Source organism: Capra hircus, chromosome 27, assembly GCF_001704415.2.
Source record: "Capra hircus breed San Clemente chromosome 27, ASM170441v1, whole genome shotgun sequence".
NCBI lineage: Eukaryota > Metazoa > Chordata > Mammalia > Artiodactyla > Bovidae > Capra > Capra hircus.
In genome coordinates, this window is record NC_030834.1 from 16,315,886 (window position 1) to 16,437,781 (window position 121,896).

At 45.0% G+C, this 121,896-nt stretch overlaps 4 protein-coding genes across 9 annotated transcripts; 3 read left to right on the forward strand and 1 right to left on the reverse strand.

The window, feature by feature from the left end:
• On the forward strand, window positions 38,639-45,358 carry DUSP26 (dual specificity phosphatase 26 (putative)). Of its 2 annotated transcripts, none has more exons than XM_018042128.1 (4): window positions 38,639-38,913; window positions 40,992-41,284; window positions 43,217-43,431; window positions 44,534-45,358. In XM_018042128.1, the coding sequence occupies exons 1-4, from the start codon at window positions 38,797-38,799 to the stop codon at window positions 44,731-44,733; spliced, it is 825 nt and encodes a 274-aa protein (XP_017897617.1). In that variant the 5' UTR covers window positions 38,639-38,796; the 3' UTR covers window positions 44,734-45,358. The 2 variants fall into 2 exon arrangements, with proteins under 2 accessions (XP_017897617.1, XP_017897616.1); XM_018042127.1 differs by having other exon boundaries at window positions 38,645-38,913; window positions 40,818-41,284.
• RNF122 (ring finger protein 122) lies at window positions 60,056-78,573 on the forward strand. Of its 2 annotated transcripts, none has more exons than XM_018042123.1 (6): window positions 60,056-60,918; window positions 69,107-69,263; window positions 75,009-75,054; window positions 75,299-75,340; window positions 76,893-76,972; window positions 77,443-78,573. In XM_018042123.1, exons 1-6 carry the CDS (start codon window positions 60,894-60,896, stop codon window positions 77,555-77,557), a joined length of 465 nt encoding a protein of 154 aa, XP_017897612.1. In that variant the 5' UTR covers window positions 60,056-60,893; the 3' UTR covers window positions 77,558-78,573. The 2 variants fall into 2 exon arrangements, with proteins under 2 accessions (XP_017897612.1, XP_017897611.1); XM_018042122.1 differs by having other exon boundaries at window positions 60,060-60,918; window positions 76,890-76,972.
• On the forward strand, window positions 99,968-111,895 carry TTI2 (TELO2 interacting protein 2). 4 transcript variants are annotated; one of them, XR_001917371.1, is made up of 9 exons: window positions 99,968-100,264; window positions 100,700-101,906; window positions 103,006-103,192; window positions 103,797-103,889; window positions 105,802-105,989; window positions 106,062-106,205; window positions 108,289-108,451; window positions 109,305-109,488; window positions 111,100-111,895. XR_001917371.1 is itself a non-coding variant. In XM_018042005.1 (8 exons), the coding sequence occupies exons 2-8, from the start codon at window positions 101,260-101,262 to the stop codon at window positions 109,407-109,409; spliced, it is 1,527 nt and encodes a 508-aa protein (XP_017897494.1). In that variant the 5' UTR covers window positions 99,968-100,264; window positions 100,700-101,259; the 3' UTR covers window positions 109,410-109,518. The 4 variants fall into 4 exon arrangements, 1 of the variants encoding a protein (XP_017897494.1); XR_001297373.2 differs by having other exon boundaries at window positions 108,289-109,488; XM_018042005.1 differs by lacking the exon at window positions 111,100-111,895 and having other exon boundaries at window positions 109,305-109,518.
• Window positions 107,650-119,147, reverse strand: MAK16 (MAK16 homolog). The gene is made up of 10 exons (XM_005698819.3): window positions 118,764-119,147; window positions 116,213-116,262; window positions 116,011-116,120; window positions 115,841-115,905; window positions 115,493-115,644; window positions 114,717-114,771; window positions 111,913-111,987; window positions 111,068-111,181; window positions 110,292-110,357; window positions 107,650-110,124 (listed from the first exon to the last, which is right to left on the reverse strand). Exons 1-10 carry the CDS (start codon window positions 118,776-118,778, stop codon window positions 109,930-109,932), a joined length of 897 nt encoding a protein of 298 aa, XP_005698876.1. The 5' UTR covers window positions 118,779-119,147; the 3' UTR covers window positions 107,650-109,929.

A 121,896-nucleotide genomic window follows, 5' to 3' on the forward strand; every position in this document is an offset into this window, starting at 1 on the left:
AGAGCCATGGATGGAGATTCGTGCCATTGTATAGAAGACAGGAATCAAGACCATCCCCATGAAAAAGAAATGCAAAAAAGCAAAATGGCTGTCTGAGGAAGACTTACAAATAGCTGTGAAAAGAAGAGAAGCAAAATGCAAAGGAGAAAAAGGATATACCCATTTGAATGCAGTTCCAAAGAATAGCTAGGAGAGGTAAGAAAGCCTTCCTCAGTGATCAATGCAAAGAAATAGTGGAAAACAATAGAATGGGAAAGACTAGACATCTCTTCAAGAAAATTAGAGATACCAAGGGAACATTTCATGCAAAGATGGACACAATAAAGAACAGAAATGGTATGGACCTAACAGAAGCAGAAGCTATTAAAAAGAGGTAGCAAGAATACACAGAAGAACTATACAAAAAAGATCTTCACGACCCAGATAATCATGATGGTATGATCACACTCACCTAGAGCCAGACATCCTGGAATGCAAAGTCAAGTGGGCCTTAGGAAGGATCACTACAAACAAAGCTAGTGGAGGTGATGGAATTCCAATTGAGCTATTTCAAATCCTGAAAGATGATACTGTGAAAGTGCTGCATTTAATATGCCAGCAAATTTGGAAAGCTCAGCAGTGGCCACAGGACTGGAAAAGGTCAGTTTTCATTCCAATCCCAAAGAAAGGCAATGCCAAAGAATGCTCAAACTACTGAACAGTTGCACTCATCTCACATGCTAGTAAAGTAATGCTCAAAATTCTCCAAGCCAGTCTTCAGCAATACGTGAATCATGAACTTCCAGATGTTCAAGCTGGTTTTAGAAAAGGCAGAGGAACCAGAGATCAAACTGCCAACATCCGCTGGATCATCAAAAAAGCAAGAGAGTTCCAAAAATACTTCTATTTCTGCTTTATTGACTATGCCAAAGCCTTTGACTGTGTGGATCACAACAAACTGTGGAAAATTCTGAAAGAGATGGGAATACCAGACCACCTGACCTGCTTCCTGAGAAATCTGTCTGCAGGTCAGGAAGCAACAGTTAGAACTGGACATGGAACAGACTGGTTCCAAATAGGAAAAGGAGTATGTCAAGTCTGTATATTGTCACCCTGCTTATTTAACTTATATGCAGAGTGCATCATGAGAAACGCTGGGCTGGATGAAACACAAGCTAGAATCAAGATTGCTGGGAGAAATATCAAAAACCTCTGATATGCAGATGACACCACCCTTATGGCAGAAAATGAAGAAGAACTAAAGAGCCTCTTGATGAAAGTAAAAGAGGAGAGTGAAAAAGTTGGCTTAAAGCTCAACATTCAAAAAACGAAGATCATGGCATCCGGTCCCATCACTTCATGGCAAATAGATGGAGAAACAGTGTAAACAGTGGCAGACTTTATTTTTGGGGGCTCTAAAATCACTGAAGATGGTGATTGCAGCCATGAAATTAAAAGACGCTTACTCCTTGGAAGAAAAGTTATGACCAACCTAGACAGCAAATTAAAAAGCAGAGACATTACTTTGCCAACAAAGATCTGTCTAGTCAAGGCAATGGTTTTTCCAGTGGTCATGTATGGATGTGAGAGTTGGACTATAAAGAAAACTGAGCACTGAAGAATGGATGCTTTTGAACTGTGGTGTTGGAGAAGACTCTTGAGAGTCCCTTGGACTGCAAGGAGATCCAACCAGTCCATCTTAAAAGAGATCAGTCCTGGGTGTTCATTGGAAGAACTGATGCTGAAGCTGAAACTCCAATACTTTGGCCATCTGATACGAAGAGCTGACTTATTTGAAAAAACCCTGATGCTGGGAAAGATTGAAGGTGGAAGGAGAAGGGGATGACAGAGGATGAGATGGTTGGATGGCATCACTGACCCAATGGATGTGAGTTAGGATAAACTCCGGGAGTTGCGGATGGACAGGGAGGCCTGGCGTGCTGCAGTCCTTGGGGTCGCAAAGTGTCAGACACGACTGAGCAACTGAACTGAACTGAACTAAAATATATTGTATGAATATTTGTTATGGTAAAAGCAAATTTTTTTAAAATTTTAGACTCATGTCCCAAGAGTTAATTTAACTGTATTCTTCATGGCCCACTGTCATAATTATCTGTAAAAAGTTCCTTATTTATTTTATATTTACTTTTATTCCCATCCTCCACATAGCAAACAAATTAGTCCCTCTCCACCTCTTGGCTTTATGGTGGTGGATTAGTCATTCAGTCGTGTCTGACTCTTACAACCCACGGGCTATAGCTTGCCAAAATCCATGGGATTTTCCAGGCAAGAATACTGGAGTGATTTGCCATTTCCTTCTCCAGGGGATCTTCCCAACCCAGGCTGAGATTCCAGCGAAGCCCTTGGCTTTATAGTGGTGGTTTTTAACCTGTTTCCCTGGAGAGATTCAGATTGCCTTCAACTCCTGATCTGCGCCTGTTACCAATGGATTGCCTGCTCAGCAAAAGGGAATATGGGCCCTTTTTAATGTTTTTTTTTCTGTCAGCTGACACAATATTAAGCCTCATCAGTAAAGGGAGGAAGATGGAGAAGCCATTCAGGAGGAAGGGGTTTCTTTCCCGGCTCTGCTCTTTCATCAGGGGTCTGAGCACAGGCGGGTCCCATGTGAGGGGCTCCTGCAGTGTGCAGTGGTCAACAACACCCTGAGACCAACAGTTTTCCCCAGAACTGTCCCTGGGGACAGTCAGGCAGTTCTGCAGCAGCAGGCCTCCAGCACCCAGCAGACTTCAGGAGGACTGAAGGGTTTGCTAGCACCCTCCTCCATGCAGTTGTGGTGTTTTTTTTTTTTAATGTGTTTTTTAATTTAATTTATTTTTTTAATTGGTGGAAAATTGCTTTACAATGGTGTGTTGGTTTCCTGTTATACATCAATGCGAATCAGTCATAATTCTATAAATATATATTTCCCCTCCCTCGTGAGCGTCCCGCCCCTCCTGCCTTCCCACCCCTCTAGGTCACCACAGAGCGCTGGGCTGGGACACCTGAGTTATACAGCAGCTTCCCGCTAACTATCCATCTTATACACAGCAGTATATAAATGTCAAGGCTACTTTGACAATCTGTCCCACCCTCACCTTCCCCCACTGTGTCAAAAGTCAGTTCTCTACTAGGTTCATCTAGATTCCATATATATATATACATACACGATACTTGTTAACATGCGATACTTGTTTTTCTCTTTCTGACTTACTTCCCTCTGTATAAGAGGCTCTAGGTTCATCCACCACCTGAGAACTGACTCAAATTCATTCCTTTGTGTGCCTGAGTAATATTCCCTTGTGAAATATATACATATTTATACCACATCTTCTTTGCCCATTCATCTGTCGATGGACATCTAGGTTGCTTCCATTTCAGGCTATTGTAAACATTGCTGCAATCAACACTGGGATACATGCGTCTTTGTTAGAATTGAGGTTTTCTCAGGGTATACGCCCAGTAGTGGGAGTGCTGGGTTTTATTCCAAGTAGTTTTGCAGTGGAGAGTTGGCAGTAAGACACCTCCCACCAACAGCTTTGCCCAGCACCCTAGAGGGTAGATTTCTGGAAAACTCTAGAGGACAGATTTCCAACAAGTTACACTGTCCAGGCCCCACAGTGACTTCTCTGCCATCTGTGAGCCACAGGCATGCCCTCTCCAACAAGGTCTAGACCCCAACCCTGAAAGAGGGCAGGCCCCTCCCCTGGGCTCCTGATCTCAGGGAGTGGGTATGGCTACTCCTTACATCTGCTGCTCATATGCTCTGCAGTGTTCTCCTTACTTCCCACTAACGAACATCACATTACTCCAACACCCTATCAAAACCAATCCTTTATATTCAGTATTCCTGCTCAAATTATTATGTGATTTCTCCTCATTCCCTTGCCACAGCAACTGGTTCAGTCACTTCGAAGTGGTCCAATCACAGTTCATCCCAGGGTATAAATAGGAACCGCAGGAAAGGGATCCATTCTCTCTTTCTCCTCCCTCTCTCTTTCTGTCTTTCTTTTCTTCTATTAAACTTAACCTTGAAGTGAGAGTGAAAGTCACTTAGTCGTGTCCAACTCTTTGGGACCCCGTGGACTATATAGTCCATGGAATTCTCCAGGCCAGAGTACTGGAGTGGGTAGCCTTTCCCTCCTCCAGGGGATCTTCCCAACCCAGGGATCAAACCCAGGTCTCCCACATTGAGGGCAGATTCTTTACCAGCTGAGCCGCAAGGGAAGCCCAGCTTAACCTTGGGTAGATATTATCCTGCAGTTGCTAAAGACTACTGTAGGAAGCCTGCCAGTAAATCTGACTATAAAGCCAGGAGACGGAGAGAAACCAATTTCTGATGACATTACCTAAAGCCAGCTTTACTCTGGGAGTTTTCAGCAAGATGAGCTAAAAGTCTCCCTTTGGCTTCAGTCAGATGGAGATGGATATCGTGTTATTCACAACATAACTTACCATTTAGAAGTCAGATAGGGGCATAATTTACCAATCTTGCCAGCTGAGAAACAGCACAGTGAGAAGTGATTCAGCAGAGAGGGAGGGACTCAGCTCTCCCTTGGAGTGAATTCTAACCCACCACATAACCAGACCCGACCTTTGCCTCACCACCTGTCCCTCACCACCCAGGGCAGAGTGTCCCCAGACTTGGACCGGGCAGGATCTAAGCGCATCAGACTTGGAAAAAGTGTAAACATTCACTTCAAAGTCTTCCTGAGGTTTTAAACTTCTCTCTCTCTTCTCCATCTCCCTTCCCTTGCTTGAAAATAAAAAGTAAAAGAGCCGCTGCCAAGAAGGACATTAAATCAAGCAAAACAGAAAAAGGCAAAGAGAGGGAAATCAAAGGGAGAAATTCTGAGCACCCACAAAGGCTTCATTAGGCTCACCACAAAGACAAGCTCAATTTCTTGCTTATTGACATTAACGAGTTTGATGCAAGTCCAACAGCAAAGCCAAGCGAAGCTGCTTGCTCTTACTGGGGGCGGGGGGTGGTAGGGGGTGGTCCCAGGGTATCTGCAGCTGCTTGCAAATTGCTGAATTCCACGAAAGGTCATCTTTCTTGATTGGTGTTCATTCGTTTCTATGTGCCACCAATCAAGTGCTGGCCAAGCGGATGGCTGCCGCCGGTCCTGACCCGCCAGGTCCGCAGCTGCTGCCTCATCCCGGAACTGGTCCTACCCTCCCCTGCCTTGAAAATCCTCCCTCCAGGGGCGGCTCTTTAGCTAGAAACCACAGGGGCCCAACGGGTATTTCCTGAATAAATCTATGTGACTGATAAACTGCGCTTAGTGCTATGGGAGGGGCTGGGCAAGAAACAAAGAAACGTAACTTACGGAACAAAATAAAAACAGCTTACATGGTACAAGAACATAGCAAATACAGACAGTGACAGAGCCTAGATTCAAACTCCCATCTTTATATCCAGAGTTATGTATTCCATCAATATGCTAGCTCTCTGGGGACTTCCCAGGTCCAGTGGCTAAGACTCCAAGTTCCCAGCACAAGGGGCATGGTTTCCATCCCTGGTCCTAGAAGATCTCGCATCCCTGTGTGGCATGACCAAATAAATGAATTAATTTTTTAAAACCTTGATATCTGCCAAGAAGGGAGGAATCAAGCAAAGAGACTAAGAATTTGGGGAGAAAGAATTAACCATAGCATTGTTTGTTGGTTTTCTCCCACATGGCAAGCATTCAACAAGACATCTCATGTTATATTTCACCTTACTCCTTACAACAGTCTGAGTGAGTGAGTGAAAGTTACTCAGTCGTGTCCAATTCTTTACAACCCCATGGACTATACAGTCCATGGAATTCTCCAGGCCAGATTACTGGAGTGGGCAGCCTTTCCCTTCTGCAGGGGATCTTCCCAACCCAGGGATTGAACCCAATCTAAGAGTAGTCATTTCTACTGACAAGGATTCCAAAGTTCAAAGAGGCAAAACAATTTCACTGAGGTTGTAAGACTTACAAATGTCAGTGAAAGTAGAAGTCCCTCAGTCGTGTCTGACTCTTTGTGACCCATGGACTGTAACCCACAAGGTTCTCCTGTCCATGAGAGTCTCCAGACAAGAATACTGGGCTGTGTAGCCATTCCCTTCTCCAGAGGGTCTTCCCAACCCAGGGTTCAAACCTGGGTCTTCTGCATTGCAGGCAGATTCTTTACCATCTGAGCCACCAGGGAAGCCCTATAAATGTCAGGATCAGAATTAAAACACATTTCTATCCAAAATCCATACCCCTCAAATGCCAAGTAAGATCATCTCTTTCCACTCAAGTGCACCAGAGACTTAAGGGTTGCTTTTGTTTTATGAAAAAATCCTGACATTGTGCCCGGTTACATTTTTTATATTTTAGAAACCTTGATGTAAATATGATTTAATCCTAGAGAAATGGATATGTCTTTAGAATCTGTTTTATTCTGGATGCATGTTCGGTAATTCAACAAACATTTACTGAGAGCCAGGCACTCTGGTAGGTGCTAGAAATGCAAAGACAATTAAGACACAGTTCATTTCTTCAAAGAGTCTGAGACTATGGGAGAAAATGGACAGAAGTGAAGTGAAGGTCACTCAGTCATGTCTGACTCTTTGGGACCCCGTGGACTATAGAGTCCATGGAATTCTCCAGGCCAGAATACTGGAGTGGGTAGCCTTTCCCTTCTCCAGGGAATCTTCCCAATCCAGGGATCGAACCCAGGTCTCCCACAGTGCAGGCAGATTCTTTACCAGCTGAGCCACAAAATGGGCAGAGAAATAGACAATTACAAAGTAGTGTGCCTACTGCCCTTTAGTTTACAAATCTATACAGGTCGTCAGGGCAGCCCAGAGGGAGGGAAATTAGCCTGAACTGGGTGATGAGGAAAGTCAGGAAGTATTTCTGGCAAGAAGTGATGTATGAATGGAGGCAATTTGTATGAATCCAGGGTAGCACTATGTTTCATAATCAGACTCCCCTATAGCCTTAGCTCACCTTCTTCATTTCCTCCCTTCTGATGCCTGGAATCTCACACAATGGCAGGATCTCTGCAGCTGTCTTAAACCATGAGGTGACCCTGATGACAGAAACCATGTTCTATAACATTAGGTCAGAAAGATAGATGTAATCCAGGTGTGTGGAAATAAGAAGCCATCACACCAGCCTGAATTAGCCTGGTTATGAATTTTCTCTTGTGGGAAAGCCCAACATCTTTTTTTAATGCACTTTCATTTGGGGTTTATTCGATGCTAATCCTAGCTAATTCAGAGTAATGTTGATGCTATTCTCAATTAGACACTCTAAGAGGAGACTTCAGCCTAGTAAAGGAGAGAGAAAAGATGCCTTCAATATAAGACAAGTTCTTCTTAAAGTGTCTGTGAGACCAAGGAGAGGATAAATGCTCAGTGAGTAATAATGGCCATGGAGCTCTAGATAAAGAGTTTGAAGGGGATCAGGATTTGTCACCCCAAAACAGGCCACACTGGCATAAGGATTATTTTGACTGGAGGAAGTTGATAATCAACAGATGAAAGAGAAATTCTCTGTCCTCCCTTCATCTGCCTAAAAGCAGGGCATGAATTTCCCTTGTGAAGGTGGACGCTCTCCCAGACAAGGCAGAAGACAGCAGCTCGCATCACTGAAGCTGGCAGTAGAGGTGAGTCTGCAGCCACAGACCTCTCAAATAATCTTTGTCTTCCACTAGTTTCTAAAGCAAGGTGTGCTAAGCTACTTCAGTCATGTCCAACTCTTTATGACCCTATGGACTGTATCCCTCCAGGCTTCTCTGTCCATGGGATTCTCCAGGCAAAAATACTGGAATGAGTTGTCATTTCCTCCTCCAGGGGATCTTCCCAGCCCAGGAATCAAACCCACATCTGTTTTGTCTATCTGCATTGGCAGGCAGGTTCTTTGCCACTGGCGCCACCTGAGAAGCCCTCCAAAGAACTTACTGGAAAAATCCACTCTAACATGCTACCCCAGAAGATTTACTTCATCAGAAATTCTGGGGATGGGGCCTGATCTGTTTAATAAATTCCACAGACAATCTTGATACATGCACAAGTCTGAGAATTAAAGAGACAAGCTCATTTGCTAAGACTAGGAAGGAAGTGGTGAGGCTAGAGACTTCAAAAGGATGGGAAACTTTGAAAGAACTACTGGGAAGGAAAAGAGAGATTGATTGAGAACTTACAAAAGGATAGCCTGAGATACATTCTGCCAAACTCCAGGTGCTGAATTCTAGTACTGGGTGTAAAGATGGAGTGGGAGGTCCAGTAGGATTTTGACCAAAAAAAAAAAAAAAAAACAGTGTAATATAATCAACTGCAATAGGGATTCTTTGACAGCATGTATAGGGCCGTAGGAATAACTGATGACAAGAAGGCATCCCTGAAGGGAGAGAGAACACTGCTTTTATTTATTTGTTTAAGCCCTTTATTTCTTTTTTTTTTTTCTTTTTTTTTTTTTGGCTGTGCTGGGTCTTTGTTGCTGTGTTCGGGATTTCTCTAGTTGCGGCCACCAGGGCTACTCTCTAAGTGTGGTGACTCCTCTTATTGCAGAGCATCGGCTCTAGCACGTGAGCTTCAGTAGCTACAGCACACGAGCTCAGTAGTTGGGGCGCGTGGTCTTAGTTGCTCTGCAGCATGTGAGATCTTTCCGACAAGAGATCCAACCTGTGTCCCCTGCATTGGCAGGCTGATTCTTATCCGCTGTACCACCAGGGAAGCCCAGAACACTGCTTTCAGAATCCACATAACCTGGATTCACTTCCTAGCTCTGCCACAACCAGCCATGGGAGTTCAGCAACTTACTTAATCCCTCTGAGCCTGTTTCCTCAACATGGGACTGGAAGCACAACAGCGATATGGAGGCTCCACCTACATTAAATACGGCACATGGAAATTTCTAGCTCAAAAGCTGACACGAGAGAGCTAATGTTGTGCATTTGTGTGTCAGATTGTGTCATATGAATGTGTGAACCCTGTAACGTTTGTTCCTCGATCTTGTCACTTTCTTGGTTCTTCTGGGCTAAGCTGGACTCTACTTAGGTTCTCATTTCGGGACCCAGGTCAGTGAAGAGATTCCAGGATACCCCATAGGCTCTTGGCAGAGAGTGGAACAAAGAGAGTAACCCCATTGAAAGCTTCTGTTTAGGGGCTCCCTTAGCGGTCCAGTAGTTAAGAATCTACCTGCCGATGGAGGAGACACAGGTTCAGTCCTTGGTCTGGGAAGATCATACCTCGGAGCAGCTAAGCCCGTGCACCACATCTGCTGAGCCTGCATGCCTAGAGCCTGTGCTCCGCAACAAAAGAAGCCACTGCAACGAGAAGCCTGCACCGTGACAAAGAGTAGCCCCTACTCGCTGCAACTAGAGAAAGCCCGTAAGCAGCAATGAAGACTCAGTGCATCCATTAAAAAAAAAAAACAAAACAAGTTTCTGTTTGGCAGAGAGTGGAAGCTGTTACATCCACCCACACTCCACTGGCCAAATCAAGTTATAAGGTCCAAACCAAAGCCAGTCAAACAGGCATGAGACTTCTTCTCAGGAAGACGTGGATGGGTGGAGAAAGAATAAACAATGCAAAGAATACATTCTATTACCTATTATAATGGCTCTGAGGAACTTCTAATGGGATCTGTGGGGCTCTAGTTAAAAGCAAAAGTCAGAGAGCAGCCAGAAGGCAACGTGGTCCCCGCCAAGATGGTAAAGGTTTGCCACGATTCTGGAAATTTAATTCCTTTTGCTATGTCTACATGTTGGTTCTTTCTGATTGGTGACCACCGAAGGTCAGTGTATTCATTTGCTGCCATAGCATCTCACCATTCTGGAGGCTGGAAGTCCAAGGACAATATCCAAGGTCAAAGAAGTCAGGGGGTTGGTTTTTACCGAGGACCGAGGGAAGGTCTGTTCCAGGCCTCACTCCTTGGTTTACAGGTGGGCAACTTCATGTTCACATGGCATTCTCCCTGTATGACTGTCTGTATCCAAATTTCCTTTTTATTAAGGACTTAATAAAAGATTTCTTTTTATTGAAGGACCACCCTACTCCAGCAGGGCTAAGTCGTAATTAATTATATCTGCAAAGACATCGCTTCCAAAAAAGGTCCTATTCACAAGACTTTAAATGTGAAATCTAAAAAAAAAAAATGGTACAAATGAACTTATCTACAAAACAGAAGTAGAGTTAAAGAAGCTGAAAACAATCTTATGGTTACCAAGAGGGGAAGGCAAGAAGGGATGAATGAGAAATTGGGATAGACACATACACACTACTACATTTTAAATAGATAATTAATTTAAGACCTACTATACAACACAGGGAACTCTACTCGGTACTCTGTAATGACCTATATGGAAAAGAATCTTAAAAAGAAGGGATATATGCATATGTGTAACTGACTCACTTTGTTGTACAGCAGAGAGTAATATAACATTATAAACAAGCTATACTCCAATAAAAAAAAATTTTAAGTCCTATCCTAGGCTATTGGGGGTTAGATTTTAATGTATGAGTTTGGAGAAACATAATTCAACCCATAAGAGGCGACAATAAAACCCTCACAAGACCTGGCTTGTTTTCCAGAAACAACAAGAAATTGGACAGCAGTTCTTTCACTCGACAGACTTTCTGGCTGAGAAACAAACTCCAAAAGTAGTGAATTTTAGCAGCTCACAAAGGGGAATCATGAACTGCCATCCCCAGTTCACTGGTGCAAACAGGGCACAGAACACCTTTTGAATGAACTGGTTCTGCAGAGACATGCAGTATCAGTGAGGATTGTCAGCCCAGAGGAATTCACTGACTGAGATGCATACGTATAATTACCTAAGCTCCTTCTCCCAGAGACCAGGGAGAATCCAGGCTGCCTATTTCAGACCAAATGTGTGCTTGGCTGGTTATCCATCCCAAAGAGACTGAGTGGGAAGGTGGGGGGCGGGTTCCCCACCGTCCTCACGTGTGGTGGTGGCCGCAGGAGTCACAGCCGACAGGCGAGACCTCTGCTTGGGGCACCTGAACGTCTCCGCTAGAACTCTGCCCGCTCTCAACACCTGTCTTCCCCCAACCTTTCTTATTTTAATGAAAGCCACAGTCCTTTTTGCACTGCCAAGAACAATACCTCCCCATCTCCTTCCCCTTGAGCATCTCTTCCCTCTCTAGAAAGGTTACTCCTTTCACCTGCAGACAATGGGAGCTCTCAGATGACGCCTTCTGCCCTTTGGCAGAGTAAATTACCATTTTTCGTTCAGGTGGGATTCACAGCTTCCCCAGTTCTGTCTCTCTCCCATCCTGGTGATTCTTTCTGCTTTCTTTATGAACTTGTGCCCATCTCCTATGCCCACCTGCCTCCTTTCTATACACACACACACACACACATACACACGTTCGCATATTATGACCTGTATAAAAAGACACAACCAGGCCGCTCAGAAAGGAGCGACCACAGCTGCCATGTGCCCCGTGAAAGTCATACACTGACTGTAATAGACATGGGAGTCAAATTCCAAGCCCTGCCTGGAGGCTGAGTACACACACCTTCTCTTGTTACAGCTTTTCTCAGCATCACGGTCCCCGACCCAGCCATAGGCACAGGCAGGGGCTCAGGCTGGTTTGCAGGGAAGGAACCAGGCCGGGATGGGGGTGGCGGGGAGGTGATGATCATCACTCACAGGTTCGATTCAGGCTCCAGACAGGAGAGGGAAGCTCCTGGCCCAGAGACGTGCACCCATCAGTGCTCACAACCTAGAACCACACTGGGCTGTCCAGACAGCAGCGTCTAGACAGAGCCTCCCACAGCCAGGGCTGAGGGCCTGGCCTCGAATCCCACATCGTAAAGACAGCATGATAACATAGTCAAGTAATTCTCATTAGAGAACGAGCTTGGGGTTACCAGAGGGAATGGACGCCCCTTAATAAGAGGGAACCTCAAGCTTTCTTAAGATTTTCTAAAATTATTTCACCTTCTTACTTAATCTATGATATCCAAGCAATTTCATAGAGAAAAAATATTATTTTAGATCTATATGCTTTGAAAGATTATTATTATAAAATTTATTTAATACACCCTTAACAATATATATTCATTTATTCAGTAAACATAGATTGAGGTTCTGATATGAGCCACACCCTGTGCTAACTCATAAAGATGCATTTTAGCTGATCTCATTTAGTAAATCTGTCATTTAATATCCCTCAAATTTTTTATATAGAAAAAATATTTGGGGGATGGACATACACACACTGCTATATATAAGACAGATTACCAGCAAGGCCCTACTGTATAGCACAGGAAGCTATAGTCAATATTCTGTGATAACCTATATGAGAAAAGAATCTAACAAAGAATAAATTCATGTGGATGGATAACTGAATCACTGTGCTGTACAACTGAAACTAACTCAGCATTGTAAATCAACTGTACTCCAATAAAATTAAAATAAAAAATGAAAGTATGTCCTGAATAAACAAGTTCCCACTGCATAGCACAGGGAACTATATTCAAAATCCTGTGATAAACCATTATGGAAAAGAATATAAAAAAGTATGTGTATATATATATATATACACACACTTGAATCACTTTGTTGTATAGCAGAAATTAATACTGTGAAGAAAGCTGAGCGCCGAAGAATTGATGCTTTTGAACTGCGGTGTTGGAGAAGATTGTTGAGAGTCCCTTGGACTGCAAGGAGATCCAACAAGTCCATCCTAAAAGAGATCAGTCCTGGGTGTTCATCGGAAGGACTGATGCTAAAGCTGAAACTCCAATACTTTGGCCACCATGCGGAGAGTTGACTCATTGGAAAAGACCCTGATGCTGGGAGGGGTTGGGGGCAGGAGGAGAAGGGGACAACAGAGGATGAGATGGCTGGATGGCATCACCAACTTGATGGACATGGGTTTGGGTGGACTCTGGGAGTTGGTGATGGACAGGGAGGCCTGGTGTGCTGCGGTTCATGGGGTCGCAAAGAGCCAGATTTGACTGAGCGACTGAATGGAACTGAACTGAAATCAATGATACTCCAATAAAATTAAAGAATAAAAGTATGTCCTGGATAAACAACAAGGTTCCCAGCACGGGGAACTATATTCAATATCCTATGATAAACCATTATGAAAAGAATATAAGAAAGTATGTGTGTATATAAATATATATATACATATAAATGTATAAATCACTTTGTTGTATAGCAGAAATTAATACAACATTGTAAATCAACTATACTTCAATCAAACAAATAAATAATTTTTTAAGTTAAAAAAAGAAAAATATTTTTGTTGTCAAAATGCTAAACTGGCAACATATCACACTGAAAACTGAATTTATATCAAAATATGTATTCAGATTAGCCCTATGTTAAGCTATTAAATACAGGCAGAATCTGCCTACACTGCCTAAACGTCTGAATTCATTATTTTGCATTAACATTTGGAGGGGTTTAATATTTGTATGTTTTATTTCTAATTGTCAAGATGAGAGAACATGATATTTGCAAGTACTGTTGGCCCTTGAACAGCTCATGGGTTAGAAGCACCAACCCTACTCAAGTCAAAAACCTGTGTACAATTTACAGTGGGTCCTCTGCATCCGTGTTTCCTCCATACTATCTGACATCCTGCATCCTCAGATTTAAACAACCCAGGATCTTGCAGTAGTGTTGCATTTCTATTTTAAAAAGTCCAAGTACACGTGGGCCCACACAGTTCAAACCCACGCTGCTCAAGTGTCAACTGTACTTTTCTGCAAATAACATTTTGAGTATGAATAGCATTTACTCCCATTGAATGAAAAGGAAAATTGGTATATACCCAGCACTCTATTTTCTCTGTTTAACCTATGTTTTAAGCCAGAGACATTTAATGTATCTCTAAAACATTTGATCAGTAATGGAAGAGAACTCAGACTGATGATAAAGATCTACTGGAAAGGAATTTGCAGAAATATTTTCAATTTCTACTCCTAACTTGCAATGTTTTAAAATCTGTGTTCCTTACATTTCCTTTCTTCAACCAATGGCACATTCTAGGAATAGAGTGAATGATAATTGAGGCTGAAATAGCCAAGGGCATTCAACTAAGGAGTGACCCGTTGGCCAAGTGGGGAAAATCATAAGGCACTCATTTACCACACACTCTGAAGACCTCATATTGTCCCCCTTTTAAAGGGCAAAGACTGTCCAAACACTATTATGTGTATTTGCTCATAGAAAGTAAAGTCTTCTCCTGCTGCCTTTAGTGAGGAGGTCACTGGAGAAGACCTTTGGAAACCAAGCACCTGGAACACTCGGGACGTGGTAACTCACTGGTTCTTTTCAGTCCTTCTATAAATGTTTTGAGCACATCCCATTACATTCCATCCATTATAAGATCTAAATGTGATACTATGGGTCTTGCTTGACACCTTTTGTGATCTTCCCAGAGATGTGGATATGAAATTCAAATCCTTTGCAAGAAATTCACAACACCCCACAACGCGAGTGCAATCATTCCAGCAGGCTTTTTGCGGACAGCATTCTCACGTGTAATTCTCTACTTTTGCTGGGATGTATCCCCCAACCCTCTGTTGGGGTGTTTCCCCTTATTTTTTCACTTCATTAACACCTTTATATTCTGAAAGTTCAAAGTTCCCTCTTACTAGGAACCTCCCTGATCACAATAGCTCCTTCCTCCACCCATGCACACTTCCTTTTCTGGAAATGCATTCACAGCACTGCCGTAATTCTTGCCTTCCCTCTTACCATAACGACGATGTGATAAGGGATGGCTCCATCCTCATCTTCCCCTTATCTTCACTTAGTTATGGATTTCTGTGGGAAAACCAACCCCAGAATCTCAAAGGCTGAGAACCACAGAGATTGTTCTTACTACTTGTTAGAAGGAGGGCTGGCTGTGGCTTCCCTCCTTGTCTCTGGTTAGGGGTAGAGGAGGCAAGGGAGGTGCCAGGTCAAAGGAACGGTCCCCACGGGGAACCTACTTATCCCCTGTTAGAACAAGAGAAGTGGGAAAGCAGGAGAAACATTCTGATGGTTCCGAAAGCTTCTCCAGGGGACTGGCACACTGCCCTTTCCAGTCATATCGGCAGAATCAAATCACACGCTAAGCCTGACACAGGTAAGGTGAGAAAGCACTCTCCTCCCAAAGCCACGCACAGTAAACTCCATGACAACAAGCAGAGATGGAGACGCTTCTTACAGGAATGGGGAGAGAAAATCAACAATAATGCTACAGACCAATAGCTCCCTTCTTCCATCTTCACCAGTAGGAATTAATTCTGTTCATGGTTGTCTGGCGGAGAAGGCAATGGCACCCCACTCCAGTTCTCTTGCCTGGAAAATCCCATGGACAGAGGAGCCTGGTAGGCTGCAGTCCACGGGGTCGCAAAGAGTCGGCACGACTGAGCGACTTCACTTTCGCTTTTCATTTTCATGCATTGGAGAAGGAAATGGCAACCCACTCCAGTGTTCTTGCCTGGAGAATCCCAGAGACAGAGGAGCCTAGTAGGCTGCCATCTGTGGGGTCGCACAGAGTCGGACACGACTGAAGCGACTTAGCAGCAGCAGCAGCAGCATGGTTGTCTGGTGTGTTTTTTTTTAATTTTGTTGAGGTGGAATTGATTTATAATGTTGTGTTAATTTCTTCTGTACAGCAAAGTGACTCAATTATATGCATAGATGTATACATAAATATAGTCTTTTATCTATATTCTATATATACATATATATTCTTTTTCATATTCTTTTCAATTATGGTTTGTCATGGGCTATCGAATATAGTTCCCTGTGCCATATAGTAAGACCTTGTTTTTTGTTCAGTCGCTCAGTCGTGTCCAACTTCTTGCGATCCCACAGACTACAGCCCGCCAGGCTTCTCTGTCCTCCACTGTCTCCTGGAGTTTGCTCAAACTCAGGTCCATTGAGTTGGAGATGCTACTGTTGCTAATCCACCCTATATATAATACATACAGTTTGCCTCTGCTAATCCCATGCTCCCAGTCCCAGATTTCCCATTTTCTTGTGTTGAGTCCCCAGAGACTTATATTCTTTTTCCAGTCCCTCTTCAAAGTGCCACTTTGATTTTATTTCATAGGATTATATTCCTACTTCTCCCGAGACTGGCCATATGAAAGAATTCAGTGTCCCAGCACCTCCTTTACAGTCTCTACAGCCCTTCTATTCCTGCTAAAGTGAGCAGGATAGTTAGAGAAATGGCCAACTGTGGGGAACTGAGCAATCTCAAAGAGCCCCCCCACCCATCCAGGGTCAACACAGTCATAACCTGACTGCCTTTCTTAGCAAATATGTGGAATCTTCAAAATATCTTTCTGAAGATGAAGTCCCTGGCCCCTGCAACCTTCAGTCTTCTGTCCCAAACCCTAAAATATCAGAACAGTTGGATTTGGTGTGAAGCTAACAAAACTGAAGCTTCAGGGTTGTATTATTTTCCTATGTGGCTGGAACAAATGACCACAAACTTGGAAGCTTAAACCAATGCAGATTTACTATCTCCCCATTCTGGAGGCCACAAGTCTCAGGTTGGAGTCACTGGGCTCACATCATAGTGTCTGCAGGACCACACTTCCTCTGGAAGACAAGAGGATATCTGTTCTTGCCCCTCCCAGTTTCTGGCGGCTTCCAGCACTCCTTGACTTGTGGCCACTTCCCTCCAGTCTCTGCCTCCATGGGCACATTGCCATATCTTGTGTCAAATTTCCCTTTGCCTCCTTCTTCTTTTGAAAAAATAATTTTTATTGCCTCATCAATAAGATTTTTTTTTTCATTTGACTGTGCTGGGTCTTGGTTGTGACATGTGGGATCAAGTTCCCTGACCAGGGATCGAACCTGGGTTCCCTGCATTGGGAGCTCGGAATCTTAACCACCGGACTATCAGAGAAGTCCCTGCCTCCCCCTTATGAAAATACATGGGACTGCATTTAAGGCCCACTCAGTTAATCTAGAATAATCTCCCCATCTCACAATCCCTTTTCCATACAAGAGATCAGTTTCTGTGGAATAGATCTTTGGAAGGACCACTTTCAGCCTACCCAAGGGCCCTCACATACACAGGCTGTTCTCCATAACTGGAAGAGAGGATTCCCAGAGGCTCCCCTGGTACCTTGGGTACCTGCTGGAACCAAGAAGGGGCCCAGTCAAGCAGGACTTGAGAAGCTGAAAGGAACTTTTCTAAATGATCAGCCAAAGATGACTCACTGGGACCACCTGTGCTGGAAGAAATGCTGAAATAATTTTCTATCCATGCTATAGAATATATAGCATCATTCTTGCCATACAAAGAGGCAACTGAAGCACAAGAGCCGAGCCTGGGAAAACATTTCCAGTCTGTCGCTTAGTTAAATTCATAAACATATCATTTATACTCTGGGTTTGTGAATTGTTTCAACAGCAGTTTTGTAATGACCTGGGCCAGATTGTGATTATTATTTTCTGGATGGTCCATAGCATCCTGTCTCCCAGTTAGCCAGCCAAATCTTACTTGAGATGCAGCTATGAAGGGATTGGCAGATGTAAACAAGGGATCCCAAATCCTCAGGTTAATCACAAGGGGTAAGGTGCAAGTTTGGCATGACTGAATCAAGTGGGAACCCTTCAAACACCCCATGATGGTTCTCCGAGGCTCAGAACTGCGGGGAACAGAAGGCAAAGAACTGGGAAAAGCAGTCCTACATGTCCTGATGTTCAGCTCAGTTCACTCTAGGGACTTCCCTGGCAGTGCAGTGGTTAGGATTGGTTCCTCCAAAGCAGGGGGTGCGGGATTTGATCCCTAGTTAGGGAACTAAGATCCCACACGCTGCACAACCCGGCCAAAACACACACACACAAAAAAAAACAGGCAGCCTACATGTGGGAAATGAAAAGAAGCGAAATAGTCCTCTGATCGCTGGAAGCTGACTGAGCCAAGACTGAGTTGGACCAGAAGATAAAGGAAGCTGAGAAAGAACCTCACAACGGAAAGAAGCCAGGAGAATCACTCTCGGCCCATTTTTCTCATCAGAAACCCTGCTCCATCCTCAAACTGTTTCATCAGCGCAAAGCCATCCTCCGAGGACCGGATGAATGCAGTTTGAAAAGAGGCCCTGCAGATCCAAGCCTGACCGCCAAGCGGAAAGCACTCAGTCCCAAGAATGCGTGTGTCCTAACGTGTCCGGAGGCTGGGATGCAGTCTGTATCCCAGATGCAGTCTGGATCTGGATCTGGAGCAGTCTGGATCTGGATCTGGAAGCAGTCGCATCTCCCGAGTTCTCCGAAGCCCGCAGGAAGCGGGCGGGATGGCGGAGAGTGTGCCTTGTGGCTGCGGCACCTATTCCGACAGATGTCGCTGTGGTTGGATTCTCGCGTCACCCTGGCCTCTGAAGTCTAGGAAAGCACGGCGCTGCACAATGACTCTGCTCTCCTGAATGGTATCTACTCTGAGGACATCAGGGATCGGCCGCGGGTGCTCTGAATCCGGAGCCCTCAGTGGTCCAGTCCACGCCCATTTCCTGCACTTCCAACACCCAGTCCCACCCCGCCTCCTCCAGCAGTAGGGGTGGATGCCTCAGAACCAAATCTAGAACTTCAGGACAATTGGAACCCGGATCTCATTTGAAAGACAAAAAGATATCACAATTCCACATGCTTATGACTCCATCCTTTTCCTAAATCCAATGTCATGAACACAAAATTGAAAAAAAAAAAAATACACAGTCGCCAGAAAGAAAATACCGATTCTTGCCACCTTGTGGTACTTCAAGTGCAGAAAGACAGCAAGGGATGGGACTTGGAGCAAAGGTCATCCTTCGGTTCAGTTCAGTCGTTCAGTCGTGTCCGACTCTTGGCGACCTCATGGACTCAGCACACCAGGCTTCCCTGACCATCGCCAACTCCCGGAGTTTACCCATATTCATGTCCTTTGAGTCGGTGATGCCATCCAACCATCTCATCCTCTGTTGTCCCCTTCTCCTGCTTTCAATCTTTCCCAGCATCGGGGTCTTTTCAAATGAGTAAGTTCTTCGCATCAGGTGGCCAAAGTATTGGAGTTTCAGCTTCACCGTCAGTCCTTCCAAAGAATATTCAGGGCTGATTTCCTTTAGAATGGACGGGTTGGATCTCCTTACAGTCCAAGGGACTCACAAGAGTCCTCCAACACCACAGTTCAAAAGCATCATCAGTCATCTTAAAGGGAGGAAAAACGCAGTCTTGCGTTTTCAGAATCTTGCCACCAGGTGGCGTGTGCCGAGCTTTTGAAAAAAGAAAAACCAACGATTTTGCATAAGCGGCATGTATTTTCTTCCAAGTGCAAATAGGAACTTTGCTTTCTAGGAATGTAAGACTAAGCCCAGAAGAAAGGAATTTGAATTCAGGCCCAAGATTATGGAAGCTTTTTTTTTTTTTTGGCCAGACTTTTGCCTTCTGTTTGCTCTCTGGAACTGTCAGCACTGAATGGAAATCGGTGGTTATACCTGATCCTTCCTGATCAATAAATGGTTACATTTTTCAGTGATAAGTCACCTGTGTTCTCCATGACCTTGAGTGTGGGTAGTGGAAACTACTGTCCACTCTTAAGAGACGAAAGGGTACTGCTTTTCATGTGCCCAGAATATTCATGCTTCAAACAGAAAGCTTTGGCCGGAACTGTGACTTGTGCCTTGCCATGTAAAAAAAAGCATTAAGGTTGCCTTGCATTGTAAGATGTTTAAAAATTTACGGAACGAGAAGGGACACTGGAGTCAGAAGTCCTGGATATCCTTTCAGGTTCTGACTCTTAAAACTGTGCAACTTTGGTCAAGTCACAAGATATAAAAGCCTCAGTTTCAATAGGAATTTGCTTATTCTAGGTACCTCATATAATGGAATGATGATACTCATTTTTGTTTGAGAAACCAGGTGAGAAAATGTTTGTGAATCCCCAAGATCTAAGATGCTCAACTTCACTAGTCATTAGGGAATGCCAATCAGAATCCCAGTAAGATACTGCTTTACACCTATTGAAAGTGAAAGTGAAAGTCGCTCAGTCATGTCTGACTCTTTGCAACCCCATGGACTATACAGCCCATGGAATTCTCCAGGCCAGAATACTAGAGTGGGTAGCCGTTCCCTTCTCCAGCGGATCTTCCCAAGCCAGGGATAGAACCCAGGCCTCCTGCATTGCAGGCAGATTCTTTACCAGCTGAGCCACAAGGGAAGCCATCAAAATCCCAGTAAGATACTGCTTGACACCTATTGACACCTATTAGGATGGCGATTTTATATATATATAAAACAGGAAAATAACAAACATTGCTGAGGATGGAGAGAAATTTTAACCTTTGGGCATTGCTAGTGGGAGTGCAGAATTGGGTGACTGTTGTGGAAAACACTTTGGCAGTTGCTCAGAAAGCAAGACATAGAATTATCATTTAACCCAGTCATTTCTACTCCTCAAAAAAATTGAAAGCAGAAATTCAAAGAGACCCTTGCACATGAATGTTCACCAGCATTATTCACAACCACCAAAAGATGGAGGCAATCCACGTGTCCACCGACACATGAATGGATAAATAGAATGTGGCGAATTCATACAATGGAATATTATTCAACCATTAAAAAGGAATGGAGTTGGGTTGTGTCATAGCAGAAGTGAACTCTGAAAACATTATGTTGAGTGAAACAAGCCAGTCAGGCACAAAAAGGCAAATACTGTATGGTTCTATTATATGAGGTGCCTAGAATAAGCAAATTCCTAGAAACAGAAGGTAGATTAGAGGTTACCAGAGGCAGAGGAAGAAGAAATGGGAAATTATTGCTTGATTATTACAGAGTTTCTATTTGAGGGTAACAAAAAGTTTTGGAAATAGATACTGGTGATGGCTGCATAACATTGAATGTTAATTAATGCCCCTCAATTTTACATGTAAAATGGTTAAAATTTTACACGTAAAATTGTTTATATATATATATATGTTTATTTACCACAATAAAGAAAGTTTTAAGATAATAATTGGGTGAACTTAGGCCAATTTACCATTCAAAATCAAGAAAAGAGTTGGGGATGGTAACTGGTTTCCCTAAAGCAAGTTTTCTGAGAGAATAAGGCAGAAGCTGCCGTTCCCTTTATGACCTAACCTCAGAAGTCATACACCATCACTTCTACCGCATTCTTTTCTGAAAAATTGGTAAATACAGACCACATCCAAGGAGAGGACAAATATCAAAAAATAAACAAAAAACAAAAGGAAAAATATCAAAAAAATTTATGGATAGCTAAAAAAAATATGGCTATATTTCAGTACCACTGCACCTATCAACTCAAGAAAGAATTAATTTAAAAACACAAACCGCTTCCTTCCACTTGGTGAGGATCTTTCCTTTCTCAGTGAAGTGCTCCGAGCAGTCCTAGGTCCTGAGACATTCCCAACATCAGTTATGCTTGACTTTAACAACGTTTATGAGCGGCGTGAGCCCTTTCTCAGCTAGAGGGAAGTGCAAACAGCATTCCTGGCTCAGATGGCCCCGAGTTGAATGTAAGTGAGAAATAAGTAACCAGGTATTACAAAGCAGTGTGATGGGTACCATGATAGAACTGTGCTTCTGGGGGCTACAAAAGCACATAAAAGAGATAACTACACCAGATTGGATAGTAAGAAGACAGAGAAAAACACTTACTGAGTGAGCTCACCTTGGAGTCAGGTTTTAAATGATGAGTAGCTGCTGCCAAGTAAAAAGGCAGGGAAAATAGGCTAAGAGATCCCAGACTCTTTCAATGGTATGAAGATGGGGGGGGGGGGTGGGGGACAGATATTTTGGAACTTGCACATAATTCCTTGGAACTGGTATACAATAGGATTCAGAGTGTAAAACAGGAAATAAGGATAGACAGGGGCTGGTTTTTTGTTTGTTTTTAGATTTTTCGCTAAAGCTGGTGGGAAATGAGAAGCCACTTTAAGCAAGGGAGACAAATTAAATGTGCACTTAAAGTCACTCTTGGGACTTCCCTGGCAGTCCAGTAGTTAAGCCTCCACACTTCCGCTGCAGGGGGCACAGGTTCAATCCCTGGTTAGGGAACTAAGATCTTATATATGAGATGATACAGCCGAAAAAAAAGGGGGGAGGCACTACTCAATTAGCAATGTGAAACTATGGTTGAAGTTATAGGCAAGGAGAATTTGCCACTCCAACTTGCCTCTTTAGCATGTAGGTTAATAATTCAAGCTGAAAACAATCAAGGCCCTCAACAACAACAACAACAACAAAATTAATCAATAGTTGATCTAAGAAAGAAATGGGAAATTTTAATCAAACCCACCTGAGGATTATAACCAGGGAGACAGTCTTTCAGAAAGCTCTGAGGACTGTTTCATCCATCGGAGGTCAAACCACAGTTTTGGAGACAAAGGGCTCTGCATCAAATGACACAATGACAGTTTACACAAGCCATAGCTGCAGGTGCAAGGCAAGAGTGCGTCATCACAACCTCTTACAAGATTCAGGAAGGGTGTTATCTCCTAAGGAGTTCTGATTAATGCAGGAAGGAGGCCCCAATAAGCAGAGAAAATGTTTATGTTTAAATTTTTCTTACCTTGCCATAAAATATGAACTTTATTTCATCAGCCCAAATGACTCAGGAATAAACTCTGACCTTCCCTCTTAGCTGCTTAAAGAATTTAAATAGAGGATCTGTTCCTGGACTAAAGTGATCACCAGAGACATCGGCAAAGAATATGAACCAAGTGTGGTGGGGTAAACACCTAGAGATCAGAGTCCACTCTGGGTCCCACCATCACTACAAGCCCAGCAAACATTATGAACCAAACATCAGCTTTTCCATCTCCATGTGAATCACCTTCCTCCCTTTTGAAGTCCCAAACCACTACCCCCAACAGCCTCTTTTGTCTTTGGTTGTAGATGGTATTTAAGGTGAGAGCTTAGGCCATTTTAGTGAGTTACTCAGTTTCCCTGGATCTCTCACATACATACATGTTATTCAGCTTTTGTTTGACTTTCTCCTGTTTGCCTCATGTCCATTTAATTCTTGGACCAGTCAGAGCATCTGGAAGGGTGGAGAAAAGTTTCTTCCTCCCCAACAGGATAAAGTACAGGGCATTAGAGTCGTGTGGAGGCTGTTGGGGTCCAAGTAAGAAATAAGGGGGACCTACCCACAGAGTGACAGTGACGGCAGAGAGGAGAGGCAATTTGAAAGATTAACAATACAGAAGTGATGCAATTTGGTGACCTGCTGAGTCAGGTGCGGATGGGAAAAGAACCAAGCAGTCTGAGGAGTGTAGGTTTCAGGATTAGGGACCAAAAGGTAGCCTCATACTAATAAGACAGGAAATAGAACAGGAAGAGAGGGAAGAAGGAAGAAATTAGTTTGGTTTGGAGTATATCGGGTTTGATTGTCCGCCTAGTCAAGGCTATGGTTTTTCCTGTGGTCATGTATGGATGTGAGAGTTCCGCTGTGAAGAAGGCTGAGCGCCGAAGAATTGATGCGTTTGAACTGTGGTGTTGGAGAAGACTCTTGAGGGTCCCTTGGACTGCAAGGAGATCTAACCAGTCCATTCTGAAGGAGATCAGCCCTGGGATTTCTTTGGAAGGACTGATGCTAAAGCTGAAGCTCCAGTACTTTGGCCACCTCATGCGAAGAGTTGACTCATTGAAAAAGACTCTGATGCTGGGGGGGATTGGGGGCAGGAGGAGAAGGGGACGACCCAGGATGAGATGGCTGGATGGCATCACGGACTCGATGGACGTGAGTCTGAGTGAACTCCAGGAGACAGTGATGGACAGGGAGGCCTGGCATGCTGCGATTCATGGGGTCGCAAAGAGTCGGACACGACTGAGCGACTGAACTGAACTGAAGATAAACACTAATTTGAAAAAGTCCCTCATTAGTTTGGGCTCACTGGGCAGAGACTAATTTGGCTTAACAGAAAACTAAATTATGGACTTTATGTGAAAAGTTATGATTGTGTTTTCATTCGTATTTGCTTTATTTTCTTATGATGATGATTTTTAAATTTTGTTTTATTTTGTTTTTATGTCTACTATCTCCAATTTAACCTGCCCTATGGAATCTTCTTTTGTAAACATGTAAGAATTTTAGAATTGTTTGGATTGAAATGGTTATTTCCAAAATGCTTGAAGGTAGTAGAAAACTTCTTTTCCTGCATATTTTAAAATGTCTCTTTCTAATTGGTTACACAATGATGCATGCACACAGTAAAGTACTGTGCAGCCATTTTAAACGATTTGTATTTTTAAAAAATATTTAATGAATGAAGAAAAAATCATGAAAACACTCTCAAGAAAAAAAGAACCATTTACAAAATAATAGATGCATTATGATTCTACTTTTCATAAAAATATATGTGTACCTATACACAGGGATAACATGGAATGCAAAACAGTAAAATATTATTCAGCCTGTCTCTAAGAGTTGGGATTTTGGACTGATTTTTTAATTTATTATTGTGCCTTTATGCATTTGCCAAATTCAAGGTGATAAATATTTAATATACTAGAGTTTAAAAATTAATATCATTTCCCAAAGGTTTGATCTTATGAATTTATTCTATCCTTACAGTGGCAAACCTTAGAACAAAATAAATTCACTTAATCAGCAGAAGTTACCTTTGGATGAATGGAATAAGAGTAATACATTTTCTTTACAGTCTTTTGTACTTATTTCCCTATAATGAAAAAGTTCATAATTGCAAACAAATTTTTAAGAGGAAATACTTCTATTTCCTTTCGGTCTCACAAAAGCTTACTGTCAGGAAAGAATCTGATGTTGTTCAGTGTGAATTTGACACTTCTGCCCCAGAGATATTTGCATTACCATTATGTTCTCTAATTAAGAAGAAATCCAGAGTTCTATAAAGTTTAGATGTCATGTAGCTTTGCTAACCTACCTCCCCACCAGATTTTCAAAAAACCGTTTTATCCTCAAAGGAGATCTTCTCTTCATGAAGTGACCCTCTGCTTTGAGGGACTAATAGTTCTGTGTCCGTGGTTTTCCCGTTTGTTCACACTTCTTTCCTCTGTTGACTCTTCCGTGTTCAGTGTGAGATTCCTTGGCAGGTAAAGCCTGTTGGCTGCATGGAGCTACTTATAAGAAAAACCAGAGCAGCCTCCAGTGGTTGAAGATGTGAATTCCTCCCAGGTCTTTTTTCTTTCTGCCAACCCTAAACCCTGCTTTTTGCCTTTTTTTAGTCCCAGTTACTTTACCCTCTCCCAGATTTTCTGAGGCAACCAATTGCAAGTCTCCTGATCTATGATGCCCTAGGTCACACATGCTTCGTCAGATCATACATTCTGATTCTTGGTTCAGGAAATGTGGACCCCATGGAAGACCTCCTTCAGTGATTCCGAAATCTGTTTGTGCTTCTTTGTCCCCACTTAAATGAGAGAAGACACACACACACATACACATGAAACATAAATAAGGGAATCAATGAACTGATCAATTCTCTACAGGTTCAATGCCTGGATGGGAGGGGAGTTTATGGGAGAAGAGATACATGTATACGTCTGGCTCAGTCCCTTTGCTGTCCACCTGAAACTATCCCAACATTGTTAATTGGCTATACTCCAATATAAAATAAAAAGTTAATTTTAATTAAAATAAATTAGTTCTCTATGGGGGATGGGTAAGTACGTGCTTGACTCAGGGTGGAATAATAATGATGTTTATTTGCTGAGCGCTTACTGTGAACGGATGCTAAGTAAGTGCTTTGCGAGCTTCATCTCATTCAATCCTTACAACCAACAAGTCGCAGTATAAATGAGCAAACTGAGACTTATGAACTTTGAAGTAACTTGTCTACATCTCTGAGGCAGAAAGCCAGGGTGCACCCCGGGTGCCTGAGGCCAGTGGAAGCCCCTGGTCTCCCTTTGAAACTATGCTCTTGGCCCTCATGGGATGATTGTGGGGGAGTCTGGAAAAAGCTTCTTGTGCCTCAGGATTCAACTTGAAAATAACCCCTTCAAAACCTGGGAGGCAGAGACCAACTTTGGTCCAGGGAGCATATATGGGGTTAAGGGGAATCGGACAGTTTTAGTCAAAAACATTGCTTTAAAACATTAAGATTTAAAAAAAAAAAAAAAAAAAAGCCTGTTAAGTCTTTGGTTCTTTGTTAATCTATTACATTCAGAGAGGTGAATTGTTATTTCATATATATGTGTGAAATAAAGCTGAATGGCAGCTTTAAAAAAAGAACCCCTTTGATTTGCATCTCACTGTGTGTGTACGTGTTTATGCGTGCATGGTATCTGTGTGATATCTGTGAGCCTCACAATAGCTCTATGAGGTCAACAGAGATTGAAGGTGATATTCATCTGCACCTACAGGTCAGGAACTAAGGCTCCATAGGATTAAGTGATTTGCACAGACAGCAGGAAAAGCCCTTCGAATTGGAACCAGTATTCAAACCCTGCATCCCTTTATTTACTCCTGCCTGACTATGCTCTGAAAGTCCCCACTGGACACAGGGCCTTTCCTTCCGTCCTTAGGAACAAGTCCTTGATGCCAGCTGAACTGGAAGGAAGTGTCTCAGTGTGAACCGCTGAGCTTTGTAGAAGGTCAAGGGTCAGTCTGCTTCCCTCTCACAGATTTTCACCCTTTCCTCTTTTTGCTAACCCCCTTTTCCTCCTCTGTTCCCCCCAGTTGCTTTTAAACCATTTGGGAGAGTCCACATATGGCTGCCTTCCAAGGTCCATACAGAAGCTGTACCCACCCGGGCACGTTCCCCAGCAGAACATTCTACGTACATAAGTTATACCAATGCAGGTGCGGGGAGAAGAGAAAGACCGAGTTCACTTTTCTCAACCACACAAGGGAAGCGCTGAGGTTTTGTTACCTCCTTCAGCTGTTCATCCAACACAGTCTATTGCAAAATGTCTTGTCTTCCTAGAAATAACAGCTGAATTTTCCCTTTGAGAGACAACACAAGAGTACCCTGATCCATCTAACAATAGCTAGCATTTATTCAAAGCTTGCCACATGCCAGATACTGTTTTAATTGCTTTACAGACATGAATTCATTCATCATTATCAACCCATTCCCTCAATTATTTTGCAATGCTGTGAAACAGCCACGCCCAAGAGGCTGTTGAAATATGGGGGACAGTTTGCCTCTGCTTTTTAATTGTTGGATTTGTCCCTTTTCCTGTATCTGCATTTAAGTTATTAAGTAGCACCACTCTAGATTTCTGATTTGCTTTTTTTTTTTAATTCCCTGTGGATTTAGAAGCATATGCCGATCATATTGGAATTACATCCAGAGAAAGGTAAACTTGCTTGATAAAGGCATAAAAGTAAATGTATTAACAATAATGCAGGTACCTAGACAAAAATAGACTCAGTATAACTATTTCATTCGTTTTAGGCACCAGAGCCCTTATTTTTAACTTTTTTTGTGGAAATAATTTCAAATTTATAGAAGACTCACAAGAATAGTATTAAAAAAAATTGTATACATGCTTCATCAAGCTTTCACTAATTCTAGCTGGAATTCCCAGTAAATTCACTGAATATAATTTCTCAGGATCACTGGTAAAGACTGTGGCATTATAAGTGTGTAGTCTGTCATACAGTAAATCTCTCAAATTTCCTCCCCCCATGGATGATTAAGATTCAGCTAAATTAATTTCTGTTATCTTTCCTGAACCTGCCATCAGAAGTACAGTTCAGTTCAGTTCAATAGCTCAGTCGTGTCCAACTCTTTGCGACCCCATGAATCGCAGCACGCCAGGCCTCCCTGTCCATCACCAACTCCTGGAGTTCACTCAGACTCACATCCATTGAGTCAGTGATGCCATCCAGCCATCTCATCCTCTGTCGTCCCCTTCTCCTCCTGCCCCCAACCCCTCCCAGCATCAGAGTCTTTTCCAATGAGTCAACTCTTCGCATGAGGTGGCCAAAGTCCTGGAGTTTCAGCTTTAGCATCAGTCCTTCCAAAGAAATCCCAGGGCTGATCTCCTTCAGAATAGACTGGTTGGATCTCCTTGCAGTCCATGGGACTCTCAAGAGTCTTCTCCAACACCACAGTTCAAACGCATCAATTCTTTGGTGCTCAGCCTTCTTCACAGTCCAACTCTCATATCCATACATGACCACTGGAAAAACCATAGCCTTGACTAGACGGACCTTAGTCGGCAAAGTAATGTCTCTGCTTTTGAATATGCTGTCAAGGTCAGTCATAACTTTTCTTCCAAGGAGTAAGCGTCTTTTAATTTCACAGCTGCAATCACCATCTGCAGTGATTTGGGAGCCCCAAAAAATAAAGTCTGACACTGTTTCCACTGTTTCCCCCATCTATTTCCCATGAAGTGATAGGACCAGATGCCATGATCTTCATTTTCTGAATGTTGAGCTTTAAGCCAACTTTTTCACTCTCCTCCTTCACTTTCATCAAGAGGCTCTTTAGTTCCTCTTCACTTTCTGCCATAAGGGTGGTGTCATCTGCATATCTGAGGTTATTGATATTTCTCCCAGCAATCTTGATTCCAGCTTGTGCTTCTTCCAGTCCAGCGTTTCTCATGATGTACTCTGCATATAAGTTAAATAAGCAGGGTGACAATATGCAGCCTTGACGTACCTTTTCCTATTTGGGACCAGTCTGTTGTTCCATGTCCAGTTCTAACTGTTGCTTCCTGACCTGCATACAGATTTCTCAAGAGGTAGGTCAGGTAGTCTGGTATTCCCATCTCTTTCAGAATTTTCCACAGTTTCTTGTGATCCACACAGTCAAAGGCTTTGGCATAGTCAATAAAGCAGAAATATATGTTTTTCTAGAACTCTCTTGCTTTTTCCATGATCCAGCGGATGTTGCAAAGTACAGAAATCATTAAAAATGTCACTGAGATGATCAATGTGATGTACTATAGAAGTTAACTTAGACCATTTTAGGTGGAAGAAAATTAATCCTGGCTTAAAACTATACTATTCATTTATTCATTACAAGTATTTATTGCTGGCAACATTTGGTAACAGACACACATGATTAGAAGTCCCTTTTTATCTACTCGTATGCTGTAATATGGAGGCACATATTAAGCACATCTTTGACCTCATCAAGGATGGAGGATTCTTCAGTAAACTAAAAGAAAAAAAAACCTTGAATTTCCCTCCAATCTTCCCTCCTGCAGCCAAATTACAGATCATTTAAGTTTTTTTTCAGTGATTGTGCTTCATCTTTGGAATCTGTGCTGCTAAAACGAATAAAGAAGATTGACAGGTAAGCACTGTACCCTGCACACAACAGACTTTCAGTGTTTAAGCTAATACTGAATTAACACCAGGCTGATCTAAATTAAATGCTAACTTAAACACCAGGAGGGTTTGACCACTGGCGAGAAAAATGTCAAGATGATCCTCCTCGTTGTGTCTCTCAACCACAGTCCCCTTCGTTCAGCCCAGCACTGGGCATAGCTTTTAAATTTGTATTTATTCATTTATTCACTCAATATTTAGATTGCCAGTCTATTTTCAGGGTGTGGGACTAACAGACACAAACTACTCTACATAAAATAGATAAGCAATAAGGATTTACTATGTAGCACAGGAAATTATACCCAATATCTTATAATAACCTATAATGGAATATAAACTGCAAAAAGCATTTTTTTAATTTTAAATTGAAACAGAAAAAAACCACTGTGTTGTGACAATAAATGATGATTTGAGTACATACTAAAATCATATCATCCTATCCACCTGAAACTACATTAAAATGTTTAATAAAATAGGAATATAAAATACTTGAAAAGTATAGTGCCATTCCTAATGTGTTATGATTTACACAGTGCCATGTATGAATGTTCTTATCAAAATGTTTACAGACTATCTGCAGCTTCTGACAGAATTCTAAGTTTATAGAAAATACAGGAATAAAGGAAAAATTCGAATGATACTCTGATAAAAGCAAGTCTAGTATGTGGGACATCCTTTAAGACAATTGTGACCCCATGGACTGTAGCCCACCAGGCTCCTCTGTCCATGGGATTTCCCAGGCAAGAATACTGGAATGGGTTGCCATGCACTCCTCTAGGGGATCTTCCTGTCCCAGGGATCAAACCCTCCTCTCCTGCATTGCAAGCAGATTCTTTACTGCTGAAGCCCAAAGAGCATAATAAACAAAAGGAATCCATGAACCTTAGTTGGGCCACTGGTTAAACAAATAAGCTATTAAAATTTCTCCTCAGTTGGAGAAAATTGAATATAGACTGTGTACTAAAAGATATTAAAATATCATCAAACTCACCAGGTCTCATAACAGCACTGTGGTTATATATGAGAGTGTCCTTACTTTTAGGGGACTTGAAAGTATTTTGCAGGTCAGTAAATTAGCGATATAAATGTAAACATATGATTATAAATACTTTATATATTATCTACATAACTATATATAATAGGAACAGGAAATAAAACACATATATATAAATATACGTTTATAATATATACATACAAAAACAAGTAGAAAAGGTAAAAGTGGCAAAATGTTCACAATTGTTCAATTAAATGGTGGATGAATAGTATTATTTCATTGTAGTTCTCTTTCTTCCTTTTTTTAATGAATAAGTTGCCCCAGACTACAACTGATAACAGGCTGCTGCTGCTGCTGCTGCTAAGTCACTGGGGTTGAAACTAAGACAGCACACTTTCCTTTTTCTTTTTTTTTAACAATAATATTTTATTTTGTTTATTTATTTTTTTGGCCATGCCACGTGGCATGTGGGATCTTAGTTCCCCAACCAGGGATCAAACCCATGACCCCTGAAGTGGAAGTGCAGAGTCTTAACCACTGGACTGCCAGGGAAGTCCCTCATTTTCAAATTTTCTGTAAGTCTGCAGTTTTTTCCGCATAAAATGTTGATGAGAAAAATAGAAAGGGAAACCTCGACCTACCAGAAACTAGAAGGGTGGCACAAAGCAGCTGAAACAGAAGCTCCCACGGGGGTACCGAGACGAGATTTGGACCCTATGAGCTGAGTTTTCAGTGTCTGAGCAGAGACAAGAGCTGAGAGAGAGGCATGGTAGAGAGCCAGGAGCGGGGGGTAAACTTCCTACCGATCAACAGAACTCGCCACCTCACGTCTGAAGCCAGAAAGATCCCCTGACCCCTGGCTGTGCCTGATCCCCACAAGACAAGAGCCCTGAGTTTCCATAACACGTTGGGCCTGGACTCAGATGTGAACTATCTTCTGAAAACAAAACCCAGGGTTTTGGCTCAACTGAACTAAGCTACCATTCCACAGTTCGATGAGCTAAAACCCACTGTCCAGAATGTGTAATAACGTCAGAAGAATATTCATTGCAGCACTGTTCATGGTAAAAAAGAGATTGAAAACTAACCATATGTCCATCAACAGACTGTTGATTGAATATCCTGTGGTATCACTACACAGTGAAATGAGGAGATTATATTTTAAAAGGGAGCCATAATATAACCTAATATTAGAAGAGATGTTCCATCACTTCTGCTGTATTTTATTTACTTTGGAGAGAGTCACTAAGTCCAGTGTACACTGAATAGCTCAGGAAGATCTCCTGGAGAAGGGAATGTCAACCCACTCCAGTATTCTTGCCTGGAGAATCCCATGGACATGGGAGCCCGAAGGGCTACAGCCCATGGGGTCGCAAAGAGTCAGACACGACTGAACAACTAACAGTTACTCTAATAAGCAATAAACTCAGTTTTGGGAAACCAAGAAGTTATTCGGATACTAATTTGGAAGCCAGCATTCAAAGAGAAGTTGAAGCCAACAAAGAGAAAGGACAGATTACAATAAAGGAATGGCAAGAACACTGGAGAAAAAAGACTTCTCATCAGCAAAAATAAATGCTGAAAGACAATAAAGTAATATCTTTAATGTGCTGAAGAAACATAATTGGGAACCTAAATTTCTAAAGTCAAGCAAAATATCATTTACAAATCAAAGCAAATTAGAAATTTTTTTGACATTCAAGCACTTAGAAATTTACTACTAACTGTCTCTTACAAAAAGAACTACTAAACGAGAAACAACAACAAAAAAAGAATCTAGAAAAGATGAACAGGATAAAGAAGCAAGAGTTGGCAAAAGAATTAAATATGCTGGTAAATCTAGATAAATATTGCATGTGAAAAACATTAGAATATCAATCATTTTTTGTGTTTTCAAAAGCCAGCTGGCATTCCCAGTTAAAACAAGCATTTAATTCTGCTTCTTCCTGAAACCCCACAAAATTGACAGTTGAAAGATTTCTTTAAAAAGAAAAAAACAACAACAAAAAACATAAAACCCACCAGAATGAAAAGAACAGAAACTATTTCAGCAGCGACAAAATATTGGATGCGGAAGAGCAGCAGGCAAGTCGGTTGGGGAATATTAGTGATCAATCTGATTTACACATCAGAGCAACCAAAAGGCCAAGGAACAGCAACTCCATATATCTCTGGAAGATGAATTAAAAGCATAGAATGGATTGAAAGTCTTTTTAAGTTAAACTCCACAGACCTCGTATCACTGAAGTCCAGGCAACTGTGCCTTCTCAGAAGAAGTCAAGCTTATTCTTTAAAGTAAAACAGAGGGTCTCTTGATTGCGCAGGTATCAGGCACGTTTGAGCATGGTGGCAGCATAGTAAGAATGGACGATGCCCAGGAAACAGGACATTGAATTCCCAGCATGAGAGTAAAAGGAGATCAGTCCCAGGGAACAGGCTTTCCCTAGTGTTGAGAGCAGCCTAACCAGATGGGGATCCACCAGAAGTCTCCAGAAGACACTTATGGGACTTGCCTGGGGGAGCAGTGGTTAGGGATCCACCTGCCAATGCAGGGGGACAGGGGTTTGACCCCTGGTCCGGGAAGATCCCATATGCTGCAGAGCAGCTAAGCCCCTGAGCCAGTTACTGAAGCCCAAGTGCCCAGAGCCTGTGTCCTCCAACAAGAGAAGCCTCTGCAATGAGAAGCCCTCACACCACACTGCTCACCCACATCTAGAGGAAGCCTGCATGCAGCAACAAAGACCCAGCATGGTCAAAAATAAAAATAAATAAATGATTTTTAAAAGAAGAAAAGACTTATGGAAAAAATAATACTGAGAAAATAACTGATATGCTTACTGACAAGAAATTCAGGCACTTGGAGAAAAGTATGGGGCCACACTAGTGAGATATCCATTGAAAATTAAGCGATAAAGCAAAAACATAATTATTAACTGAAGGGAAAACAAAGCGATGCAAGAAAAAAAAACAATCATAGCAAACAACGTGGTTCAACTGTGAATAATGATTATATAGTTCTAGTATCTTAAATACTGATTATTTATATAACAAAATTATGATATAGCTGTGCATATAAAAGTGCATAAAGAGGGAATGTGTGTATATATATATGTATATATATATATACATATATATATCTTGGGGAAATGAAATAGCAGAGAAATAAACCCTCAACATTCATAGTGAGAAATCAATAGATAATGCCCAAAACTGGAAAATCAAGACACAGCAATATAAACATAATGAGAGATACAAAAATTTAATACTTGAAATTGTTCAGTGTGTTTCCTTAGGATATGGATGGCGGATAATAAGCAGGAGGTTGTTATTTTTGTATAAGTATTGCAGAGTGTGTTGATTCTTTAATTTATGTGCCTTATGTGACTGATGATGAAAACAAAGGAATGTTTTAAAGCTGTATTCAAAGTAGTGGATAATAATAAAGAAGATAGGAGAGAAAATGTTTCTAAGGGAAATTAAAATCAAAATCCTTGTGTTATTCAGGGAGGGCATAAAAGTACCAATTAAATTTAGACATTAACTTTCAAATCCACTGAGCTCAATAATGTGGATAATGAACACTAGATAAATTTGCCCAAAGAAAGAAAAGGGGTAAAGAAGAAAGAGAAAGCACAAGAGTTAGAAAACACAAAATAAGATGGTGGAAATAGTTTTTTAAATACTATAAATATATAAACAAAAAAATTAAAAATAATATAAAACACAATTAATATAAAAAGTCAGTTTAATTTTTAATCTAGCTAAAGAGAATTTATGAGTTAAACTCAAACAGAAGAATTATATGTAAAGATACATTATTCCAAAAAGATAGATTTTTTTAACTCTTAGAGAAACTGCTCATTGACTAAAACATTTTAAAAATAATAACAATGAATTTTTAAAACCCTGTGAACTTTGTGTACCTAATAATACAGACTGATACTATACCCCCATAAAACTGACAGAATTAGAAAAAGATATTAAGAAACCCACAAACACGTGGCAGAAAGTCATAGTAAACTATTTTTTTACTAAAAAGTCCCTCCCTCAAAAGCTGGTAAAGGGGCTCCCTGATGGTCCAGTGGTTAAGACTCTTGCCTTCCAATACAGGGGCCATGGGTTCAGTCCCTAGTGGGAGAAGTAAGGTCCCACATGCCTTGGGGTGGGGCCAAAAATTAAAAAAACAAAGCAGCTGGTAAAAACAAGAGAGGAAATTAACAATTTAGAATATTTAAAACCTTATACAGAAAGGAAATAAAGAAACCTGTGACCCCAAGCAGCAATTGAATATTCTCTTCAAGCACTAGCGGGACATTCATTTCCAGTAAGAAAGTCTGGACTGATTTCATAGAACTGACATTTTAAATTAATTCACACTGATGGTAGAAAACGCAGGAAATGTAGACAGTTTAAAGTGCAAGACAAAAGTTATCTATAGTCTCACTCTGAGTTCTTTTACTGTTTGGCATATTTCCTTTCAGGCTTTTTCGAAATGTGTTTTCATACATGCTTTTCTTTTTCTTTTTCCTTCTTTTTTTGGTAATAGTGATGTTTACTGTGTATTCCTTTTATATCGTTTGGTTTGCAACTAATGATGCCATAATTTACCGCTCTAGGACCTATCAGTCTCCCCAGAGTTTCTTTTCATCACAAAATCAGGCTAACGGAAAGCACATCCACTCTTCGGGATAAATGTGTGGTTCTTAGAAAAAGGGACTATTCATAGTGATAAGACGTGCCCACCTCTAGGTAAGTCAGCGAACCGGGCTACAGGACACTTTGGTGGACCGACGGAGAAGGAGGGTTTTAGAGTTGAAGCGAAAACCAGATTCTCACGACCCTGAAAGGACCTACTTACTAGCCCTCCTCCCCAGTTCAGAGCCAGCAGCAGCCCTGGGGCAGGGGAAACCAGCCGGTTCATCCCTGGCTAACGCCTGGGAGAACTGACACGCCGATCACACGCAGGGACCTGGGGAAGACTGGTGCCAGATCCGGGCGGAGGAAGATGCTGAAGCAGGAAGGGGGCTGGGAGGATGGAGATCTGGAAGAATAAGCCAGCCTCCTTACGGGGCATCTTTCCTCCACTCCGTTCCCTGCCCCGCCTCCCCTCACCACACACCCATCGCTAAACGCAGTCATACCTGTTGGTGCTCTGTGCCCTGAACCTGTCCACGAAAGGGGCCGTTTAAACCTGCAGCCGAGCTCGGGGTGGACCAGCCCGGGACCGACAGGCGTGGCAGTGCGGAGGGCGTGGGTGGGGGAAGCCAGGTCAGTCTGGACCTGCATTTCTCTACTTACAGCAAAGGATTACAGGGCGTCAAGTGACCCCCCGGGGGACTAAAGGCGGCTTCCCCCAACCTCCAAAACCTGCAGAGCCTGCCACCCGGGAGCCACGCCCTCTGAGGGACCAGTGGGGGCGGGGTGCTTGAGAATGCCTTGCTCTGGCTTCCAGCGAGTAATTCCTGTAAGTTCTGCTACATTCTTGGCACAAAATAGGGCTTGATACACTAACTACTGGGCTTCTCAGATGGCCCTAGTGGTAAAGAACCTGCCCGCAAGGCGGGAGACTTGCTCTCTGTCCCACTTGTAGGGAAGACCCCTTGGAGGAAGGCATGGCAACCCACTCCAGTAGTCTTGCCTGGAAAATCCCATGGACAGAGGAGCCTGGTGGGCTACAGTCCACGGGGTCGCAGAGTCAGCCATGACTGAAGTGACTTAGCACGCATGCACACTATTACCATGATTTTTCCTTATGCTACAGTGCTTTGAGGCCCAGGTTTTGGTTTGAAACAGTTCTAGGTTTAAAACCATGCCCAAATCCCAATGATTAGCTATTTGGCTGCTTCGGAATGGGTTTACCACCACGAAACATATTTCCTCAACTAGGAAATGGAATTAATAATATCTACGTTATGGGATTAAATTAGCTAACAGATGGAAAGCTTTTAACCCAGTAGCACAGAGTCCATAGTTAAACTGTAGCAGTTAGAACTACCATTTAACATGTATTTCCTAGTCTTGCCTGTTTTTCCTCCTCTTTGCTCATACTGAACTCTTTCTCCCTCTTTCTCTCTATGTAACTATTTTTTTAGAAGAAGTATTTCTTTAGAAACCACTTGGAAATATATTTCTATCTGCTTTATCATCTCTGTTCTTTTCATCCCAGTGTGGTGAATCCATTCATAACTTCTAATAATGGGAACAGACATTTAAATAAATGTAGCAAATCATGAAGTTACTAGCCCATATGTCCTTTGCTAGAAGTCATTATGAGCACAAAGAAGGAAAAGAACAAATAAAAGTAGATCAAGAAAGGCTTTGTAGAAGTGACACTTCAATCTCGAAATATAAACTTTTGGAATCGGATAGTCCTGGGATTGAACCCCTGTTCTGGCACTAATTAGCTGTGGGTGAGTTAACTACTCTGGCCAAGTATCAGTCTTCTCATGTGTTCTATGAAGATAATAACACCCGCCTCAAAGGGAAGTGGGATTAAATGAGTTCTAAACGTGGGAATCCAAGGAATTGATGATAATAAGTTATTGATACATGCTTATTTTCTTTTCTTCCACTCATTACCTGTAGAATCCTCTCCATTACCTTCTTACTAACTCTTTCTTCCATTCTCCCCCCTCCCCTCCATCTTTAGTTCAGCTGGGTGTCACCGGGAAACATAATAAGCCTTCTAAGAAGTTACCAAGAAAAGTATGAAGCCACTTGAGTTGTAGGTTGACCCCATCCTCATGAAGATCTTGATCTATGGACAATTTCTATGGTTACATCTGGCCAAATTGTCTATAGTATGCTTTAAAGCATATTTTCCCAGCTTTCTGAGAAAAGTGCAATGCAGGGTTGAAAGATTTAGATCTCAACTAAAGACTGAGATGAAGTTTATCATCTATAACATTTTCTCAACCTACCAACCCTAAAGTCTCTGTCACTTCTAATGAGGTTAGTGTATGACATATGCTCTTTAACAGTTTGATTCAGAACCATTTCTTCTTTTTAATGTTTACTTTTTGTCACCACCATGTGGCATATGGGATCTTAATTCCTCAGCTGAGTGATTGAACCCATACCGCCTGCATGGGACATGAGGAATCTTAACAACTGGACCACCAGGGAAGTCCCCTGTGACCATTCTTTACCAAAGTTGTCCTGAATTGACAAATCCCAATTTCCCAGGAGAAATTTTGTTTTCAGTGATGAAGATTTCATTTCTTCACGTAAACTTCCATACAAAGAAGGCACAAGGAAAAGGAAGAGGAATTGCTTTTGCTTCTCTAGAGCAGGAAAGACTGCGTAGAAGGGGAATTACCGGCATCCCATGATCGAGCTGACCTGGGGACTGTGTCACTTTCTTTGACTCAGATTTCAAAGCCTGATCTACTCTCCCTCCAGGAATGGAGTCCGTCCTGGTTTCAGCTACAGTAGGTATACCATCTACTCATCTCCAGCCAGGTCCAGCCTAACCTTGTCTTCTTCCTGCCTTCCTCCCACCAGGCAGCTCGCCTGGAGTCTGAGTCTTTTTAAAGCATCACCTGATAACATTCATTACTGCCCCCACCCCACCCCCATCACACAGTGAGCCAGGTGCCGGGGACCACAACACAGTCCTTGCCTTTGTAGTGTTTACAATAAGGGGAGCCAACAAGGTACTTAGGGTAGAAAAGCAAGTGAAGCTAAGTATCACCAGAAAGCAACATGTGAATTTCTTCAGGAACAGAGGAAAATGAAATTCACAAGGAGCTGAGCTGGTGAGAAAGTCTTCCTGATAAAAAGGAACGGTGCTGAACTGGTGGTACAGTAGTTAAGACTTCATATTCCCAATGCAGAGGGACTGGGTTCCATCCTGGTCCAGGAACTAGATCCCACACCCCACAACTAAGACCCGGAGCAGCCAGATAAATACCTTTTCATAAAAAGAAATCCACTGTACCTTCTCCATTGTGTGTGTGTTGGGGTGTGGGGAGAGCAGGTGGATGAAGGTGCTGCCACCTGTCCAGAAAGCCCTTAAGGACTTGAACTTCCCAGGCAGGCAGCCAGGCTGGGACCTTCAGCTCTAGCATGCCTAGGGAGTGCCCTGGGCAAATTACTTAGCCTCTGGATGCCTCCATCTCCTCCTCCCTAAAATGGGTACAATAACAATATCTTCTCCTCTCTCAGAGACTGTGATGAAGATAAAATGAGTTAAGATCTGTGAAACACAGGGTACACCATGCTTAGTAAATATGAATCAGGGTTGGGGACAAGAGTTATTTATGCCATAATGTTCTGGCGCAGGAGACATGTACAAGTGAGTGGGCATCGTCCTGGAGTCTGTGTAATTAATGCTGCCTGGGGAGGAGCGTGTGTGCTCAAGACACCGTCTGGGACGCCTTACATAATGTCAGCTTTAGGCAGAGTGCCTGTCATTGGCGCAGCTCCGAAAATACACATACACACGAGCATGCCCGCGAGGCGGGGCCGCAGGGGGTGCGGGCTGCGTGGCCCACGCCGCCTGTCCGCTCGGGCCCCCGGGTGCGAGACCGGGTCCCTGCATGTCGCCGACACACGCGCACACCGACACCAGCCCCGCTTCGACGTGCGTGTCATGGCTTAAAAATAGATGCTAATCCGTCAACCGGTCTGCCAAGCCAGACCGAGGCGGCGGCGGAGTCATGGCCGTGGGGCTGCCTGCGCCTGCGATCCGCCTCCGGGACTGAGACCCGCGCCGCCTCCCGAGGTAGCGGGGCCGCGGCGGGTGGGCTAGGCGCCGGGGATCTGGGCTGGGGGGCGCCGGGCGGGGGAAGGGGGCGCTTAAAAGGGGCCTGGGAGCCCGCCGGCGGGGCCCTGCCGGGGCCCCCTCCCTCCGCGCCTGGCTGTCTCGGTTGGCGAGGGCTGGGCGACAGCCATGAACCTGTTACAACCACAGCAGAGGGATGGGGAGGGGGGAGGGAGGGGGCCGCGGACCCGGGCCCCAGAAGCTGGCGGATGGGGTTGGAGCGTGTCCAGGGACGGAATGGGGAGAAAGCGAGTGCCACGGAGCTCCGGCTACACCTGGGCGGCTTCCCGCTTTCTTTCCACCATTCAGCATCACACAGGCAGCAGCATTCTGTCCCCAGAAAAGGTTGTTTGGGAGCCAAGTGGTGAGGTCTTTAGGCCTGCGGAGCGAAAGTCCATGATGATAATGGTGATGCTGATGATGAAGATGTCGATCCTGGGGGTGATGGCAGTGATAGCGGCGGTGGGAATGATGGGCATGATGGTGATAGCGCTGATGGGTGGCCGTGACTGCTATGGTGTTCTCTTTCTACACTCCTTCCGATCAGCCATTGGGGGGAAAAAACTCTCTCTTCCTAAACAACCCCTCAAACAGCCTAAGATCCAGCCTCCCCTCGCCAGTCTTGATCCTAAGACCCCTGCTTCTTATGCCTTGTGAGTGCTGGAGCTCTCCTGGCCCTGGGGGGACAGGGGGATTGGGGAAAACTGGGCCCCTGTTGAGACTGTGGGGGAGGGGTGGGGGGGTGCAGGGCGAAGATGGCCTCTCACTGGGGACCTTGCCTTGAGTTCCTGGGGCAGAAGACAGGAAAAGGAGTGGGAGGGGAATTCTTCAGAGCGCCCCACCTTTGCTGAGGGCCAGGATCACCATGCGAGAGGAGGAGGGGTTGGAAGAAGAGAGAAGAGGCACTGGAGTAGGGGGCTGTTGCTACAATCCCCCCTGCCTGCAGCTCCCAGGGCAAGTTTCAAAGGCTGGCCCTTCCGAGCTCCACAGCTCAGTGCGTGGTCCCACTGTTCACAGAGTCAGGCACATCTTCTCGGGCCCTTCACTGAGGACCCCCGTGTGCTAAATAGGGTCACTTGATTTCACCAGCAACACAGGCGCTAATTCCACACTCTGAGCCCCTGGGCCAGGCAGGAGCCCCCATTTCTTCCCTTTCCTCCCTCCTCCAGCCCCTCACCCTCTGCCTCTTCCCACCCACACACCCACACCCACACACACACACACACACACACAGTACTCCAGCCCTGCCTGGACCCAGAGAGATGAGGTTTAATCAGTGATACCTGTCATGTTGACCAAGGGAGGCTGCTTTGCCTGTGGCGCACAGATAACTGGCGCCTCTTTCCATGAACCTGGGTCTTCAGCGAGTGTTTTTCAAAAACTTCAGCTTCCTCTTTACTACTCTTCCCCACGCGCCCCATGCCCCCAGCTGGAGTTCTCAGAGCAGGCTGAGGGCTGAGGCGGCAGGAGGGCAGGAAGGGGTTAAAGCAGCCCATCTCCACCACCACCCCACCCTTGAGGCCAGGCGGGGCTGTGTCACGGCCCCAGCTGCTGCTGGCTTCAGACCAACTCCTTCTGGATGGATCCAGAACCTCCCCCCAAACCCCCCTCCCAGCTCCCCAGCCTGTCTGCTTGCAGCCCCAGGCAGATGAGACCCAGACGGGGGCTGGCAAGGCTTCCAGCACTGGGCCCTGCCACCCAGATGCCAAATGTGTGTGCGTGTGCGTGCGTGCGTGTGTGTGTGTGTGTGTGTGTGTTGACTGTGTGTGCGGAGTGGGGGCGGGGTGGTGGAGCAGACGCCCAGCAGCTGGGCCGCTGCCTCGGCCCGTAAACAAGAACATGTGACGCTCCCACCTCCTTGCCAGGCGGGAGCCAAAGAGCAGGGCGACAGGAGCTGCTGCCGCTCAAAGGAGACGACCGTCCAGAGCGCCCGCCAGACTTCACCGTCCTCCCCCAGAACCTTCTCCCCGGGGGCGGGAAGGGACCCCGCCGCCCCGGACCCGCTCAGGCGTCACTCACACCCCCGCCTCTGCCGGCAGCTGCCACCTGGACACCCGCCCCGCCTCACCTCGCGCACCCCGGGGGCTGCCAGGCCTCCTGCCACCTCTAAGATGTGTCCCGGCAACTGGCTCTGGGCTTCGGTGACATTCATGGCCCGCTTCTCCCGGAGCGGCTCGAGGTCTCCGGTCCGCGTGAGAGGCACCCTGGAGGAGCCGCCCGCCGTCCAGCACCCTTTCCTCAATGTCTTCGAGTTGGAGAGGCTGCTCTACACCGGCAAGACCGCCTGTAACCACGCCGACGAGGTCTGGCCAGGCCTCTACCTCGGAGACCAGTAGGTACCGGGCAGACTGGGGCCACGGCTGTGCGTGTGAGCGCGCGTGTGTGCAAGAAGAAAGGAGAAGGGTGGCAGAGAGGCCTGGAGTTGTGCTGTTGGTTCCACATTGAGGGTGGAAACGAGGGGTACCTGGGTAGAGTGGAGGCTGGAGGGTTGGGGAGAGTGGACAGGATTACCTATGTGCTAAGTCACTTCAGTCGAGTTGGACTCTTTGCGACCCCGTGAACTGTAGCTCACAAGGCTCCTCTGGCCATGGGATTCTCCAGGCAAGAATGCTGGAGTGGGTTGCCATGCCCTCCTCCAGGGGATCTTCCCAGCCCAAGAATGGAACCCACATCTCTTAGGTGGGACAGGATTACTGATAGACCCAATTCTGGACAGACAGGCTCTGTTGAAGTAATCGTGTGATTCATTTAGCACAACGCATTAGCATTTTCATATGCCAGTGCTGTGGGCTGGACATCACAGATGACTTATCTGACCTTCCATCTTTGTGCCCTGAAAAAAAGCTATCACAGGGGCCAGGAAAAGTGGATAGTAAGGCGAGGGGTGCCCCAGGTGGCATTAATGGTAAAGAACCTACCTGGCAATGCAGAACATGTAAGAGACATGGGTTCGATCCCTGGGTCGGGAAGATCCCCTGGAGGAGGGCATGGCAGCCCACTTCAGTATTCTTGCCTGGAGAAGCCCATGGACAGAGGAGCCTGGTGGGTTACAGTCCACAGGGTCACAAAGAGTTGGACTAAAGCGACTAAGCTCATATAACAAAAAGGGGAGGGGTGGACCAAGCCAAGCCACAGAGTATGCAGAGGCTCTGCCAGATGGGGGCGACAGAGAGATGGGAGTCAAAGAGAAAGGAGGCCCTACAGGTCTTTTCCGAGAGCTTTAGAGCCTACAAGGAGTTTTCACAGGCTTTTTCTCTATTAATCTTCACAATAGCCTTGTGAGGTAGGTACCACTATCCCCAGGTTACATAGGAGGAATTGGAAGCTCAGAGAAGCTGGGACTGGCCCAAGGTTCCACAGGTCGTAAGTAGCAGAGCCCAGGACTTAAGAGGTTCAAGTTCAGGGTGTTTTCTGCTCCAGGAGTTGGCGCTAGACAGGGCATTCGATATGACCTTGTTGGCATGAGCTGAGGGCTGTGAACCACAGAAACCCTTGCAGGTGACATCCACAGGGTAACCATGGGCTTGGAGTAACTGGCAAAACACAAGATTCTGGGCATCAGAGAGAGTCTAAACGGGAAAGGGACTTCCTGTCCAGTGTTTAGGACTCCCTGCTTCCACTTCAGTGTGCACAGGTTCGATCCCTGGTCGAGGAACTAAGATCCTGCAGGCCTCATGGGACAGCCAGAAAAAAAAAAAAAAAAGTTTTACAAAAATAAAAATAAAGTAATGGGGGAGTGGTGAAAACCATAGCAATTCAAGGTTACCAGGTTAAATGTGAGCTGCTCCAACAAGCCGTCCGGTGTCCAGATCCTCCCTGCCACGTCCAGACCCATCCACTGATCTCTCTATACCTGAAAGCCTTGGTGTGAAGAAAACCCCTCTCTCCTGAGACGCCCCAATCTTTCTCCAGATAGATTCCACCGTTGGCAGGTACTTCCTTCCATGAAGTACAAACCCTGTTGATCTTTCTCAGGGATCAAGTATTAATAAAATCCTGTGGCCTCCGAGCATCTTTCAATATGTTATCAGGGCTGTGGTTTGCCTGTCTCTCCGTCTTCTCTCCCCCAGGCCAAAAATCTCTCCAGGACTCCCCAGGTTTGCTCCAGGACAAGACTCAGAGTCATTGCACATCTCAGGTCCTCAGGAAGTGAAGGGAAGGCCTGGAGCCAGTGATATTGGCCTGGCGGTGATCAGAGTACTGACCGGGGTGTCTGGTCCCACCGTCCAGCCTCACCCCCTCTAACCTCTGCTCCTCAATGCAGGGAAATAGCCAACAACCACCGGGAGCTGCGTCGCCTGGGCATCACGCACGTCCTCAACGCCTCTCACAGCCGGTGGCGAGGGACGCCCGAAGCCTACGAGGGGCTGGGCATCCGCTACCTGGGTGTCGAGGCCCACGACTCGCCGGCCTTCGACATGAGCGTCCACTTCCAGGCAGCCGCTGACTTCATCCACCGGGCGCTGAGCCAGCCAGGAGGTAGGAAGGGAGGGGAGCGAGGTGGAGGGGTGGACCCACGGACACTGAGTAAGGGCAAAGCCCAGGGCTCTGGATGTGGAAAAAGAAAGAGAGTTGAATGATGTAATAAGATGCTCAGGAAAGAAAACTCTTCTCTCAACCATCTTTTCAATGCAATCCGTAAAAAGAAGGAAATAATCCCAAATGTCGGGAGAGTGGCAAATTGCCCCTGGGCGGGAAGATTATGGGAGATATATTTTTTAATTGTTGCCTTCTTTACATATTTCTAGACTTTCTAACGATTCTTGCTTTGCCTGTTTTGCTTTAGTGATCAGAAAAAATATATATATATATTTAAGATATAAAAATATTTTATTTTTTAAAGTAAAGAGGATTTTATTTTAAAAATGTAAGATGTATTGGGACTTCCCCAGTGGCCTGAGACTTTACTCTTCCAATGCAGGGGTGTGGGTTCAATCCTCAGTTGGAGAACTAAGATTCCCACATGCTGTTCATCACAGCGAAAAAATAAGAAGATTTTTTTAAATAGGAAAAAAATATATACTGATCACCCACACACCCCTCCTTCCCCCCAGAATGGATGGGAACCTGAGGAAGGGCCAGGTTAGACACAAAGGATTTTCCATGAATGCACTCAGCGAGCTTCAAGCAGAAACTCTACTTGGTACAAACCTCAGTTTTGCATTAATCTTGAGTCTTTCCCTTCAAGCTCTTTTTTTTTACACTCTATGTTAGTTATGTTTTAAATATTTATTTATTTATTTGGCTGTTCCGGGTCTTAACTGTGGCATGCAGGATCTAGTTCCCTGATCAGGTCTTGAATCGGGGCCCCGTGCATTGGGAGCTTGGAGTCTTAGCTGCTGGACCACCAAGCACATCCCTCTTCAAGCCCATTTTGGGTTTATGGATGCTGAACTGCTGCAGGTTTTCTGTGTCTTCCCGTCTGTGTGCCCCTGTTTGTTGGGATTCAGATTCTTACCATCTCCCCAACTGTGCCTCCAAGCATCTCTGCTTACCTGTCTTCCTCCTCACCTGCCCCCAGCCTCCTCCAGCCCAGCGCACGGTCCCCCAGCCGCCTCTCTCCGTCTGTCTGTGTTCACAGGGAGGATCCTGGTGCACTGCGCCGTGGGAGTGAGCCGCTCGGCCACCCTGGTGCTGGCCTACCTCATGCTGTACCACCGCCTCACCCTCGTGGAGGCCATCAAGAAAGTCAAGGACCACCGAGGCATCATCCCCAACCGGGGCTTCCTGAGGCAGCTCCTGGCCTTGGACCGCAGGCTGCGGCAGGGGCTGGAGGCATGAGGGGTGGGGGAGGGAGGTCAGGCCAGGCCTGTGGGTCCCTGGATCCCAGCTGGACAGCGGAGGCCCAGGGGACAGGTGGTGGGGAGACCGAATGAACCCATTCTCTCCTTAGAGGGCTGGGACATGGCCCCAGACCACAGCTGCTATCTACTGCGAGGGGATGGGGAGGGGTTAGCTGGGCCGGGTGACAGTCACCTAGCAGGGAGCTGGCCAGGGAGGAAGGCAGCTAGGGTCCTGGATTCTAGGCAGGGTGGCCCCAGAGATTCAAGGCCCCTTCCCCTGTTTGTGCTCAAGTGTTCCCCTCCCTCTCTGATACGGACCCACTCTGCCCTGTGCCCCTGCGGGGAGAGTCAGGGAGGCGGCAGGCACGGCTGTGATGATGTCGAGTTGTGTGGGGCCAGGAGCAGAGAGACAGACGGTGATGAGATGGTGAGAAAAGCTAAGAGAGAAGCCTACAGACTTGTTACTCCAAACACGGCAGGAAGAGGTGTGGGAGGCTTGGCACCATGCCCATGGGTGCTGGTCGTGGCCCAAAAACGGCAGAGGTACATGACTGGGAGTCTGTCACTGATCACTCGCTTACTGGATCCAAGCGCTGCAGGAAAAATAAAAATGGTGAAAACGACTCGAGCCTCTTGAATCACTGGCTTGTCTGAGTCTGCAGCTCTCTTCCTGAGGGCAGTCCCTGGCTCCCTCCTAAGGGTCATGGGCCCCCACCAGCCCTAATGCCTCCAGCGGTTTTTAAGGGGGATCATCCCTGGTGGCTCGGACAGTAAAAAATCCTCCTGCAATGCAGGAGACCAGGGTTCGATCCCTGGGTCTGGAAGATCCCCTGGAGAAGGACATGGCAACCCACTCCAGTCTTCTTGCCTGGAGGATTCTATGGACAGAGGGGCCTGACGGGCTACAGTCCATGGGATCGCAAGGACTCGGACACGACTGAGCAGCTAACGTTTCCAGTTTTTAAGGGAGTTTTCTCCCAAGTCCGATTCCACATGCCAGCTGTAAGGGATATCTTGTTATTTCCATTTACGTCCACACGAGGACAGCAGAGGACCAAAAAGTCAGAGTTGCAACCTGGATTGGGACTCCGCACACTGCTATCTTCGAAGCTTAAAATAGGTCTCTGTTCATAAACTCCAGTGTGTTAAGAAATACTGGGGTAGTCCAAAAATCCCGAACGAGCTTTTTGGCAGACACAATATAGCTTATTTTCAAAAAGGCAGCTTGCTTTCTATATCAAGTCCCCCATTCTCGTGGAAGAGCAGAATATTAATCTTAAATCAATCCCAGCCCTAAATCATGGGTTGGGGTTTTGCCTCGTGCCAAGAAATTGGAGACGAGGGGAGGGGAGGTGATGTGATTGCTTCCTCTTCTAATCTTTCCAGGTTTTCCTCCGAAGAGGGTAACATAATCCCCCTAGTAAATCTAGTCCAAAAATAGAGCGAACCACCAGAGCAAATAGTATGGTCTTTTTTAATATTCCAACTGCCAAACTGCCAGCCACCACAGCCTTCTCTCTCTCTTTTTTTTTTTTTACACCACATCCTTCTTTTTAAAGGGTGTGTTTCCCAGAAATTCCCTGGCAGTCCAGTGCTTAGGACTCTGCGCTTTCACTGACAGAAGATACAGGTTCAATCCCCGGTCAGAAAACTAAGATTCCCATAGCCAAAACAAACAAACAAAAACGGGCGGTGTGTTCCCGGAACATCTGCATGAGTGGAAGAAGGGGATGGAATGTAAAAGGAAGTGAAAAGTACAGGAGAAAAATCACTTAATATAACTAAAGCGTAGACTCTACTCCAAAGTACAGAAACTCAGAATCTCAAAGCTCAAAGACGCCTTCACAGATGAACAATTTCCACTCTCCACTTGCATAAATAAATTGTCTTTTCAATAAGTCACTTGATGATAGTTATCAAGCATTTATTTGCTTGGCCATTTTTTTTTTCTTTTTAACTGAAGCAAAGAGAGATTATTTTGATTTATTTATTGACCACACTGCAAGGCAGATGGGATTTTAGTTCCCTGACCAGGGATTGAAGCCATACCCCCTGCCTTGGAGTCTTAACCACTGGCCCACCCAGGAAGTCCCTTGCTTGGCCATTTTTGACGGTCGGGAATCATTACATGTTACTAGCTCTTAGTTTAGAAAGCTCTCGTTTGACACTTGCATCCCATAACCACATTACAATAGTGGGAAGATGGGGCCAAAAGATCTGACAGCTAGGACCCTTGGCCCCAGCACACAGCCATGAGGGTGTTGGTGACATTAATTTACCTCTCTCCCCCGGCTCTTCTGTCCATGGGAATTCCCAGGTGAGAATAATGGAGTGGGTTGCCATTTCCAGGGGATCTTCCTGACAGATGGACCCAACCCAGGTTTCTTAGGCCTCCTGAATTGGCAGGCAGATTCTTTAACACTAACACCACCTAGGAAGCCATATATATATACACACACACACACACACACATATCTCCCATATATATGTACAGCACAGCCAAAGAAAAAACATTAAAAAAAAAAAAATCCAACCTCCTGCATCCAGTTCTCGCACAATGGACCCGTTGGACCCAAGCATAAAATTTGAAAATGAACAGGAATAAACGTGTTCTTGTTAGACACAGCCTGTTCCTCTAACCGGCAGAGCCTCCTGCCCCCGGGGAACGGTGACTCAAGCCTAAGTCATCATCCTCCCACCCTGCCCCATCCAGTGTCGACTCAAACCCTTGGGGCTGGCCCCAGGGCCCTTGAGGAGGAGGAATGTTTGCCTGGTCCTTCACCCTGTGACTAATCCCAGCTGAGAAGCTGCTCAGGGAGCGGCAGTGAAGAGAGAGCTTCTGTTTCTGCGTGCCACGGCAGCAGATGGAGCCAGAAAGCAGACTGGCAGCTGAAAATATCACTGCTGGAGAGCATGCAGCCACACCTCACTGAAGGGCCCCCTGCAAACAGATCCCTTAGAAAAAGGAAGCTTCATGCACTGTTGGTGGGAATGTAAATTGGTGCTGCATTGGAAACCAGTATGGGTGATTTCTTCAAAAAAATGGAACTACTGTATGATCCAGCAATCCTACTCCTCTGTATTTACTGGGGGGAAAAATGAAAGCATTAATTAAAAAAGACACATGCACCCCAATGTTCACAGCAGCATTGTTTACAATAGCCAAGATATGGAGACAAACTAAGTGCCCATCAACAGATAAATAGATAAAGAAGATGTGGTGTATATACCCGATGGAATGTTGTTGTTGTTTAGTCTCTAAGTCATGTCTGACCCTTTTGTGAACCCATGGACTGTAGCCTGCCAGGCCCCTCTATCCATGGGATTTCCCAAGCAAGACTACTGGAGTGGCTTGCCATCTCCTTCTCTAGAGGATTTTCCTGACCCAGGGATCGAACCCGAGTCTCCTGCATTGCAGGCAGATTCTTCACTGCTGAGCCACCAGGGAAGCCCAATTAAACACTCAGCCATTTTAAAAACGAGTAAAATTTTTCCATTCACAACAACATGGATGGACTTGCAAGGTATTCTGCTAAGTGAAATAAGTCGGACAGAGACAAACAGTGTATGATATCACTTACATGGGAAATCTAAAAAATAAAGCAACATAGCGAATTTAACAAAGCAGAAACAGACTCACAGATCTAGAGAGCAAATTAGTGATTACCAGTGTGGAGGGGAAAGTGGAAAGGAGCACAGTAGGGCAGGGGCTAGGAGGCACAAACTACTATATATAAAATAATTAAGTTACAAGGGTATATTGTATAGCACAGGGAATATAGCCAATGTTTGATTATAACTATAAATGGAAGGTAACCTTTAGAAATCGTGAACCCCTATGTTGTATACCTGAGATTTATATGATATTGTAAATCAACTATGCCTCAACTAGAAAGAAAATAGAAAAAAAAAAACATATTTTAAGGAAAAGGAAGCCTGAACAGAAAAAGAGTGGGCTAGATTATGCAGAAAGATAAACCCTATTTATCATAAGTTTCTGTCCTCAGAACTTTCTTTTTTTGCAGGAGAAATGAGCAAACAATGGAAAAATTTAGGGAAGAGCCCTATTGATTCTCTAAACCCCAGAATCTCTGAATATATTACCTCTGTGGCAAAGGGTATCTTGCACATGTAATTAAAACCAAAACCTTGGGATCTCCCTGGTGGTCCAGGGGTTAAGAACCTGCCTGCCGATGCAGCAGATATGGGTTCAATCCCCAGTCTGGGAAGATCCCACGTGCTATGAAGCAACTAACCTCTTGTGCCACCACTACTGAGCCTGTGCTCTAGAGGCCTCCGACTGCAACAAGAGAAGTCAGAGCAACGAGAAGCCCGAGCACCAAGACTAGGGAGTAGCTGTGCTCTCCCTGCTCACCACAACTACAGAAAGCCTGTGCGCAGCAACCAAGACCCAGCACAGTCTTTAATTACTTTTAAAAACCCCGCAGCCTCACGGTGGGAAGATTCCACCGAAGTATCCAGTGAGGCCCGATCACATGAGTCCTTAAAAAGCACAGAACCTTTTCAAACAGAGCTGAGAGATTTGTTCTGAGGACCCATTGCTGTCTTTGAAGACAAGGATGGGAGCTGTGGTGTAAGGAATGTGGGCACTTCTAGAAGCTGGAATAGACAAGAAAATGGATTCTCTCCTAGAGGCTCCAGAACAGAAGGTAGCCGGCTGACAGCTTGATTTTAGCCCAGTGAGTCCCATGCCCGTTTTCTGTAAGATAATAAATGTGCATTGTTCAAGTCATGAAGTTAGTGGCAATTTGTTACAACACCAGTGGGAAACTGATCAAACCCCTTTGACATGCCGTGAACTCCGCTTGCAGATGCCAGCACTCATCTCTGATTTGGATTTAAAATTGAGAACTAGTAGGATGTCCCCGGTGGTCCAGTAGTTGGGACTTTGCCTTTCAGTGCAGGAGGGTGCAGGTTTGATCCTTGGTCAAGGAGCTAAGACCTCTCATGCCTGGGGGCCAAAACACCAAAACGTAAAACAGAAGCGATGTTGGAACAAATTCAATAAAGGGTTCACATTAAAAAAAAAAAAATCTTTAAAAGAAAAACTAAGAATTGGTGACACACAGTCAGGGAGGAAGATGTGTTGGGCAAGGGCACTGCATCACTGAGCAAAACCCACCAGCACAGGGTGTTTTGTTTTCCATGCAACCTCTCGATAACCAGGAAATGTTGCACAACATTCAGATTTCCAGTTTGTCTTAAAATGTGGAAAGGCACTGTGGGCCCAAGTCTGCACATGGTGAGTCTGAGCAGGGGCAGTCCCAATGGGACAAGGACAAGCCTGCCCTCCAGTCATCGCTGCCCATAGCCTTTTTCTCACACTGGATCTGCCTCCCCTCCCTGGAGACTGTTTGCCTCCAACCCTGGGGGTAAATCGACCTTCTATCACTGTGTCCTAACGTCTTACCCAGAAATGTAAGAAGCCTAAGAAGCCTGGGAAAGTCCACTGGCCCTCATCTTCTCCCAATCTCCACCCTGCCCCCGCCATTCCTTTGGGTTTATTTCTTAAGTAGATGTCTATTTTTTTAATTTTAATTTTATTGGAGTGTAGTTGATATACAGTGTTGTATTACCTTCAGGTCTACAGCAAAGTGACTCAGGTATACATATACATGTATTCATTCTTTTTTAGCTTCTTTCCTCACGGAGAGTGTGAGTATACTCTTTCCAGAGTGCTGAGTCGAGTTCCCTGTGCCATCCAATAGGTCCTTATTGGGTATTTATTTCCTATCTAGTGGTATGTGTGTGTTTATGCCGAGCTCCTGATTTATTCCTCCCTGCCACACCTTTGGTAACCATACATTTGTTTTTGATATCTGGAAGTCTGTCTCTGCTTTGTAAATAAGTTCATTTGTATATATCTTTTAGATTTCACATATATGCGATCTCATATATTGTTTTTCTTTATCTGACTCATTTCACTCTGTATGATGGTCTCAAGGCCCATCCCTGCTGCAAATGGAATGGTTCACTCTTATTTATTTATTTGGCTGTGCTGGGGCTTAGTTGCGTAGCAAGCAGGGTCTTTAATTGTGGCGTGAGAATTCTTAGTTGCGGTATGTGGGATCTAGTTGCCCATCAAGGATCACACCTGGGCCCCCTGCACTGGGAGCGTGTAGTCTTGGGAGCCACTGGACCACCAGGGAAGTCCCTCATTCTTTTTTATGACTGAGTACCATCCTAGAGGTCTGTCTAGTCAAGACTATGGTTTTTCCAGTGGTCATGTATGGATGTGAGAGTTGGACTATAAAGAAAGCTGAGCACTGAAGAATTGATGCTTTTGAACTGTGATGTTGGAGAAGACTCTTGAGAGTCCCTTGGACAGCAAGGAGATCCAACCAGTCCATCCTAAAGGAAATCAGTCCTGAACATTCATTGGAAGGATTGATGCTGAAGCTGAAACTCTAATACTTTGGCCACCTGATTCAAAGAACTGACTCATTGGAAAAGACCCTGATGCTGGGAAAGATTGAAGGCAGAAGGAGAAGCGGACGACAGAGGATGGGATGACTGGATAGCATCACCAACTCGATGGACATGAGTTTGAGTAAACTCCAGAAGATGGTGATCAGGACAGGGCGGCCTGGTGTGCTGCAGTCCATGGGGTCGTAAAGAGTTGGACACGACTGACCGACTGAACTGAACTGAACATTCCACTGTATATTTGTCCCACATCTTCTTTATCCACTCATCCATCAATGGACATTTAGGTTGCTTCCATGTCTTGGCTATTGTAAAGAGTGCTGCAGTGAACACAGGGCTGTGTGGGTCTTTGGATTATGGTTTTCTTCGGATATATGCTCAGGAGTGGGACTGCCCCGGCCATTCTTAGAATGCTGTTTGTGGGCAGTGGTTACCAGCCTTCTGAATGCACTGGGATTGTTCCTTAAGGTCTCTGCCAAATTCCACTTCTTCTTCTGGAGCCAGCCTGGGAGAAGGTGGCTGACACCCCCAGATCTAGCTGGAAAGAACCTAGGAAGCAGGGAGGGGAATATTTACCCATGCAGGAGCCAGCTTTCGATGGCCATGGACTAAAAGAAAGGACCTCTCTTCTCCCTAGGTAACTTTCCCTATGGCAGTCTGTATTCTTGAGAATTCTGTGAATTAGGGTAGGGAAAAATCAGAGCGGAGAGGCCTGTCCCCTTTCAATCACTGAGGGTCACTCACAAACCAGACCAAAGCTGAGCAAGTGAAAGCCTGAGCTCCTAATCCAATTGAAGCCAGTGACAGCCCAGAAGAGGACAAGAGGGTTAGAAAAAGTGTCAGCCTGGGATGGGAGGCTGCTTGCTCTGAGAATGTCCATGTCTCCATCTGAGGGGTGGACCTCAAGGCTATCTGTGGTGTGCTGGCCTTCTGGATCATGCCTTCAGAGCTCCTCACTTAGACCCCTGGTCCAAGGGTGGGGTGGGATGGGGGGACCCTCACTTGCCTTAGGAGAAAGGAGAGATGCATCACAAGGTCAGAAAAGGGATGAAGTGAAGTGAGGCTGGAGACCCAGGGCAAAGGCTCATTTCATCTTCCTCCACCAATACCTGCCAGATACAAGCCCCCAGCTGCCCAGAAAGACGGAGCTGTGATCCAGCCCAGGGCAGGGAACACAGGTGAGTGATCAGAGCCTCAGAAATAAAAGAACTGGAAGGAGACCAGGAGAACATCTCACCTGGGGGCTTTCTAATCATGCCTTACAGACCTCTAGTGCTTGAAACAGTTTTCTGTGTGCCCACTAATGGGATGGGGGAAAATCAGAGAGAAAACTCCACATGATTCAAACAGATCAGTTCTGTTTTTATATCTCTATTGCATGCAGTGTCTGCTTTTAAATATTACTTAACAAACATTCTGGCATACACACACACACAAATTGAAAACCACCAAGCTTATTCAATCTGTTTTATTTTTAATTTTTAAAGAATAGGTTAGCTAATTGGGAAAAGAATTTGAAAAGAATAGAGACAGGTATCTGTATAACTGAATCACTTTATTGTACACCTGAAACTAAAGCAACATTGTTAATCAACTACTGTTGCTGTTTAGAAGCTAAGTGGTATCCAATTCTTTGAGACCCTGTGGACTATAACCCACCAGGCTCCTCTGTACATGGTTTTTTGCAGGCAAGAATACTGGAGTGAGTTGCCATTTCCTCCTTCAGGGAATCTTCCCAACCCAGGGATCAAACCCGAGTCTCCTGCACTAAGCAGGTGGGTTCTTTACTGATGAGCCACCATAGTACAATATAAAATAAAAAGTTAAAAATAAAAACAATGAGCAAACATCATGTGCAATCATCTTCATTTTTGTTTTTAGTTTATTTATTTTGGCCCAGCCATGTGGCATGCAGGATCTTAGTTCCCCAACCAGGAACTGAACCCCTGCCCTTGGCAGTGGAAGCACAGAGTCTTAACCACCAGCCTTGGAAAAGTGTCACTACAAGTCACAGAGAAGGTGCCAGCACTGGGTCGGGCACGGGCAGGGTAGGTTGCTGGGCCTCCATCCACGCAATTCCATCCTTCCTATCCTCTTGTTACTACAAATCTGCCCAGAGCTTCAGGGCAATTGTCTAGCCTGAGACTCCATTCTTCAGGCTTCTTTGCAAATAGGTGTGACCCAGTGACTAAGCTCTCACCAGTGGAATGGGAACAAAAGTAAAACTTTAATTCCTACAAAGAAAATGCCGTCTTTCCGCTCTTTTGTCCCCTCCCACAGGGTTAGAACATCAGCTACGTGACTGGTCAGTTGGCTTGTCACAGATGAACAAGGAACATATCCTAGCGTGGGGCGGAACAACGAGAGCGTGGAACCTGGGTCTCTGCATGGTTTTGTGAAACAGAATTCACCTCCTCTCTTTGGAATATTCCTGAGACAGAAATAAACAGGAGGGTCAGAGCCCCTGCACTCTCACCTCTCTTCCTGACGGTGGCTGTCGTATTTGTCTCTGGCTCAATAACAAATTACCCCTCAGACTCAGTGGCTTAGAACAGCAAACACTGGGTGTTTCCCAGTTCCTGTGGGTCAGGAATTCAGGAGCAGCTGAACTGTGTGGTTTTGCCTCAGGGTCTCCCAAGAGTCTGCAGCCAGGACATGGGCAAAGGCACAATATCCATTCACACAGCTGCTAGAGAGACCTCCGTTCCCTGCCGTGGGACGTCTCCACAGGTAAGTGTTCGTGGGACATGAGTTCTGGCCTCCCCAGAGCAAGTGACCAGAGGGAGACAGACAGACAGACAGACAAAGGCAGGAAGAGAAGAAGCAAGAGAGAAAGAAAGCACAGTGACGTTTTATGACCCAGTCTCCGGAATCAACGACTGACATCTCTACTTCACACAGCTTGTTTCTAACAAGTACAAGGAAGTCCAGCCTGATCTCAAGACAAAGGGAAGTAGGCTCTCTGTTCTGCTGTTGCTTTGTTCTGCCATTTTATTTTATTCATTGGTCCGCGGGGTCTCAGCTGTGACATGCAGGATCGTCTTAGTTGCCACAGGTGGGATGTAGTTTGCTGACCAGGGGTCGAACCCAGGCCCCCTGCATTGGGAGCATGTAGTCTACGCCACTGCACCACCAGGAAAGCCTCAGGTTCCCCATTTTTAAGGGAGGAGTATTTTTAAATGAATGGATGGGAGTATTTTAAAATGACTGGACCCTGGTGGTCCAGTGGTTGAGACCTCAGTTTCTAATGCAGGGGGTGAGGGTTTGATCCCTGATCAGGGAATTAGATTCTAAATGTCTCATGATGCAGCCAGGAAAAAAAAAGAAAAAAGAAAAAGTAAAAAATAACCTTACCCTGCAGGTTGTGGTGAAGAATCCATGAAAAACTGTGAAGTGCTGAGTCCCGGGCGTGGCACACGGCAGGTGCTCTGGCAACGGTGCTTGTTTCTCATCCTCTGTTTCATTCTCCAGTCTCCACTCTCACATGTGGGATGATGGTTCCACTCTGGCCTAGAAGATTCCTTCGTTCCAGAAATCCTAATTCACAGCAGGGCTGTGAAGGATCCCTGGGAAACCAAGCTAGCCTGTTTCCTTCCAGCCTTCTCTGGCACCTAGAAACTTCATCAGGAATGCTTAGGAGAAACCTGGGGAGAGCGTGGGCATCACCCCAGAACTGACAATCCTCTAAGAGAGAGAAAGGAAGCTTTGCTTCCAGGGTCACACCAAAGCCTTATTCTCTCTCTCCCTCTCTCTCTCTCTCTCTTTTTTTTTTCTGTTTGGCTGTGCTGCAAAGCATGTGGGATCTCGGTTCCCTCACCAGGGATCAAACCTGAGTCCCCTGTACTGGGAGCTCGAAGTTGTAACCACTGAACCACCAAGGAAGCTCCCTTATTCACTTTATTGGGTTTCCCAGGTGAGTTGGGAGCTAGGGGCAGCATGTGGGTGCGTGCAAAGTCACTTCAGTCGTGTCTGACTCTTTGCGACCCCATGGACTGTAGCCCACCAAGCACCTCTGTCCACGGGATTCTCCAGGCAAGAATACTGGAGTGGATTGCCATTCCCTTCTCCAGGGAGTCTTCCTGAACCAGGGATCAAACCCAAATCTCTTATGTCTCCTGGAGTGGCAGGTTCTTTACCACTAGCGTCACCTGGGAAGCAGGAGTGAGTGAGTGAAAGTTGCTCAGTTGTGTCTGACTCTTGGCGACCCCATGGACTATAGAATCCATGGAATTTTCCAGGCAAGAATACTGGAGTGGGTAGCCATTCTCTTCTCCAGGGGATCTTCCCAAGCCAGGGATCGAACCCAGGGGCAGGGACAAATTGCTGCTCCTGTACTACAGCTAGAGAGTGGACCCCACTTGTTGCAACGAAAGGAAAGCCTGTGCAGCAATGAAAACCTAACACAGCCAAAAATAAATAAATAAAAGGGGGAAGAAGTTGCATCAATCATCCTAGAAACATTCTGGTACGGAGACTTTCAGAGGAAGGCTGGATCTTTTAAGAATTAAATAAGGGAAAGGCCTCGTTAGCCTGAATATATAATAAATAACTCTAAACTGCTTCAAAGAATTAAATATTCTTATGAAAATTGTTCTCTTAAAAAATGAAAAGACTTGGGGAAATATGACAATGTGTCTAATTGTGAAGTATGACCTGTTTATTTGTGGTCAATTATCACTTTTTACTGGGTTTCCCCAGTTTAAAAAAAAATCATCTGCCCGCAATGCAGGAGACATGAGAGACTCGGGCTTAATCCCTGGGTTGGAAAGAATCCCTGGAGAAGGACATGGCAACCCACTGCAGTATTCTTGCTTGGAGAATTCCTTGGATAGAGGAGCCTGGCGTGCTACAGCCCATGGGGTCACAAAGAATCAGACACGACTGAAGTGACTTAGCCTGAGGACGAATCTTTTTATAACCAGCCATGGTTAGCATTCTCTTCCACATTTTAGGGCTGGACATAGAGGCGGGTCGGAGAAGGCAATGGCACCTCACTCCAGTACTCCTGCCTGGAAAATCCCATGGAGAGAGAAGCCTGGTAGGCTTCAGTCCATGGGGTCACTGAGTCGGACATGACTGAGCGACTTCACTTTCACTTTTCACTTTCATGCATTGGAGAAGGAAATAGCAACCCACTCCAGTGTTCTTGCCTGAAGAATCCCAAGGATGGAGGAGCCTGGTGGGCTGCTGTCTATGGGGTCGCACAGAGTTGGACACGACTGACATGACTTAGCAAAAAAAAAAAAAAATGGAGGTGGGTGGAAGAGTCTTAGTAAAAGGCGAAATGATGGGATCAAGGTTTCTGGTCTCATGTTCCTCCACAGAATTAGCACTCTCTCCAAAATGCATTTCTCTAGTGTTAACAAGGCCTAAAGTGAACGGGCTTCTAGGGTTTGTAAGAGGATGCTGAAGTGGAACCCTGGAAATGAAGAGTCCCTGACTCCTCAGAAGATTTTCTGGAAGTTCAGTCTTTAGTATTACCTTTCTTTCTTGCTATGGAAGATTTAGAAACATAATTCTACTTCAGACTTCTTCAGACAGACTTGGATGTATAAGCTATCATCTTCTTTACTGTCTCCATTTCATCATCACGAAGTAACCAGACTTCTCTCCTGATTCACAAGAAGCTGGGGCATCATTGGTTGAGGTTGGGGGGAAGGTGAGTTATCTAAACTATACTGATACAATGTGAGAAATCAACTCTTTATGCTTTTAAAAAAATTAATTTATTTACTTTAACTGGAGGCTAATTAGTTTACAATATTGTGGTGGTCTTTGCCATGCATTGACATGAATCAGCCATGGGGGTACATGTGTCTCCCATCCTGAATCCCCACTCCCTCCCCCCCCACCCCATCCCTCTGGGGTGTCCCCGGGCACTGGGTTTAAATGCCCTGCTTCATGCATTGAACGTGCGCTGGTCATCTGTTTTACATATGGTAATATACATGTTTCAATGCTATCCTCTCAAACCATCCCACCCTCGCCTTCTTCCACAGAGTCTGAAAGTCTGTTCATATCTGTGTTTCTTTTGCTGTCTTGTATATAGGCTCATCATTACCATCTTTCTAAATTCCATATATACGCTATATTGGTGTTTCTCTTTATGACTTACTTCACTCTGTATAATAGGCTCCAGTTTCATTCACCTCATTAGAACTGACTCCAATGCATTCTTTTTTATAACTGAGTAATACTCCATTGTGTATATGTACCACAACTTCCTTATCCATTCGTCTGCCGATGGACATCTAGGTTGCTTCCATGTCCTGGCTATTGTAAACAGTGTTGCAATGAACACTGGGGTACACGTGTCTCTTTCAGTTCTGGTTGCCTCAGTGTATATGCCCTGCAGTGGGATTGCTGGGTCATATGGCAGTTCTACTTACAGTTTTTAAAGGAAATCACACTTTTCTCCATGGTGGCTGTACTAGTTTGCATTACCAACAGTTTAAGAGGGTTCCTTTTTCTCCACACCCTCTCCAGCATTTATTGTTTGTAGACTTTTTGATGGCAGCCATTCTGTCCAGCGTGAGATGGTGAGATGGTACCTCATTGTGGTTTTGACTTGCAGAAATCAACTGTATAAAAAAATTATTTATTTATTTATTTTTTGCTACATCAGGCCTTAGTTGTAGGAATCTTTCCTTGTGACTTGCCAGCTTAGTTGCCCAGTGGTGTGTGGGATCTTAATTCCCCAACCAGAGATGGAACCCACATCCCCTGCATTGGAAGGTGGATTTTGTTTTTAAACAACAGATTTATTATATTACCAGTTTCCCTTGTGGCTCAGCTGGTAAAGAATCCACCTGCAGTACAGGAGATCTGGGTTCTATCCCTGGGTTGGGAAGATCCCCCTAGAGAAAGGAAAGGCTACCCACTTAAGTATTCTGGCCTGGAGAATTCCATGGACTATATAGTCCATGGGGTCACAAAGAGTCAGACACGATTGAGCAATTTTCACTTTCACTTTATCATATTACAACTCTGTAGGTCAGAAGACTGACACAGGTCTCCCTGGGCTAACATCAGGGTGTCAGATGGGCTGTCTTCCTTTCTGGAGGGTCTAGCGAGAATCTTGTTTTCCCATCTGGGTTCTTAGGAAGGGAAGAGGTATTCCTTACTTCCAGTCAGTTTCCCATTCATAGGCTTGCCCTTCACAGGTGTGCCCTAGAGGCGCCTAGCAGATTTCCTCAATCCATCAGCTCACCTATCAACACCTTTCCCCTGAAATAGAACTATTGGGTAAGTAACAACACAACTGTTTTGTCTTTTCAAATCCTCTGCACTCTGCCAAGATGGAGAAAGAAATGGCAACCCACTCCAGTATTCTTGCCTGGGAAATCCCATGGACAGAGGAGGTTGGCGGGCTATAGTCCATGGGGCCACAAAGGGTCGGACACAGCAGAGAATATGCACGTTCATGTTCAGAGACCAAGACCAATTAGGAAGTTTTTGTAGATGTCCAATTAGGAGATGAAGTCAGCTGGATTTGTACATGATACCCTTCCAGAGTAGCTCAGAAAGAAAAAAAGATTGTTTTCAGACAACTGCATAAGTAAGTGCTAACCTGTTTTTGCAGACTGCTAAGTAATCTTGGCCAGATCCTTTGCTACCATAACCATCATGCTATTAAATGGCAGAAGACTCATTTGCATAGTCTTATTTAAGTGTTACAAACTCTCAAGAGTCACGGAAAGTATTTTTCACCTTCCAATAGGACATTAAGTTGAATATAAAGATAAGATTAAGTCATTCTTCTTTGTTTCCTTGCTTGCTCACTGTTTGTCTTCTTATGCAAGTAAATCCCAGGAGAACAGGCTTGAGAACATTGATTGATGGCTTTCCAGGGAAACAGTGCTTGTCCCAGAGTAGGCTCTTGGTGAATATATTCTGAGTAAATGAAAGAGAAAGACAGACAAAGTAAGGAAAAAGGAAGCAGAGGAAGAGAGAAATGAGAGGAGAAAGGGGGAAGGAAAGAAAGAAAAAAAGGGAGGAAGGAAAAAGGGAGGGAGGGAGGAAAAGAAAGGGAGGCAGGAAGGGAAAGAGTGAGAGAGAAACAGGAGGAAATGATGGAATGTCCGGTAAAAGAAACCATCACATTGGACAGGGAATTAACAGATTCAGTCTTTCTTCTAACTTCTGTTTATTCAACACCTGTGCAGTGCTAAATGCCGAAGATGCTGCCCTTATGATATTGCCAGTGTCGATGTCCGGGTTTGATTCTGCTATTCAGGAGCCTAGAGCCCTGACAAGTCTACCTTAAGCTTACACTGAGGGTGGTTGGGGGGTGGGGGTGGGGGGCAGGCGGAGAGGATAAGATGACAACTAAAGCACTTTTCAGATTCACCTGCTTTAAATCTTGGCTTCAGTCCCTCTTTCTCTTTTTGTTTATTTTGTTTTTAAAACCTTTCTTTTTAATAGTCCCAAACTGGAAATAACCCAAAACACCCGACAACAGGTGAACAAAGAAGTTGTGATGCATTCACATGGTGGAATTCTATTCAGCAACTTTATTACTATCTTACTTAATGATTTTATTGGAGTGCAGTTGATTTACAAGGTTGTTACTTTCAGATGTACAGCAAAGTGATTCAAATATATATGTGTGTATATACTCTTTTTCAGATTGTCTTTCCATCATAGGTTATTACAAGATAGTGAGTATAGTTCCTAGTGCTATACAGGTCCTTCTTGTTTATCTAGTTCATGTATAGCAGCATGTTTCTGTTCACCCCAAAATTATAATTTATCCTTCCCTCCCCCTTTTCCTTTGGTTACCATAACTTTGTTTCTGTGAGTCTGTTTTATAAATAAGTTCATTTGTATCAATTTTTTTTTTTTTACAGCCGGCATATAAGGGATATGGTATGATATTTGTCTTTCCCACTTCACTTGGTAGGACAATCTCGAGCTGCAATGCTCCCTCTTTCAGAGCGAGCAAAGAAACGTGAGAGCCCGCCACCTAAGACCGCGTCCTTGCCCTCTGGACAGAAATGGGACCACTCCCTCGAACTGGCTTTCTCAAAGAGCCAGAGAAATGCTAAACAGTAACCGATCTGGAGGACGAAAACAAGGTGGCACTAATTGTTCACCTTCCTCCAGGTCCCGAGCGGAGGAGGCTGGCTCGGGGCTGCTCGGGCCAGCGCGCCGCCGGATCTTCTCCGGACTGAAGGTGAAGGGGAGGCGCCCAAGCCTCAGAGATGCTCTCCACACTCGGATGGGGCGGGTCTGCAAGCAATGCCAGGGGCCGGAGGAAGGCTCCCATTGGCTGAGGGCCGGTGACGGGAGGGGGACGGGGGCAGTATAAGGGAGGGGGTGTGCGTGCACCGTGTCAGTTTCGGAGTCCCTGGCGTCTCACCTCCGAGCGGCGGCGTCCAGGACGCGCCTCTGCCTAGGGCTATTTCCTCTCCTCTGCCCACCCGGCGGCCCGCAGCAGCCCCCAGCCCCCGGGCCCTTCCTGCCTTCCCTCCGCGGTCCTTAAAGCCGGGAGACTTTTCTGTCTCTTTTCTCTTCTTTCCCCTTTGTGGCTCCAAAAACCCATCGCGGCGAAGCTCCCGGCTCCGGAGGGAGTTCCACTTGCAGGGGAAGGGCGGCCGCCCGCGCTGCGAACCGGCCCCTCCGGCGACCCCACCGGCCGGCGCGCCCGCCCCGCCTTCCCGTCCCGCACCTGCCTTCGCTCGCCCGAGGAAGCCAGCCGAGAGTTCATTGATGCACCCATTCCAGTGGTGTAACGGTGAGCACCGGGCTTTGCAGGGGTGGGGGGAGCGGGGGCGCAAGGGACGTGGGGCTGGCTGGAGACGGGGGTTGGAGCGGGCGCCAGGTTTCAGATCGGAGGGCTCCTTCTCCCTCTCGAGCCAAGTTTTTACTGCAATGGGACCGACGAGGAGGCGTCCTGGCGCTCAACTCGGCTCTGCACAGCGCGGAATTTGAAAGGGGGGGAGGTGTGGAATCCAGGTTTCCCTGGAGGGCCGAGAGGGATCTCTCCGGCGGGCGGGGGTCGTGGGAGCCGAGGGGTTCCCGGCCTCTGTGTGGCGGCTTCGCACTCATACCCGCTTCCCTCCTCGCCTTTGTGAGCTCAAACTCTTGCTCTTTGTTGTGGTCGTCGGCGGAGAATTAAATCCGCGCTCGGGCTCGGATCTCCTAGAGGGAGCTCAAGTTCCTGGTCTGAAACTTTGCAGGCTATTTTAAATATGTATACAGTGCAGCGTGCAGGACCCGGCGTGGGGGCGGCTTCCCTTGCGCCTTTGTTAGCTTCGCACCGGCTGCTCGGGGGCTTTGTGCCCGGGGATGACGCCGGATTAATGAGCGTGCCTTTATTGGATTGATAAAGCCGTGTAGATCTTCTGGCGCCCGGCTACCCTTGAATGCAAGGCTTGCCTGGGGATCTGTGCTCACTGGCCCCAAGGCCAGACCACGGTACAAGCTCCTGTGCCTCAGTGGTGTCCGCGCCTCCAGACCCAGTCTCCCCTCCCTCCCCAGCCTGGTTGATGCTAAATGCACGTCACATTTAGGTTTTTTAGCAGTTTCCGTGACTACAGTTGGGCTTAGGGCTGATTCCTTGTCCAGGCTACCTGAAGAGACGCCCTTCTAAGCGGGTCAGTTCAAAACTTTGGCTGCTAATACCCTCCAGTGACCCTGGGATATTGACTGCCTTGTTCTAAAGCTTGGAGAGTTTCTGGAGAAAGCGGGGAAGGGCGGGCAGGGGCCGGGGGCAGGGAGAAAGAAGCAGCTGGCCTTATCTCTGAGTAGGGTAGGCTGGCTAGTTAGTGGGGTTGGGGGCGGGGGGCGGAAGAAATCCATTCTTGAGAGCAGACTCTTGCCAGATCTTGCATTAATTATTTCAAGAGGCTTTTGTTTTAAGGCAGGGTTTGGGCAGCCTGTGTATGAGGGGCTCCCATCCCCCTCTTCCTCTAGCTGGTAGGATCTAATTTCCTGAAAATGAACCTAGCTGTGTGTGTGATCGGAGGCATAGCTGGAGTGGGGGCGGGGGTGGGGGTGGGAGAGGACAGTGAACCCCCGCATCTGGGAAAGATTCCCGTTGGCTGGGAAAGAGAAGCATTTCCCAGATCCCCTGGTCGTTCTTGGCCAGCCCTTCTCTTGACGTCACTCCAGCTCCCAGCCCGCGAGCTGGGGGATGAGACATTCTGATGTCAAGGCTTTCATAGGTCGGGGGAAACAATGGAACAGACTTCAGGAGAAGAACCAAGGTAGCTAGCTGTCAGTGAACAGTAGCCTGTTTCTGGGCCGCCCCCTTTCATAGATTTTTAGACCAGCAGAGCACTTGCTGCTTCATCTTTCCACTTTTTAAAACATGTATTTATTTTTTGTTGATTTATAGTTGACTTGGGCTTCCCAGGTGACTCAGTTGTAAAGAATCACTCTGCCAATGCAGGAGACATGTGTGTGATCCCTGGATCAAGAAGATTCCCCTGGAGAAGGAAATGGCAACCCACTCCAGTATTCTTGCCTGGAGAGTTCCATGGATAAAGGAGCCTGGCGGGCTACAGTCCACGGGGTCGCAAAAGAGTTGGACACAGCTCAGCAGCTAAACAACAACACAGTTGACTTACTATGTTGTGTTTCTTTTTACTTCTTAAAGTGATGGAGAAAGGACTGTTCTCTGACTCCAGGGAAGAAGCAATCCCTCCCCAAACACCTTTGTGATAAATAATTCTTTCCTTATAAGTTTAGAGAAAAAGCTACACCACTGTCAGCTTTTAACCCAGTGTGTTTTTGTCTACTTCTTTGATCAGAATGCAAGCAAATGGGCCATCTCCTCTTAGCCATGAAGCTCTTCTCACCCACACCTCTTTATCATAGAAAGTCCCAACTCGCTGACTCAGTCCTGGAAAGTGAAAGTGAAGTCACTCAGTCGTGTCTCACTCTTTGAGACCCTATGGACTGTAGCCTATCAAGCTCCTTCATCCATAGGATTCTCCAGGCAAGAATACTGGAGGGGGTTGCCATTTCCTTCTCCAGGGGATCTTCCCGACCCAGGGATCAAACCCGGGTTTCCCACATTGGAGGCAGACGCTTTAACCTCTGAGCCACCAGGGAAGCCCATGACTCAATCCTGGAGCCCCAGAAAGCCTCTTGGCAAGATCAGATGATCAATAAACTGATACACTGCTGAGGCCAGAGTGCCTTCAGAGTGCATGCGTGCAAACCCTCTGCGTTATCTATGGTTATTGCCATGCAAGGGAACCAAATGAGGTTCTCTGGGACCCTATGGATGCCAGCATACAGCTGAGGAAAGGTACATGGTGGAATTTCCCTGGTGATCCAGTGGTCAACAGTTTGACTTCCAATGCAGTGGATGTGAGTTCAGTCCCTGTCAAGGAACTGAGATCCCACTTGCCTCCTAGCGAAGAAACCAAAACATAAAAGCAATGCTGTAACAAATTTCAGTAAAGACTCTTAAAAAAAATAAAAAAGGTACATGGAGAGTCAAGGCAGATGGAGGATTAGACTCTTACAGCATCAGCTGTTGATGAGACAGGGCTGGGGCAGATGTGGCTGGTGGGGAAGAAGCCTCTTTGGCATGGAGGACAGAGTTACCTGGAAGACAATGCCAAACACCGTTTTCCAGAGCAGACAGAAAGTTGTTCCTGCCTGGCCAGTCCACCATGGTGCCTTCATGGAAAAATCAATCTCCTTTGGCCCACAGAGATCAAATATTTGAGTGGAGGGTGAAGAGGTGGTGAAAACTTTCTAACCCATGCTGGAGGCTAAGAAGCAGGGGTTTAGCAAAGTTTAGTAGCTAATTAATTTTTTCCCAACTTGAACCCGAAAGTCTCTCTGGACAAGAACTGCTTTTACTTTTTGTTTCCCCACAATGTCTGCTGCTGCTGCTGCTAAGTCGCTCCTCCGTCCCTGGGATTCTGCAGGCTAGAATACTGGAGTGGGTTGCCATTTCCTTCTCCAATACATAAAAGTGAAAGTGAAGTCATTCAGTCGTGTCCGACTCCTAGGGACCCCATGGACTGCAGCCTACCAGGTTCCTCTGCCCATGGGATTTTCCAGGCAAGAGTACTGGAGTGGATTGCCATTGCCTTCTCCCCCACAATGTCTAGATCAGTGTATAAGTCAAGTCAGCAAGCAGTACTTGTTGGTTGACTGGTCACCCGTCAGCTGAGGGCAGTTTCTGGGCAATTTTCCCAAATTTCAGTTTCCTTACTTTGAAGTGGGAGCTTTTGCCAAGAGGACTAGGTCGCCTTGAGAAAAATCAGGAATTACTTATCTGTTAACCAGTTACTGAAAAAAAGCCAAACGTGAGGGTAAGTGAAGTCGCTCAGTCGTGTCCTACTCTTTGCAACCCCATGGACTGTAGCCTATCAGGCTCCTCCGTCCATGGGATTCTCCAGGCAAGAATGCTGGAGTGGGGTGCCATTTCAGTCAAAGTACGAAAGTTTGCTATCCTCAGACCTGGGAGTGCTCAGGCGGGTTAGAGCTCTCTGTCTCTGATCTCAGAATTGTATGTTGGTGTTCAGTCGCTCAGTCGTGTCCGACTCTTTGCGACCCCATGGACTGCAGCATGCCAGGCTTCCCTGTCCATCACTATCTCCCTGAGTTTGCTCAGATTCTTGTCCGTTAAGTCGATGATGCCATCCAACCATCTCATCAGTCACACATCTACTATATACCACACTTTCCACAATGGAAACCTTTGTGTCTGTCTTCTTCCCTAGACTGTAATATCATCTGGTCTTTCCTTTTTTCTTCAGTGTCTGTCATGGTGCTTGTCGTGTAACCAGTGTGTAATGCATGTTTGAGTTAAATGAAGCTGATTCTAGGAACCGTAGGGTAACCTAAGACAGTCAGCTGAGAGTGCTGGAGCCAGAACATGGGATTCAGGCTGTGAGTGCTATAGAATTCCAGCTGGGGTCTGGCGGCTGGGGGAGGGTGGGGGGTGTGGGGGAGGGTGGGTGGTGAATATCACAAAGACCAGCCTTGGGGGACTTTGGGAAGGGAGAGAGAGTTTCAGGCAGAGAAAGCTGCATGAGCAAAAGTTTGGAGGCAGGTGAAGACCGGGTTGGGCAAGAAATAGAGAGGAGACTCGCTCACCTTGGGTGATGCTGGGGGATACTAAGTTGGGGAGGGAGAGAGAGGACCCAGCGCATTCTTGTTTGGGAGGACTAGAAGCCTGAGTTTGGTAGATCATAGTAGAAAAACGGAGTGGGAGGATATGCCAGACATGTGGGCTAAATTAGAGGAGGGACTAGACATCAATTAATAGGGACTTGGAGTAGAACTGGGCTCCAAGTGTGTTTGGAATAGAGACTTGGCAGCAGAGTTGGCATACAGTCTGAAAGAGGTTTGGAGAGGGCTTGTTATATTGGTCACTAGATTGATCTCGGGGATGAAGAGGGTGGAGATGTGTGAGGTCAGAGATGACTACGGTCTTTCAAGTCTTTTGTGGAGTTGGGGTCGCAACCCTAATTATGGTATAGCGTTCCAAAGTATATCAATGGCTCCTAACCACAGTGTCAGGAAAGCACAGGAACCCGTATTGAAAGCCTGAGTCCTCCTCCCCGCTCTCCCCACCCGCCCGCCCCCCCACGGCTTGTGAGATCTCCGTCCCCACCTCCCCACTCCCCTCACCCCTACCAGGGACTGAACCTGTGCCCTCAGCAGTGAAAGTGCAGAGTGCTAACCACTCAACGGCCAGGGAAGTCCCCATAGGTCTTTGAAGCCAGGCCTTCTTAGCTGTTTGACTATTTGTGTTATTTAGTGATTGAGTCTTTTTTTTCAACCCTGTGGAGAGGGCGGGGAGAGTACATTTCACGGTGATGGTATTACGAAGGTTCAGTTGGTAGCATGAGATGTGTTTGGCTGGTAGCGTGCGTAAGGGCTTCCCAAGTGGCTCATCGGTAAAGAATCCGCCTGCCAATGCAGGAAACTCGAGACCTTCGATCCCTGAGTTGGGAAGATCCCTGGAGAGGGAAATGGCAACCCAGCATTCTTGCCTGGAGAATCCCATAGACAGAGGAGCCTGGCATGCTGCAATCCGTAGAGTTGCACAGTTGGAAACAACTGAGTGAATGAATGCACACACACACACACACACAAACGTATGGTGAAGTTTAGCCTTCCTGTCCCAACACTTTCTGAAATTCAAGACTCTGAGGCTTACCTTTCAGGTCACTGATATTTGCCTGCTAGCAAGAAAAACCACTCACCTGATTTATGGTTAATTCCTTTTTCTTTTTCCCCCTTATAACCATAATAGACAGTGTTCTAACCCTCAGGACCAATGGTCCCATGAAGTAGTACGATTGATTTTTCTAGCCCCTTGACAGACAACATCTTTCATTCCTCCTCTTTCCTTGTCTTCTCTGCCACCAGCTTCATATTGAACTTCCCTCTTACCAGCTGTAACTTGGCTTCCACCATTCCAAATGCTTTGGAGAGATGTGACCCAAGAAAGGAAAATCTTGTCTTTATAGCAGATGTTCTTTGTTTTTCTTCAGCCAGAACCTAATCACATGCCTTTGTTGGTGGTGTTGTCATTTAGTCTCTGTGACCCCATGGACTGTAGCCCACCAGGCTCCTCTGTCCACGGAATTTCCCAGGCAAGGATACTGGAGTGGGTTGCCATTTCCCTCTCTTCTCCAGGGGATCTTCCCTACCCAAGGATCGAACCCCCATCTCCTTCTTTGACAAGCGGATTCTTACCGCTGAGCCACCAGGGAAGCCCAATCACATACCTACCCCAACACCAAACCCTGGCAAAAGAAAGGTGATTGTCACCTTCAGATCAATCAAGATTTGCTTCTGAGTCACGTGAATGAAGCTTCTAGAGGCCACCTGTGCTTCCCACACTGAAGGGACCTTGTTAAAATGTAGATTCTGATTCGCTTTGATGGCGGCTGGCCTGAGATTCTGTGTTCTGCAAGCTCTGGGGATGCCACTGACATTAGCAGACCGCATGGTGAGGCTTTGAGTAGAAAAGGGGAGGGTGGCCAGGAAAAGTGAGCAGTGGCTTCCCCTCCCCCACCCCCAGCCACATTCTGGAACGCGGGCCCAGACTCAGAGTGAACAATTTCTATTCTGGTCTGGGTGCAGCCTGGCTTCTGGAGCAGGTGGCTTAATAATGACAAATGACCTTTGCAACTTCGCTTTGCAATTTACAAAGCATATTTCTTACACCACAGTCTTGGGTTGCCTCTGCACTTTGCTTGTTTTCCTGTGACAAAGGGGAGCTTTTCAGCAAGGTAATTTCTCAAAGGTCGCGTAGCTAGGGAGCGGTGGGATTGGAGCCCAGATGGATGTTTCCTCACCTGAGGCTCTTCGTCTTGCTAGTGCACCCTAGGGGCTTCTACCAGACGGAAGTGAGTTTTCCATTTCCACCCATTGCCCGATTCCTTGATCCCCTAGAAGGAGGTGCAGGTTGAAGTATCATGTGTAGGATCCTATTTCCTAGATTGATTAAATCATTTACCCAAGATCATGTCACTAGTGTTAGGACGAGGTTGTAAATGTAAGTCCCTGGAATGTTAATTGGTGCACCCAGTGTGGAAAACAGTGTAGAGGTTCCTTAAAAAACTCAAAGTAGAACTGCCACTTAATCTCGCAGTCCCACTTCTGGGTATTTACCCCCCAAAAAACATGCATTCAAAAAGATAGTCGCACCCCAGCATTCATAGCAGCGCTACTGACAGTAGCCAGGACATGGAAGCAGCCTGAATGTTCACCAACACATGAATGGATAAAGAAGATGTGGTTCACACACACATACACACATACATGTATACACACATACACATACACAGAGACATACACATACACACACAGAGACACACATACATACATACGTAGAGACATGCACACACATACACACACAGAGAGACATACACACACATATATACACACACATATATACATACATACACATACATAGAGACATACAGAGAGACATACACACACATATATACATATATACACATACATAGAGACATACACAGAGAGATACATACATGCACACACATATACACACACATACACAGAGAGATACACACACATACACACACTGAGAGATACACACATACACATACAATACACACACATACACATATGCACACATACACAGAGAGAGAGACATACACACATACATACACACGCACGCACACACATACACATACATAGAGACATACACATGCACACACATACATACACACAGAGAGAGATACACATATACACACACATACACATACATAGAGACATACACACATACACACACATACTAACAGGATATTGGGTTGGTCCAAAAGTTCATTTGGGTTTTTCCATACAATGTTTCAGGAAATACCCAAATGAACTCTGGCCAATCCAATATAATCATGGAAAACTACTCAGCCATAAAAAGAGAAGAATGAAATAATGCTCTTTGCAGCAACCTAGATGGACCTAGAGATTATCATACTAAGTGCAGTGAGAAAGACAGATACCATACAGTATCACTTATATGTGGAATCTAAAATATGACACAGCTTGTTTACAAAACAGAAACAGGCACACAGACATAGAAACATAGAAAACAAGCTTATAGTTCCCAAAGGAGGAAAGGAATGAGGGAGGGGTAAATTACGAGTTTGGGATTAACAGATACCAACTACTGTGTATAAAATAAATAGCAAGGACCTACTGCAAAGCACAGGGAACTGTATTCAATATTCTATAATAAGCCATCATGGAAGAGAATATGAACAAGAATACATATACGTATATGGATATCTGAATCACTTTGCTGAACGTCTGCAGTGAACACAACATTGTAAATCAATTATGCATCAGTTAGAAAAAAGTAAGTCCCTGAGTCAGAGGCTTGCCATTTCTCGCTGCATCCTTGCTCACAGAGTGGCATCAGCCTCGGTAGTAAATTTCCCACTATTGTAACACTTGCCCTCTCCTATTCTCTGCAGGGTGTTTCTGTGGCTTGGGACTGGTGAGCACCAACAAGTCCTGCTCAATGCCCCCCATCAGTTTCCAAGACCTTCCCCTCAACATCTACATGGTCATCTTCGGCACGGGCATCTTCATCTTCATGCTGAGCCTCATCTTCTGCTGCTATTTTATCAGGTGGGTGGCTCACTGTCTGACCTGGGGTCTCGGGGAGGGGGAGGTCCAGGAGGTGGCGGCCATAGGTAGGGTGAACCGAACAAGCCTCCTGTTGCAGAGTCACCAGCCTCCAGCCGGGGCTCCTTGCTTTGAGGACAAAACTTAGCCTGCTGTTAGCTGGGCCCCTGAGGCCTGCTGTTTCTATTTCCATCAGCCTATCAAGCTGTCCAGCACATACAAGGTCAGCATGGATCAGCCTGCATCCCGCCTGCTGGCCAGTTCCTCTCATGTTGCCTAGAATGACTAAGTAATATCATCAGTGGACCCTCGCCATCTCTCTCCACCCACTCACACCTCTGGGTGGCCAGGGCTAAGGGGGTATCATTCCGCTAGTGGCATGACCCTCTGCCCTCCTGGGAAGTCCTGTTATCATCCTTCCAGATGCTAATATTAGCAAGCTGGTGTCTGCAGAGCTGCCTGTTTATACTGCCTCTTATGTTTGAAGGAATAAAACCTGAAAACCATCACTTCTTATCGCATAGGGGTCCAGGGAAGGATTGGAGCTTAGCAGGGCGAGCCAAGCTCCAGGAACTGTTTTCTTTGCTTCTAGACAAGGGAATTGGTGGCTATCTTCTATCAAAAATGTAGGGCATGCCTGGTATTCAGGGTGGAAAATACAGTAGTGTTTCTGAACTAGGGCACCCTATGGGTATTAACAATTCCTCATTGTATGGGTCTGTCCTGTGAACTGGGGAACATTGCACACCCCTGACCAGTAGAATGTCATGGTTCCTTGAGCCATTGTGATAAAACCAAGCCACACGCCCACACACAGACACACACACAAGCATATGATTACCCAATGCCTGGGTAGACGGACGTCAGCTGGGGTGTCTAGTATCTGATCAGATCATCTAAACAGATTAAATTAAGATGGAGGACAAAGGAGTTTGCATTCCCCACGGAGATATCCTGGTGGGTTTGAGTGGCTCGCCTGGCGGGACGCTAGAGGGTTAGGAGACGCTTGTTCAGATTCCTCAGGCCAAGGAGCCCCTTCCTAAGAAGGGGAAGTGGCCTGGGGCCCTGCTCTCCTTTGCTTCTCATCCACTGCCTCAGCCCTCCTTTTTTTCTCCAGACTTTAAAAAGTCCCTGGGACTGGAATTTTCCACTTACAAGGCTTTTTGCAGAGAAGGTAGTGGTTTATTTTCCCCTCTTGTACCACTGAGTCTGAAATTTGCATCTCATTAGTAAAGTGAGGGTGTGGGTAGATTTCCGGTATCTCAACACCCCCTTGCACACCCGCCCGCCCCTTTCCCCCAGCTGAAGTTTTCTTCCTCAAACTTTTCGTCTTCCTGACCAACAACCACCTCGCTCTCTGCATATGAAGCAATATATGCAACTCCCCGGAGACGGAAGATGGAGGCATACCCAAGATTTATGTGCGATGCTGGCAGGAGGCTGTAAAACCAGGCTGTGTCTGGCCCCTACACACACACACACATGCATGCATGTACATCCCTGCCAGGCTGCAGAGGTGGTCAAGAGAGGAAATTCTACAAAACCACTCTGAGCCAGTCGGTGGGAGACCCAGCTTCATTTCCCAGTTCTGCCACTAATAGGTGTGATCTTGGGGTTTAAGCTCCTCTTTGCCCAGGACTTCCTGGTGTGCCAGGCACCGTGCTGACCACCTTGTGAAATGTTCTTCTTCCTTAGTCCTCAGAACTGCCCTCCAGTTTCAGTATTAGTCTGCTTCGTAAATGAGGAAACTTGTGCTCAGGCAGTTAAAGAGCTGCCTGAAGTCCTGTATCCGGAAAGATGGTGAGATGGGCTTGTCTGATGACGGTTAGCGAGGGTCTTTCGGATTCCAGATGTTGGCCTTCCCAGATTCTTATTCCTTGAACGGGATCATCTGGGGCTCCCGTGGCCACCCGCTTGCAGCCAGACCCGTGGTGCTGCAGAAGAATGGGCTGGGAGCTCTGGGTACGGAGGGTGTTTATTTATTTATTTTTGCTTGGCTGGAGTTGGTGACCACATGACACCAGAAGCTTCCCCGCCCCCGCTGCGGGGCTGCTTGGCGCCACCTGTTTTCCTTCTGCAGTCATCTGCCCCTTCGCCACCCCGCCCTCTGTCCTACAGCCCAAAGCCGGTGTGACCCTGGCGTCTCATAGTTCCCCAGCCTTGCTGGTATGTGGCAGCCTGGGAGCGCCTATATATAGAAAGACACACAAGCACAGAAGCCACTTCCTCTGCCTGCGTCTCGGTTTCCTCCTCAGCCAAAATAGGCCTGTGACCCCCGGCTCCCGACCTGCTGAGCTCATCGGCCCAACTCCCCCTCGCTCCATCTTCCCTGACCCCCTCCTCCCCCACCGCCGCCCGACCCACCAGGAGCTGATCTCTGCCCTACACAGGATGGAAGGGGCCCCGTGAAGTACAAATCGGGCAGGAAAGAAATGACTCTTTGCAGGACTTGCCCGCATTGTTTGTTGCAAAAGGGGAAAAGCCAGGAAGCGCCCACTGGCAGTGGCTTGAAATGGGCTCATTGAATTCAGGGTATTTTTAGCTGCTTCGCTCACCCCAGCAGCTGAGAAGGCCACCTGTCCCTAGTTGTTGGCGCTCCCTCCCTGCTGGGATGGCCCAAGATCTCTGCTTTTTTGCTCTCGTTTTCCTTGCAACCCTTTTGGCCCCGTTTCATCCCAACCTCTACCTTCCTGATATGGAAATCTACAGGCAGAGTGAATCTAGAGCGTGACTCTGAAGCCTTCAATGTTCCAATTGATGGTCCCCGACTCTCAGAGTCAGCTTCTGGAGAATCCTTGGGTAAGACCATTAAATGGAGCCAGACAGACAGAAGGGCCCCCCAGGCATCTTTCGACAGAGCCAGCAGAAAGGCACTGCGCTTACTGCGTAAGTACTGCATAAGGGTAGCCATGCTGCAGGCGAAGTAGGCGAGGCTCCGGAGATGTGACATCCCCTCTTTCTGAGCCAAGAAGCCGGCAGGCTCCTCGCCACTTCCTTATTCACTCTGTACATACCAGCTAAAAGAGCAGCAGTCTCTCCCTCAGAAGGCAGCTCTGGGCAGCCTGACAAGAACACGCTTCTTCTTCCCCAGATGAACCCAGTGTCAGGCAGGTGGCCCTTGATCTTTTAAGTGCATCTTTCGTTTTGAGTGCATCCTTCCCTGCCCCTCTCATTTAGAAGTGGGGACGCAGATGCAGATGTGTACAGAAACGTGTGCAAGTAGGGGTGGAACAGTGGGAGCTCTGGTTAGACCCTCAGCCCGTCCCTCCAAGGACCAGAAACCCCCCTGCCCATGAGGGCGGCGGTTAGGGTCAGGGGCCAGGCAGCGGCGGTGCTGCCTTGCCCTCAGCCCTGAGGCAGAGGAACACTGGCCTCACCTGTCCCCTGACCTCCTGTTAGGAGCCGTGGAGGTGGAGGCTGCCGGATCTTATCTGCCCCCAGCCTGTGCACCAGGCTTTCTGCATCCTCCTTTGCTCTGATTCCAGCATCTCTGCGTTGCTCTTGGAGCATCTTACCTTGTACCCTCCCTTCAATTAAGGCTAGTGATCGAAGAGTCTCTTCCTCTAAATCAGACCAGCATTTTGTTTTTTTTTTTTCATAAAATGCCAGCTATTACAGCTTTGCGAGTCATATGGTATCTGTCTGAACCACCCAGCCCTTCTGTACAGAAGCAGTCATAAAGTATAAGTGTGGCTGTGCTCCAGTAAAATTTTATGGCAAGCACTGAAAGTTGATTTTCATATAATTTCCACATGGCATGAAATATTCTTTCAATTCCTGCTTTCAACCATTTATGAGTAAGCACAGTTCTGTAACCAACAAGGCCAGCACACAGAACTCTGCTCAGTGTAACGTGGCAGGCTGGATGGGAGGGGAGTTTGGGGGAGAATGGGCCTGTGGATATATATGGCTGAGTCCCTTCGCAGTCCACCTGAAGCTATCACAACATTTGTTTGTTAATCTGCTATACCCCATGACAAACTAAAAAGTTTAGTTTTTTTAAAAAAAAGAAAAAGTACAGAGCTTCCCTGGTGGCTCAGTGGTAAAGAACCTACCTGCTAGTGCAGAAGACACGGGTTTGGTCCCTGAGCCGGGAAGTTCCCACGTGCCGCGGAGCAGCTAAGCCCGTGCACCGCAACTACTGAGTCTGTGCTCTAGAGCCCGAAAGCCGCAACTACTGAATCCACGTGCTACAGTTGCTGAAGCCCACGCACCCCAGAGCCCATGCTCCACAACAGAACCCTGAGCATCCAAGCAAAGAGTAGCCCCCGCTTTCCCGCAACTAGATAAAAGCCCTCGAGCAGCAACAGAGCACAAAAATTAAATAAATAAAAGTGTATATATAGGAAAGAACACTTCTTCACTTCTGGGCCTTTTGAAACAAATGGTTAGCTAGCTTTGACCCTCAGGAAACCATGATTGGCCCCCCTGGTCTTAACCTGGTGGTTCTCTGATGTGTTCTTCCAATAACACAAATCTTTGGTAGAAATGATTCCTGGGAGAGAAAATTCTATCTGGTCCCCAGGTACAGGAGACCATAGAGCTTCCTGCACAGTGCAGAAGGTTTCTCTCACTGAAAATAAAACAGCAAAAAAAAAAAAAAGTTATCAGTACATTATCTTGGTCTCGGCCATTGACACAGTAAGCCATTCAGAAAGTTGGTGGCTTGTTGATTGAAAGGGTGTTTCCCAAAACCCCATCCTATGCCCAGGAGCAGGGTGTGTGCCCCCTGAATGTGAGGCTGGCCACAGTTTGTGGTAAAGAGCTCGGGCTGTGTCATCAGGTCGACTTTGGTGAGAATCCAGGCTCTGCTGCCAGGCAGCTCTGAAGTTTGAGCAAGTTACTTAGCTTCTTTGGACTCCGTGTTCCTTGTCTGCCAAGAAGCATGTCTCTCCCTCTGGAAGGTATTTGAAATCGATGAGCAAGGATATGGATCTATATTGCTAGATATCAGATAACGGATCTATATCTGTAGAGATTGACGCCTAGCAAATCCCCCATCACAGTTATGCTCCTGCCATTAGTAACGGCATGTTCTGGCCATTGTGTTCTGGCCATTGAGAGTCCGGCTGTATGCAGGCCACCAGCTTGAAACAAAAAGAGGAAAACAAAGAAGGGATTGCCTGTGTTGCCCTGGTGCTGTGAAGGGGGAAGCGTGTGCTCTGCCTCCAGAATACTTGTGTTCTCCTGGTGGAAAATTCCCCAGGCTCAACAGATGTTTTCCTGCTGCCCAGGCTTGGTGGAAATAGCCCTCTTAAGAGTGTCTACCTTCTGGGACTTCCCTGGAAGTTGAGTGGTTAGGGCTCCTCGCTTTCACTGCTGAAGGGGGCAGGTTCGTCCCTGGTCAGGAACTAAGATCCCACAAACCACGTGGTATGACCAAAAAACAAAAACAAAACTAACTTTTGCACTCTCAGCAAGCAGATGGTTGATCTGTCTAGTGCGGAGCCTAAAGGAGGTGACATGCCAGGAAGGATGGTGAATGAACTTTTAGGGTGTTCTGTCAGAACCCCCACCCCCAGTTGAGGGTAGGTGACAGTGAGTTTTGAGGCAGTTGAACCTAAGAGTCTGAGTCCTTACCCCACGCTGGTGACCTGCAAAGACGTCTATGCATGTTCCGTGTCTACGGGATGCATCTCCCCACCCCCAGAAGGAAGTCCCAAGCCACCGGCCTGTCTCCTGCTCTGAATGGCTGTTTGTGCAAAGACATAATGACTTCTTCTCTTCCCTCTTTCTTGCTCCCCCCAGCAAACTCCGGAACCAGGCACAGAGCGAACGATATGGATATAAAGAGGTAAAAAAGTCCTCATTTTGTCCTGAGACCTCTCCCCGCTCCACCACTACTAGCCCAGATAGAGATGGCCGGGGGAGGTGGAGGGAACAGGGAGGGGGCAAGATGAAGCTGGCCTGTTCTCCCCTCGTGCCTAGGGAGAGCGAGGGTCTCCCTAGGCGGAGCTGGGGGCTCCCTTCCTCGGCTGATGCCACCTGGCCCCATGTTTGGTTTCTTCTGACCCCAGGTCTCCCCTCTTTTTTCCCAGGTGGTGCTTAAAGGAGATGCCAAGAAGTTGCAGTTATACGGGGTGAGTGCCCTGGGGCAGCACACGGGGTGCCCATCGGGTAAGGCAAACCTTCTCCAGGTCTGAAGACCTTTTTAGGAACCTTCTTAGTCCCTGCCTTCTGGTCTCCTTGGGCCAAATTGAAGACACATCCCAGGAGGTGATCGATATGCAGAATCTGTTATGTTTGGGACTGGCGCAGGCAGAAAACAAAGGGGGTCACCAAAGGGTTTGGGTGCATGGTGACCTGTAACCCCAGGAGTCCTGCTAGACGTGATCTTAACAGGGAGGGCAGTCTGACCACCCTGGGCCAGACTTCTCTAACTTTCCCAGCTCAGTGCCCCCATCTGGGTCCGAAAGGGGTCCCCTTTGTGTGTGCTCTGTCCTGGCGACTGTGGGTCTGACATGTGGGTCCAGCCCTCTAGTTCTCCCCTGTTCCCCTCCATTCCCCTGCACCCCATCACATCCACTTTCTGGGGCCCCTCAACTCCCAACTCTTTTAGGACTAGACTGTTTCTTCTTCCTTTCCCACCTGCACCTTTGGGGTCACCTAATTCATGTCCCAAGACTTCTGTCCATAACCACAGGCACTCGTGCAGAGAGCGTGTGTGTGGTTGTCTGTGTGTGGGAAGAATCACAGGTCCCATCACGCACAAGACTAGCCTGGATATGGCCTCATTTCATCTGTCTCTTTGGGGTCCATAGTCACGATGTCCCCAAGTTCTGATGTTTCTTAAGCTCTCCTCCAGAAGAGGAAATTCAGCTGTGATTGAGGGGCTAATATACTAGGATGCAAGGCTGGCTTTAAAGAATGGAAACCATACACCAGACCCCCCTCCTTACCTCTAGTTATGGATAAGTGCCCCCTGGTCGAAAGTCCTCAGCTTGAAAGACTATTAAAAAAAGGATGAAATAATGCTATTCACAGTAACGTGGGTGGACCTAGAGATTGTCATGCTAAGTGAAGTCAGACAGAGAGAGATAAATACCATGTGATAACACTTACATGTGGAATGTAAAATATGGCACAAATGAACTTATCTACGAAAGAAAAACAGACTCACAGACACAGAGGACAGATTTGTTGTTGCCGAGGGAAAGAGGGGTAGAGAGGGGTGGATTGAGAGTTTGGGATTAGCAGATGCAAACTGTTACATGTAGGATGGATAAACAACGAAGTTGTATTATATAGCACCGGGAACTATATTCAGTATGCTAAAATAAACCATAATGGAAAAGAATATGAAAAATAACATGAGTCACTCTGCTGCACAACAGAAATTAACACATTAATAACAATTAAATGCTTTTTATCTGTATTCTCTGGCTTGGGAGCCGCTAGCCACACTGTGGTTGTTGAGCACTTAAAATGTGGCTGCCATGACCGAGGAACTAACCATTTAATTTCATCTACTTGGGTCAGTTTAACCCTGAAGCAGTCCGCCGTGGATTATGGCTGCCACACGTGTCAGGGTTAGCCCTCTCTTGGGTGCAGATGGGGTGATGTGACTGAGGATTCGAGGCGGGGGAGGCTCCTCCCTATCTCCTCTCACACGGCTCTCTCTTCCCACAGCAGACCTGTGCCGTCTGTCTGGAAGACTTCAAGGGCAAGGACGAGCTAGGTGTGCTCCCGTGCCAACACGCCTTTCACCGCAAGTAAGTGTCCAGGTGCCCTGGAGCAAAGAAAGCAGGGAGCATCTTCTAGAGGGGGGCTTCCCAGGCGATACAGTGGTAAAGAACCTGCCTGCCAAGAAGGAGACTTGGGTTCGATCCCTGGGTCGGGAAGATCCCCTGGAGAAGGTCATGGCAACCCACTCCAGTTTTCTTGCCTGGAGAATCCCATGGTTGGAGGACCCTGGCGGGTTACAGTCCATGGGATTGCAGAGTTGGTCATGACTTGGAGACGGAACAATAACAACAGTCTTCTAGAGGCTGAAGTCCCTGCCCTTCCCACACACCCCTTGCTGATTCCCTGCATTCTGTCTGCACATCAGGCAAGCTGGAAGGGTTAGACCAGGGCAGGGATGGAGAGGTTCTTGTCTTGAGAAGCGGCGGGGCTCTATGAAGGGGCAGCCGGAGCACGCTGGTATCTTCTTAGGGAGTAACAGGTCGGCTTTTGCCCGCAGGTGTCTGGTGAAGTGGCTGGAGGTGCGCTGTGTCTGCCCCATGTGTAACAAGCCCATCGCTGGCCCCTCTGAGGCCTCCCAGAGCATCGGGATCCTATTGGATGAGCTGGTGTGAGCGCTGCCTCCGTACCAGGCTTGAAGGAGACCTCTAGCTTCGTGGGTGCCTGGTCCTTCCTCGCATCCACGGTGAACAAGACTGACGGGTGGTGAGGGTCCCGGTCACCTGCAGGGGAGGGGATGCCGGGCTGGTCTTCCACCGTCAGGGTGAGACCAGACTCACCCACTTCTGCCTCCCGAAGCCTTCCTGTTACCCCATGCCGATGGCCTTGCCTTGCTGGGACCGGACTCTGCCTGCGTTGTCCCTGCTCTGGGAACAGAAATCCACTCCTGTTTGGCCAAGAACTTGGAGCTCACCCTGCCTTGAGGGTTTCCCCAAGGAGGATGAGCTGCCCTGACCTCGAAGAAGGGGTGCGGTGAGCTGTGCCCCGCCTGTGATCCCCCCCACCTCCTTGCCACAGCTTCCCGAGGAAGGTTAGAAGGCAAGGGGGGAAAGACGGAGGAACCAGGTGCCTCCAGTAGAAGCCAAGGAGGCTCTGTAGGAAATCGGGAAGTGCGTGGACGTGCAGAAGAGTCAATGTTTACACGGGACCTGCAGAAACAAAGGCTGGCTGGCCTGCCTGCTGACTACAGCGGGGGTGGGGGGGTGCTGGGGGGCAGCCCCAGCCCTCTCTTAGCATCTGAGGTGCTTAATCCATTCACTGTTCCTCGGTTGATCTCAGAGCTTCCTATTCCATGTTGGGGTTTGAGCGCCCCTCCCCACCCCTCCCAGAGGAAGGGCTTTTTCTACACCCAGGTGGATTCCCCAAGGGTTTTTTTTTTTTTTTTCTTTTCTAAAGGAGCAAAAAAGGGCCTGGGGATGAGGGGCTGTCTGAAGGTTAAGGTTGCGACGGACACCCTCTTTTCCTTTGTAAATAGTATTTTTATACTTCATCCTCACCATCTCAGGCTTTATACATGGAATCCCCCAAATGGAAGGACTGGGGGCTTTCTCTGTTCCTCCCCCCAAGTGGGTGAGGGTGGGAAAAAGGTATGTATTTAAAGAAAATTAAATTTAATAACAAGTTTCTCTAACCTCCTGCCTGTGGTTGTGGCTTGTGTCTGTTGGCCCTTTGCTTCCAACAGAGGAAACAGAATCCTCCAGCAGCGCCTTCCCGCTTCCCCTGTGCTCAGAGCAGATGCACACACAGAGGTTCCTAATCCTTGCCAAGGAGAATTGGTATTTAGGTTAGTATCTGTCTGGGCTTCCCAGGTGGCTCTGTGGTAAAGAATCTGCCTGACAATGCAGGAGAGATCCCTGGGGCAGGAAGATCCCCTGCAGGAGGAAATGGCATCCCACTCCAGTATTCTTGCCTGGGAAACCCCATGGACAGAGGAGCCTGGCGGCCTACAGGCCATGGGGTCCCAAAGAGTTGAAAATGATTGAGCAACTGAACAAGCATGTAGTATCTATCTTTTTAGCATAGGTTAAGACTAACATCCGGAGAAGGCAATGGCACCCCTCTCTGGTACTCTTGCCTGGAAAATCCCATGGATGGAGGAGCCTGGTAGGCTGCAGCCCATGGGGTCACTAGGAGTTGGACACGACTGAGTGACTTCACTTTCACTTTTCACTTTCATGCATTGGAGAAGAAAATGGCAACCCACTCCAGTGTTCTTGCCTGGAGAATCCCAGGGATGGGGGAGTCTGGTGGGCTGCCGTCTCTGGGCTCCCACAGAGTTGGACACGACTGGAGCGACTTAGCAGCAGCAGCAGCAGCAGGACTAACATCAATGTGCTTGAAAACCTGACTGAGCCAGGCTCACTCAAGTGATCTCTAGTATTTTTTTTTTTAAGCTGGTATATGGCACCAGAGCATTCCAGCTACCAAGACTTAGTCATTCATAGAATTGTCCTTGTAACTCACTGAGCTCTTTAAAAAAAAAAAAAAAAAAGCCTCTATGCTACCATAAAGGCTTGATTTCTTTTGCTGGTAAGACTGGCTCAGACGGTAAAGTGTCTGCCTACAATGCGGGAGACCTGGGTTCGATCCTTGGGTCGGGAATATCCTCTGGAGAAGGAAATGGCAACCCACTCCAGTACTCTTGCCTGGAAAATCCCACAGATGGAAGAGCCTGGTAGGCTACAGTCTGTGCGGTCACAAAGAGTCCGACACGACTGAGCAACTTCACCTTAGCTGAGAATCACTGACCCATCCCAGCCTGCACCACATCTAGAAGTACTACGTTAACTTTTTAACAAATCTTATTTATTTTTGGCTATGCTGGGTCTTTGTTGCTGCGTGTGGGCTTTCTCCAGCTGCAGCAAATGGGGCCTGCTCTTCATCGCAGTGCGTGACCTTCATTAGCTGCAGGCTCGGTAGTTGTGACGCATGGGCTTAGTTGCCCTGAGCCATGTGGGATCTTAGTTATCCAACCAGGGATGGAATCTGAGGCCCCTGCATTGGAAGGGTGGAGTTTTAACCACTGGACCGCTCCCTTGCCACTTCTTACTTCACACTCAGGGTAACCACTGCTCCTTAGAGCCTCTACCTGCTGCTCATTGCTACCACACTCTACAGGGTTGGATCTTCATTAAGAGCATCACTTTCTCTAGTTCCACCCACTTGCTGTAGTACCGTGAATGCAATGTATTTCTGGAGCAAAACCTGAGTCCTCCCCCTCACTCTTGCCTTAGCCTCCAGGTGGATGCATCAAGAGAAGGAGGTGGGAAACGAGGTCTCCAGGTAAGGGGTGGAGGGCAGTCTTGACCTCTCCCGCTCTTCTCTCCCCACCCTGGCTTCATCTCAAGGAAAGCTCGTCAGGGTTGAAGTAAAACTGGAGTGCCAACACGGGAGTGTCTGTGTTGCCGATTTGCATAACATTGTCTTGAAGTCAAAACAATGCTAGGAATGGTGAAGTATGACTTTCGTGGGTTCCATGCAGCTTGGTAGGATGGTGCTGCAGCAGACAGAGATGGGAACGCTGGCTAGTTTTTAGCTGATCAGATGGGATGTGATCAGTAGCTGATCACCAGCTAAAATAGTCTCAGGTCCCAAATCCATAGTCATAAGTGTGATCTTGTTAGTTCAGCATTTCTAGAAGATCTACTGCCTGGGCCAGGCACTGTGTCAGATGTTGCCGGAAGACAGAACAGCCCTGGCCTTGGGGGAGGGCATAAGTGCACTGTAATTTGGGTCAGGAGCTCATCTGATAGACCCCTAGCTTAGACCCTGGTATGGAAGTCACTACAGAGGTGCCTGCAAGGAAACGGTCCTCAAGGTGGGGCTTGCCAGTAACGTGGAGAAAAGAATACAAGGGTTAACCACCTGTGGGTGCCGGAGACCACATCATCCATGTGAAGTTGGGGTGAGGGAAGGGTGGGGGTGAGAAAGGTCTCTATGTGCTAGAAATCGGGGACTCGATAGCCTAAGAATCCTGAAGTTTCTTTAAAAATCTGGGCATGGGGGTTTCCCTGGCAGTCCAGTGGTTAAGACTCCTCCCTTCCAACCTGGGATCAGTGGGTTCAATCCCTGGTCGAGAAACTAAGATCTCCAATGCCGTGTGGCATAGCCAAAAAAAAAAACCCTGGACATCAGTTGGCAGCAAAGTCAATGGTTTTCTAATCTGAGCACAAAATATTCATGGGAATCACTGTGCTGAGTAGTTCCCGTTACTGAAAATTTGTACCCTAGATGTGTTTCAAGGAGTTAAAATAAAGAAAGGAAGCTGAGTGATACATACCAGGATTATGACTTCAGTGAGTGTATGTATCTATGGTGAGCAAATACCATCCATCAGTCAAAAGATAAGGAGCATTTACCTACCAAGTTCTTTCACAAAATACGTTTTGCTTTTCTTTCAATGTATACCCCTTTGAGTTTGGGATCAGGAAAGGAATGTTGAAAGTACATAATTTCGTACTCATAATTACATAGATACAAGCATCAAAACCAAGGCACAGACTTGAATCCTGCATATCTAAGCATCCTTGATTTTCATGCTCCGCATAACTTTGGTAGCAGATTGCTTGCTATGAAGATACTCAAAAGGAGCAGGTGCTTTTAGCTCCTGGGCTGATGCAGTAGTGGAGGACAGCAACTCCAGGTCACCATCAAATGGTTTGTGGATGTTTTGAAACTCTGCAATGGATTGCTTCTTTTACAGAAATCTTATGGATCCACCATTGACAAAATGCATAATTAAACTCGGAGCAGAATTTGAAAAGCACTGACTTGGATGGGATGTCCTTGCATGGGATGACTGATGTTGATGAATTGTGCCCTCCCATCCCCCTCTCTCCCATCAGTTCTCCCATCCGCACTGGCCCTTTCTGCCTTCTCACTGGGTCCTTTGATGCCTGCCCAATTGCACCATGTTTCCCCTATAAACCTAATGCAACCCCTGCCTTTCACTCTGCCACTCTATTCCGTCTCTCTGGGCATCAGAATAACACCTGGAGTGCCCTTGACCATTATCACTCACAGGTAAAGCTTCTTTTAAAGCCATACACATGGTTTCAGAGAGACAGATGTGACCGAATTGGGGGCGAAAGGATAAACGGATGACTAGTCATCAAGCTTGTACAGCAAAGTCATTCATGGGAAAAGAGGCAAGCTGTGTACCGTGCCCCAGGCCAACAATGGCATTCGATTCCCACTGATCCGATTTTATAAAGCATCATAGGCTTCCTCCTTGATAAACTGGCAGACTCTAGACAGGGAGGATGCCACCGATGTTACCTTCGTGCTTTGTCATAGCCCTGGATCCTGTCTCCATATGACAGTCTCAGCTGCAAACCAGAGCCTGTCCTGGGCAGACAAAGGGGAAACGAACAGCACCCGGAGGCCCAAGATGACGGCCTCTGACCAGTCACCACCACCTGTCAGCTCCCCACTGGTACTGCAGCCCAGCCCAGCACATTTCTTTTTGTCCATGCCTCTCAGCTTATGGGATCTTAGTTCCCAGACCAGGGATCCTACCCGACCCCTTGGCTGTGAAAGTGCAGAGACCTAACCGCTGGACCCCAAGGGAATCCCCAGCACATTTTTCTTATCCATCCTCTCTTCTCTCTCTTTCCTTTCGTTCTCCCTCTTCCTCTGTTTGAGGCTTCCCTGGTGGCTCAGATGGTAAAGAATCTGCCTGCAATGCAGGAGGCAGATTCAATTCTTGGATCAGGAAGATCCCCTGGAGAAGGGAATGGCAACCCACTCCAGTATTCTTGCCTGGGAAATCCCACGGACAGAGGAGCCGGGCGGGCTGCCGTCCATGAGGTCACAAAGAGTCGGATTCGACTGAGTGATGAACACTTTCCTCTCTTTACCCTCTTTTTCTCCATCCCAGCCTCTTCTCTGGCATGACACAGAGCCCCAGAGCCATCACAGAACCCTCATGATGGGCCATCATTGTCATCAGTCGTTCAAAAGACATACCAGTTCTGAGGGGTTGATAGCCAAATGGTTGTGTGAGCAACCCCAGGGACCAGCTCTGAGTTTCTATATATTTAATATTACATGTGTTCATTAAGTCTCAAGAAGGCAGCTGATAGCCTCAAAGATCCATGGTGATGCTGATAAATTAAGGACATAATGCAATGTGAGAGAAGCCAAGAAATCCAAACCCCAAAAAAGGAAAAACCAGGCTTGCTTCAGTGGGAGACCTGGATCTGGAAACACAGTGGCTGTCAAGTTGGGCATGTCAGAAAAAAAAAAAAAAAAAAAAATCCTTACAAATCCAAAATGCAATAGTGAAGCAGTACACAGTCCAGGACTCATCCTCCCAGCCTTCTTCAGTATTGAGCAAATCTCTCTGGGATTACTTTGCTCATATTTTATGTCTGCGCAAAACCAAAAAAGCTATAAAAAGGACCATGAGAAAAAAGCTGGAGTATTTTAAGTGTGGATGGATAAAGACCAAGGGGCAAGAACTTAGTGGTGACATTCAATATTATGTTGCAACTATGCATCTCTGTCATGGACTCTGACGTTCCAGAAATGTATTAAGTTATCTTTGACCCTGAGCCACCAATTTTCTCCCCATCTGCAGTGCTTGCCTTCCTCCCCAAATTATTCATGAATCAGTCTCACACAGATCAACCCCCTCCCTCCATCCTTCTGAAAAGATGATTTAACCACAGAGATGTCCATTCTCCGGTCCCCAGAGACCCTGCCTCCATCACTATTGGTGTCCAGTTTGTTGTGTGTGAAGCTTGTTGGGATGTTGAGAGCACCGTTTGTCCAAGTCCCACATAGCGGCCTTCATGGGCACCATCTCTGGAAGCTACCTGGGAACGAAGAGGCAGGTTCCAAGTAAACTTGGAACTGGCCACTTTGATCCTTTCCAGGCTGAAGAGTCAGTTGTAGAATGAGTCACCTGCATTCCACAACAAACATTTTGCTGTTTCTGTTTTATCCCATATCTATCCATCTAGCCTTTGTTCATGTGCTATTCAATTGCATTTCAAAGCAAGCTTCAAATACCAGTACACTTTAACTAGAAAAAATTTTGACCACACCCTGTGGCATGTGGGTTCTTAGCTCCCCAACCAGGGATCGAACTCTTGTACCCTGCGTTGAAAACAGAGCCTTAACCATCAGACCACCAGGAAGTCCTCAGATAGCAGCATACTTATATTAAGTTGTATAGCCAACTTTTTTTTAAAACAAGTGAACTGAGTATAATCAGAAATCTGCCTCGCATATGAAGAAGATAAGCATTTTCTGAAAACTGGTAGATACATGGTGGTGAATGACTCTGACTCAGGCTGGTTTGAGAAACAACTCAGATATGGAATGATTTTATATTGAAAACGTGATCGTGGCAATAAAGCACCTTTCACTGCCTCAGGTAACATCTCACCTTGCTAAATTATACTCTGGGTGTCCAGGCAGAGAGACAGGACTATGCATCCAAAGTGTGAGACATCCTTCTCCTCCTTCACATATTAACCTTGCTTGCACAGTTACCCATGGAATATTCTCATTTTGGACTTTTTCCACACCCTAAATTTAGCAAGCTAGAATTATCTTTAAGGCACCACTTGAAGCAACTCTTTTGAAAGGAAGAAGCTAGGGGGTTGGGGGGTGCGGAATTCTGCATTTCCTTGTGGTTAAGATGCCGTGGTCTCAATTTAATTCTTCGGCCAAGACTCAGACTCCTCCTTTATTGTATGCTGAGGATAGAGCAAAAACAGTCTTGCAGCAAATTCATTACAGGTTTGTAAGATTAAAAACGTATACATTCAGATTAAGAAACAGGCCATGCATTCCAGGCTTTGTGTGTTCTGGCCACGGTGCACACTGAATTGAATAATTGCCTTAAGTGTGCCAGGCGGATTTCATTATTTAAAAGGAATTCTCTGTCTGAGTTTTTAATGCCTAAGAAAGTCTTTAAAAGGAGATCTAAGGACTTTTTCATTCATTTACTTTGAAACACAAAAATCTTCATATAAAATCTGTTTGTTTTTTTCCTAAAGTGCGACGTGCCTATAGAATAAAATAAATTAGGAGAAATTTCTTTAAAGCCTGGCTGACAATGCAGGAAGCTAGCACAAATCAAGAAAGAGCCGTTTTGAATGAATGAGTTTTGCTCATAGTGATTTGTTTTAAAAGGGGTAAGGGCTCAGGGGTTGAGAAACAAATGGTTGCCTGGCAAGAGTCGGCGATGAACTGGGGCTGTGTTTTAGGAAACCAGGGGTCCTCTCCCTTCTGCTCCTCATTATGAGGTTAATTTGTTGAGTGGAATAAACAGAGCCAGCACCGGAATCCAAAGAATGGGTTTTAAACCCAACTCTGCCTCTAATTAGCTGGGAGGCATTGGCCTTATTTCTTACTCTCTTTAAGCCTCGCTTTTCTCCTCTGTAAAATGGAGAGTGTGGAAAATGCCTGGGAGTGTGGTTAGGAAGAGTACACAAAAGAACGTGTAATAAGGCTCAAAGTCACTTTCAAATATAAGCTCTTTATGTTTCTAAAGTCAAGTCTCCAGATGAGGGGACTAAGAGAGAGATCTCTCAGAAATGAGAAAGTCTTGTGGATTTCTCCGAGTTGTCCTGATGAATACAGCATCCTTTACGGAGCATAGACTGTTGCAGGTGTTACATTCATTTTTTAAAAATCGGGGTATATTGCTTTACAACGTCGTGTTAGTTTCTGCTCTACAGTGAAGTGAACCAGCTCTTCGTATACATACATCCCCTCCCTCTTGGACCTCCCCCCACCGCTGCCTGCCCCAGGCCGCCCCTCTAGGTCATCACATAGCTGAGCTCCCAGTACTATACAACAGGTTCCCACTAGCTAGCTATTTACTCGTGGTAGAGAATCCCAGGGATGGGAGAGCCTGGTGGGCTGCCGTCTATGGGGTCGCAGAGAGTCAGACACGACTGAAGCGACTTAGCAGCAGCAGCAGCAGTAGCAGCAGTGTGTATATGTCAACCCTAATCCCCCAGTTCATCCCACCCTCCCCTTCCTCACTGTGTCCATATGTCTGTGTTTCTATTCTTGCCCTGCAAATAGGTTCAAGTGTTCCATTTTTCTAGATTCCACATATATGCGTTGATATACGATATTTGTTTTTCTGCACTCATTTTGTGTAGAGAAGATTTGCTTTACTTCACTGGGCATAGCTGAGACCTACTGAATGTGCCACTTATAGAGAAGTCATATGGATAATTGTACTTAGAGTCACATGTTGAAAAGTACATAGATCAAAATTTTCCTCTTTATTCAACTGCCAGTGCATATTGAGTGCCTCCCATGTGCCAGCCACTGTACCCTGCGCCAGCCCACAAAACCAATACGGTCCCTACTCCTAAGACACTTACAGTCTAACGGGAAAGACAGAAACAAGGCAAATAGAATAGACACACACGGCAACCACGACAAAGTGTGCGGTGCCTTCCCAGATGAAATGGGCCCAGGGTGTGGAAGGGAGTCCAGGATGGCCTTTCTGAGCCCAGAAGAATGACAAGAGGGAGAGAAAGACCAGACAGAAGAGGGTACGCAAGGACTTGGAGGGTAAACAGGACTTGAGTTATTAGCAAATCCAGTGTGGTTGGAGCTTTGTGAAAAGTCGGGGAAGACAGTATAAAATGAGGCTGAAGGGACCCAGGGGTCAGATCACGTCAGGGCCCGGGTGAGGAGTTCTAATTTGTGATAATGGGATTTAAGCGCAGAAGTGACTGACTTGAGGCAGTGGTTCAATGGAGACGCGGTGCTGCATGGAACGAACGCCAGCCGCCAGATGGGAGGGAGGGAACAAGCCAAGGATGACCGCCAGGTTTCAGCCTAAAGGACTTGGTGGGTGGAGGGTTATTCAAAAGGAGCGAGATGATGGAAAGAAAAGCTTTGGAGAGGAGGATTCAAATTTTAATTTAGAAATGTTAAGTTTAGGAAATTCCCTGGCGGTTTAGTGGTTAGGACGCTCCACTGTAGAGGTCACAGGTTCTATCCCTGGTCGGGGAATTAAGGTCTCCCAGGCCTCCCGGCCGAAAAAACCAAAACACAAAAACAGGAGCAGTGCTGTAACAAACTCAATAAAGACTTTAAAAGTGGTTCACATTTGAAAAAAAAGAGTCTGAGCTTCCACTCTAGGCGGCATGGGCTGGCTCTCTGGTCAGGAAACTAAGATCCTGCAGGCTCTGCAGTCCAGACAAACAAGAAAGAAAGAAATATGTTTTTAAAAAAAATATTAAATTTACCCACGAGACCTACAAAAGGAGATAGAAGGAGGTAGAGATTTGAGTGTGTGATTCTGAAGGTCAGCGGTGGGTATGGACATCCACAGTGGGGTTTGGACACCCTAACCCTAACCCTAACCCACTGTGTTGGAGGTTGTGGGCAATATGAGATCACCTTGGTAGAGAGGGTCAGCGATGAAAAAAGAAAAGATACCTAATGAATTCTGAGAAACTAGAGACTGTCAAGACCAGGAAAAAGCAGATGATCCTGGAAAGGAGTGACAGAGAGACGGGGGGAGGACCAGGAGGGGTGGGCTCCCCATAAGCAAGAGAAGACGGTGCTAAGGAGAGGAGGGTCAAGAGCTGGGTGTTTCTTAGGAATCAGGTAAGAGGGATATGAAAATGTCCACTGAATCTGGCCGTGAAGGGGACGCTGATGGCCTGAACAAAAGCAGTTTTGCTGGATTTAGGGTGGTGCAGGCTTGGGTGAGCATCTTGAAAAGTGAATGAGAAGCAAGAAAGAAGCTATTGTTAAAAAAACGGAAAAGGAATAAGCAGATCTAAATGTATATCAAGTTGGTCACATAGCCATAAAGAAAAGGAAATTTATTTCCAGTGACTGGCATCTTGATGGCAGCTGATTGATCAGGGTGGTGGTGGCTGAAGGTTGTGGTGCCTGTGGCAATTTCTTAAAATAAGACATCAGTGAAGTGGGCCACATCGATTGACTTCCTTTCATGAATCATTTCTCCCTAGCAGGCACAGCTGTTTGATAGCAATCTATCCACAGCAGCACCTCTTTCAATACTGGAATCAGTCCTCTCAAACTCTGTCCAACTCAGTTTATGTTGTGTTCTAAATCCTTCGTTGTCATTTCAAGTTTTCACGGCATCTTCACCAGGAGTAGCTTCTATCTCAAGAAACCATGTTCTTTCCTCATCCATAAGGAAGCAACTCCTCAACCATTAAAGTTTTTTTTTTTTTTTTTTTTTTTCATGAGATTGCAGCAATTCAGTCCCATCTTCAGGCTTCACTTCTAATTCTTTGAGAATCACCAAAAGGGGATGCGGAGAGACAAAGGGAACAAACGCTGTTAGAAAAACGGGACCGATGGGCTTGCTTGACGCAAGGTTGCCACAAACCTTCAGTTTGTAAACAAAGATACTATCTTCAAAGTGAAATTAGAAATTAGAAATAAAACTAGAAAATTACCATTTTGTAACCCCTAATAAAGCAGAGATCATCTATGGCTGCTAATGCCACCAAGGGAGAGGCTGATAAGGAAATTTATGTCAGATATTTCTCTCTTATCAATAATAGTGGGAAGTGACGTGCCTCCTGCAATACAGTCAGGACACAGCCCTGCCCCCCAAGACTGATCCTGGCTGTAGTCCTGCCTCTAGATCTAACTAGCTCTTCACAGGAAATGGGGGCGATAGAGGAACAATTTAAATGACACCAAACAGAAGCAGTCTGCCAAACTCAGAGCTCTGGTCCCTTTACAGGAAGAAATGATCCTTCTTCCTCAGTGGCTTTTTATTTTTTGTGAAGAGAGACAAGTATTATAAAGAAGTAAAAACTTAAGGGATACAACCAGATGTGAACTTTTCATAATTAAAATCTGAGTAAATATTAAGTGGGGAGTTGGAGACAACACGAATAGGTTTGTTGTTTTCTTTTTTTTGTAAGGTATTTTGCTGAGGGACTTCCCCGGTGGTTCAGTGGTTAAGACTCCACCTTAAGACTCCACCTTACCCACTGAAGGGGATGCAGGTTTGACCCCTGGTAGGGGAGCTAAGATCCCACGTGCCATGGAACAACGAAGCTCACGCGCTGCAACTACTGAGGTGGTGCGCCACAGCTAGAGTCTGTGCACAGCAACGAATGATCCCACAGACGCAACGAGGATCCTGAGTGCCCCAACTAAGACCTGGTGCAGACAATAAATAGACCTTTTGCTAAGCAGAGAAAGAGGGTAGCTCCAGGGGAATATGGCATCAGGGAGGACGGTTTAGCAGTGGAATAGAGTGAGCCTTTTGGAAACTAATGGTAATGATGGAGTAGGGAACATAGGCAGGTCATGCCATTGGAACGAGGTCCTCGAGGAAAAACAAGTGAGCGGGATCCACACCCTTGTGGAAGGAACAGCACGTGGGGAAGATGTTCTTTGATCACATACCGCCTTAACAAAAGAAATGATTGTAGACATTTTACACCGAGAGCACAGGAACAAAAAGGAGGCCAAGTGAACCTAAAATTTTAGGAGGGAGAAAGGTATATAACTGGAGATGCCATGGGCTCATATCATAGTGAAAGTCAATTCACTTAGTCACATTTTCAACGTGGCTACAACTGTTACTTTGATGGATGTTCCATGTTTATGGGCTTCCCTGGTGGCTCAGACAGTAAAGACTCTGCCTGCAATGCCGGAGACCTGGGTTCCATCCATATTTACAAGACTCTTTTGCTTTATAGTTCTCTGTAATGTTATGTTTTTTTCAGTAGTCATGTATGGATGTGAGTTGGACTATTAAAAAAGCTGAGTGCCAAAGAATTGATGCTTTTGAATTGTGGTGTTGGAGAAGACTCTTGAGAGTCCCTTGAACTGCAAGAAGATCCAACCAGTCCATCCTAAAGGAGATCAGTCCTGAATATTCATTGGAAGGATTGGTGCTGAAGCTGAAACGTCAAGACTTTGGCCACCTGATGTGAAGAGCCGACTCACTGGAAAAGACTCTGATGCTGGAAAGACTGAAGGCAGGAGGAGAAGGAGACGACAGAGGATGGGATGGTAGGATGGCATCACCAACTCAGTTGTCATGAGTTTGAGCAAGCTCTGAGAGTTGGTGATGGACAGAGAAACCTGGCATGCTGCAGTCCATGGGGTCATAAAGAGTTGGGCATGACTGAGTGACTGAACTGAACTGAATTGATACTGTTTCAAAAGAATTTTTGTTCATTAAGAGCCATTTGGTGCTTGTTCTACAGGTTTTATGAACGTATGAACTTTCAAAATAATTAGTATATTCTTAGTCCAAGAGTTATAGTCATAACCAATGTTAAAATTTTTATAACCTTATATACAAAAGGATATAGTGGTTGCCTCACTCTCCGTGGGTATTCAAGGGTTTAAATATTATATTATCATTTTCTATTTGGCCCTATAAGCAGAAAAGTTTCTCTGCGCAAGCAGTAATTATCTTACAGTGTGTTTCAGAATCCTATTATTAACCATGTTTAGACCATCTGAGCCTTGAAAGACATAGTTGGAATACAGTCAAGCTGTAATCACATCAGCTTTTCAGTTCAGTTCAGTCGCTCAGTTGTGTCCAACTCTTTGCGACCCCATGAAATGCAGCACGCCAGGCCTCCCTGTCCATCACCAACTCCCGGAGTCCACCCAAACCCATGTCCATCGAGTCGGTGATGCCATCCAGCCATCTCATCCTCTGTCGTCCCCTTCTCCTGCCCCCAATCCCTCCCAGCATCAGGGTCTTTTCCAATGAGTCGACTCTTCACATGAGGTGGCCAAAGTATTGGAGTTTCAGCTTCAGCATCAGTCCTTCCAATGAACACCCAGAACTGATCTCCTTTAGGAGGGACTGGTTGGATCTTCTTGCAGTCCAAGGGACTCTCAAGAGTCTTCTCCAACACCACAGTTTAAAAGCATCAATTCTTCAGCACTCAGCTTTCTTCACAGTCTAACTCTCATATCCATACATGACCATTGGAAAAACCATAGCCTTAATTAGATGGACCTTTGTAGGCAAAGTAATGTCTCCGCTTTTGAATATACTATCTAGGTTGGTCATAACTTTCCTTCCAAGGAGTAAACATCTTTTAATTTCATGGCTACAGTCACCATCTGCAGTGATTTTGGAGCCCCACAAAATAAAGTCTGACCCTGTTTCTACTGTTTCCCCATCTATTTCCCATGAAGTGATGGGACCAGATGCCATGATCTTCGTTTTCTGAATGTTGAGCTTTAAGCCAACTTTTTCACTCTCCTCTTTCACTTTCATCAAGAGGCTTTTTAGTTCCTCTTCACTTTCTGACATCAGCTTTTACACTTAGTTTAATAAATGGCAGCAAAAACTTCATTTTCACTTTAAGTCATCAGACCTATGGTCCTGGAAAACCTGAGAGGCACTACTAAATGTTTAGCCACAAAATCCCTGGAATTTACTGCATTCTTCCATTTCTCTTTAAAAGAAAGGTTTAAAACTCGAATCTCTTTATATACATAACCACATTCATACATAATTTTACTTAAGTATATAAATATAATCACATATATGCTTTGTAAAAAGATGTGGTCATTTTTCCCCCTTTCTGTTTTGGTTTTCTTAAGCTCATGCATTTTCCTCTGCTCCTTCTTTACCCCATGTCAGCATCCACGGTCATCTGTGCAGAGACTCTGGGGTATAGACTGGCATATGTCTTCCTTATGCAAGTATTCTAAGACCTAAAGGCATTAACTTTAAAGCACTGTCTGATAACTGGGAGATCATACCATCTCTTGCATGTTACACTCGCCACGGCACAACACCTTGTGGAAACCCCTCCTGCCTGGTCCTCTGGTTTAGCTCTATTTCATTCTTTTAATAAATGGCTGGGGAATTCCCCAGTGGGGATGTGTCTTGACAAACATTCATTTTGTCTTCAGGGTTTTGCCTTACAAACAGTCACACAAGGAACCTACTTGTTCCTTTGTGGTCTTAAACCCATATCCTTATATAGAGTTATTTATATTTGATGGAGTCTCAAGACTACAGTTGCCACTGAATTCAGTTAGTCTTTCAAGGGGTGTTGCCAGATTGCTTTCCAAAAGCTGGGGGAGGAGAAAGAGTTGAGGAGAGGGAGGCAACGTGGACAGCATACCTACTCCAAGGAGTTAAGTTGTATAGATTGAATGAGGGGACAGGTGGAGAGTAAAGACCAGCCCAGTTGACATTATTATTAGTTCTTTCCCTAGAGACTGGGGGCTCCCCACGTCACCACCAGGGCTTCTGTTGAGGGGGCCCATTCACGAGGTACACAGTAGTAGTGAGGTTCCAGGATTGGGTACCACCTCCCAGAGGTGGGGGGGGGGGTCTACAGAGAAAAGGAAGAGCCAGAAAGAGCAAAGGCTTGGGGATTTATCAGATCCAGTTTTAATCGCATTTTACCACTTTCCACTGTGAGATCTTGGGTAAGTTTCTAAACTTTGAAGTTTCAAAGCTTCAGTTTCCTCATCTGCAGGACAGGGATAATAATGCCAGCCTCATAGGGTGACTGTGAGGAGGAAACATCAGACTTGAGGCCCCGAGCAGAATGGCTGATGCCCCCTAAAGGCGCCACTTTTTCTCAAATGCCTTCCTTATAGCTCATCCTCCAGCAGATGAAAAGCTGTTGAAGGCAAGAACTTCCTCAAATTCACCTCTGTATCCATTTTAAAAAAGTATCTATTTCTATTTTTTGACCGAATGGCATGTGGGATCTTAGTTCCCTGACCAGGGATCAAACCTTCATCCTTTGCATTGGAAGCACAGAGTCTTAGCCACTGGACCACCAGGGAAGTCCCAAGATTTTTTATTTTTCAAATGTTCACCACTTTTTAAAGTCTTTATTGGATTTGTTTCAATATTGTTCTTGTTTGGTGTTTTGGTTTTTTGGCCGAGAGGCATATAAGGTCTTAGCGCCCTGTGTGTGTGTGTGTTTGTGTGTTCAGTCATGTCGACTCTGCGACCTCATGGACTGTAGCCCGCCAGGCTCCTCTATCCCTGTAATTCTCCAGGCCAGGATACCCGAGTGGGTTGCCATTTCCTGTTCAAGGGGATCGTCCCGACGCAGGGATCAAACCCATGTCCCTTGCGTTTTCTGCCCTGGCAGGTGGCTTCTTTACCACTGAGCCATCCGGGAAGCCCTTGACCAGGGATCAAACTCACACCCTCTGCTTTGGAAGGCAAAGTCGTAACCACTGGACTGCCAGGCAAGTCCCACATCTTTGCATCTTTACCTATCCAATCCTTCACTTGGTTTTCTCTCCTACCAACTTCTTTAAGGTCTTTTGCTCAGTGGTGTGTATGTGGGTGTGTGTGCGTGCATGCACACTCACGCTCAGTTGCACCTGACTCTCTGTGACCCCATGAATTATAGCCTGCCAGTCTCCTCAGTCTGTGGGATTTCCCAGGTAAGAATACTGGAGTGGGTTGCCATTTCCTACTCCAAGGAATCTTAATGACACAGGAATCAAACCCAAGTCTCTTGTGTCTCCTGCATTAGCAGGCAGATTCTTTACCACTAGGGCTACCTGGGAAGCCCTTAAACCAACACTGATTAAAATAGGAACAACAGCACATCTTTTATGGAAAATTTCAGACTTACATTAGACAGGCTGATAAGAACACCCATGATCCACTACCCAGATTCAACATGTTGATAATCTTGTTTCATCTCTCTCTCAATCACTTCTGCCCACCACTCCTCTTTCTGAAGTATTTCAGTGTGAATCCTAGATATCAACTGATATCAATTGTTCATGCATGTGTGCTCAATCGCCTCAGTTGTGTCTGACTCTTGTGTGAATTTCCAGGTGCTGTTCTCAGAGTATGATCTGGAGCCCCCTGACTGTTCCCAAGACTCTATTAGGAGGTCTGCCAGGTCAAAACTATTTTTATAATAATATTAATATATTGTCTATCTTTTTCATTCTTATTCTTTCATGAAAGTATGATGGAGTTTTTCAACAGACTGGATGTAGCAGCAGATCTGAGAATCCAGCTTTCTCCTATTAAACCAGATATAACAGCTGAAAATATTTACAGAAATGTTTACCGAAAAATGTGGGCTTCCCTGGTGGCTCAGACAGTAAAGAATCTGCCTGCCACGTAGGAGAGGAGACATGGGTTTGATCCCTAGGCTGGGAAGATCCAGCCAATGCAGGAGATGTAAGAGATGTGGGTTCGATCCTAGGTCAGGAAGATCCCCTGGAGAAGGAAATGGCAACCCACTTCAGGATTCTTGTCTGGAGAATCCCATGGACAGAGGAGCCTGGCAGGCTGCAGTTCATGGGGTTGCAAAGAGTCAGACATGACTGATCAACTGGCACTTTCACACTTTCTCACTTTTTACAAAAAGGTAAAGATTTCTACTCTTCTTGATTTTCGTTTTATCTTGACAAATATAACTGATTTTCATAAAAATAAATTTTAGTTAACTTATAATGAATGGGGTTATTATTGCCATATTTTAAGCAATTCAATGGATATATGAAAATTTTGTCAGTTTTCATTTCTTGCATAGAAAAATATATCTATCAAAATACTACGTAACATAAAGAAAAGCAATGTGGAATCCTCAATACTTTTTAAAATTAGTTTTAAAATTGATATTTAATTCACATACCATGTTGCTCAGTTGCTTCAGTCGTGTCTGACTCTTTGCAACCCCGTGGACTATAAGCCTGCCAGGCTCCCCTGTCCAGGTGATTCTCCAGGCTAGAATACTGGAGTGGGTTGCCACCTCCTCCTCCATCACATACCATAGGACTGGCCATTTAGAGTATATAATTCAGTAGATTTTAGTGTATTTACAAGTTGGGCAACCATTACTAGTTAATTTTCGAACATTATTATCACTCTAAAAAGAAACCCCATGGCTGTTAACAGCCACTGTCAACTCTCTGTTCTCCTCAACCAGACTTTTTTTCTTTCTTTTTTTTTCCTGGCTGCACTTAAGAGGCATTTGAGATCTTAGCTCCCCCATCAGGGATCAAATCTGTGCACTCTGCATTAGAAGCAAAAGTCATAACCCCTGGACCACCAGGGAAATTCCTCCTCAATCCCTTTATGACTTCACTGATGTGTCTACCCTGGGCATTTCATATAAATGAAATCCATCAGTTCAGTTTAGTTGCTCAGTCATGTCCGACTCTTTGCAACCCCATGAACCGCAGCACGCCAGGCCTCCCTGTCCATCATCAACTCCCGGAGTTCACTCAGACCCACGTCCATCGAGTCAGTGACGCCATCCAGCCATCTTATCCTCTGTCATCCCCTTCTCCTCCTGCCCCCAATCCCTCCCAGCATCAGGGTCTTTTCCAATGAGTCAACTCTTCGCATGAGGTGGTCAAAGTACTGGAGTTTCAGCTTCAGCATCAGTCCTTCCAATGAACACCCAGGACTGATTTCCTTTAGGGTGGACTGTTTGGATCTCCTTGCAGTCTAAGGGACTCTCAAGAGTCTTCTCCAAAAGCACAGTTCAAAAGCAGCAATTCTTCGGCGTCTGGCTAATTTCATTTAACATAATGTCTTTAAAATTCACTCATATTGCAGTAGATATCAAAACCTCATTCTTTTTTATGGTTGAATCGTGTTTCATTGCATGTACATACCACGTTTTGCCAGTGGATGGGCTTTTGTTTTCATTTTTGGCTATCATGAATAATGTTGCTAGGAACATTTGCATCTAAGGTTTTGAATGAATACATGTTTTTAGTTCTCTCGGCTACATACCTAGGAATAGAGTTTCTGGGTCTCATATGATTACTTCTTTGCTAGTCTATATATAGGGGGCTTCCCAGGTAGTGTTAGTAGTAAAGAACCTGCCTGCCAATGCAGGAGATGTAAGAGATGTGGGTTCGATCTCAGGTCAGGAAGATTCCCTGGAGGAGGGCATGGCAATCCACTCCAGTATTCTTGCCTAGAGAATCTCATGGACAGAGGAGCGTGGCAGGCTACAGTCCATAGGGTCGTGAAGAGTCAGACACAACTGAAGCGACTTGGCATGCACGCATGCATGCAATCTAACCATCAAACTGCTTTCCACAACAGCTGCACCATTTTACATTTCAACCACCACTGTGTGAGTGTTTCACCATCTCCACATCCTTACCAAAATTAATTTTCAGTCTTTTAGATTCCAGTTATCTTTGTGAGTATGACTCAATAATTTTTAAAGTGTGTAAAGGCTTCTGACGCTAAAAAATTTGAGGATTGCTTTACTAACAAATAATTTTTTAAAAAACATGAAAGCATTTTTATAAAGAACAAGTTCATAGAAACAGGACAGATGGGTGATTGCCAGAGGCGGAGAAGGGGGCAAACGAAACGGGTGAAGGCGGTCAAATGGCATAAACTTCTAGCTTTGAAATAAATATGTCCTGGGCATGTAATGTACAGCATGGTGACTATAATTAATAAACATTGTATTATCTATTTGAAAGTTGCTAAGAGAGTACATCTTAAAAGTTATCACAAGAAAAAACATTTAACTGTGTGGTGATGGACATTAACCAGACTTCTTGTGGTGATTATTTTGCAATACATATATTGAATCATAATGTTGTATAGCTGAAACTAATATGTTAAAAAACAAACATAGTAACACTATCAAATTAACAATAATTCCACTAAGTTGTATGATACTAGGATAATCAAATTTGCCTGGGACAGACCCAGTTTATACCTTTGTACCAGCATAACTATTAGAAGTGTCTCCTTTAACTTCAACATACCCTGTTTAGATGACAAATTATATGAACACCCTGTAACAGAACTATGCTCAAATTTCCAATTGTCTTAAATATATTTTTTACAATATGTTTATTGAAAAGAAGATACAACATTGCATTTGATTGAAGTGTCTCTAAAAACTATATAAATTCTCTCTTCTATATAATTTCCTTTGTGCTAGTTATTTATTGAAGAAACTAGATAATTTGTGAAATTTCCCATATCCTTAGTTCTGCTGCTCATATTGACTTGGTGTTTTGATCTATTTCTGTGTCCTCCATGTTTTTTGCCATTTCACGAAGTTAGATCTAGAAGTTTGATTAGATTTAGGGTCAGTTTTTGTGCAAGAATATTTCATCGACCGTGTGTATTTCCTGTTGCATTGCATCGAGGCACATGGCATCTGGTTGTCTCCCTTTCAATGATATTAAGATAATCAGTGGGTTCAGGTTTTGTTAGCTTGATCCAGCCATTATAAGTTTCCCATCAATGTTCCTCTTCATAATTCCAATAGCCACGAATGACTGTTGCCTAGTCCCAGAGTTTCATTAGGAGCTGTGAACAGTAACTTCCTAATTCTACTAGTTCTGTGACATTTGCTGCCCTTACAAACTATCTGGGTACCCTGAAACCTATAGTAGAATAAACGCTTGCTTTTTCCCCCTTTTACCAATTTTAAAATAAATATTTAGTTCCTTAGGTGATATAAGTGTGAATGATGAGAGATTTTTATTTTACTTTTTAGTATTACTATAAGTGAATTCATGGACCTGTGGATATTAGATGTGTTTCAATCCATTAGTCATTATTCTTTTTTAAGTCCAAGTTGTTCCATCTTTGGTCAAAGGGTCCCCCTTCATCCTTGCTCTTGGGTTCTTTTCACATAACTTCAGTAGTATTTGATGGCTACCTTGCTTTCTGTCATTATAAAACACCTCAAGCTCATCTTATAATCCTTGCCCCAGTTCTAACATCAGTCATTTCCTCAAGGAATCCTGGCTACTCTTAGTGGACAATGGCCTTTAAATTGTGAATCTGGACACAAGAGCTGCTCATAACCGTTGGATTATCATTACTTATTGACCTTTTCAGTGAACACAGTTAGTATATATTTATTTTATTGAATAAGAAAAATTAATGATTAATCACACTACCACTGCCGATTCAAATATTCGCTTATGAAATTTACACCTAACTTCATTGATTTCATACTTGCATATCTTTATCTTTCACCAAAGATCTGGTTTCTAACAACATTGACTTCTTTGCTACTTTATATGCACAAAATATGTAAAATATACATGCAACAGCATCTAAATAACAATACCAGTATTATTACTAACAACTACTGTTACTGAATGCAGCTTGGTTTTTCTGCCATTCTCTTCTGTTCTTAGGCTATATCACACTAAGGATATACAGCCAAAATCATCAGTTTTAAAGTCAGTTTCTTATTTTTCCATGTGTTATGCCAGTAACTTGAAATATACTTTCATTCATGGCGTTTTTTTCCTTTGTAGGAAGTGCTTTGCCATTTTCTTTTAAAAATAATTACATATTTACAAGATCCCAAAGTCAAAACTGAGTATAAGACCTGAGTAGATCAAAAGAAGTCTAGCTTCCACACCCATGGTTTTCACCTTGTTCTTTTAAGTAGCCCTTTTAAAAATTAGTGTGCAATTTCTTCTTCTATTGCTGCTTTTAAAAAATGTGAGCAAATGCACCACATCTTTTTTAGGAAATAGGCAACATATACGTGATGCATGCTTTTGTTTTTTGACCGAACTGCACAGCGTGTGGAATTTTAGTTCCCCCACCCAGAATGGAACCCACTCCCTCTGCGTTGGGCATGCAGTCTTAACCAATGGACCCCAGGGAAGTCCCTCAGCCTTGATTTTTTTCACTTAACAATATATCCTAGGGTTCTGTGGCCTCCACAGAGATGGTCTTCATTCCTTTGTTCAGCTGCACAGACCTGCATTGTGTGGGTGTAAGGTGCTTTATTCAGCCAGTCCTCTGTGGATGGACTTGTGGGTTCAACAAACATTCATTGCATGACTAAATTGTGCCAGGCACTGGAGATAAAGCCATGGTCTCTGGCTTCCGGAAACTCAGTTTGCAGAGAGGGTGAGCTCTTGCAATGCAAGTACTTTCCTCATAAGGAATTAACTTGGATCCACTTAGCACAAGGGGAATGTGGAACAGAGCAGACAGGGTCTAGCAAAGGAGGGGTACAATAATGGTCTGTGGATTGCCATCTTGCTCCCATAGGGGCCAATATCTGATATGGGAAAATCCCCTTGGGAGGACTTTTTAATCAATGTTGGATATTGCTAAGAAAACCATCAGTGCCACCAATTGGTCAGAGAAAAGAAGGTCGGTTGAATGGGAGAGCACAAGGGTCCTAACCATAAAATTCCCCTAAAAGGAGGAAATAAAAGTTAATACAGAAGCTGTGGTTTAACAATAAGAACTGACACCTGTATTAAATTTACAAGAGACTAGGGATTGCTCTGAGCCGCGTACATTTAACTTCTTTATTTCTCATAACATTCCTAAGAAGTAGGCAGTATTACAACCCACAGAGAAGTTACTGAAATTTTGGCCAAGGTAGGGGGTGACGGTTGGGGGAGGAGGGGGTTGGAAGCAGGAAAGAATTGCAGACAAGATCTACAGATAGGGTGTTTGGTGTTTTTGAACTGCGGTGTTGGAGAAGACTCTGGAGAGTCCCTTAGACTGCAAAAAGATTAAACCAGTCCATCCTAAAGGAAATCAATCCTGAGTATTCATTGAAAGAACTGATGCTGAAGCTCCAATACTTTGGCCACCTGATGCGAAGAACGGACTCACTGTAAAAGACCCTGATGCTGGGAAAGACTGAAGGCGGGAAGAGAAGGCGAGAACAGGGTTGGCATGGTTGCATGTCCTCACCTGCTGGATGCACGTGAGTTTGAGCAAGCTCTGGGAGTTGGTGATGGACAGATACCTGGCGTGCTGCAGTCCATGCGGTAGCAGAGCCAGTCGAGACGGAGCGATGGCATGACAAGTAGTGCCCTGTCCATGGAGGAATGAAAGTCCTTCAAGTTTCCCCTCACCCTAATCACGCTCTGGGGACCGGCACCTGCTCTTGACACCGCCCCACGCCCCAAGATCTGCCTCAGGGCGGCCTAGGGGCTCAGAACCCAGAGGAATCCGAGAGACCGGAGGCGACCTGATGGGCACACCGCGGAGACTAAGCCGGCCCTCGGGGCTGCGTGGGTTTGCGCAGCGACCCAAGGCCTCCCTCTAGAGGCGGCCCAGGAGGCTCTCCGACGCGCCCCCGCCCCCGGGTGTCCGCCGCGCGTTTCTCCGCGCGCGCTCCCGCCCACGCCTGGGCACAAACGGAGTGTGCTTCCCCGGATTCCTACTGCACGATGTAAGTCACGGGAAATCACCCGGCAAATTCCCAGACCAGCCCCTGAGAAACGCGGGAATCGACTTTCACGCCGGGAACCCACTGCATCAGTGGCCGGCGCTTTTCCGGCAACTTCGGCTGGCGGCCCCGCCCCGACAGTCGCGGGGACACAGGCGGGCAAGCGCCTGACGCCCTACTCTCGCAACTCTTCAACGTTCCCTGCGGGTGAGTTTCCCCAGAGAACTGCGACTACGCGCGCTAAATGTCTCTCAAAAGTTGACGTCAAACCAGAATAAAAACAACAGTGCGCGTACTAAATATCTAAAAAAGCATCAACCACAAAGACACAACTAGTTTATAAGGCTTTCTTGTAATTATAAATGATCCTCTTAGTTCACGTCAGACGGGTAATGTGCCGGTGTCGTAACAAGGTTTAGCGGGGAGGCACATGTCACGCAGCAGCGTGAACACCCAATCATCACGCTCATGAACTACAAAAGGATCGGCTTCATTAGTTGATTAAAGCGCTCCAGGGACGGGCCCACTAACTTTTCACGAAGGATGACAGATGTAGGATTATTTATTTATACTTGCATATAAAATCCTGTACATTTTATCACCGTCACCGACATTCCGTGTTATTTCTTTTGTTTCTACCAGTAGGCGGGAACAGAAAGAAAAGATCTAGGGGGGGGTTAATTCCCCATGCAAAATCCTCCTCACGGCTCCACCCTTTTTGACCCTGGGACGCCATTGCTTTACGATCGTCGGTCGTGAAATGACGGAGCGTTGCTGCGGTAATGGCGGAAGCTAGACTTCTGCTTTGCGGCAATGATGTTGGCTGAGTCGGATCCTGACACGCCCAGGCGCGCCGGAAGGGCTTCAGGTAACGGTGGCCGTGTGAATATCGTGCGTATAGGGTTTATTTCTTAAACTTTTTTTTTTTTTAAGTCTTCAGAAAGGCAAGAGTAACTTCCCTTTTCCATTTTGGGAATCAGACTCTGTTACTTCCAGAGAGACCTCTTCCCCTCATCTTTTCCTTTATGTCTTTACTCTTCTGCACGTTAGACCGTCTCTCCCCGCGGTCCTCCTAGACGTCTCACCGTTTTGATTTTTTTTTTTTTTCTGTGCTTTTCGAGAATCCTAGCCCCCGAGGTGATCTTTCCTCCCGCTCTGTAGCGGATCCCCGGCCGCCTCCGTCCGCGTTCTCTGTCTGAGGGATGGAGCCTCACGGCCCTCGGGAATCCCCACCTTGGGAGGGTTCTTCCTTGCCCGGAGTATGGCCTTCCTCCGCCCTCGGGCAGGCCTTCTCCCAGATCTTGCACCAGTTTGCCGGCCAGGAATCCCGACGGGGCAAGGCCAGAAGTGCAGCTCTTGAGGACCTCGCTGCTCTGCTCGAAGCTAAAGAATGTGATCGGTTATTTGAGGGGAGTGACGCCTCGCTCCGTGGAATGCCCGAAATGCTGGGGCAGGTGGCAAAAGCCCTAGGGAAGTATGCAGCCCCTGCAGAGGAGCCGGAAGGGAGAGGTGACCGCCACTCCGAAGTGGCGGAGAAAGCGGCGGCAGTTGCGTTACTGTTTCTTCAGCTCTTGAGGAAGGTCGAGGCCGCCAAGAATTCCTTGGTTTGCCCTGCGTGGAAGACAAGCCTCCGTCCCTTGGCAGGACCCATCTATGTTTTTGCGGTCACACACAGCTTGGAGCAACCGTGGACCAGCCCAAGATCTCAAGAGGTCGCTGGACAGGTGCTCGCCTTATTGCTTCAGGTCACTGAATGTAGTTCTGTGGCTGGATTCCTCCACGGAGAAAATGAAGACGAGAAAGGGAGATTTACTGTGATCATGGGGCTTCTCAAACCCGATTTGAATAAGTGAGTACTCTTGCCAATAAATGCCATCAACTTGAGTATCAGCCTAATATTTTAGAAGGCTGGAGCTCAAAGGAGTCTTGTTTTTTCATCACTAAGATGAGGTAGTTTAATAGCAGGTCTCTTAAGGCCCAGAAAGATTGTGATTTGCTATAAATGACATTAAGTAGGTAGTGGCAAATTCGACGTTAGAACCCAGGTCTTCGGACTCGATTTTCCAGTCCTGACAACTGCCCAGCAATTGGAAGTTCTGTCCCATTTATTTAGAGTTAACTTTCTTTAGTTAGGTGGGGTTAGGGAGTTGGAGATTTAAAGGTAAGGTTTAAATTTAAACTGAGGGGTATTGAAACTCATCGCTGTTTATTAGATGTAGTAGTGATGTTTGGTGGCTCAGTGGTAAAGAATCCGCCTGCCAATGCAGGAGACGCAGAAGACACAGGTTCGATCCCTGGGTGGGAAAGATCTCCTGGAGAAGGAAATGTCAGCCCACTCCTGTATTCTTGCCTAGGAAGTCCCATGGACAGAGGAGCCTGGCGGGCCACAGTCCGTGGGGTTGCAGAGTCGGACACAACAACTAAACAACAACAATGGAGTTAAAAGACAGTTTTGAGGCAGTCTAGTGCTGGTTTTTATTGCTTTGGAATAGGACCAGTTTCATTGTTTGTAATATAAAGATAACATTACCTGTTACACTGTGTTTGAAGATTGGTTGAGTAATGTATTACTTTATAAGTTATAAATTGCTGTTTGAATGTTGAATCATTTGCTCCCTTATAGTAATAATAATGTTACCGAAGGCATTTTCTGTCCACCTCTCTCCCTTCTGAAGACTTTCTCACTGTAACCACCATCACCACAGATTCTTTACATAGCTGTGGCTGTAACTGGCTCCTTCTCCTTCGATATGCTTTAGGCCCAGAGCCCTGGGTAATAAATGTATTTAGTGTAAGTTCTGTAAGTTACTTTGATCTAAATCTTAAAAATGTATGTTATAACATCAAGAGTTACCTTATGTGGGACATTTTTTTTCCAAGTCCAAGAAAATACATTGAGCTTCACCGGGACACCATGTCACTTAATGTGGTTTCACATTTCCATTTAGGGACTCCTGGAAGAATAACCCAGCCACCAAATACGTTTTCTCATGGACTCTGCAAAAGGTCACTCGACCCTGGCTGAGCCAACATCTGGAAAGAATACTTCCTCCATCATTGCTCATCTCAGATGACTATCAGACTGAAAACAAAATCCTGGGTGTCCATTGCCTCCATCACATTGTGCTTAACGTGGTGAGTGACCTCCGCTCTCTGGCGTGTGTATTGACGGCACAGACTGAGTCTTCTTGGCCATTCCTCATTCACGATGTCACCATTTTATTGTTGCTTGTATTTATATCTTTCATTCACTATTAATGCTGTTATGTGACTCAGTTCAATAATTTATATTTTTGCCTATATTTTCCTCTACCAACCTAGTAACTTGTGAGGTGAAGTGAAAGTCTGTCAGTTGTGTCCAACTCTTTGTGACCCCCATATACCATAGCCTGGCAGGCTCCTCTGTCCACGGGATTTCCCAGGCAAGAATACAAGTAGCTTGTATCTCAGAGGTGATATATATAGGAAACATAGACCATTGTCAGACTGAAGAACCAGACTTTGACTAATTAACAACTGACTTTCAAGGAACAAAAAATTGAGAAGCTGAAAGGGATTATACCCAAATGTGTAACCTATTACTCAAGGAAACTTTTTTCTTCTGTGTATTATGGAGCTTTTGAAATATACACAGAAATAGAGTAGTGTAATGAATCCTATGTACCATGTTCAGTCTCAAAATTTATCAACATTTTGCCAGCCTTGGGAAGCTTTAATTGGGTAATTTGTCTGATTGCAGCCAGCTGCTGATTTGCTGCAGTACAACAGGGCTCAGGTCCTCTACCACGCCCTTTTCAACCACCTGTACGCACGGGAACACCACCTCATTCAGGTAATTGTAAGATTTGCTCATAACGCTAAGTCTGAGCCTTCAAATTTGAGTAGAAGGTGGCATTATGTGAATAAGAATAGTTGGTAGCATTTTTCTCTTTTTGGAAAGTGGGGATGATAACTGAGAGCCACTAACAAGTTGAAAATACGGGGATAGCTGGACTTGCCTGGTGGTACAGTGGTCAGGAGTCTGCCTGCCAATGGAGGGGACACAGGTTCGATTCCTGGCCCAGGAAGATCCCACATGCTGCAGAGCACCTAAGCCCCTGTGCCACAGTCTCTGAGCCTGCGCTCTAGAGCCCTTGGGCTGCAACTACTGAAGTCAGTATACCTGGAGCCCGCGCTCCGCAACAAGAGAATGCAACCTGATTGAAAAGTGAGTTTATTGCAATGAAGAGTAGCCTTGGCAGTCTGCAACTAGAGAAAGCCCTTGAGCAGCAACAAAGGTCCAGCACAGGCAAAAATACATACATTTTAAAAAAGAAAATGGGGATAGCAAATAGCTAGTGAAAATGGCTCAGTACCAAAGAGGCATCCATGTTTCTGAGCCTGCACAGAAAAGCCAGTGTTTTGTCTTCATCTGGGTCAATTATATATCACTTGGGGGCAGTTTTATGTCTGAAAAAGTTCTGGTTTTAAAAAAGATTTTTTTTTTGGTAGTCTCTCACCTATTTATGAACAAGAGAGAGACGGGTTCTTTTCCTCCCTCTGCCCTCTGCTTCCTTTTTTTTCTTTTTAGCCTCATGGCTTTTAGGATCTTTGTTCCCCCCACCAGGGCTTAAACCCTGGCCCCAGCAATGGAAGTGCAGAATCCTAACCACTGGACCACCAGGGAACTCTCGAGTAAGTTCTATTTTTATTAAGTGTCCTTCCTTCTGGGCTGCTTTTATATCAGTACAGACATGGGGAACTCTTTGTAAGTTGGGTGTCATTTGCTGTTTCATCCAGTAGACACTGAGTACCTATTGTGTGCCAGTAACCATTGTAGGTTCCAAGATTGAACGAGTCAGGCAAGGTTTCTGGCTTTAAGAAATCCTTTGCAGACACATTTATGTAAATATATACACTGTAAATATAAACGCAGTAGAGAGTAATCAAGGTCTGTATAAAATGCAGTAGGTGTTTAGCGATAGGCAGCTAACGAGGTTTGGTGGTATTGGGGTGTTTTAAGAGGATCTGGTAAGGAGGTGATATTTGCTTATAAAGAATGAGTTAGAATTTCTGGGGGATATTGTGTGGGGAGAGGTGCCGAGACCATTCTGAAGTCAAGAAACAAGTTACGTAAAATTAGAGTTAGAAATAACCTTGTTTCTTATTTTAGGCCAGATAGTCTCCCTCCTCCTACCTCAGCCTGCCCCTTTCTTTTTAAAATATTGTTTTAGGTTTTGAGAATCTAGACTATCCTAAAAGCCAGGAAGGTTAGGGCTCTTGGAATGGTGGTTAAAAAGTAAGAGAAAAAGCAAAGATCCTGGGAGAGCTAAAAGGGATTGCATGGATACTGAAACTTCAGATAGGTTGGTCAAAACTGGATACAAATAGAGTCATCTTAGATTCTGTTTGGGAGAGGTCTTATAGTAGATATTATACTTGTAAATATCAACTTAGGTATTTAGTGACAATAGACTGAGACTCCTAAATTCTGGATTAAAGTCTTAGCTCTGCTCCATTTTATAGATTAGCAAAGAACAGTCCTAGGAGATGTTAACTTGAGACTGTCTGATGGAAATAAAGAATGTTTAAAAAGTTTGAAAATATAAAGTACTACATTATACTTAATGTATTATTACTAGCATCTTTTAGAATTCTGACATGGACACTGAGGATGGTAGATGAGTGGAAGCTGCAAGAGAAATCATTGAGTGTTATGACTACCAACTGGTGAACTACAGCTCCTTTCTCTTCCTTCCTCCTAGGCTGTGCTCCTGTGTCTGCTGGATTTATTCCCCATCCTGGAGAAAGCCCTGCACTGGAAGGGAGATGGGGCCCGACCCACCACACAGTGTGATGAGGTCCTGCAGTTGATCCTGACGCACATGGAGCCCGAGCACCGCCTTCTCTTACGTAGGACTTACGCGAGAAACCTACCAGCTTTTGTGAAAAGGTGAGTCCCTGAGCAGCTGGGTCTGGCCATTCTCAACTTCACTCTTCATCACATCTTCTCTGTTGTCGTTAGGTTGGGGATCTTAACTGCCCGGCACTTGAAAAGGCTGGAGCGAGTCATCATTGGTTACTTGGAGGTATATGATGGACCCGAGGAGGAGGCCAGATTGAAGATACTGGAAACCCTAAAACTTGTCCTGCAGTATACTTGGCCCAGGTATGACAGCCAGCAGTCAGGTGTGCTAAGGGGCAAAACTCCACCCATACTCCCTGCAGAACTTGCCCAGATGTATGTCCAGTACAAAGTATTAAGGACATGCTGTACAGATGAATACCTCCCATTTTCTATACCAGTTGGACTTTAAACTGTGAGAGTGGCATTGACAAGATATACACTCAGTTCCTTCAGGTGGACATCTCTATTTACAAGGCCTGTTCGCAGTGCTACAGTAGACATACTTAACTTTGTTCACCCTTTGGTTTCTTAAGCCTAATTAAGAACAGAGCACTTCCAGCACATCACTGGACATGTGTGATCAGAATGCTGATTTGGGATACATTTGCTTAGCATTCCAACTCTGGCTCAAAGGAGGTATCATGAACAGCAAGCTGGAACCCAAACATTTGAGTCTGCAAAAGGCTGTCTTGCAGGAAACGTTCAGTTGCTTAGTCATGTCTGACTCTTTACGACCCCATGGACTGAAGCACGCCAGGCTTCCCTGTCGTTTACTATCTCCCATAGTTTGCTCAAACTCTTGTCTGTTGAATCAGTGATACTATCTAACCGTCTCATTTTCTGCCACCCAATGCTCCTTTTACCTTCAGTCTTCCCCAGTATCTGGGCTTTTTCCAGTGAGTCTGAATGAGATAACAAGACTTAACTGGGCACGAGTCCCAGTACCTTAGCAACACGTATGTGTCTGTTCTGAACTGTATTCTCTCATCTCCTTATAATGTACCCCAGAATCACATTTGTACCCAGGTTGCATTTATTTACTTACTGTCTCTCTCCTCTGCTGAACTCTAAGCTCCAGGAAGATGGAAGATCACTCTAGTATACCGAGAACTCCAAGATTTACTCAGAACCTGGTATTGTTTACTGTTTAGTCACTAAGTCATGTCTGACTCTTTTGCAGCCCCATGGACCCCTGCCAGGCTTCTCTGTCCATGGGATTTTCTAGGCAGGAATACTGGAGTGGGTTGCCATTTCCTCCTCCAGAGGATCTTCCCAACCCAGGGAATCCTCCTGAGCCAGGGATTGAACCCAAGGCTCCTGCATTGACAGGTGGATTCTTTACTACTGAGCCACCAGGGAAAGCCCAGTACCAAGTACATGGATATTTCAGAAGTGACTGGAATAAATGGATGAATGAAACTGAATCAATACAGATACTAAGTAGAAGAAGTCAAGAAAATGTGGAGAGGTCAGAAAACGAATGTGAAGTATAGAGGGGGCGAGCTCTGGGGAGTGGAACGCAGAGCCAACTGTGTTGAAGGAAGACAGGTGAAGTGCTGAATAGCACCCACGTTACTGGAAACCACTTAATGGTTTTCAGATCAAGATGAAGGGTGTAAACTTTTCTTCTCCCAGTCACATTTCTGCCCAGAAATGTGGTTTATTTTTATTTCCACACTACAAGTTAAAATTTTCCGCTTCCTTAGGGCTTTTTAGTTTTTTAATTGTGGTTAAAAAATACATAAAGTTTACCATTTTCAAGTGTATGATTCAGTGGCATTAAGCGCATTTACGACTTTACATAATCACCATCATAAAAATTTTTAGAAAGGCAAAGTAGAAGTAAATAGAGACAGGGCCTAACTGGTGGTAATCTAGGATCTAGCATTAAAGTGACAGAAAAGTTAAATCAACACTGAATTCTCAGAAGCCAAGCTTATTTCTCTCACTGTATCTTTAACCTCCAGGCCAAAGACCACATCCAAGCTAAAGAACTATGGGCCGTTTCCTGTTCTCTGGCCAAAAGTATAGGCCCCTGGTAGGGAGGGCCCAGTTCTCCCTTTTCAGGAGAGCTGTTTCCTAACAGTGAAACCACCAGCTTCCGGAGGGCAGCCAGGTGTTCTTGGGCATGCCAGTGTGTGGGCAGTGTGCTGTGGAGAGAACCAGCAGGCTTGGAGTTCAGAAATCTGGAGTCTGGTCTCTCGTTCTGCTTTCAGCTCTATGGTCTTAAACTTGGACTTCAGTTCCTTGCTTTATGAAATGAGGGCTTTCATATCTCAGATCCCTTTTTCAGTTTTAATATCCTGATTCAGAGTATGAATACCACGTTTCTTCTTGATTCCAGAGTCTCCTGTAGACTTGTGGTCTTACTGAAGGCTCTCTTGAAACTGATATGTGACGTAGCAAGGGATTCAAGCCTCACACCCGAGAGTGTTAAGAGTGCCTTGTTAGAAGAGGCCACCAACTGCCTGATTCTCCTGGACCGCTGTGCTTCGGGACGGGTGAAGGTAAGGGACCGTCCACTGCTCGGTTTCGGTGAGGCCTTGACATCCTCAGGCAATTTCTGTGATCGTTTCGTGCCTGACCAAGTCTGTAATTGGACATGGAAGGTTCTAGTCTCTACCTCTGAGTCTTTTAGCCTTCAGCAGAGTTTGATCAATACCTTATTCTCCCTTTAAAGCTATTCAGGACTTTTTAGATGAAAAGGCAAGAGGATCAGTGGATGCTTCTGGAGCTAGGAGAGAGAATGGGCAAAAGGATCATGATCAAGAGTTTGCAAAATGGTAATTCTGTTCTAGTGGTCCGAATGAAAAGAAAAAGTAAAAATAATGGTCTGTAATCCACTAAGGAATAATTTAGGTAGAGTAAGTAATTCAGGTAACAGAAATGTTTCCAGTTTTTCAGAGGCAACGATGTTTTCCACATACTTTATTTATCCATGTGGGAATTCTTCCTTTGGTCTCATATTCCACAGAAGTTTACTTTTCCAAGCCATCGCATATAACAGCTGTGTGTCCATGTATACATAATTTATAAATCATTGTCTCAAAATCTTCAATTTAAAGTTATAGGCAGCATGAAAAAAAATTAACATCCTAAAAATATTGAGGGACACTATATTCATCTTGGCTTTTTACCTCAAGCAGTTTTCAAGCCCTAGATCTAATCTGCTTCATGCTGGCTGGCAGAAAGCTGCTGCTTCGTGAGCCAGTAGGACATTTCCAGTTCCCAGCGTCACACCAGTTCTGTGAACTGCCCTAGTGTCATCAGTTCTTTCCTTCTTTGAGTCTGATACCAAGAACGAACCACTAAGGTGAAGTAACAATCAGAAAAACAAGCCTGTTTGGTTTCACGTTTCAGGGTCTCCTGGCTAAAATCCCCCACAGCTGTGAAGACAGTCAGGTGGGGAACTGCATCCGAAGAGTGCAACAGCTTTCTGAAGGCGCTCCCTGCGACGCAACTTAAGACTTGTATTACTTTCCTGAAGAGGAAAGGGTTGTCTTTCTCTTCCAGTTGTTTTCAATGGAATTATTTCAGGCAAAAGGTATATTTATACTAAACATTATAACTTAGACCTTCTCGTTCCTTCTTTTTAACTCCCACAGAAGTAGGGAAAGGAGAATGTGAACAAATGGAATCTGGACATTTCTAAATAAAGGGGTGGGGGAGGCATGCAAGGGGGAGGATGCCAAGGAAACGGGTGAATGGGTAACACTTAAATTTAGAAATATTTATACCCACAGACTCATCCCTTATGCTTCTTGGGCTCAAGCTGTTACTTCAGTACATGTCATGTAACAATGCTATAAAAATATTCACAATTTAGGCTTTTCTCCACTCCCTCCTTGCTCCACAGAACTAGCATAAATATTAAAAACACAAATATTGTGTTAAAAAACAAGAAGAGCAAAACCCAGAAGTGTTATGTGTTTAAGATGTAAAAAAGGAAGATGTTCAGTCCTCTTTACAAGTGTCTGAAGGGAAGTCACGTGGTTCTGGCCTTGGCCACGGGCTCTGTCTCTTGCTCGTACTCTATCTCTACGTAGGCTCTTTTCCTCCTCAAAGGCCCCTTCAGAGGCGTTTTGCCTTTGTGTTTGGCATCAAGGGTTTTTTCTTCTTCTTCACTGGAGGATTTATCATCCTGATCTTCATCACTGCTGGCGTCCAGTTTATCCATATCCTAACACGTGAAGGGGAAAAAAAAAGACACTAGATTCATTCCCCAAACTCCTGTCTCTGTTCTATTTAGAACTAAAATTAGATAATTTACCTGTTCTGTGTGATCCGAACCTCCACCCCCCATTTTTGGTTGGAGCCAAAGGACAGTTTTTTACCCATGAACCTCACCTCAAAATCACTTAGGTCACTCTCATCCACTTCATCATCTTCCACAAACTCTCTTTTGCCCACATCCTAAAATAAAACTAACCATTAGGTTCAAGATACATAATGAGAATTCAGCTTAGACATCTAGTTTTATTCTTTGATAAGTACATCAGTAACAAAAACACAATGAGGGAATGGTTACTAGGCAACCAAATCAACTTATTTCTTTAGGGATATCAATTCTCATGCCTAATTTAAATCATCAGAGAGAAAAACATCCTCATTTTAATTGGTTAAAATCAGTATATAGGAACAAACAATTCTTTACACATTCAACTAAAACTATTCATTTCAAATATTAAAAACTAGATTACTAATAGGGAAAATATACCTGTGTCCCTATGCAAGTCTCCTGCGAATCAATTTGTTAAGTCTGCCCCTTTCCCAAAAATACTATCACTTAAGTACTTTCTGTATTTAACATAAGATTAAACCCTTGGTAAATTTCAGTAGGTTCCTTAATGTTATGTTCCCTTAGGCAATAAGGACTCTTTGTCACCGTGCAGGAAAAATTTTAGACGGCTACTCAGTAAAATTAAATTGTCAACATGTGGTTTATTGGCTGAACCTGGAGAACAAAGAAGCCACTACTGAACCAAATTAATAAATCACGATAGGAAATGAGTGACCAGATAACTATTTTCTAGTTAGAGAACTGAAAATGATATTCTCTATTACATAAAAATAGATCTAATCCTACAGATTACTGTTTGACAGAGCAAAAACACAAAGCTTACTTCTTCATCTTCTTCATCATCTTTTTCCTCAGCATCTGAAGAGTCACTCTCTGCCTCCTGCTGTTCCAGGGCCTTGTCGAAGGCGTGGATGGGGAAGTTGTAGATGTCACCGTACTGAAGAAAAGAAACATGGGTCAGCTTTCGCCATGTTTGACCTTGTGCATCAAGTCCACTCTCCAACCAGCATATTGTTTTTATCAGTGATTAAATAAAAACATTTAGTTTGATAAGTAATAGTACTATATTATGTTCAAGCCTAGAGCCAGTGATGTCTTTAAAAAACCCATATTTGACATTTAAATAATCAGCAGTTAATACCAAACTGGTAACTTCTATCAAGGATGGACGCCAGATGAGTTAAAATTTAATAGTATATAAAACCCATGGATTGAAACAAATGTAGTTTTACCAACAAAGAGGAAATAAGGTTTAAAAAGCATTATTTTATTCATGTTGTCTCTTTAAGTGACATTCATTTTTCAAAAGAGAATAAAAATTCATTTTAAAGAACCTTAAAATTCAACCTAGGATGAATACGCAGGAGGATCAAAGCTGTGTGGCTTTTGTAGAGACCTGGAATTGCTGTGTTTGGAGGAGGGGTTGGGAATAATGGCCAAAAGGAAAGGTCTCCAAACTCGAGTATCAAGGGTTAACTGCAGTAGTTTACATGCTTGCATTACAAGCCAGAGCTAATATGATATTTATTTTATTCCAGGAATAAAATCAAGGTAAGGCTCTTTCTAACATCTTTAAAAATAAACCCCATTTCCAACTAGTCCCATATCTCCTAGCATATTTCCACCTAAAAAATAAAATCTGTACCCCAAAGTCTCTAGCTTTCTCACCGTATCCTGTTTCAGTCTCTCCAGCAACTCTTTTTCGATGGCATTGTCCAGCTGAGCAGCTATTAATGCCTTTTCCTGTAACAGAAAAAGAACAAACCCATTTACTTCATTAGTACTCACTGTTCAGCCTATAGAAGGGAAGAAACCAAGTTTTTATGGGAAAGACGTAGTTGCCTTTTCCCTCTTGCTGTAACAGAACTTCTGCCTGTCCAACCAGATGTATTTTTTCCTTGTCAAACTTTTGAAATCTTTCGACTTAAAAAATTCCTACGGTTTTATGAATAGATTTCTAAATTAACTTCTAACAGAGTCTTTGATAAAGCAAATTGGTATACAAACACTTAAAATATTTCAGAAAATTAGCAACCCTGAAGCAAGACTATAGAAGCTGCAAAAAAGGACCAGAGACCTTCACTCATTTACATTTTCTAAGGCCACAGATATGACATGTTAGAAAAGAAGATAAAAAAATCTCTTCCTTTTCCTGCTGTATAAATCAGGGAACTATATTAAATATCCTGTGATAAACCATAAAAACAATATTATATGTGTAACTGAAGCACTGCTGTACAGCAGAAATTAACACAATACTATAAATCAGACATACTTGAACAAAATAAATCTCTTCCTTTAGTGATTTCTTATAGGTGGTGATACATGGTATCTCTACCTTTACAAAACTGAAACATAAAAACCAAAATGTAGCCTCAATCTACCTTTTTCCCCAAAGAGTGCATTAAGATGATAGTGGAAATCTCAGAGGATGTTAGCCTTACACTCTGAAGCTGTGTTACAATGAACAGTGCGCAGGATCAGTTACAAAGGAGCTGGGGGCTCACAGAGCAATGAAGAGGTTATTATGATGTTCTACATTTTTCTCTAAAGTGGGTGCTTACATCTCAGGGGTGATCTACTGAGATGTAGGAACCAAATGCGCAAAACTTCTGTAAATATTTTTTCTTTAAAATACTACACAAAGAGCATGAAAGTGGTGATCTCATTCAGATTCTTGCAGCATATAGCTATTTGGTTAAGTTTGCTTGGTTACGTGGCTCTATAGATGATAGTGAATAGTTTGCAATAAGATAGGCAGTAGTTATATATGCTGGTTATTTAATGGTTTAGCACTTGAGTCACAGAACTTAAAGAACCATGCATTTTTCTCACACAGACACACACACACATCGTTCAGATTTGTCTTTTCTAAGATAAAAAATGGCTGTCAGTGGTATGTAATATAAAGAATTTTGACAAGGAAGATGAAAACTAGCCACATTTAAACAAAGGTGTCTGCATAATTGGTGGTGGAGAATGAAAAGTGAACAGCAAGTACGAAATGCAGGCACTCAACAATACCCTCCTTTCTCTGTCTCTGAGCTCTATCACCTATGACAGCCCTTAGAGGCAAATTTCACTTTGCTGAGAACCAGACCTTCACTACATCACAAACTATTATTTAAATATATCTACAGCACAAGTGTACATGTATAATAACATTTGTAAATAATATATTGGGCAGCAAATGTTCAAAAATTTTATTGATGGAGTGATCAAAAAAGTTTGGAGACCAGTGACTCAGGCTTGAAATGCAGAACTCTTATGTGATTAATGGAAACAAAAGCATCAAGATTACTAAGGCTGTTTCTTGACAGGATATGACAAATGATGAGGTACGTGTTTGTGGATGTGGGATGAGCAAAGCAAATACTTAAACTGACTGAAAATGTGAACCTGTCAGGAAGACCTAATTCCAGGTCTTAAAAGAGTAAGAATGTTCAGTCTGAGTGAGGTCCCATGCGGCGGACAGGGAGACTGCTCTCTTCCACAAAGGCTGGAATTTCCCGACTAGATTTTCCACGGTTGGCACAATATTACCATCACTGTTGACTACTTCAGTAACAAAGCTGCCTAGTTTAGTTCAGAGAAACAAATAATCTCAATCCCTTACCAGCAATTTCAGAACCCCCAAAGCTCAATATGGGCTTCTCTGGTAGCTCAGGTGGTAAGGAATCCACCAACAATGAGGGAGACCCTGGTTCAATTCCTGGATTGGGAAGTCCTAGAGAAGGGATAGGATACCCACTCCAGTATTCTTGGGCTTCCCAGGTGGCTCAGATGGTAAAGAATCTACCTGCAATGCGGGAGACCTAGGTTCGATCCCTGGGTTGGGAAGATCCCCAGAGGAGACAGCAACCCACTCTAGTATTCTTGCCTAGAGAATCCCCTTGGACAGAGGAGCTGGGTGGGCTAAAGTCCATGGGGCCACAAAGAGTCAGACACGACTGAGTGACTAAGCACAGCACAGTGCTCAATTCAGAGGTCTAATATGACCCAGACTGGCATGAGGCTACTTAAAAGTTTTTTTCAAAAAATTCCACCTACCGTAAATTTATCTAGTGAAACACTGTTATATATCACTGTACAACTACTAGTGTGTGTGACTAGAATACTCAAAATTAGCTGAGAGTAAAATGTAAAATATAAGATGGGCAACACATAACAGGATTCTAAATCTGAAATCCCTGATTCAAAAATTTCAGACAAGGAGCTTTGAATCTCTGTTGAAGGTATTCTTCCTGTTTCATATTACAAATGTCCCTGAAGCACCCACATTTTATCCGGCCCTGAGAGTCATAATCTTCAGATACAGAATACCAGATACCATATGCAATTAACACTGTTGTCTATTATTAGGGCGTGAACAGTTCACAAACAGTGGTGACTGAACGGTTCTCATGAGCCCTGCTTATACACCCCTACTCTTCAGTGAACATGTAGACGTGACTATCAGAACAATAAGTTACCTCTCTTCGTTTTTCCCTCCGCTCCACCTTCTTACTCAAAGGAACAAGTTTTCTCCTATGGGAAATAAAACACATGATCAGAAAACACGTTCCTTTATTTAAAAAATGAGAAGAAAAAAGGACTGGAATTGATTTTGTAGGGCTCACCTCAATATAGCAAGATTATATACTAAAATATCCTTGATAATGCTATAAAGTCAAGCAATTTTACATATATTTGACAGACATGTTTCACATACATGGCTGTTTTTGTTTCTTTAGGCATTCTGAGATCTCTGAGGGCATTCACAATGCTGAAGATTAACGCTTCTGTGAACTACAAGAAAAGAACTTTCTAGAGAAGTGACATCTCTAGCTTTCTCTGCAGGTCACAGTGAGAAAGCATTAGGGCTATCACTCCTTAAAGAAGGCATGCAATTAATTGTGTGGATTTCATATCACTTTAAAAAATTAGTTTTCAGTGAACCCAGAGTGAAGTTCTTACACTCATTTTAAATTCTCTAATTTTAGGATTCCCTCAGGGTTATAAAGACAATTTTCTGAAGCTGATTTTCAGACAGGAAGGGGATAATCAAGCTGTACTATACGCTTTTAAAATCCTGCAAAATCAAAGGGCACAATTTTAATTTGTGGTAAAACTGCTGCTGGTTAGCACTTCATTAAAAATTACCCAAAGCTGAACTTAAAAGAAAGCATTTCTAGAGGTTTCACCATCTCTCAGCTTTCATAATATGATGCATGCAAGGACATTTAAAAAATGAATGATCAATACTTACTGTCGCTTAAGTGTAAGTTTTCGAATTCGAATTAGATACTGGGTGATCTTGGTGAATCTCTGCTTACATTTGTGTCGAATGAAACGGGGCCAGTAAATTAGGTTTTCATCTATTTGCTCCAGTGCTTTCTCATAGTTTTTATGAAGCCGGACCTGTTGAACAGATTAACAGAAGCATGATGAACGAGGATAAATGATCAGGTCTTCACTGTTAATGACACCCATGGGGCCTCTTAGAGGCCTTCAACTCCAGGAGTTTAAGGTAGATGTGGTCAAGGAAGAGAGAAAAAGCGTGTGGCCTTTCTGCTGTTGCTCAATGGTCATGGTAATTTAATACCCCAAGTCTTACCCGTTCCCACAGACGCCTGGGGAAAGCTGCTCGCTCTATAACCTTCATATACAAGTAGCACTGTCCTGCAGAATACAGTAAATACTTTGATTATTATTTGCAGAGAGACTAAAGAGCATCCTTTTAAAAGCTGCTGAGTACTTCTCATGAAGCTAAACCTGAGGAGTTACCTTTCTCTTCTTTGATAGTGGCATACTGACTGTTTGCCAGGGGACAGGATGACCGATTACACAATCCAGTCAGGCTATATTCATTTCTGCAGAAACTCTGAGTCTTGGTTCTAGAATAAGAGGGAAAGAACCAAAATTATAAGATGGGTTACCAAGAGGGTAACTGAAAGAATCTCTGTTCAAGCTGAAAATCTAGACTCACCTTATTTTGAAAGAACAAAATTGCTTGTTTCCTAGTGTATCCCAGATAACCTGTAAGAGAAAAGTAGAAATCCATTTCAATTGCTCTCACCTAACAGATGCCACATTAATCCAAGAAAACAATGCCCTAGGGCAGCGCCCAGCTTTACTGAGAAAAAGTCTCTGAGGAATGAGGACAAAGTGCTTTGTAAAATAGTCTGATTTATTTGTTATTTTACACAAGTAACAGATTCTTACAGGAAAAGTAAATACAAATTAACAATAACCATAACCTTACTGCCCAGAGATATAATTTCATTAGTATTTTATAAATAGTTGTATGTTACACCAACTAATATGCCTACATGGATATTTTGAACCATATGAGTTTGCAGTATGTATATATAAACTATATTATATATATGTAATAGTTATTTTCCTTTTTTACTTAATATGTTCATTATCCATTGTGAAAGGCTGCACAGTACTAGGTTTTTAGATATAGCTTCCCTGGTGGCTCAGAGGTTAAAGCGTCTGCCTGGAATGAGGGAGACCTGGGTTCGATCCCTGGGTTGGGAAGATCCCCTGGAGAAGGAAACGGCAACCCATTCTAGTACTCTTGCCTGGAGAATCCCATGGAGGGCGGAGCCTGGTAGGCTACGGTCCATGGGGTCACAAAGAGTCGGACATGACTGAGTGACTTTACTTACTTTACTTTCCATGATTTTATCTCACTGAGGACAAGGAAGATCATCTACCGTCTTCCACTAACTCGTGTTCTATATTCATTTGGCACTTAATGTACACTTAGTAGTTACGTAAGACACTGACATTTCAAAGTCCTGACACACAGGAGGTACTCAAGCACATGCTGAATGAAGGAAGGTACAGTCCTTAAAGAGTGTTCTCTATCTAGTTAGAAAGATACAAAACATCGAGCAGCAGTCGTTGCTAAATACCACAATAGAGGTGTATAAGTGCCTGAGAACCTTTGAGTGAGCTGCCTTGAGGAGCTGGGAAAGGGCTCTAGAGAAGTTAAAGGGAAAAACACAAATAAGTGCTAAAGAATGAAACATTTTTGGAACCTTATGGGACCTGTTTGGTGAGGGACGGTAGGAAACAGGTACAAGGAAAAGAAACTGGAAAAGCAGGAGCTAGTTCTGGTGTGTTGCTTTAAATTTCATCTCAAAGTTGAAGACTCCCAAACTGTCATCTCCTAGTCAGACTTCTAAAGCACCAGATTCGTATATACATCCAGCTGCCTACTTGACATCTCTGCCTGAATGTCTGAAAGGCCTCAAACACATTAGCAGGTCCAAATGGAGGTTCCAATTCCACACCTCTCAAAAGAATACCTTCCCTAGTCTTCCCCACATCCATAAACAGAATCACCATTGAACAGCCTGTTCAAATCCAAAAGCCCCTTGATTTCTTCCCTCTCCTCATCACACCACAACCAAGTCTTGCCAGTTACACTGATAAAACAGATCTCAAGCCCATCCACTTCTTTTCATGACCGGTACTACCTTAGTTGAACCGACTTTCATCACGCTGTAGTCCCCTTGCTTTCATTCCTTCCCTCCTTTCATAGGACAGAAAAGTTCACAAATGCAAGTCAGATGTCATGTCACATTAAAACCTTTAAAACACCTCCTTCAAGACTCTACATGATCTTGTCCTGCAAAGACATCCAGCTTCACTACCTTTCTTCCCCTGACTCCTGTAACACAGTCACACGAATGTCCTTTACCACATTCCTTCTTTCTTACCTCCAGATCTTTGTACTATATTGTTCCTATGGCCCAGATTGATTGCTTTTCCCTCAGCCCCCAGTGGCGGTTCCTTCTCATCTTTCAGATCTCGGCTGAGTTATCTTCTATTCAGAGAAATCTTCTCTGATCCGAAGTGGTCTCTCATCACTCTCTATCACCCCGGTGTTTCTTTCATAGTAGTACTACACATTTCAATTGTATTTAATTCGTTCACGTGTTTACTGTCTCCCCTGCCAGAGCTCCAGGAAAGCAGAGGTCTTTTGCCTGGCTTAATAACAACCAAATTGCCAGTAATTACTACAACGCCTGGCACACTGTAGGCGCTTGAATATATTTCATACAAATAATGAATGAACCTAGGATGCTTCCAAAATTATGACGCGGGCAGAGTGGAGCAAAGGTAAAGGAAAAACCTAACACAGGGAAAGCAGGCTGAAGAGTAACGCGCACGTGGATGAAAAGCACGCTTAACTTTGCTATCTAAAGCTCACCATACCGTCCCCCACGCCGGCACCCACCCCTCGCCCCGCCGCCTCCCAAATTCCGAGGGACCACATGCAAAAGCCTCCCTTGCGAGGCACCAAGGGCCGTTTACAACGAACCCGGGGGCTGAGGTGCGGTGTGCGGTCCCCTGAACCCCGAAGGACCCGGGTAGACACGTGAGAGCCCCACGCTCGGAAATCAGGGCTCTGGAGGCCTCGCTTCCGGAGCCCCACGAGGCTAACGGGTGGCTCTTGAGTCTCCTAAAACAGGCGAGACACCCTGTGCAGAAAATCTGGGTGGCAGAGCATCAGGACTCACATCGTCCGACTGCATCTCGTCAGCAGTTCAACAGGTAGAGCCGGGTCAATTGAGAGAAGCAGCCATGCTGCTTCCGGATAATCACTTCCGCGAAGCCCAGTCTCGCCTATCGCGAGAGTTCTGATTTCGCGGCCTTGCAACAGCGGCTCCTGGCTGTGTAACCTTCGCGCTCGCCGCCGAGTCCCCGGGCTGTCCCCGCACACTCGTTCCGCCGGTTTCTCGTCCCCGGCTGGCCTTGGGACTGTCAACCCCTTTGAGGGTCCGTGCGAGGCCGCTCCTGAGCCGGCCGATTCCGATGTGAGAAGACGGGGGAGGCCAAGAGCGCCCCCTGTCGAGCCCGCGGTTTGTCGGTTCTCTGGAGAGTCGGCCGCCGGGACTTGGACGCGGGCTCGGGCTGCGCGCGGGGCGGTAAGCTAGGCTGTCGCTTCCTCGCCCCGTCTGTGGACCTCAGACGCGGTCTTTTAAGACGTAAAACCCTCTCTTCCGCACTTAACACGCATTTGCTTGGTGTGGAATTGGGTCCTGACTTGAAATTCATGCATCAGAGGATATTTCAAGAGCAACAGGTTTTTTCCACGCTCTTTCTTTTGACAAGGAAAGAAGAAAATCTTCACTAGTTCATACCGTTTTCCAAAAGGCCACGAAAAGAGTAAGAAAGGCACACGCTCAGAATAAAGATGGTCCTTGATTTGCATACCACGTTATAAAATAATTCAGTGTGTCATAAATAGTATAACTTCGTTGCATGCAGATGAAAACCAGGAATTGGAACCATCCTGTTAGAACGCATTGATATAGCACTGGGTTTTGAAGCCAAACTTATAAGAGGATAAAAACCTACTTCAGTTTACTGGATATTTGGGCGAGAGTCACTTAACCTTTAGCAAACTTAGGAGTATGCAAAGTCTAGAGGTATTACAATAGAGAAGAACAAGTCTGACTTCATATTGGATTCCACCCCCACCACGTCTGTATTCCATTGCTCTTTTTACTCCTTGATGACTAAAAGGATGTTGCCTATAGCCTGAAATATACAGGCTGGCCCATTCTCAAGGATCAGACCTTTAAAGGTGTAACACTTTCCCATTCATATAGAGAGAAAAAGTTGCAGAACAGAATAACACTTGTTGGAGACTCATGGGAACATCATGACCTGACCCACCTTGACAGCTAAAATAAAAGATTCTGGCACCAAAAAGTGTGCAACAACCAACCTAACCTTCCCTTTTTATAAAAAAGGCCTGAGTCCTCTACTCCATTATCTGGCTTTCCAAATAAAACTGCTATTCCTTACTTCAACAATTAATCTTTTTATTCATTGGCCTGTCTTGCAGCCAGCAGTAAGAGCTTGGACTCTGTAACAGTATGTTAAAAGTATGGTTTACATTGCTTCCTAAAAAACAGTGATCTTTCTTACTAGCCTATTGCCTTATACGAGACTGGTTTAGAGACCAGAGGAAAGTCATACTATAAATACACATACCCTTTTATGTTAGTAAAATCAAGTATAAAACAATGTGGAAGAACTGAAAAGCTGGATATTACCTAGACTACACTTACCACCTGGACTACAGCACTCTCTCTGAATTAAGTAGGAGAAATCGTGTGGGGTTTTTTTTTTTTTTCAAACTTTTTATCTTGTATTGCAAGAGACCCTGTTTAATTCCTGGATCGGGAAGATCCGCTGGAGAAGGGATAGGCTACCGGCTCCAGTATTCTGGCCTGGAGAATTCCATGGAGTGTTTAGTCCATGGGGTCACAGAGTTGGACAGGACTGAGAGACTTCCACTTTTGCTTTCATTCTTCCCCAACCCCCCTACCCATCCAGGCTGGCACACAGCATTGTGTAGAGTTCCATCTGCTGTATAATAGGTCTTTGGTAATGAGAAATGGTGTCTTTTTTCTCAGTTTGGTTTCATATAACACTGTCGCTGCTCACCACCACCGGGTGAGTTCTGTGAATATATTTTTAGCTGAGGTATAATTAACATGTATTAATTTCAGGACTATAACATAATGATTTGATGTTTATGTTGCAGAAGAGTCACCACCTTAAGTCTAGTTAACATTTATCACTATACATAGTTACAAATTTTCTTCTGGTGATGAAAAGTTTTTATTCTTTAGCAATTTTCAAATTTGCAACAGTGTGATAAATTATCAATACCATACTATTTATTATATATACATACCATGCTGAATATATATGTATATATACATATATGTGTGTGTATATATATGTCCCCTCCAATCATTTCATCCCCACCCCACCACTCCACCCCTCCCCTCTGGCCACCACCAATCTGTTCTCTGTAGCTATGAGCTCTGTTGTTTTGTTTTTAGATTCCATATATAAGTAAGATCATAGGGTATTTGCCTTTCTCTGGATTAATTCGCTTAGCGTTATGCTCTCAAGGTCTATCCATGTTCTTGCAAATGTCAGGGTTTCATTCTTTTTATGGCTGACTAATACACCATTGTTGGAGAAGGCAATGGCACCCCACTCCAGTACTCTCGCCTAGAGAATCCCATGGACAGAGGAGCCTGGTAGGCTACAGTCTATGGGGTTGCAAAGAGTCGGACACGACTGAGCGACTTCACTTTCACTTTTCACTTTAATGTACTGGAGAAGGAAATGGCAACCCACTCCAGTGTTCTTGCCTGGAGAATCCCAGGGATGGGGGAACCTGGTGGGCTGCTGTCTATGGGGTCGCACAGAGTCGGACACAACTGAAGTGACTTAGCAGTTAGCAATACTCCATTGTACATATATATGTATGTACATATATGCCGCATTTTCTTTTTAAATTCATCCATCACTAGACATGATTGTTTCCATACTTGGTTATTGTAAATAATATTGCAATGAATATGGGAGTGAGTCTATCTTTTTGAGTTAATGTTTTCATTTTCTTTGGATAAATACCCAGAAGTGGAATTACTGGATCATATAACTGGTTCTATTTTTAAATTTTGGAGGAACCTCCATACTGTTCATGGTGGCTGCACCAGTTGACATTCCTATCAGCAGTGTTCAAGGGTTCTTGAACATTTCTCCACATTGAGCATTTCTCTACATTTTCACCAACACTTGTTATTTCTTGTCTCTTTGATAACAGCCATTCTAACAGGT

What these genes read in the sequence shown, in the direction of transcription:
- TTI2 (XM_018042005.1), top strand. Translation starts at nt 101,260, where the DNA reads ATGGAGCCTCACGGCCCTCGGGAATCCCCACCTTGGGAGGGTTCTTCC. An exon ending in ATCACATTGTGCTTAACGTG is followed by an intron (nt 103,193 to 103,796) that starts GTGAGTGACCTC and finishes GTCTGATTGCAG; the next exon opens with CCAGCTGCTGATTTGCTGCA. An exon ending in GTGCTTCGGGACGGGTGAAG is followed by an intron (nt 108,452 to 109,304) that starts GTAAGGGACCGT and finishes TTCACGTTTCAG; the next exon opens with GGTCTCCTGGCTAAAATCCC.
- RNF122 (XM_018042122.1), top strand. Translation starts at nt 60,894, where the DNA reads ATGCACCCATTCCAGTGGTGTAACG. An exon ending in CCCATTCCAGTGGTGTAACG is followed by an intron (nt 60,919 to 69,106) that starts GTGAGCACCGGG and finishes TATTCTCTGCAG; the next exon opens with GGTGTTTCTGTGGCTTGGGA. An exon ending in AGAAGTTGCAGTTATACGGG is followed by an intron (nt 75,341 to 76,889) that starts GTGAGTGCCCTG and finishes CTCTTCCCACAG; the next exon opens with CAGACCTGTGCCGTCTGTCT.
- DUSP26 (XM_018042127.1), top strand. Translation starts at nt 38,797, where the DNA reads ATGCTAATCCGTCAACCGGTCTGCCAAGCCAGACCGAGGCGGCGGCGG. An exon ending in GACCCGCGCCGCCTCCCGAG is followed by an intron (nt 38,914 to 40,817) that starts GTAGCGGGGCCG and finishes CCTCCTTGCCAG; the next exon opens with GCGGGAGCCAAAGAGCAGGG. An exon ending in GGCGCTGAGCCAGCCAGGAG is followed by an intron (nt 43,432 to 44,533) that starts GTAGGAAGGGAG and finishes CTGTGTTCACAG; the next exon opens with GGAGGATCCTGGTGCACTGC.
- MAK16 (XM_005698819.3), bottom strand. An exon ending in TTTTGTTCTTTCAAAATAAG is followed by an intron (nt 116,121 to 116,212) that starts GTGAGTCTAGAT and finishes CTCTTATTCTAG; the next exon opens with AACCAAGACTCAGAGTTTCT. An exon ending in ATGATGAAGAAGATGAAGAA is followed by an intron (nt 110,358 to 111,067) that starts GTAAGCTTTGTG and finishes GTTTTATTTTAG; the next exon opens with GATGTGGGCAAAAGAGAGTT.